Source organism: Apodemus sylvaticus, chromosome 9 (genome assembly GCF_947179515.1).
Source record: "Apodemus sylvaticus chromosome 9, mApoSyl1.1, whole genome shotgun sequence".
NCBI classification, from domain to species: domain Eukaryota; kingdom Metazoa; phylum Chordata; class Mammalia; order Rodentia; family Muridae; genus Apodemus; species Apodemus sylvaticus.
In genome coordinates, this window is record NC_067480.1 from 49,433,418 (window position 1) to 49,555,313 (window position 121,896).

The 121,896-nt window shown below is 41.2% G+C and overlaps 2 protein-coding genes across 2 annotated transcripts; one reads left to right on the forward strand and one right to left on the reverse strand.

The window, feature by feature from the left end:
* Positions 1-62,214: 62,214 nt before the first annotated feature.
* Positions 62,215-81,980, reverse strand: Fastkd2 (FAST kinase domains 2). Its single transcript, XM_052193319.1, has 12 exons — positions 81,918-81,980; positions 80,380-81,216; positions 78,305-78,408; positions 77,569-77,677; positions 77,108-77,231; positions 76,549-76,688; positions 75,152-75,324; positions 68,813-68,976; positions 66,763-66,975; positions 64,976-65,060; positions 63,358-63,472; positions 62,215-62,398 (listed from the first exon to the last, which is right to left on the reverse strand). Exons 2-12 carry the CDS (start codon positions 81,127-81,129, stop codon positions 62,279-62,281), a joined length of 2,097 nt encoding a protein of 698 aa, XP_052049279.1. The 5' UTR covers positions 81,130-81,216; positions 81,918-81,980; the 3' UTR covers positions 62,215-62,278.
* Positions 81,981-82,316: 336 nt separating this feature from the next.
* Mdh1b (malate dehydrogenase 1B) lies at positions 82,317-112,740 on the forward strand. Its single transcript, XM_052193423.1, has 11 exons — positions 82,317-82,338; positions 85,873-85,985; positions 89,699-89,833; positions 90,011-90,153; positions 91,485-91,981; positions 94,853-94,994; positions 97,310-97,473; positions 101,498-101,637; positions 101,937-101,988; positions 109,496-109,561; positions 112,712-112,740. Exons 1-11 carry the CDS (start codon positions 82,317-82,319, stop codon positions 112,738-112,740), a joined length of 1,503 nt encoding a protein of 500 aa, XP_052049383.1.
* Positions 112,741-121,896: the final 9,156 nt, after the last annotated feature.

Sequence of the window (121,896 nt, forward strand, 5' to 3'; positions counted from 1 at the left end):
CACAAGATGTTTACTAGGACATTATAAATAATAGAAAAACTGAGCACTAATCAAAAATTTCCTAGAAAAACATTCTCTAATCTAGCTTTAACAATGGAATTCTAAATCAGAGTTAAAACAATAGTCACATTCTGCACACAGCAATATGGATTAAAAACTGGGAGGATAATGTTTGGTCAAAACACAAGTTGTTTTAGTTAGGGTTTCTATTCCTGCACAAACATCATGACCAAGAAGCAAGTTGGGGAGGAAAGGGTTTATTGAGCTTACACTTCCACACTGCTGTTCATCACTAAAGGAAGTCAGGACTGGAACTCAAGCAGGTCAGGAAGCAGGAGCTGATGCAGAGGCCATGGAGGGATGTTCCTTACTGGCTTGCTTCCCCTGGTTTGCTCAGTCTGCTCTCTTATAGAACCCAAGAATACCAGCCCAGAGATGGTACCACCCACAAGAGGCCCTCCCCACATTGATCACTAATTGAGAAAATGCCCCACAGTTGGATCTCATGGAGGCACTTCCCCAACTGAAGCTCCTTTCTCTGTGTTAACTCCAGCCTGTGTCAAGTTGACACACAAAACCAGCCAGTACACATGTGTTTCCATACATTTCTAATCAGTGTATTTTTTTTGTACATGTTACAAGGTCTAATTAAGAAAAAACAACAGAATAGAAAGACTCAAGTTAGAGTCAAGATTAGGGTTGCCCTCATGGCAGAAGGACAGACTCTGAAAGCCCTCGGCTTTGCACTCAGTAGTTCGTCTTTCTCCTCCCTCTTTTTGAGGACAAGCATTTTGCCAAAGCAAAAATGGAAAATTAGCAAGGCTGGTTGAATCTTGGTGGTTGAGAACTGTATGTTATTATACTTCCTAAATTTTCCTGACAATTAAGAATATTTCTTTTTAAACGATTTATTTATTCATTTTGCAACCTAATAGCAACCCTTCCAGCAACCTAATATCAATCCTCCCAATTCCTCCTCACACAACTCCTTCCCCCATCCCACCTTCCCCTACTCTTCCCTCTGGGTGTCACCCCCCACTAACACCCCACCTACAACCCCCCCCATCAAATCAATACGGGACTAGGCACATCCTCTTCCACTAAGGCCAGACAAGGTGGTCCATTTAGGGGCTCAGGAGCCACAGGCAGGCAACGGGCTCAGGGACAGCCCCTGTTTCCCTTGGTGGGGAACCTGAATGAAAGCTGCTCATCTGCTACATATGGGCGAGGGGTCTACGTCCAGCCTGTGCTCACTCTTTAGTTGGTGATTCAGTCTCTGAGAGATCCCAAGGGTCCAGGTTAGTTGACTCTGTTGGTCTTCCTGTGGAGTCCCCATCCTTCCATCCCTTCAGTCTCAGTCCTTCTCCCAACTCTTTCCTAAGACTCCTTGAGCTCTATCCAATGTTTTACTATAAGTCTCTGCATGTCTTTCCATTGGCTGCATGGTGGAGCCTCTCAGAGGACAGTTATGCTAGGCTCCTGCCTGCAAGCATAATGGAGTGTCATTAATAGAGTCAGGGATTGGTTCTTGCCCTTGATGATTGATGGGTTTCAGTTTGGGGCAGTCATTGGTTGGCCATTCCCTCAATCTCTGCTCTGTCTTTGTCCCTGCACATCTTGTAGGCAGGACACATTTTGGGTCAAAAGTTTTCTAGGTAGATTGCTGTCCTTATGCCTCTACTAGGAGTCCTGCCTGGCTACAGGGAGTGACTACTTCATGCTCCATATCCTTCACTTCTGTGAGTCTCAGCTGGAGTCACACCCCCCATAGACCCTCTGGGGCCACAGACCTGGGACCTCCATCCCAGGTCTCTGGCATGTCCTAGAGATCCCCTCACAATACACACACCACATACACCACCAATCTCTCTTCTCTCTCCCCTGTTCTCACTACATATGATCTCCTTCCCCCACCCATACCTCCCTCTTCCCCATCTCCTTCCATCGACCTCTGATATCTATTTTGTTTCCCCTTCTGAGAAAGAGTCAATCATCCTCCCTTGGGCCCTTTTTGTTGTTGGCTTCTTTGCGTCTGCTGATTATAGCATGGTTATCCTGTGCTTTATGGCTAATATCCATTTATAAGTGAGTACATACCATACATGTCCTTTGGGGACTGGGTCACCTCACTCAGAATGCTATTTTCTAGTTCCATCCATTTGTCTGTAAAATTCATGATGTCTTTGTTTTTAATGGCTGAGTACTATTTCATTGGGTAAATGTAGCAAATTTTCTTTTTTCAACCTTCAGTTGAGGGACATCTAGGTTGTTTCCAGATTATGACTATTATAAATAAAGCCGCTATGATGAGCAAGTGTCTTTGTGGGATAGTGGAGCATCTTTTGGGTATATGCCCGGAAATAGTATAGCAGGGTCTTGAGATAGAACTATTCCCAATCTTCTGAGAAACTGCAAAATTGATGTCCAAAGTAGTTGTATAAGTTTGTACTCCCACTAGCAATGGAGGAGTGTTCCCCTTGCTCAACATTCTTGCCAGCATATGTTATCACTTAAGTATTTGATTTTAGCTATTCTGACCAGACAGAGTAAGGTGGAATCTCAGAGTTGTTTTGATTTTTATTTCCCTGATGACTAAGGATATTGAACATTTCTTTAGGTGCTTCTCTGCCATTCGAGACTCCTCTGTTGGGAATTCTTTTTAGCTCTGTGTCCCATTTTTAAATTCGGTTATTTGGATTGCTGGTGTTTAATTCTTGAGTTCTTTATAAATTTTGGATATTAATCCTTTGTCAGATATATGGTTGGTGAAGATTCTTTCCTAATCTGCAGGCTGCTATTTTATCTTATTGACAGTGTCCTTTGTTTTACAGAAGCTTTGCAGTTTCATGAAGTCCCACTTATCAAGTGGTGATCTTTGATCCTGAGCCAATGGTGTTCGGTTCAAGAATTTGTCTCTTTTACCAATGCGCTCCAGGGTATTTCCCACTTCCTCTTCCATGAGATTTAGTGTGTCTGATTTTATGTTGAGGTCCTTGATACACTTGAATTTGAGAAACTCTGCAATCTCTTTTGGGGGGCATTTAGTGCTAAGAACTTTCCTCTTGGTCCTGCTTTCATGGTGTCCCATAAGTTTGGGTATGTTGTTTCCTCATTTTCATCGAACTCTAGGTCTTTAATTTCTTTTTTTATTTTTTTTCCTGACCCAGTGATCATTAGTAGAGAGATGTTCAGTCTCCATGAATATGTAGGCTTTCTGTTGTTTCTTTTGCAGTTGTTGAAGTCCAGCTTTAATCCATAGTGATCTGACAAGATGCATGGGGTTATTTCAATCTTCTTGTATCTGTCAGGGCTTGCTTTGTGACCGATTATATGGTCAATTTTGGAGAGGTGCTGAGAAGAAGGCATATTCTTTTTTGTGTTTGGGTGAAATGTTCTATAGATATCTGTTATGTACATTTGAATTATATCTTCTGTTAGTTTATTTCTATATTTAGTTAGTGTCTCAATGATCTCTCCATTAGAGAGATCTCTCCATTAGTGAGAGTTGGGAGTTGAAGTCCCCCACTATTAATATATGGAGTTCAGTGTGTGATTTAAGCTTTAGTAATGTGTCTTTTATGAATGTGGGTACCCTTGCATCAGGGGGCATTGATGTTAAGAGTTGAGGTGTCCTCTTGGTGGATTTTTCTTTTGATGAGTATGAAGTGTCCTTCCCTGTCACTTTTGATTGCTTTCAGTTGAAAGTCTATTTTATTAGATATTAGAATGGCTAGTCTAGCTTGTCTGTTTGCTTGGAAACTCTTTTCCTAGCCCTTTATACTGAGACAATAACTATTTTTATTGTTGTGATGTGTTTCTTGTATACATCAGAATGATGGATTCTGTTTATGCATCCATTCTATTACCCTTTGTCTTTTTACTGGGGAACTGTGTTGATGCTGAGAAATGTTAATGACCAATGATTGTTACTTCCTGTTATTTTGATGTTGGTAGTTGGTGTGTGTGTGTGTGTGTGTGTGTGTGTGTGAGAGAGAGAGAGAGAGAGAGAGAGAGAGAGAGAGAGAGAGAGAGAGAGATTCTATTGGTTTTAATGGTATGAAGTTACTTATTTCTTGTGTTTCTTGAATGTAGTTAGCTTCACTGAGTTGGAGTTTTACTTCTAGTATCCTCTAGAGCTTTATTAGTGGAAAATTATTGTTTAAATTTTGTTTTGTCGTGGAATATCTTTATTTCTCCATCTATGGTGAGTGAAAGTTTTGCTGGGTATAGTAGTCTGGGCTGTTATCTGTGGTCTCTAAGGCACTTCTTGCTTTTAGAGCCTCAGATGAGAAATTGGGTTACTTGATCTTTTTCTCTTGCTGCTTTTAAAATTCTTTCTTTGTTTTGTATACTTAACATTTTGATTATTATGTGCGAGGAGGATTTTCTTTTCAGGTCCAATCTGTTTGGTGTTCTGTAAGCTTCTTTACCTTTCTAGACACCTCTTTCTTTAGGTTAGTTAATTTTTTTTTCTGTGATTTTGCTGAAGATGTTTTCTGGACTTTTGAGCTGGGAATCTTCTCCTTCCATTTCTATTATTAGGTTTGGTCTTTTCAATGTGTTCCAGATTTCTTGGATATTTTGTGTCATGAACTTTTCAGATTTTGTATTTTCCTTGACTAATGTATTGATTTCTTCTATAGTATCATCTACACCTGACATTCTCTCTTCCATTTCCTGTATTCTATTGGTGATGCTTACATCTGTAGTTCCTGTTCTCTTTCCTTGGTTTTCCATCTCCAGGACTGTCTCAATTTATGTTTTTTTTTTATTACTTCCATTTTTCTTTTCAGGTTTTGGACAGTTTTATTCATATCCTTTACCGTTTGACTGTATTTTCCTGTATTTGCTTACAGGATTTATTCATGTCCTCTTTAAAAACCCTTTATTTTTATAAGATTGGATTTAAGATCCTCTTCCTGTGCTTTAGTTTCATTAGAATACTCAGGGTTTGTTATAACAGGATAGCTGGGCTCTGGTGGTGCCATATTGTCCTAAGTCTTGTTGCTTGTGTTTGTATGCTGTTCTTTAGGCATCTGCTTTTCTCTGGCACTGGGTGGATGATGCTGATGGCAGCAAAACTTCTCAAGAAGGTGGGAGGAGCCATGGGTCATACAATGGAGGACAGGGTACCAGACTCTGCTGGCTGTGTCTCAGGCAGACCCCACTCTGCAGGCTGTGTCCCAGTTGAACTCAACTGGGATGGCGGGCAGATACAACTGAGGTGGGATTAGTGGAGCAGGGTTCACAGGTTTCCATGGGGAATCAGGACACTCTTGGGGTCCCTCAAGGGTCCTCCAGACTGACAGCACTCAACTCTCCTTTAAAGGCTGTGTATCAGGTGGACCAACTGGGATGACCAGTGGATCTGACTAGAATGGGATTGATCAGGCAGGGTTCCAAGCTGGTTAGTTTTGCCACTCCCTCAAGGTTTCCACAGAGAAGCAGGATGTTCTTGGGGTCCTGCAGTGTTGCTCCAGACCAAGAAATGAGCCCAGAGCTAGACATGGGGCACAGGAAACCATGTACAATTCACTTCTGCCAGCTGTCACTGGGATGGTGGGTGGGTCCAATAATATTCCTTATTAAGGGCTGTGAAATAAAACAGAAATGATAAAAGATATTAGTTAAAATGTATAGATTACTTTTGATCAGATCAGAGCTCTCGAATTAGAGCACAGATAGTCACAAGCCATGTGATGTGTCAGGGAGAGGCTTGACTTCATTTCTGTTCCAACAAGGCTTAACTTCCCCAGTGGCTTCCTGTAAAGAGGCAGCAAGCCCCTATGGATCATGGGGACAGAGCTTGCCTGTCACTGAGTCCTCCAGAGCAGCATTGGAGCTCACGGGTCACAGAAAACAATTTAATTCATAGAAGCAATAATTTAAATAAAGGCACAATGACCTGCACAAAGTAAGCAATCTCATAAATAGCCTGGTTTTATAGCAAATAATATGCATGGGTCGCATTACTGGTTATTGGGTGCTTTGAGTGCTGGGGGAGGGGGAAGAATAAAATGCCACTTAATGTATTTTTTTCTATTTTGGGACATCAATGGCATTTTAATAGCTACCATCCTTTTGGATAAACTGAAAAGTCACCCATATATCATTTCTGTTTATGAGGCTTTCCAGACATCTGTTTCTTGCATTAGGTAATTAGTTTAGAGCAAGTTATGGTGAGTGACATATATTGAGTTGACCATCTGCCTTCATAATATAGTTCACTTCCAGGACAGGGCTGTCATCCTCTGTCATCCCATCAATATTCTCAGCACAGGTCTGTTGCTCAAAGCTCCGCTCCACTCCCTGATATTTGTTTCTTAACTCTTTCCAACAGGATTCCCAGTGCAGACCTACAACTACCACAAGGGAGATTTCATTTAGAAAGATTTAGTAGATGCAATCAAATCCCTCTAAAGACAGCCTGAGCAAATGGTTTCAAACGGACCTTTTTATATGTGCCGTAGTTTTTTCTAAATCAACAAATCTTGTTTTATGTTATACATCACCGTAACCATGACACCTGGGAGTGCTGCTCTAAAACAACCTCAAGTGCCATGGCCAATAGCTGCCATTTCCTTCTGGGAAGAACAAGAGTTCTCAGGATAGTACTGAGTGACCCATCTTGAATTCCGTGTTCAAAATTGCCTCACTGGAAGTGGGCAATGGCATTTCTGCCTCCTTGTTCCATGAGCTTTGCAAGAGTACGTTTTTCTAGTTATTTATGGAGGCTACATTTAATTAAACATGAAGGAAAGAAGAGGAAGAGTGGGTTGATTCTTATTTTTTTAAGAAAACTTGGGCTATGAATTGCATTGTAACATACATACATACATACATACATACATACGTGCATGCATGCGTGCGTGCATTTGTGTGTGTGTGTGTCTGTCTTAGTTTGGGTTTTATTGTTGTGGAGAGACACCATGACCAAGGCAGCTCTTATAAAGGAAAAATTTAATTGAGGCTGGTTTAAAGTTTCAGAGGTTTAAGTCTTCTTGATCCAAAGACAGCCAGGAGACTGGATCACACTGGACAGAACCTGAACATAGGACACCTCAAAGGCTACCTACATAGTGATACATTTCCTCAAACAAGGATTCCACACCTCATCCAATAAGACCACCCCTCCTATTAGTGCTACTCCCCATGGCCAAGCATTCCAACACATTAATCTATGGGGACCATACCTATTCAAACCACCACAATCTGTGTGCATGCATATGTAAAATTTGTGCACATGTATATGTGTGCATGCATGTATGTGTGTGCATGCATATGTGTATATGTGTAAATATGCATGCATGTGTAAGTATATATGTGTGCACACATGTGTATATGTGTATATGCATGCATGTATATGTGTGTGCATTCATATACACATACATAACTATATACATATAAATGTATGCATATAATATCTATGTATATAGACATACCTGCACTCACATACATATGCACACACATACACATGCATGCAGAAATATTTGTGGATTTGTGAGTATATGCATGCATTTGTATTTATGTGTGTATCTGCATATTTGAGCATGTGTACATATGTGTGTGTGCATTCATATACACATATATAACTATACATATATATGTATATAATATCTATGTATATAGACATAGATGCACCCATATACATATGCAAACATATACACATGCATCTTTATTTGAGCATGTGTACATATATATGTGTAGTTATGAATGTGTGCAGCATTGCACAGGTGTATGAGTATGTGTATGCATGTGTGTGTATATATGCATATGAGTACATGTATGCCTATGTGCATACATATATAGTTATGTATTATATGAATGTATATTAGTGTATGCATGTCTATTTGCATGCATTTGCATGTGTGTGCATATGTGTATGTGCTGCATGCATGTTTATATATGTGTATATGAGTATGCACATGCATATGTATATGCTTAAATGAGTGTATACATGTATATATAAATATGTGTATATGTGTATGTGTGTGTGCATGTGAATATGTATAAATATGAATTTGAATCCTGCAACTCTACCATAACAGTCAAAGTAATCTCTTATTAGTGGCACCATTACCATTCCAATTGAGTAAATTATGAGTAAATAATCACAATTTTTACTTGTCCAAATTTTCTATTTTTTTTACAAGTTATATTAAACCTATAGAAGAAAAGCATGAACTTGTTAAATGTTTTAGGAGTTGGGAAAATATTATCATTTCATCATCTGACTTTATCTGGGTATATGTGTCTACCACCCAGAAACACAAGATATGTTAAGAACAAGGAGTCTCTCTGTGTCCTTTTCCTTGCTGCATGTTTGAGGTAACTGTACCAGCTATGGGTGCACTCCTTTGTCTCTTGTGACCAGAAAACAGCAACATTTAACTGGCAAATAGCAACAAAGACAAAGCAAATAAAAAGAGCATCCAAGCTGCCACTGTTTCTTAGCAGTAAGGTCTCATAACACCATAACATATAGATGTGAACATCACATTGGCTGCTAAACAGCAGCATAATGGAAATGTCTTAATAATTAGACCCCTGTAAAAATGATGAGTGGGCCAAGGAGATAAATCACTGAAAATCGTGATTGCAAAAAAGCATGAAGACTGGAGTTCAGGTTTCCAAAACCCATGTAAAAGTCAGGCAGGCATGGCAGCCACCTGCAATTTGAGCACTCAGGAAGCTACCAGAAGTCCCAAGACAAGCTGGCTAACTAGACTGGCTGGAACTCGTATGCTGTTTGCAACCCCAACCAAGACCCTGGGGACAGGGGTAAGGAGGGACAGAGTTAATAACAGACTCTGGGAGTCAGGCAAGTGGCAAAAGCAGTCTCATTTATTGCAGGAACTGGGCAAGCCTTTGTACCCTCTAACCAGGCCCCATTGGTCCATGACTGATTGCTCTATGTAGCTGGCACCATCTGATTGGTTGTCCTGGTCACATGCTCTGTCTCATTTGTCTCAGAGTGTCAGGCAGACTGTAGGGGTTAGCAGGTGTGGAAGCTACTATTGCACTTGTGTGGGCCACTGTGGGTTGGTCAGGGTTTGCTAACTCAGTCCTCAAACACTAGCAGGCTCTAAGTTCAGCAAGAGACTCTAACTAAATAAAGTCAAGATTAATTGAAGAAGCCATCTGATATCAATTTAGAGCTTACACATACACACACACCCATGAGTAGACAAGCATATATTTGCATTCTCATTTACATGCACACACATAAACACATGAAAATTAACTGTGAGATACAGGTAAAATGTAGAATAGAAGAGTGAAATTTTACCTATTATATTAGACCAGCCTGAATAGATAAATATGCAACCTCAAAAACTACAGAATTACACACATGGAGTGTTCACTTGCCTTTTGATGTTCTATTCAAATTATAGTCCTTTCAGGAAGCTTTTCTTGTTATTTCTGAAGCATACTCTCCTTCTCTGGCTTTTTTTAAAATTACATATTTCTATTATGGTATCTACTACTGTCTTTTACTGTCCTGTCCCATCTGAAGCACATAATTATGTACATCTCAAATTCATCCTATTATTTATGGAAGGAAGATAACCCTTCACGTGTCTGTGGGTTCCATACTTATGCCTTCAACAAACATTGCTTTGAGATTGCGTTTTTAAAAGTTGCATTTACACTGAGCATATATAGTCTATTTTCTAATCATTATTCCCTAAACAGCACAGTGTGGCAATTATTTGCACAGCATTTACATAGTATTTGGTATTACAAGTCATCTAGAGATGATTTAAAATGTAAGGAAAAGCATATATAGGTTATATGCAAATACGCCATTTTGTATGGGGGATTTGAGTGTTGTCAGACCTGGAACCAATCCCAATCCCACACAGATACCCAGGGACAACTGTATTTAATGTGGCATTGTTCTCCCACCTTATTTCTGTCCTGCATTCCCAAACCAACTCTCATTAAATCAGTGGAGGAATTTACAATTCATCAAGCTGGGAATAGCCTTCCAATCTGCCTATCTGGAGGGGAGGGAGCACATCTGTTGGTGTTTGTATTATCTAAGAAGATAAACCATATTGCTTGTAGGAGAGAGACCTGGGGAGACTGAAATTAATAACCTCAGGCTCTCTTAGACTGAGAAAAGGGAGGAATTTTAAAGAGGTGACCACCATGAAAAGATTCTGTTTTTATAAAACTGGGAGCATCCTATGATTTCTCCTTCATCTCTCCAAATTTTTTTAATATTCTAAACCTCAGTCTCAGACAATTCGATGATATTATATCTGTTCGTATAGCTAAAAACAAAACAGTCTTTGGATATGTCACTGAGGGAACACATGAAACCTACAGTTGAAGTCTCCATTTGCTTCCTTCCCCTTTCACCACAGAATCCCTCAGTCCCCAAACTCCAAGTGCGAAGACTGACAGCTCATAATTGAATTCGTCTGGATAGAATATTCTCTGTTGGAGAGAGTAGTCTAATCTAAGCTCACATTCCCATCTTGAAAGTGGCCCACATCCAATCACAGACCAAGGATATAAAGGCTGGGACTGTGACCTGATTTCAGATGACAAAAAGTAACCACAGTATCAGGACAAGCACTGCAGGCTACCCCTATTTCCTTCTCTTTGCCACAAAGATTAATCCAGATGTAGTCACATCCCAGGGAACTTGATCTCTGACAGTTGATGTCCAAAGTATAAATTGTCGAAAAAGCTTCAAAATAAGATTTGGAGCTGGCTCAGCTATGAGGCAATGAATAACAATGGCCCTACCACTGAAGGCAGGCAGACCCCAGAATAACAGAAAGTATTCATTGGTGAATACGGACAGAGGCAGTCACAATGAGCATGTCTGGTGTATGAGGTACTACAGAAACAACAACAACAATAATAATAAATTCATAATGATGATGATGATGATGACAATAATAATAATAATAATAATAATAATAATAATAACAATAGGTGACCTAATTAAAGACAAGTGTGATCACAAAACTGTACTTTGGAGCATACTGAGCAATCTCCCACTACTAAGGGCAGGCAAAGCCCTTATTTTATTTATAAAAAATAAGAATAGCATGATTCACTATAACTCAATGGTTCTGGCAGGTCTTCTAGGCCAATATAAAGGTCCTGAATAGAAAAGAATGGGAACTATGAAGCTTGAGATGGGGATGTCTATGCTGATCGATTCAACAGTAATGAGTGCTCAGATTTTCCTGAATCTCCTGGAGAAGTAGCCCACTCTTTGCAGCAAAATATTAAAATGAAGTTGGAGAGATAGCTCCAGGGTTAAGAGTACTTGGTGCTCTTCCAGAAAACCTCAGTTCAGATCCTTGTACCCATGTCAGGCAGCTGCCAAACACCAGGGGACCCAATGTCCTCCTTTGGCTTCTGTAGGCATGTACTGAAGTGGCAAGCATCCACACAGACACACACACACACACACAGACACGCACGCACCATATAGCCCTGTTGGTAGATAACAAAGTGTAATGACCCTTCTCATGCAAGTCAATGGAGACTCCACTTAGGATCTACTCACATCTCCCTTCTGTCCACTGAAATGATAACTAGGTTTAAGTCATAGCAAAAAGTGGCTTCTTAAGTTTTTGGCTTCCTACTATATTTAAGGAAGAAAAGACCAAAGCAACTGTAGGATCTAGACAGAGCCCAGAATACATGTGAGACTGAAGTCTGAGTGTCAGTATGTGGGTGAAAGACAATGGCAGATATTGGAGTACTGATAGACATGAAGGAAATAGAGAGCTTAATGCTTAGCAAGGCCCAGACAGTGATTACACTCGTTACTAAGAGGGCTTGTGTGTGTGTGGGGGGGGTGGGTGGGTAGAGAAAGCTCACATTAAATCATGCAGAAATACTGAAACATAAAATGGAAGGAAAGACTAAAAGCATTTAGTCTTGCATACAGAAGTATGCAATTGTGAGTATATCTCATAATGCTGAAAATCCCACCAAAGTAGTCTAACCTAGAAGAGGATCAGAAAACACGCTACTAAACAAAAGAAGCATACTGCTCCAAGGGGCAGCATTATCTGTGGGCAGCTTGGCTTTGGACAACTTCTGGATATCATGGCTGACAAGGGGCAGAGCAGCTACTAAGAAAAGCTGAACTTTAGAAAGCTATGGAAAATGAAATCTTAGGGTTGTTTTGATTTGCATTTCCCTAATGACTAATGAAGTTGAGCATTTTTTAAGATGCTTCTCCGCCATCCGAAGTTCTTCAGGTGAGAATTCTTTGTTTAACTCTGTACCCCATTTTTTAATAGGGTTGTTCGGTTTTCTGGAGTCTAACTTCTTGAGTTCTTTATATATATTGGATATTAGCCCTCTATCTGATGTAGGATTGGTGAAGATCTTTTCCCAATTTGTTGGTTGCCGATCTGTCCTCTTGATGGTGTCCTTTGCCTTACAGAAACTCTGTAACCTTATGAGGTCCCATCTTACACCAGTCAGAATGGCTAAGATTAAAAACTCAGGAGACAGCAGGTGTTGGAGAGGGTGTGGAGAAAGAGGAACACTCCTCCACTGCTGGTGGGGTTGCAAATTGGTACAACCACTCTGGAAATCAGTCTGGCGGTTCCTTCGAAAACTGGGCACCTCACTTCCAGAAGATCCTGCTATACCACTCCTGGGCATATATCCAGAGGATTCCCCACCATGTAATAAGGATATATGCTCTACTATGTTCATAGCAGCCCTATTTATAATTGCCAGATGCTGGAAAGAACCCAGGTATCCCTCAACAGAAGAGTGGATGCAAAAAATGTGGTATATCTACACAATGGAGTACTATTCAGCCATTAGAAACAATGAATTCATGAAATTCTTAGGCAAGTGGATGGAGCTAGAGAACATCATACTAAGTAAGGTAACCCAGACTCAAAAGGTGAATCATGGTATGCACTCACTAATAAGTGGTTATTAACCTAGAAAACTGGAATACCCCAAACATAATCCACACATCAAATGAGATACAAGAAGAAAGGAGGAGTGGCCCCTGGTTCTGGAAAGACTCAGTGAAGCAGTATAGGGCAAAACCAGAACGGGGAAGTGGGAAGGGGTGGGAGGGAGGACAGGGGAAGAGAAGGGGGCTTACGGGACTTTCGGGGAGTGGGGGGCTAGAAAAGGGGAAATCATTTGAAATGTAAATAAATTATATCGAATAAAAAAAAAAGGAAAAAAAAAAGCTATGGAAGGGCTTAAACGAGCACCTCTAGGCATCCCTAGAGGTGACAGACAACAGTAGGGACTGTGGTGCATCCCACAAAACTTCCACTTAAACAATCCTCTGAGGAAAAGGATGCAATTGTAATCTCACATGAGTGGTTCCCGGGATATATATGAAGCAAGGAGAGTTCATACATTAGCCAAGTGGGTTCTGAATTGTGACACCTAGACTCTTCTTTTTTACCCAGCTACTAAGAATATTAGCAATGGACAGTTCTTCTGTAGGAATAGCATTCCACTGAAGAAAGCCATTTACTCGCAAGCATGGCGCCCTTCAGGGAAGTTCCAACAACTGACCCATCAGGAACTATGAAAGCAACCTCCATAACCCTGTTCAGACCCAGACCCAGAGCTGCTCCTGGGCCACAGTTTTGCTTGGCATCGCCCCAGGGCCTTGGTGATTGTCTCAAAGCCTGACTCCCTGTCTTATACATTGTTTCTCCACTACTGTTCATGGGTTTTCACGCTAAGAGTTCCCCAATAAAAGTCATGAATGCACAGCTCCTTCCCATGGAGCCTGAGCTCTTCCTCTCATCACATCCTACACCAGACATTTGTAAATGTATGTGATTGGCTTGCTATAGAAGAAGGATGTGGATAATAAAGGCCATTATCTTCCCTGGGTTCATCAATTCCTTCAAAGCCACTGTGGTCCAGGGAAGGTTTCACAGATGTGACATTTTAAAGGTACCCTTGGTTCTGGAAGAAAGCATGATATTTAAACCTCTGCTCCATCAAGAACTCAGATTCATATCATTCTAATTCTATCACATATCTTTCTCTATATCCCTGATTCAACTCATTAAATGAATAAAGAATAGAGAAGCAGTAATAAGTCAAAAAGCTTGATAGCAGCTCAGTAAAATGTGAAAAACTAGTTCAGCTAGTTCAACTAGTTCAGAAGAACTGAGCAACTAGTATATGTCTAACTATTGCAATTGTACTAGTTTCGTTCTCTCTGTTTCCATGAAATAACCTGAACCAAAAGCAATATGGGAGGAAATGATTTGTTTCTCCTTATAGTTACAGTCCATCAGAGAGGGAAGTGAGGGCAGAAACTAAGACAAGAACTGAAGTAGAGGAAACAGAAAAAATATTGCTTACAGGTTCACTTTCTATAGTTCTCTCAACTTGTTTTTTTATACAACCCAGAACCACCTACCCAGGGGTAGCACCAGCCATGGTTTTGATAGGCATTCTCACATCAATCAGTAATCAATAAATGTTTTAAATACATGCCTACAAGCCAATCTGATGGAGGCAATTGTTCAATTAAGGTTTCCCCTTCCGTGGTGACTCTAGTTTGTGTCAAGTTAATAAAAAACTAACAGCCCTGTCCTGGTATTCCCCTACACTGCTGCATCGAGATTTTCCAGGACCAGGTGCCTCTCCTTCCTTTTTCTTCTTCTTTTTTTTTTAATTTAATTTTATTTATTTTTTAGCGTTTCTTTTTTATTTATAATTTTTTATTTTCAATATTCTTTTCAAAATAATTTTCCCTTTCCTGGTTACCCCCTTTCCCATAAGTTCCCTAAGCCCTTTTCTCTCCACCCATTCTCCTATCAACCCTTTCCTACTCTCTGTCCTGGTGCTCCCCTACAATGCTGGAACAAGCCTTTTCAGGATCCGGGACCTCTCTTTCCTCCTTCTTGGGAGTCATTTGATATGTGAATTTTGTCTTGGGTATTCAGAGTTTCTGAGCTAATATCTACTTATCAGTGACTGTATTCCATGTATGTTCTTTTGTGATTGGGTTACCTCACTTAGGATGATATTTTCCAGTTCCAACCATTTGCCTAAGAATTTCATGAATTCATTGTTTTTAATTGCTGAGTAGTATTCCATTGTATAAATATACCACATTTTCTGTATCCATTCCTCCATTGAGGGACATCTGGGTTATTTCCAGCTTCTGGCTATTACAATTAGGGCTGCTATGAACATAGTAAAACAACATAATGGAGCATGTGTCCTTATTGCATGCCAGGGAATCCTCTGGGTATATGCCCAGAAGTGGTATTGCAGGGTCCTCCGGAAGTGTCATTCCCAGTTTTCTGAGGAACAGCCAGACTGATTTCCAGAGTGGTTGTACCAACTTGCATTCCCTCCAGCATTGGAGGGGTGTTCCTCTTTCTCCACATCCTCGCCAACACCTGAGTTTTTAATCTTAGTCATTCTGACTGGTGTAAGGTAAAATCTCAGGGTTGTTTTGATTTGCATTTCCCTAATGACTAATGATGTTGAACATTTTTAAGATGCTTCTCAGCCATTCGAAGTTCTTCAGGTGAAAATTCTTTGTTTAGTTCTATACCCCTTTTTTTAAGAACTTCCAGGGAAATCAGTATCCCGGACCTCAAGCAGTACTACAGAGCAATATTGTTAAAAACTGCATGGTACTGGTACAGTGACAGGCAGGTAGATCAATGGAATAGGATTGAAGACCCAGAAATGAACCCACACACTTGATCTTTGACAAAGAAGCTGAGACCATCCAGTGGAGAAAAGATAGCCTTTTCAACAAATGGTTCTGGCTCAACTGGAGGCCAGCTTGCAGAAGAATATGAATTGATCGATTCTTATTTCCTTGTACTAAGCTCAACTCCAAGGACCTCCACATAAAACCTGACACACTGAAACTAACAGAAAGAAACTGGGGAAGACCCTTGAGGACATGGGCACAGGGGAAAAGTTCCTGAATAGAACACCAATAGCTTATGCTCTAAGATCAAAAATCGACAAATGGGACCTCATAAAATTACAAAGTTTTTGTAAGGCAAAGGACACTGTCAAGCAGACAAAATGGCAACCAACAAATTGGGAAAGGATCTTCACCAACCCTACATCCGACAGAAGGCTAATATCCAATATACACAAAGAACTCAAGAAGCTAGACTCCAGGATAGCCAGAGCTACACAGAGAAACCCTGTCTCGTAAAAAAAAACAAAAAAACAAAACAAAACAAAAAACAAAAAAAAAGTTAAACTCCAGAGAGCCAAATAATCCTTCCTTCTTCTTGGGCATCATTTGGTATGTAAATTGTATCTTGTGTATTCTGAACTTCTGGGCTAATATCCACTTATCAGTGAGTGCATACCATGTGTGTTCTATTGTGATTGGGTTACCTCACTTAGGATGATATTTTCCAGTTCCACCCATTTGCCTAAGAATTTCATGAATTCATTGGTTTTAATAGCTGAGTAGTATTCCCTAGTGTAAATATACCATTTTCTGTATCCATTCCTCTGTTGGGGATACCAGAACAAAGAAGCAGGAGGGCTTATGGGACTTTCAGGGGGGGGGGACCAGGAAAGGGGAAGTCATTTGAAATGTAAATAAAGAATATATCTAAATAAAAAACAAACAAACAAAAAACTAACAACCACAATAATCACCCTTTCTCTCTTCTTGAGACACTTAAAACAGGGTTTGTGGCAAACTCCTGGCTTCTAAATAGAAGGATCATCTCTTCTGCCAGATGCTAACCTCAGCCCTTGCTGTCCCGCACTCTTGCAATCCAGTTTCCCTTTCACATCAATTTCTTCACATGGTCTTTGTTATTTTTATATTTTGCATATATCTCAAGGCAACTTCAAATCCAGTGTGGGGTGGTGTGTGTGTGTGTGTGTGTGTGTGTGTGTGTGTGTAAAGAATCCATTAAGTGGAAACCAGGAAAAAAATAAGGAAAAGAAAAGGGGAAAAGGTTATGCCACCATTGGCAAAGTGGGACGAAGAGTTGAATTGGTCAGAATACAGCTGCTTGCACAGCTATTGCTTTACAGAACTCAGCATTGAGAAGTATTTATCCACATTACACAGTTAAGTGTATATGATGCAAACTACTGTGAAACCAAATGAATCTGGTTGCCCAGTTTCCCTAACTGGAGGCTTTGGTTCCAAGATGTGTCCTCAGGTAATCCCAGATGTTGGCTCTGCAGACTCAGAGCGCTTATATCATTGTGCACAATGCAGGCAGGAGGAAAGGCATTTGATCAGAAGGATCAAAGGAATATAGATGTAGACACAGGTATATAGAGAGATATATTCTCAGCTTCTCCATAGCAAAATATTGATTATAAATTCATATTTCCAAATTCTTGTCTGATTCTGTTCTTTTCCTCTCGGCAACCTCTACTTTTCCTATCAAGATTCCATGGAAATCTTGTTCTGGAACCAGGCTGTGGTGGAAACCTAACAATGCTGTTTCCCCCCCACCCCCAGCCCCAGGCCCCTCCTCCCTAAGCTGAATAAACATCCTAAATGAAAGCACCAAGTCCGACATGATGCCCCTGGTCTTTCCGTTCTTCTGCATTTAGTAATTGCTCAGAAGAATAAGACTATGATTTTCAAATGTGCCAGAAATTTAAAAATACAACTTGTGCATCTTGAACTTCAGGGATTTTTTTTCTTTCTAAAAGGTAAATTATCATGATTAATGCCAATTCTACTTATAGTACTCCTGGGCCACTTGGTCCCCTGTAGAGAAATGAGAAAATAAAAGCAACCTAAAATGCACTTGTCTTCATTTTAAAAGTATGTGTTATCTGGCTTTATTTATTCAGCAGAATGCTCCATCAGCCTTTGAATAGGGTTGACAAACAATCTGTGCCTGTGGTGTGGCAGAGGAAGCTTGACTAGGAACCTAGCTTGTCTGCCATCCCAGCTTCCCAGATTGAGGTGTACAATGGTTCTTCATAGATAACTTTTTTCCAGTGGTGAAGCAGGTATTGTCACAGCAGTTCATACCAACACTCTTGGGGGAGGGGTGGCCATCAAGAATGTTTCTTTCAATTTTTTCTTACATTTATTTATGCTCACAAAATAAAAATAGCAAGAAAGGAAGAATCTAAAATTTCTTTTATGAATTTATTTATTTTTATTCTTTATCCTTTTTTACAATCCAGACTTCATCCCCCTCCAGGTCTGCCCCTTGACCACTCCCCATCCATAATCCCCATCTCCAAAAGGATGTCCCCACACCCACTCCACCAAGCCTCCTCATTCCTTGGGGTCTCAAGTTTCTCCAGGGTTAGGTCCATCTTCTCTCACTGAGGCTTACCAGGCAGTCCTCTGCTGTGTATGTGTCAGGGGCCTCATATCAGCTGGTGTATGCTGCCTGGTTGGTGGCTCAGTGTCTGAGAGATCTCTGGGGCCAGGTCAGTTGAGACTGTTGGTCTTTCGATAGGGCTGCCCTCCTCCTCAGCTTCTTCCAGCTTTTCCCTAATTCAATAACAGGGGTCAGCAGCTGTTGTTGGTTGGGTGCAAATATCTTCATCTGACTCTTTCAGCTGCTTGTTGGGCCTCTCAGAAGGCAGCCATGCTAGGCTCCTGTCTACAAGCACACCACAGTATCAGAAGCAATGTCAGGCCCCAGGTCCTCCCTTTGAGCTGGATCCCAATTTTGGGCCGGTCACTAGACCTCCTTTCTTTCCTGCTCTTCTCCATTTTTTCCCCGCAGTTCCTTTGGACAGGAACAATTCTGGATCAGAGCTTTTGACTGTGGGATGGCAACCTCATCCCTCTGCTTGATGTCCTGCCCCTCCGCTGGAAGTGAACACTACAGGCTCCCTCTCCTTACTGTAGAGCACCTTATCCAAGGTCCCCTCCTTTGAGTCCTGAGTGTTTCTCACCTCCCAGGTCTCCGGTACATTCTAGAGGGTCCCCCTACCTCCTACTTCCTGAGGTTGCCTGTTTCCATTCTTTCTCCTGGCCCTCGGGGCTTCAGTCCTGTCTCCCGAATAGTTAGTCATGCTCCCCCATCCCCATTCACATCCCTTCTCCCACCAAGATCCCCCCCACTCTGCTCCCCTTGACTGCTTTCTTCTCTCTCCCAAGTAGGTCCTTCGACTTGTTAACCTTCTTGAGTCCCGTGTGTTGTATCCTGGGTATTCCGTATGTTTTTGGCTAATATTCACTTATTAGTGAGTACATCCCATGCATGTCCTTTTGGGTCTGAGTTACCTCACTGAGGATGATATTTTCTAGTTCCATCCATTCGCCTGCAAAATCCATGATGTCCTCTGTACTGGCTGGTTTTGTGTGTCAACTTGACACAGGCTGGAGTTATCACAGAGAAAGGAGCTTCAGTTGGGGAAGTGCCTCCATGAGATCCAACTGTGAGGCATTTTCTCAATTAGTGATCAAGAGGGGAGGGCTCCTTGTGGGTGGTACCATCCCTGGGCTGGTATTCTTGGGTTCTATAAGAGAGCAGGCTGAGTAAGCCAGGAGAAACAAGCCAGTAAGGAACATCTCTCCATGGCCTCTGCATCAGCTCCTGCTTCCAACCCTGCTTGAGTTCCAGTCCTGACTTCCTTTTGTGATGAACAGCAATGCAGAAGTGTAAGCTCAATAAACCCTTTCCTCCCCAACTTGCTTCTTGGTCATGATGTTTGTGCAGGAATAAAAACCCTGACTAAGACATCCTCTTTCTTCCTAGCTGAGTAGTATTCCATTGTGTAAATGAACCACATTTTCTGTTTCCATTCTTCTGTTGTAGGGCATCTGGGATACTTCCAGCTTCTGGCTATCACAAAGAAGGCCACTATGAACATAGTGGAATATATACCCCTGTGGCATTGTGGGTCATCTTTTGGATATATGCCCAAGAGTGGTATAGCTGGGTCTTCAGGTAGATCTATTTCCAATTTTTCTGAGGAACCTCCAGATTGAATTCCAAAGTGTTTGCATCAGTTTGCAAGTTTTTTAACACATAGAAATTATAATATGTGAAGAAATGAAAATACTAATTTTCATAATCTGCTTATCATACATTGTATAAATAAATTACATGACTGTACATCATAAATATATAGAAATGTTTTGTGTCAATTAAAAATAAATTAAGAGGTTGGTATTTTATATACTTTATCTACTGTGAAGAAAATAGAAATCAACATAGCAGATGAAATGTCTCTTTAAGATACTGATTTTCTGAGGTGAAAGTATGTAAGGTTGATTGCATGATTACTTCACAATAAACATGTATATCAAAATATCTAGTTGTACAATTTAAATATATATAATTTTAATGTCTATATCATATTAAATAACCCTGGAAAATAAAGTGCTGGATAGGAACTGGAGAGATGGCTCAGCACTTTAGAACAATTATTTCTCTTGCAAAGAACCCAGGTTTGATTCCTGGAACATGGCAGTGACTCACAACCACCTGTGACTCCACTTTTGGGAAATCTGATTTTTTCTGTTGACCTCCATGGACAGCAGGCACACACACACACACACACACACACACACACACACACAATGCAATTATATAAATTCAGGCAAAGTACTCAGACATGCAGAAAATGATGATGATGATGATGATGGTGATGGTGATGGTGATGATGGTGATAAGGATGACAATGTTGATGTGCTGTGATTGTGGACCACTTTCCATATATGTAGATCTAATGCTGTACTTAGAAAGTCTAACCAAGGCACAGACTTGGAGCAGTACACAGTGCAAAGTATCTTCCCACCAAGATATCCTGCCCCCAAGGACTTTTCTCTGTCTCTATTGCTCTTATAGCCAAATCATCAGCCTCTTGTCTCTGATGACTGCATCGCTTTCAGTACCTCCAGTTGCTGGCCTCAGTTTCAACGAGCAGGTGCAAACATTTGACCATGGGGTATAATTGTATCATAAGTCAACTTGATTCCCTTCCATAATTCACATCTTTTTCCCCTCACTTAGATAAGAATACATAAAATATGTCCTCTTAGCAAATTTTGATACAAAACGATCTTGCTAATTATACATCACTCTCCACCCTGCTTCTATAGAATGGATTTATCTTGCATAGCTGAGTGCAAAGTTTAGTTTTTAATGATTTTCTAAAAGATTTGAATCTTAGCCATGGGAATCATAGAAGTCCTCCTCCATCATTCCCTCATTTATGGAAGGTAGGTAAAACTCATCACAACAATTTAGCAGCACATGGAATCCATCCAGGTTTTCCAGGTTCGTTTCCAGTGGCTGATTACTGCTTGATCTTAGCACTTTTGTGAGTATTGCTTCTATAAGGCCTCTCATCATTTAGCTTTTCATTTAGTGTGGTGAGCCTCTCAGGGTCTCTCCCTAGGGAAAGTGTAGAGAAAATTTCCTTCCGATCTACAAACAAGCTCTAATTGGATGCCATTGATGACAAATGACTCTGAACATGATTAAAACAATCCTGATGTTGGTGGACAGGCACTTTTAAAATGTTGTTCACTACTCTGTTCTTAGTGCCATGGTACTGTTATAATTTACTAACAAGGTATTTGCCAAATGAATGTTAACCAGACCAAAAAGAAAGAGAGGAAGTAAAAATGGAAGGAAGGAAGAGAATGAGAGGAAGAAGGGGAGGGGTAAGGGGAGGTAGAGGTAGAGGGAGAGAAAGAGAGAGGTTTCCAACAGAAATAGTATCACACTGCAATGTGGACAAATGGACTTGCTTAATATTTTTAAAAGTCCACTCAGAAATGGCCTAGAGTTACAAGTAAGCTTGATGGCTAAAGACAGATCAAGAGAGATAATGTGGTCAGGCCCTAAAAATTGTAATCTAGGTAAAAGTTTGACGTTTGTGGAGAAAGGGACATCTTTTCTTAAGTTCAAGGGGATAAAATAACACTTATGCTTAGAAAGGACACTTTAGCTATAATGACACTTGCATTTGGCCAGGAGAAGAACTAAAAACAGGGAGAGAGTAAGAGATTCTTGTGGCTCAGCCTGGGAGGCAGTAATGTGTCACAATATTCTTTTTTTTAATTCAATATATTCTTTATTTACATTTCAAATTATTTCCCCTTTCCTTGTTCCCCACTCCCCACAAATCCCATAAGCCCTCTTCCCTCCCCCTGTTCCCCCATCCACCCCTTCCCGCTTCCCTGTTCTGGTATTCCCCTACACTGCTGCACTGAGCCTTTCCAGAACCAGGGGCCACTCCTTCCTTCTTCTTGGACATCATTTGATATGTGGATTGTGTCTTAGGTATTCCAAGCTTCTAAGCTAATATCTGCTTATCAGTGAGTGCATACCATGAGTGTTCTTTGGAGACTGGGTTACCTCACTTAGGATGATGTTCTCTAGCTCCATCCATTTGTCTATGAATTTCATGAATTCGTTGTTTCTAATGGCTGAATAGTACTCCATTGTGTATATATACCACAATTTTGTATCCATTCTTCTGTTGAGGGACCTGAAGAACTTCGGATGGCTGAGAAGCACCTTAAGAAATGTTCAACATGATTAGTCATTAGGGAAATGCAAATCAAAACAACCCTGAGATTTCACCTCATACCAATCAGAATGGCTAAGATTAAAAACTCAGGAGACAGCAAGTGTTGGCGAGGATGTGGAGAAAGAGGAACACTCCTTCACTGCTGGTGGGATTGCAAGCTAGTACAACCACTCTGGAAATCAGTCTGGCGGTTCCTCAGAAAACTGGGCATGACACTTCCAGAGGACCCTGCTATACCTCTCCTGGGCATATACCCAGAGGATTCCCCAGCATGTAATAAGGACACATGCTCCACTATGTTCATAGCAGCCCTATGTTATAAGCAAGAAGCTGGAAAGAACCCAGGTGTCACAATATTCTAATATGCTCTGAAGAAGTGACGATAGCCAGTGATGGAAGCTTGGCAGGTTGATGCTATGACTCCTGGTTTGTCAGACAAATGAGCACAGATGCCGTTGACTAGGTGAGGCAGCATATGCCTAAGGAGCAGACATTGAGGGGATGGTGGTGGGGTGAGCTCTAAATGTAATGACTTTAGGACTGGCTGGTGTAGCATTCCAAGAAACATCAGTTGATTCTGGTGTGGAACCGAGGAGAGGAGGAGGAGCTGGAAATTTGGATCTATAGCGAATGGCATAAAGACATAACTGTAAACAGAAGAGCAAGTGGTGATGTAATGTAGCAAGGAGAGGACACCTGGGAAGAAAAGAAGACCCAGAGAGAGTCCCTGATGAACACCTGCACTGCAAAAGAGACAGGTAAGGAACCTGCAAAAGTGAGGGGGACAGATCAGAGATACAGAGATGTTGGGGAAGCAGGGAGGGGTTTTGGTAGGGTGTGTGTGTCAGGAGGAGAACACTACGAGTGGGAAGGAATAGTCAAAAGCTTGTCTTGAGGCTGGAGAGATGATTTAGTGGTTAAGAACTACACAGAGTACCTTGTCCATAAAAGACAGAGTAGCAAACTACAGATTTAGCAACTATCCTAAAATGTTTTTAGTACTCTGGTAACACTATGACCCCCAATGGTTCTTTGGAACTCTCAGAGCGGGAGTTCTCAGTGTCTTGATTCACCAGCTCCACAAACCCATTGCTGAGACCTACGGCATCTCTACAACAATACCAACTTAACATTGCAAAACAAACAATCCTAAATTCTTCTACGTACATTTGACTTTAATAGAACACATTTTTCTATTCTGAAACACACATGTATTCTTAATACATTTTCTTTTACTGTCAAATATGCAAAGCACTCTACTGAATTTCAATAATCTGAATTGTCATTAATCTCTTAGAAAAATCTTAATTGTCAATGTCTCTGGTCAGGGTTATGAAACTACAGAAAAACCTGACCAACACATTGACATCTCCCTTGAGTATGCTTTCACATTGGAAGCAAATGTGATGAACAATATAATCCCTACCACATTGACTTTGCTACATAGGATAGAAATAATTCTGAATATGAATATCTAAAATGCGTAAAGTAGTCAAATTGTACCACTTTAAATATAACGTTGAAATGTATGGTTTCCAACAGTTCTCTCATAGTAACGAACAATCTGCATCTGGGAATCATCAATAAGATGCAGAGTCACACCAAGATACTTTATATTGTTTGTGGCTATTGTGAAGGGTGTCATTTCCCTAATTTCTTTCTCAGCCTGCATATCCTTTGAGTATAGGAAGGCTACTGATTTGCTTGAGTTGATTTTATAACCAGCCACTTTGCTGAAGTTGTTTATCAGCTGTTGGAGTTCTCTGGTGGAGTTTTTTGGGTCACTTAAGTACACTATCATATCATCTGCAAATAGTGATAGTTTGACTTCTTCCTTTCCAATTTGTATCACTTTGACCTCCTTATGTTGTCTAATTGCTCTAGATAGAACTTCAAGTACTATATTGAAAAGATATGGAGAGAGGGGGTAGCCTGGTGTAGTCCCTGATCTTAGTGGGATTGGTTCAAGTTTCTCTCCATTTAGTGTGTTGTTGATTAATATAGTTAAAATGGCCATGGTGCCAAAAGCAATATACAGAATCAACCCAATCTCCAACAAAATTCCAACTCAGTTCTTCATAGAGTTAGAAAGAGCAATTTCCAAATACATCTGGAATAACAAAAAACCCAGGATAGCTAAAACTATTCTCAACAGTAAAAGAAATTCTGGGGGAATCAGTATCTCGGACCTCAAGCAATACTTGAGCAATAGTGTTAAAAACTGCATGGTATTGGTACAGTGACAGGCAGGTAGATCAATGGAATAGGATTGAAGACCCAGAAATGAACCCACATACCTATGGTCACTTGATCTTTCACAAAGGAGCTGAAAATATCCAGTGGAAAAAAAGATAGCCTTTTCAATAAATGGTGCTGGTTCAATTGGAGATCAGCATGGAGAAGAATGAGAATTGATCCATTCCTTTTTGTTTTGTTTTGTTTTGTTTTGTTTTGTTTTGTTTTGGATTTGGTTTTGTTGAGACAGGGTTTCTCTGTGTAGCCCTGGCTGTCCTGGAATTCACTCTGTAAACCAGGCTGGCCTCGAACTCAGAAATCCGCCTGCCTCTGCCTCCCAAGTGCTGGGATTACAGGCATGCACCACCACTGCCTGGATGAATTGATCCATTCTTATCTCCTCATATTAAGCTCAACTCCAAGTGGATCAAGGACTTCCACATAAAGCCAGACACACTGAAATGAATAGAAAAGAAACTGGGGAAGACCCTTGAGGACATGGGCACAGGGGAAATGTTCCTGAACAGAACACCAATAGCTTATGCCCTAAGATCAAGAATTGACAAATGGGACCTCATAAAATTACAAAGTTTCTGTAAAGCAAAGAACACTGTCAAAAGGACAAAACGGCAACCAACAAATTGCGAAAAGATCTTCACCAACCCTACATCCAATAGAGGGCTAATATTCAATATATACAAAGAACTCAAGAAGTTAGACCCCAGAAAACCAAATAATCCTATTAAAAAATGGGGTGCCGAGCTAAACAAAGAGTTTTCACCTGAAAAACTTTGGATGGCTGAGAAGCACCTTAAGAAATGTTCAACATCATTAGTCATTAGGGAAATGCAAATCCAAACAACCCTGAGATTTCACCTTACACCAGTCAGAATGGCTAAGATTAAAAACTCAGGAGACAGCAGGTGTTGGCAAGGATGCAGAGAAGGAACATTCCTCCACTACTGGTGGGAATGCAAGTTGGTACAACCACTCTGGAAATCAGTCTGGTGGTTCCTCAGAAAACTGGGCATGACACTTCCAGAGGACCGTGCTATACCACTCCTGGGCATATACCCAGAGGATTTCCTGGCATGCAATAAGGACACATGCTCCACTATGTTCATAGCAGCCTTATTTATAACAGCCAGAAGCTGGAAAGAACCCAGATGTCCCTCAATGGAGGAATGAATACAGAAAATGTGGTATATTTACACAATGGAATACTACTCAGCAATTAAAAACAATGAATTCATGAAATTTTTAGGCAAATGGTTGGAACTGGAAAATACCATACTAAGTGAGGTAACTCATTCACAAAAGAACACACATGGAATGCAGTCACTGATAAGTGGATATTAGCCCAGAAGCTCTGAATACCCAAGACACAATTCACACATCAAATCATTCCCAAGAAGAAGAAAGAAGAGGGCCCTGGTCCTGGAAAGGCTTGATGTAGCATTGTAGGGGAGTACCAGGACAGAGAAGTGGGAGGGGGGTGATTGGGTGGAGGGAAGAGGGCTTATGGGACTTATGGGGAAGGGGGAACTGAGAAAGGGAAAATCATTTGGAATGTAAACAAAGAATTTAGAAAATGATAATTTTTAAAAAAGGGCCACCAATAAATAAATAAATTAATTAATTAATTAAATAGCAACTTTCAAAAATAGCAATTTCAAAAAAAAAAAAAGATGCAGGGACCTAGCCTCAAATACCCATGAGGTGAAACTCACCCCCAAAGAAAGCAAGCAGTAAAGTAGAACATACTGGGCCGTGTGGTGGAGACTGCTCTACACCCCCAGCACGCTTGTTTGTCTGGTCTTCTCAGCACTAGAAAACTTGGGTTTAGTTGGTGACTCAGCCATCCAGTGAGATACTTGACCTTCCAGAATCATTTCAGTTAACCACGGTGGTCATGTGATGATGATATTCTGGCCAATAAGAAGAGCAACTTCTTGATAGTCTCTTTCAAAAGAAAAAGGTTGCTCCTATTCTCTCTCACACACACCCTGGTTTGGAAAGAGGGTGCGATTCTTACAGCCTGATTTTGACTATTTGTGGATAACAGTCCAACCATTCCCCACTACAGCTCACTGATCCCTAAAACCATATTCTAGAGTGGTGGTTCTCAACCTATGGGCTGTGAACTCTGTGAGAGTCAAACTACCCTTTCACACGGGTCACATACGAGAAGGTGCAACAATGGATGAGAAGAAACTGAAACCTAAGATGGTGATTAGAACAGAGCCATCTACCTGCCCTGGACAAGCCTCTACCTTCTACTATAGACTCTACAGTGAACAAGGAGCAAATGTCTAACTTTTCTGAGTCACTGATGTTTGGGTGTCTTTGCTGAACATCCTAGTCTGAATAACTGACTGTAGATACCTGATTCCTAAAAGAGGAACCTTTTCTGGTGTCTCCTACAAGCATCCAAAGAGAACTATTCCCCATTAGAACTCTCTGAGTACTAAAACTATACTCTAGAGTTCCCAACTTGTAGGTCGTGACCTCTGTCAAACCTTTCATCCTCCCTATCAGAACTTTACAATATGATTCATAACAGTAGCAAAATTATAGTTATGAAATAGGAGTGAAAATAATTTTATGGTTGTGGGTCACCATTATATGAGGAACTGTATTAAAGAGTCACAGCATTAAGAAGGCTGAGAATCATCTTTTTAGAGGATCACCAACATCCTGGATGTGGTTGCATCTATTTCCCTTGCCTCCCTGTTTACACTGCATATCCAAACTGAGTCAGAGGCAGCAATAGAGTGTCTTTCTCTGCAGGGGTTGGTCCTGAAAATGTGGACTGGAACAATGTGAGAATGAAGAAATGTTGGACACGCATGCAAAAAGGCTGTGCTAGTTACGATGGAGGTTTCCTACTGCTCAACTTGGAATCTCTGTACACTTGTTATGAATGGCAGAGGAGGAGGTGTTAGCCAGTCTCGGTAGGAGGTCTACGGCCAGAATCAGTTTCAGGCTGGAAACATGCAGCAAAGGGAAGGCTCAGTGGATGACCTCTGTGAGCTGGTCTTAGCTAAAGGTGAAACATTCATCAGCACTTGTACCAGAGGAAGGCTTTGCCATCTTCATGGGTCTGGGACACTGCTATCCTTGGCAAGGCTGTGCCAATGTCAACAATATATGTGCACTCAGGCCTTCCTCTGCCCCCACAAGAGTGTGACAATGGCATTCTCATCCAGAGTATACTGAGCCAGTGGGTTGCTGTTATATTCAATACCAAAGAAGCAGTTAATTATTCTTCATCAAGGTATTTGAAAGAGAAAAGGCCACAGGTGTTTGAAGTGAAGATATTCTTCATCCCTTGGGGCCACATCCTGTCTGCTCCCACTACAGACAGCCATCAAGCAGTAGATTTTTATAAGCCATAATCACCCAGAACAACAAATTTTAAAGGACCCTTAAGTAGACAGAATGGTCAACATCAGGCTATTATTTGTTTTCTGAGCTATTAGCATTCTGCTCTCGTAGCAACTGCCTGTTTTCCCCAGTGGTATGCTACGCATTTCTTTCTATTAGCCAATGAATGTTAAACACATATTAAAATAATTTTTTTTCTGAAATAGAGACTTCTAAATTGCTAAACTGATACGCCAAAATTATTTTCATTTTTCATAGAAATTAGGGCTCACTTTTGATTGCAAGCCTCATAAACAAACACCCCCTTTATTGCCTCATTGACAATTACACAATCTCTCTATCCTCTTATTTACAGAGTTTTATGGAAACTATTTCAACAGAATAGACATTTATCATCACAGAAGAAACTCTCATTTTGACATTAACTACCTTAGCTTTATTACAAACTCATTTTCCGCAGATGTCCAGCCATGATTTGCTCCTTTTTTATCAGGAAATAAATAATATCAGGTAATAGCTTCCTGTGACAGAGGTTACATCTTTATTACACCCAGGGAAATAGATCTCCACCAGTCAGAGAAAAGCCATATGGTATACCCTTCTCATCAATAAAATTTAATTTTTAGTAAGCCAGTTGCTATCAAGCTAATGCTCAAGTAGAAAATGGACATTCCCGATTCTTAGAAGACACAGTAAGTTCCACCTTGAAAGTTTCTAATTTGTCCTACGTAGCTCCCATTAGTAGCTGTTGCTTCTTCTTCAACCTAAAAGCCTAAGCCAGAAATCAGGGCAAGCCACCCAATCCCAGGTTGTGTCACTTCTAACCTGCCCCGTGCCTTGAACTCTGTGTCTACTCTGAATTTCCACATTGAAACCTGGATAACCACTGCTTTGTTTTCTATGTAGTATTCCCATGGTGCTTCATCACCTTCCACCATGAAACTACTGCCTTATGTCATCTACCTGTCAATCTTCATCTTCCTTACCATCAGAAACAAGTCTTTCAAGAAGGATATGAGTGAAATGCCTGAGTATGGTTAAAAACAAAACAAATCAAAAACAAAACCAGGATCTGTGTCTCTGCCTCGTTTTCTGGACTTTTTTGCTGCCTTCATCCACATATCAGGCTTATCTCTGATACTGTATTCAAATTATTTAAGAACTTGAAGCTCCCCCAAAACAGATAAAGTTCATGTGGCCCCTGCAAGCACTATTCCTCTTGCTTGTAATGTCCTCCCCATACCCACCCATTCGTTCACATCTTTACCTTGGCCAGGGTAACTATGACTTTGCTTGGTATCTAATATACCCATGACTTTCCTAGTAAAGATCCCCCTCCAAGTCATCCAAGATTAGACTTTCCATACTATGATTCTCCGAGTCAAAACAGATGTTGGATAAATTTTACTGGCAAAGCCACACACTAACTAGTTAGTCTTGTGTGATCTTGCATAAATGAGATGCTTAGAGAGATGCTCAGGGTGATTATTTCTGTGATGTTCAATTCTGAAACCTGCCCAGCCCAGTCAATTTGATGATGTCATTAATATTGCTAGAGGCATCAGTTAGGAATGGCAGCGAGGTGCTAGTATCAGAGAGCAGAACTAACTGAGGCTTAAAATAGAAGCTTATTGCTCTGCCTCAGGGGAAAAAAAAGAGAGAGAGAGAGTCTAAAGTTAGGCAATCCAGGCCTGATACTGCAGATATAAAGTCATCAGGGACACAGCTGCATCATCCTACGTGCATAACGTCCATTCTCAAGACTGCAAAATGTCTGTGGGTCTCTAGACAGGCAACTTCCATTTCCTACAAGAAAATGACAAAGAGGAACAAGAACAAACGGGACTCTTCCTGGTACCTTCCCTGTGGGTTTCAGTTGATAATACATTGGCCATTCCTAAATGCAAGAAACAATGCATTATGGGATGAGTTAGTTGCACACACTAGTGCTTCTAATAGCATTATACTAAGAAAGAATTGGGTAGAAAATACTGGGTAGGTGATTTGCAATTTATTCCGTACTTGTCTGGCTCTTAGAGTCCGTGTTTTGAAGAAGAATTTAACCTGACTAGGATATTCAAATTTCTATATAATCTAAGAAACAATACATTGTTTAGCAAGAAGAGTCACCAGGGGGACTTTTAAAACAGCCCATTTCCAATAAGAGGAGGTATTAAAATTTAAACCACAATGATCTTTTGGGAACATACCTTTTGCATCTAGCAAGGTATGCTTTCACACAGCGACCTCACCTACTCACTCTTATATTATCCACGCGGAACTATCAGTGTGGAGCATAACATGCAATTCACCTTAGGAAGTGGGACTACCACCCTGACTTTAAATTCCAAGGCAGAGTGCCAAGTGTCTCATACAGAGTCACATCTCTGATATTCGTACCAGCTTCACACCCAGGTCTGCCCAAGGATCTGCATACTCTGCAACAGATTCTCTACAAAACCTTTGAAATGGACTCCAGATTCGGTTACTTCACGAATAGAGTTTCCATGGTGTCAGGTGGTGAGAGGCCATCATAGCCTATGCCAAATCCATTAGCCACTTTGTTACGTTTAAGCCCATTGTGGGCATCCTCAGTAGGTTGCTTGGTCTTAGAGTGAGTAAAATCATTTCTACCCATTTCTGTGGTGAACTGGCTCATGACACACTGACCTAGAAATTGTGTAGCCCAAGGGAGGCATCCACTGTTAGGTCCTAGTGCCCTTTCCCTGCACTGGTCCTTGCCTTCTCATCCTTTTCAAATTCTGACATGCCTCCCACTGCATTGTCAAGCCTGCTGCAGTTTTCCTAATGATTCAGACCTTCCTGTCTCTACCTTGAAGTACATTGTGAACCCACGTTCTAGTTCTTCAGGTCTGTGTTATATCAATTCCACAGTACTAAATTATAAGCACTCGTAGTATTAAAAAACCAAACCAAACCAAACCCCAGTATCTAGTTACTATTTTATCCACATTAATCATTCATCATGTATTCATGAATGAGTAAATGATCTACCTGTGTTTTACTATTTCTGGAGTGTTTTTCTTGACAGGTATATGTCTAGAATTCAAAAACTGGGCTCCATGTTCTGTACTGGGACTTTCTGTATTGTGCTGGTTTGGTCTGTTTACAAATCTGAAGTATCCTCTAGGAGACTATAATATAAATGGCCTCCTCATGCCATTTTCTAACACCCAGAATGTGTGTGATGTGGTGTCCTGCCCTAGTGCCATGTGAACAGTAAACAAGTAAGCCCAATCCAGACACTCATAAGACTTTCGTAGCTTCATCCTGTTTCCCATCACCAATGAATGCAACAGAGATAACATCTCAAGCTGCCACTGAATTCTTCTAAATAAAAAATGATGAGACATCTAAGAACATAAAATTGGCAGGCTCACAATACATCTTAAGAAAAACGAGAGCGTAGATGTCAAGGAGAAAAGATACACAGACAAGAAAAGTCTTCAGAGCTACATCGTTAACGATTCTCACAGTGGTCCAATGGCATTCAGCAATAAGCAATCCTTATCCGTGCTGGGATGGTTGACTGGGCAGCTCTGACTGTTCTTAGACAGCACATCTTGTCTCAGTCAGACAACCTCATATGTACAGGAGATACATTAACAGGAGCAGATCAGCCAGTTTTAGCTGATGCCAGATGTTCTTGGCTAGCATAATATTAATCCATCTCTGTTTCAACCATCTCTAACCATCCAATAGGCTAAAACACACTTTCTTACAGTGACAAGTGGATAAGAATGCAAACAAGCTTTAGTTCACAAGCTTGGCCAAGTTTTTGTTTGTATCTTGCTTACTAAATATTCCATGTCCAACCAAGTCTCATGTTAGAGAATATAGTCTCTACAGTTGTGTAGCAAAGACTTCAGAGGTAAAGAACTGCTTTTAACAAATCTCCCACCAGAAAACAGACGGAATATTATTTGCCTATTTTTGTTGCTAACATATAACAGTGATTGGGTATTTGTTGAACAGATGCACAGATCAATGGATGGACAGATGACTAGATGCATTAATGAAGCTAGTTTATGGAGCTTTTAGCAGAGACAAGTTATTAATAATTCAACTACCTGATAGCAAGAAAACACTTCTCCACAGATTTCCACAGGATATGACCCAGTCTCTTGTAAAATCAGGACTGAGCATAAATTAGCTTGGTCCAAGGTGTCACCCATAGAAGGTTCTTCAGATCCTTCTCAAATCATCAATTCTTCCAAGTGTCATCAGAGACTTCTTGTGAAACTAAAATGCATGTTCCTCACAGTTATACTGAAGCCAAGCTAAGAGGTACAGTCCTCATTTCTTTACTGCACAGAGCTAGGGAATGCAGACGTGTGTTTTATATCATTTCAGATTCTTTATTGCACGGGAAAGATTACAAGCCCCTGACCCATAGCAGACCTCTGAGAAAGTCATTCAGGTTTCTATGGAGTTTTGAAGACCATCTTTATTCAGGAAACTTCACTGGTGACTAGATTACAACAGACAGTCGTGAACTCTAAGGCAGAACTGTTGAACCCTCCTCCACACACATTTGCTCTGAACTGAAGGACAGTTTTGCTTTGCAGTGAGATAGACTGTATAAATAATTAATCTGGGATCTGGAGAGGTAACTCAGTAAAGTGTTTGCTGTGTAAGCATGAAGACATGAATTCGGTAAGTTATGATTCCCAGCACTCCCATAAAAAGGTGGGAACAGAAGCATGCCTGTAATCTCAGGCCTGGAGAGGTGCAGACAGACGGACCTTGCCACTTGCTGGCCAGAGAATCTAGTAGCTGAATGGAAAGCTCCTGGTTCAGGGAGAGATCTTGTCTCAACAAATAAAGAAGAGAGCAACTAAAGAAAACATGTGATCTAGATGGAAACATGGGGATTGTGACACTACTACAGTGTATTGTTTTTAAAGGAAATAAAGCCAAGACTTTCAGTGATTTCTACAGGATAATCAAGTAGTAGATAGTAGTGTTTGGTACTATTCAACATCCCAGATAACCCTGAGGGATCTGAGGAGTTGGAGAAGCACCCACAATAGCAATCAACATCTGCTGACCTTTTATAGTATCACTGGGCTCTGTGAACCCTGCTCATTATAATAGGTGGCAGTTTTTCACATCTTCATAATGGCCCCATGAATTTTACAGAGGAAAGGATCAATCTTGCTAAGAGTTTGGTGACAAGGCATCCTGGTATGACCACAGGCACTTTTTGTTGAGGTTTGGTCTGTTGCTATGCATTGAAATGCTAAATTCTTTACCCAAAGGTCTACTTGTCTTGAATGAATTCTCACATTTACCCATGTTTGTTGTGCAAATCTTGCTCCTTAATTTAAAACTACTGGTTAATAAAGATGCCTACAGACTGTAGAGAGACAGAAGACAGGTAGGGGAAGGAGAAGGAAGAGCCATCTCCATCTCCATGGGGATATGGATTATAAGCCCACAGCCATGAGGACAAGCCTTTGAAGTAAGAGCTAGCCAGGCAGAACATGGCATGTTTTATCTCAGGTTTATTGTCAGGGAAGCAGACAAAACAGCACAAATGGTTGATATCTGTCCAGCTCTAGTGCTTTAAGGGTTACTATAAATACAAATGTTTTGTGCCTTTTATTTGGGAATTAAATGATCTTAGGTGGGGTAGAAACCCCCCAATTAAAATTTATTACTACAACTTTTATTTATACCTGTCATCCTGCTGTAATTATTTTCTATAATATTTGCTATAATTTACTTTCTGCCGTAATTATGGATGATATTGACCTTCCCAAAGTGTCCTAGATGATGATTGTGGCATGCTGGCTAAGAAATTTACCAATGTGTCTAGGAGACAGCAGAACCAGGACAGGATTCTAAGTCAGTCTGATGCAGATGCAGATGCTCAGCTACTGAACCCCCTTTGTCTATACTCATTCTCAATGATGCTGAGTGAGTCCGTTCCTCTGGGAACTGAGACAGTGGGGACTTGGGCATTAAGACCGGAAAGGGGAATTTCAGTGGATTCTAGTTGTGGTCAGAAGGGCTGGAAACCCTTGAAAGGGCTGGAAAGATGTAAAGTCTCTAGCATTCATCTTTTAGCTGGAGGCTAAGCTATTGTTTTATATATTATGTATTAATCTGCTCTCATGTTGACTAAAAATAATGAGGAATCCAAAATTCTGTACCTGCTCTCAAATCCAATGGACCATGCTGTCTGTTCCCATTTCCTGAGCTTTCCTCTTCCCAATTCTCTTACTGCCAGTAAATATCAGCATTTGTCTCCTTTCATGCAATTGAAAGGATGGCTTATGTCTTCAAAGGATGATCAGTTTGGGTAAAATGGAAACCAACATAATCATGGATTCCTCCTTCTACAGTGCATTCCTTCCTTGAGGTAGGAAATCTGTACATTATTAGCAAGTGATTGGCTTAAAGACAGAAGACAGCTATGCTCATCACTAGACCAATAACGCCACACCTAAAGAAGCTTGATGGAAACAGCTGGAGAAGCACAAATAAGCAGATGTCTGGCTGTTCATGTCTCACACGTCACAAGTGCAATTTCTGCTTATTCTTTTTATTTTTCCATGTATTTATTTATTCATTTATTCATTCATTCATTCATTTACTTTACATCCCAATAACTGACCCCCCCCTCCTCTCCTACCCTGGCACATGAAGTCTCTGCAGGACTAGACACATCAGGGACCCCACAAGAAGACCAAGAGTCAACTAAACTGGACCCTCAGGGACTCCCAGAGACCGAATCACCAACCTAAGAGCATACATGAGCTGGACCTCTCATTCTTTAGGCCACAGTTATAGCTCTTTGCTAATGCATCTGAAGAGGGATTCATACACATTGCCCTCATGCAAACCAAGTTGGAAAACAATTAGTTTGGTGGAGTGTTTGTTCTTGTAGAAGAACCACTATTAAATTCTTTTAATAAAATATGTTTATTAAACCAAAGGACTAAAAATAGCCCACCTTAAAGTTGTGGGAGTTAGACCAAATTACAGGAGAAAGAAAGATAGATAGATAGATAGATAGATAGATAGATAGATAGATAGATAGATAGACAGATAGATAGATAGATACCAATAAGGGCAAAGAAGAGCCAGATAAAGTCTTCTTACAGAATAATTATTAGCCACAGTGGTGGTATTCAGAAGTTGCTTCCCCAAAGCACAGTATACAGAGGGCAACCAGAGAACCTCTAAAGCACAAGAAAGAACACAGTGAGAACAGATGTCTTCAGTTGCTTGAGTGCCCTGGAAGAAACTATGGGAGTAATGATGCATGCCCTGGGAAGGGGGGCAGAGGAAAGAAGGAAGGGAGATGGAGAGGGAGGAGCAAAGGGACAGAGAGAGAGAGAGAGAGAGAGAGAGAGAGAGAGAGAGAGAGAGAGACAGAGAGACAGAGAGACAGAGAGACAGAGAGACAGAGAAAGAGACAGAGACTATGAGGAGAAAGAAGAGAGAGGGGAGAAAGGGAGGGAGGGATAGAGAAAGGGGAAGGGAGGAGGAAGAGGGAAAAGAGGGAGATAGAGACAGGAAGACAGAGGGAGGGAGAGAGAAAATCCACTGACTCAGGGGGAATAGAGGGGGAATGGGTGACCTCTTGGCCACTTGTCTGACATTACCGAAGAGCCACACCTAAATTGTGGCAAGCAGATGAGACTTCCAGAGAGCAGATTCCGTGGTTTCCTTTGGCCGCAGTCTCTCCAGGGTGGAACTGGTCAGAATGTTTTCCTTCTTACTAATTGACACCCAAGCCACAAGAATATTCTCTTTCATTCTGTTTTCAGGGAATTAAAAAGCAGGCAAGCTCCTCACTACTTATGTGAACAGGGTTGAGGGGGCTGCCATTACCTTGTGGTGTGATCCCCTGGAAGAACAGTGTCAGGCGCCACTCACACCCCAGGCTCACACACTGGGCTCTAAAAATCAGTGCCCTTTGTCCCAAGTAGATTGTAAATGTTATGCCAATAAAATAAAGTTTCTTACAGTTAAAAACACTTTAAACAAAAGCCTTAGGAAATGAACCTTCATCCAATGACAGAAAACCAGAGATGAGTGTCAACCACAGACCCAAATCCATCAGAGCAGAAAGGTAACCAAACAGCCAAACAGCCAAACAGCCAGACCAGCACATGATGCGGTCAGCCCCCTCTCTTCTGTCTCTTTCTGCTGGAGCCTTTCTTAGGTGGAGTAAGTATGCTATTGATAATACTAGAGAGGGTGCCTATGTTGAAATGTCTCAGTATTGGTCATTTGAATTTATTGTGGCTGGTAACCAAATGCAGACTCCTTTTTATCCCCCAAAGAGTCCTTACCCTCAGAAGCCACAAGAATGCTACACGATCTGGTGAGAAGAGTGGCCCTCCAGATATAATTATATATACAGATGTAGCTTCTAACCAGCTAGAAGCTTTCATGCTAAGATAAGAAATGAAGTAAGTGTGAGCCCTGTCCCATCACCACAGCTTCTCATGTCAGTTTTAAAGAGCTTGCTAAGATGAGGAAAATAAATACAAGGTCCAGTGATTGGGGAAGAAGAAATAAAATTACCTTTATTCATTGATAAGCCACTATATGGAAAGTATGAGAGAATCAGCCAGGCCTGTTGGAACAAACTTGGAACCCTGGCTATTTGATTGGTGAATGGCAAGTTCAAGACTGGCCTGAGTTACAGCGTGAGTTCAAGGTCAGCCTCACAACCTAGTGAGTCACCGCCTAAAAATAAAGTGTACATAGAGAGGTAGAGAATTTACTCACAGCTAGAGTGATTGCCTGACATACATAAGGTCCCATGTTCAATCCCAAAGTAGCCCACAGCCTACCTCCAAAAAGGGCACAAAATTAATATAAGAAAGCCAATGTCTACCTACAAGTAAACAATTAATGAATGGTATTTTTTTTTAAAAAGTTACCATGATCATTAATAACCCCAAAACAAAGCACAAAGGTATAGATTTAACAAAATATATACATTTTTAAAAGAATGACCTCTCCAAAGCTCTGGTAAATATATTGTGCTGGCTCGACTTACGTCAACTTGACACACAAACTAGAGCTATCCAAAAAGAGGCAACCTAATGTGAGAAAGTGCCTCCGTAAGACTGGCTGGAAGGTATTCTCTTAATGAGTGACTCACAGGAGAGGGCCCAGCCCATTGTGGGCGGTGCAACCCCTGCCCTGGTAGTCCTGGGTTCTAGAAGAAAGCAGCTTCAGCCAGGAGCGATGACACATGGCTTTAATCCCAGCACTAGGGAGGCAGAGGCAGGTGGATCTCTTTTGAGTTCAAGACCAGCCTGGTCTATAGACTGAGTTCCAAGATAGCCTGAGCTACACAGAGAAACCCTGTCTTGAAAAAGGCAAACAAAGAAACCCAAGATGGGCAAGCCCGGAAGAAGCATGGTCTCTGCACCACTGCACTTGCCTCCAGGTTCCCACCCTATTTGAGTTCATGTCCTGACTTTCTCTGATGATGATCAGCTCTATACACACGTAAGTCAAATAAGCCCTTTTCTTCCTAACTTGCTTTGGTCACGGTGTGTTATCACAGCAATAGTAACCCTAACGAAAACACATAGCAAACAAAGTAAATGGAGAGATTTTGTATTCATGTATGGGAAGGCAACGCTGTCAAACATGTCAGTTCTTCCCCACTGGATCTATAGACTTAACGCAGCCCAGCCAGCCTCTGCAGATGTAGCTCAGCTGCACTGGTGCTGGCTTAGCATACAGGAAGCACTGAGTTCAACGGCTGGCACCTCACAAACTAGTTATAGTGACACAAACTGGCAATTCCTACACAGAGGAAGTGAAGGAGGATCCGACGCTTCCACTCATCCTTGGCTATACAGTGGGCTACAGGCAGATGGGGCACTTGAGACCCTGTCTCAAACACGAAAAGTTCCAACACGAAGTTCAGCAAGCTGTAGGTGCTGACTCACTCGTGCCAAATATTATGCGGAAAGGCAAAAGACCCGTGAGATTATGGATAAAATGAAGGTTACTAATTAACTGCCTTTAAGAAAGGGTGATTTCTGTGGCTTAACAGGGAGAGTGCAGTCTCACCACAGGCATCCTTATAAGTAAAAGAGAGAGGCAGAAAAGTCAGGTTAAAGTAAGCTGCGTGATGCGAGAAAGAGGCTATTGGGCATTGCCAAGTTAGAAGATGGAGGAAGGGGGCTCAATCCAAGGGATGCACAGGAACTCCAGTAGCTGAAAAGACCAACAACAAACTTTGATTCTCTGAGATCCCATAGAAGACAGCCTTGCCCACCCTTAATTTTAACCTGGTTAGAGCCACATTGAACTTCTGATTCTGGCACTGTACAAGAATAAATATAAATTTTTGAACCAATTTGTAGTAATTTGAAAACAGTAGGAATTAAGAACACTGTGCTAACTTTAGACTCTTTCATATCCACATGTCTCTGACTCTAATAAGCACTGCCAAAACGCCCTGATCATTTGATTTATACAAATGAAGACACTTCAGCCTCAAGAGTCCACAGGTGCTTGTCTTAGTTCGGGTTTTATTGCTGTTGACCAAGGCAACTCTTATAAAGGACATCATTTAATTGGGGCTGGCATACAGTTTCAGAGGTTTAGTCCATTATCCCAGGGAGCACCGCAGTGTGCAGGCAGACATGGTGCTGAGAGTTCTCCATCTGATGCAAAGGCAGCAAACGGAGACTATGTCTTCTGAAAGCAGTCAGAAGGCTCTCTTACCACACTGAGAGGAGCTTGAGCATAGAGACCTCAAAACCCACCCCACAGTAACACACTTCCTCCTGTAAGACCACACCCTCAAATAGTGCCACTCCCCATGGGCCACACATTCAAAATATAATGCATCTATGGGGGCCCAAACCTATTCAAACCACCACAGTGCTATTGTTTGGATATGTCTTGAATATGTCCCCTAAAGAGTTCCTCACTGGAAGCTCAATATTGGGGAGATGATGGAATGTTTAAAAGAGGTGGGGTCTTCTACGAGCTGATTGGGTCACTGGGGAGATGAATATGGGTCTGTAAGATAATGGTCAGAGAGCCCAGCCCTTCCTGCTCTTTGGCCTCCTATCTCACTGTGTGAGTTCTCCCAATTACATGTTCTTTCCACGTAATGGCGGCCGCCATGATGCAGGGTAGCCAGAGGTGCCACTCCGGGGCTGCCACTGTGCTGTTAGGATTTCAGTTTTACAAACTATGGCTAAATGAACCTGATTTCCTTCTGAAGTAGCCTTCCTTAGCTACTTCGTCACAATGCAAAACAAACTAATAAAAGTGACTTGCCTACAGTGTCTCTTCCTCAGTGAAGTGCAGGCCTGGGGTATAGGGCACCGAAGCTGAAACTGCCTTGGTTTCAGACCCGGGCTGTGCAGCCTCGCCTGTTAGACTCACTCCCCAGAAGCTGAGTAAAGAAAAGTTCCATTTTTTTTTTTTTTTCAAAAAAGCTCCCTATGTAGATGACAAAAAAGAAAGTTTATTTTGGTTTAACAAGTGGCTCTGATGGCTACTTCCCTTATTTATCTATTGGGCTTCTCTAAACAGGGAAGGAGCAGGGTGAGGCATGAACTCAGCCTTAAGGCTTGGCTGAAAGCACTTCCACTTAACAAGCCAGTCAGGCCCTTGGAGTCATGTTCGAAATGCTATTTTTATTGTCTGTGTTTTTGCTTTTGTAAAGAATTAATTGCCAATAATGCTTTTTTTGTTATTTTTTTATAATTAATTAGCAAGCACTGGGAGCAGGCAACCACTTTTCAAAGATTGCATAAGCACGCAGAGATAAGAAATCGGCATCGTTACTGGAGTGCGCATTCACGGATTACGGGGCTGCTCACACGAGAATTACACACTAATTCAACTACAATAAAAAATTACACTTGAAGAGCTTATTATATACTATTCCTTCCCCTTCTGAGGAATGTTTGAGCAGAAGCCTAGCATAGCTACCATGGCAACCATAATGCAAAATTGGCAGTAACTTTATGAATTGCAAATTCCTCTAAGGGTGTTGGGGAATTTTTTTCTTCCTTCCATTTTTAACCATCTCATATGCATTATCCCAGCAATATGTTAAACAAGATTTGGGGGAACTCAGCAATTACTTGGAAACAAGCTGTGTTTTAAAGCCTCAAATTCCAGTTTTCTAACGAAGACATGTGTTCACAGGGAACCCCCAGTTTACCTGGTTTTAATGTTCCCTGTTTTTAACTGAGCTCTTATTGTACTGATCACCCTCACTTTTTCTGAGGAGGGTCCAGGTACTCTAACAAAGGGACTCACTATATCCCTTCCCAACGTCTGTCCTAGAATTTCACTGAAAAAGTCTTCAGTTTAAAACAACCCCCCCCCAAAAAAAAAACCAATAATCTTGCAACCAGTCTCTCCCTCCAAGTAAATTCAGTTGTGATTCTGCATCAAAATGTTCATCAAAGAGATGGTCAGTCCTTGTTATTTTCCTCCCTCAGTCCCATCACACACGAGGAACATGACAATGGGTAGCAGGCAGCACCCAGCAAGGCTTGCCTGACTTGGGATTTAGACACTTGCAAAGGTAACCCAAGCCATGCTGTTCTGCATGGCAAGTGGTCCTCCTCACTCAAGATGACTGGGATTGAAAGGAGAGTTACCCACAGCATCGTGTCACCTTCTACCTCTGGTTTTCATCTAGTCCATTCGCAAAAAATCATAGGAGACAATGTGTTTGAACACTGCCATGTCCCATGAAAATACAATAATCCAGAATTCCGATTTTCAAATTTAATACAACTCTTATAAAAAGTTAAAGCATAAATGGCCTTTATTCTCTGAGTCTAGTACCAGGAAGAAACGTGATGGTTTGCCAAAAGATAGCTCAGGTCTTGGACAACACTCTGAAATGAAGGAAGGAACAAAAATATGAATGAAACCCTACTTTATGACAAAAGGCATAAATGGTCACCTCTCCAATTGGAGAGAACTGTCTGTTTGCAACAAGTGACACAGAAAATGACGTGAAGCACATCTCTAAGAGGAGAGTCCTTTGTGTCCTCAGCGCAGGAGACACAGTAGCATTTTGAGGAAATAAGGAATCTGCTGGTGTGCCCCTTTTGGTCCTGTTTCAGAGCAACCCCCTGTGGGCAGAAGAACACTAGCTGTCTCTTACCATTAGACAATAGTCTTCAGAAAGGATGTGCCACACACAAATTATTTTAGACAAGGTAATCAGAGGAATCAAAGGAGCTTCAAAAGACATTGCTCTGAAAACTTTCTGGTCATAGCTTCCTTCTTTCCTGTCTTCACTCAATAAAAATGTACTCCCTCCAGCAGGGTTATGAGATAGCAAAGACAAAGCACAGAGGGTAAAAGGAGTATGGAGGCACATTCCCTCAAAGTGGTCTTTGAGTTGTGTGGTCAGGAGCAGCATCCTGCATGATAAAGAAATTGTGGGACTCTGCAGAGGAGAAAGCACTTGGAAAGACAGGAGAGATGGCACCTGAATGCTGTTGAGGGATTCATAGCTAGGGCACAAGAGGGTAAAGATAGAAGATCAAAGAATCTTTCCAAAGTGCATCCAGGTCCAACTTGACAGGCCATGCATAACAATGAGAAGGTCCACATTTTTTTTTCAGTAAGAAGAAAGAATGCTGTTATCAGATCTGGGTTTTAGGAAGGACCCAGCAGGGATAGCAGATTCTTTCAAACATGTCTAATGGTCAGTCACATCACTCGTGAGTCCCCTAGGAGAGCCTGCTTTCTTCAGCACAGACCTGAAACCCAATTGCCCCTGCAGACTTGAGAAGCTTGATGAAGCTACAGAAAGGAAGTTAGAATCTGCTGTCCTCCACAACTTCCCGAAGAGCAAGGAAAGCATTGGAAAGCTGTCAGCCCACTCTCAGAAGGTGCGCGCACAGATTGCAAAGCCTTTCCACCTCTCCAGCTTGGCAGTGATACAAAAATGCGGTCGGTTCCCTTCCCTCCAAGTAACTCGCAGCAGATGCTGATGCCCTTAGCCTCTTCCCCAGCTACAGTTCCCAACATCATTTCCTTCCAGAGGTCAGGCATATGGAGCTCATTAAATTCTACACAGCAACATTCAAACCGTGTGAAACTTTTTGTTTGCAGTGCAGTTTAATGTTGAGTTTGATTTAAGGGGGTGGGGGGACTGCATATTCTTGGTCCTGGATGGAAGCCTATTCGTCCAGAGGTTTAGAGCCTGATTTAGGAAGATGGGTTGGAAAATCGCAGCTTATGTTGAGAATTTTTAAAGGTGAGAGAACATCCTGTCTTAGAAATGGTCTACTCTAGCTTCATTTTTCATACAGTGGAGGAAACCAAGATCTGGACCATTCACATGGTAGAGATAGGGGCTACAAACTGGGTCTCCTCATCCTTGGCCCAGCAGCTTTACCACCCTTGACTCCCCACAGATCAACATACAGAAAGAAGAGATAAATGGCATGTCTCATCCAAGGTGAAACTCACTTCAAAATGAAAATGGTCACCCATTTACAATGTGCTAGTTCCTTCATATCCTATTATAACAATAACATTAAGACTTTTGCTTGAAAATGTCTGGCTTCTGTTTGCTACAAGACTATATAATATGTGGAATGTAGTTGCAAGGAATTTAAATAACTTCCTCAGAGTCATGTGGCTTAGTAAAGTGTAAGTCTTGGTGTCTTCACCAATAAATGGGTAAGATGGTGCTCAGAGCTGGGTGTTTTATTTACTTAAAACTTAAAGGGAAATGCTTAAAAGCCAGTGGCTGTTCTATTTTGAAGGAGTGGGAGGGCTTCAGTCTGCTTGACAAATTCAGCAAATACTCTCACAATCACAGTTTAAAACCTCTGAGCCCATGAGCAAAAATTAAACATTTCCTCCTCTTGTATGTATTCTCAGGTGCTGGGTCGTGGGGAAAGGCTATCACACACACACACACACACACACACACACACACACACACACACACACACAGCTTATGACCGAGGCTTTATCAACTTCATTCACTAATATTAGCCCTGTAGTGCATCTAATCACTTGTTTAAAATGAAGCCAGATTATGGAAGTAGACGTTTGCCACCACTGAGGTTCTTACAGACTCAGTTTCTTGAAGATAAGTAGAGACACTTTCTATTTATTGAACCAGGCTCAGGAATCTTGGGAACCGCCATCGAACCAGAGCCTGCCCCCAGGATAAGAAGGTGAGAAATGAGGATGTTGATATCTCCATGTCATTCCCGGGGAAGGCAGAATTCTCTGGACGTGTTTGTGAGAGTAATATTCCATCTTCAAAACAACTGCATGTTATTATCACAAGCAGGAAGGATTATTGTAGCTCTTGAAGAATTAATTCTCAGTCTACAGGAAGGACACAAGCAAGAGCCTGTGAACTACACAGCCCCAGGCAGCCTCGGCCTGTGGGAGAAAAGAATGCCTGGGCCACCCAACTTAGCCCCTATTCAGGACGAACTATCTCCTACTTCACCCATTTCCCAGCACTACACACACACACACACACACACACACAAGCACATACATTGAAGGGTAGATCACATACCTCCTGTGCTCTGCCAGCAACTTTCAGAAATGAGGGTCAATACGATCCCTGCTACTTGCACTTCAAGACCTCATCCTTCATGCTGTTATCACCATAACCCTATCATTACACTGCTTGTTAGTCATGATTAAAACAATAAACAAAGGGAAAAGTCTTTCCCTGGTGAGCATGAATAATTGCAGATGAGCACATCTTGTTTGGGCCCCACACCGTGTAATGTTATATGCTATTACGAACAGTATTAGAGGATGTTTTATTGCCTGATACAATTTCTTTCTAATTGTCCTATCTGCTCCCTTCAGATTCCAATCTCATCCTGAAGGTCCAACAAAGTAACCCAGAGGGAGTTTATGGCTCTTGCCTGCAATTTATGGAAAAAGTCTTTCTCCTTGGTGATATAACCCTGAAGCAAAAATGTGAAACCAAGCAGAAAGAGGCATGGCATGCTCTGACTACCAGACATTAAAAGGAAGAGCACATGGGATGTGAGCCTTGATGCTGGGGCAACGAGCAAGGAGGGGAAGTCTAGGGGCTCACGTGGAAGTGTGCCATACACCAGCAGGCCCACCCTAGAAAACCAGTTCTCTCAATGGGCCGGCTCAGTCCTGAGGCTGGAAACAGCTAGGATTTCTTTTGTCCTCTCTCACTGGCTCTGTCAGCTCTTTCCTCACCCAACCAGAATGCCTCTGGCATATGAGAAAGTACTCTATTCACACCCAGTGGTTACCTAATTACAGGTGTCCTACAAGCGCACTCACTGCTCTATCTTCAGCAGTCCTCTCTCACCCAATTGTAGGTCCTTCGTTCTTGTAGTTAGTGGGGAGGGGTCTGTCAGTCTCCTCTACTCGCTTGTCCATCTTTTCTCTTTTCTTCCTGACCCAGTCACTGTGCTGCCTCTGGCTCCTGGACCAGGATAAAAAGGGACATGGGCAAGGTCTATAACTGGTGATCTTGTATCCTTTGAGGATGTCCTTTTAAGTAAGATGAGCAGATGCTGGCTCTGGCACATCCTTGTACTTTTGGGGGGACTCTTAAAGAGATATCCCCCTTCCTCAGTTTGTTCTGTACCTGCAGCTCTCATGCGGCCCATGTTCCTAACTGAACCCCTAAATGTGTTCTTGGGCTTAGAAGACTCCATATGGCTTCCTTTTTGCAAACTCTGGCAGGAAGTCCTATAGGGCAGGTGCCTTTCAGCATCACTCTGACTTGCTAGTTTCCTCATTAGTCAAGTATCGCCCTGTCATCTGCTCCTTGGAGCAGGAAGGAAACCTCTCACAGTGTCTGCTTTTAGACTACCATCAAGAGTAACTACAGACCAGACATCTAGACCAGGTTTCTCTCCCGCCCACCTTCTTAAAAGCCCACCAACACTGGTCCACATCAAGTTGTGAAATGCAATTCTAAATGCAGTCTTCTGAGTGTCAACATGAATTATGATTTTAGTTCACTTACTTCACAAGTCTAAGATATCAGATATGTTCTCAATGAGCGGGTCACACCTGATCCTTCCTCTCTCATGGGGTTTCTAGTGTAACAGGTGTCTCTGAAAGATACAGATGATTTTCTCTTGAGAGTATTCCAACTTTCTACTTGGTGAAAAAAATCTTAGGATTAACATTCTTCTCTCTCACAAGCTTAGACAATTTAGAGAGAAAAATGTACGGCTTCATACCCATACATCAATATAGATGTTTTAGCTTTATTAGAATATATATTTTACACATATAAAAGCTTATATTCATCATAGTATTTTTCTAATGCTTAAGGCAAATATTATCTCTTTAGATAGCATGACTTTTCTAATAAAGTAAATGTGATCCTTCAAATCTTGTCAATGGCACTTTTTGAATTCATGCATTCTTATGAAATGAACGCAGTTTATTAGATGAAGGGATAGAGAAGATAAATAGGTAAACAGATGGATAGAGATGGACTTATTTTCTAATTGTTCTACATGCTACAAGGTGACCTTGGAGAATGCCATTTAACCTTTCGGCCTCTTAGTTTTCTCATTATAGGCAGACACAATCGTCCCACGGCTTGCTGTGAGAAATGCATGAGATTCCTTGCAAGTGCTACACTATACTACAAGGAGGTATCAGTGAAGTGGGGCAGGAGATGTGCAGCTCTGCTAGCGCCGTCAACATTTTTCACAGGCTCCATTTTATCACATGCAGATCAGACACTGGAAGATTATGCCCCAGTTTCCTGCGGGCAATTGTCCAAATAGGAGAATCAAAATAGCTGTGCAACCATCAAAATCTGTCCCAGAGTTCCCCCCACCCACTGAAGCCGATAGCAATGACTTCATCCTTGGTTGTTGTGTGAATCAAATCTCTTAATGTAGTGCAGTGCCTACTACAGAGACAGCAGTACCCAGCACATACAATGATTAGATTCATTAGTGCCCTATAAATTCCCAGTGTAAAATACTACAGGGTTACCCCACCCCCTTCGATGCCTAGGTTCTGTCATTTTTGAATAAGCTTAGTTGCTATGGTTACCTCCCAAAGACACAACGTTGGAAAATGTGTTGGAAGATGGGAATTGATGGCAGAAGGCTTTAGTGGACGACACAAAGCAACTTCAGCAGTGGAGACATTTTAATACATGTGAGCAGTCTCCCTTGGAAACCAAACTCACATTTTGCCAAAATGGAAATGAACTCAAGAAGTGGAGGCTCAGAAATTCTATGCATGGCCTCCATATGAGACTGAGACCCAAGACCTCCAGAACAGCATTTCTGGCCCTGACCCAACGCCAGAGCACCTCAGTTTCCTCTCCCAGGATCTGACAGTCACAAAGATGTAAGGTGCTAGACAGCCTTCATCATATGCTGTTTCTTCTGTGTGGAAGGAAAAATAGGTGACCCAGCAATTTTCAGAAAGAAGGGGCAGAGCTAAGAAACATGCACTATTTGCTGTTATGTACTAAATAATAATGGGCAGTTCTTGTTAAATTCACTAGCAGCCATTGGGGTATGTTCTGGGGGCAGGCAGAGGTCTGACTTCCCCTCGGTCCTGTTCACTGAGGGGAGTGATGCTAACAGCCCAAGCTGAGCCGGCCATGGGTTTTCAGCTATGAAATCAGCCACAGCTCTGGCCGCTCTCTGTAAGCGAACAAAAGCTGGTCTGACCCTGCTTCCTGTTTCCAACACAAGCAAACTCAAGGCCCTAAGCGGCCTGGCAGACCCAGGGTATTGTATAGCCAGTCCTACTGAAAAGACTCTTTCTGCCTGGTCATTTTTCCCAGACATTCCAGGGAGCTGTCCTGCTCTTATTTGAAATTCTAACCAGAAGTAAGTCACCCCTGAAAATACCAGGTGCCCCAATTTTCTTTTCATGATGATTCAGCACCACCTAGGGGACACTGCCATTCATTTCTTGTCTTTTCTATCTCCAGCTCCTTGTAAAGTACTTCTGTCCTCCCCACTCACACCCTATGAAAAAGGCAGAGCTGTTTCTCCGCACACACGTGCTTTTCAGATTTTAGCCTAACTTCAGCTGAAAACCATGGTCAGTTAGCTTACTATTCAATGGCCACTGCTGAGAGTCATGGTTCATACCCATAACTCAGGTGCAGGGAATTTGCCTTCCTATTATAAGAAGCACCAGTTGTTAAGCATCAACAGTAGAGCACAGCATATAAGTATACTTACAATATGCACACTGGTCCTTCAGATTGGCTCTTAGCATCCCCATTTTACAGAAGAAATTTAAGGTTATGGAAAGTTAAGAGATTTTCCCAGACTTCAAGCCATGGTAGACTTCACTACAAAATGATTCGTCAATATCCTACTATGGGTTGAGTTTTCATAGCAGCGGGCAGCTCACTTAGGTGAGTTATTATCAAAGAGATCACTCCAAAGCCCACTGTGCCATTCCAATAGCAAATACTCAAAACATACCTCTAGGTTGAGGGCACTGCTCCAGGAGCTATCTGAGCTGTAGAGCAGCACTTCATTACTTGAGAAGCAAGTTGCAGGTTAATTGAACATATGATGCAGTTCCATGATGCTGGGTATGATCATCCTGCAGGCTTGTGATTGTAATCAGTAGGAAGGCTTGGAGAATACTGGTGTAGTGTGGTGAGCTTGAGGTAGGGGGAGGAAGTTATAACTTGGCTCTTCTTTCCCCCTAAATATTATCTCCTAAGAAAACTACTCAAAGCCCTTATCAATATTCCTAATCTATGGAATGAATATGAATATGGAATGAAAATCATCAGTAACCATCAAACAAGTGCAGTAAAATAAATGAGATCACACTGTAAAATGCCAGTACAGAACCTGGCACATCATAAGCACTTAATAAATGGCCATTAAGTTATTTAACTTAATCATTCACGCAGCTCATCACTGACCTTGGCCCTACATGACTTTCTGCTATTTCTAAAAGGGACATTCATGGTGAGCAGACTAGGTTATGCAAACTATGCTTTAGTAGCATACAGTTCATTAAAAACTAAACAATAAAGTTCCTTAGGAAAGGAGATGATAAAGGATAAATAATCTTTGGATTAGGAGAACATTCTAGAGATGGGAAATTAAACACTGAAACAGTTTGACCTTCAAGAGAGCAAATCTCTGGAGGTGGGGCACACACAGGATATAACATGTATACAACCTAAACTTACATTAACAGATGAAGGTATAGTCCACATATACTATATACATACAAGAGAATATTTATTACTGTGGTTCAGAAAGGAAATGCCAACACACCAGAAAGAAAAGGGAAAAGTTTCTTGTGAGGCTTCTTTTGAGAGTATATTTGTAGGGGTTGGGAGTGTGGCTCTGTGGTAGAACCCTCATCTGGCATGGAGCAAAAGGTCCTAGGTCAGTATGCAGTACTGAAAAAAAAAGTACAGATAAAAATTAAATGAGGGTGTGAGGTGGAATCTTAGGGTTATTTTGATTTTCATTTTCCCTGATGGCTAAGGATGTTGAACACTTCTTTAGGTGCTTCTCAGCCATTCAAGATTCCTCAGTAGAGAGTTCTTTGTTTAGCTCTGTAGCCCATTTTTAATAGGGTTATTTGGTTCTCTGGAATCTAACTTCTTGAGATTTTTGTATATATTGGATATCAGTCCTCTATTGGATATAGGGATGGTAAAGATCTTTTCCCAATGTGTAGGTTGCGTTTTGTCCTATTGACAGTGTCCTTTGGCTTAAAGAAGCTTTCATTTTTATGAGATCCCATTTGTCAAGAGTTGATCTTAGAGCCTGAGCCATTGGTTTTCAGTTCAGGAAGTTTTCCTCTGTGCCATTATATTTGAGGCTTTCCCCCACTTTCTCTTCTATTAGAGTCAATGTATCTGGTTTTATGTGAAGGTCCTGATCCACTTAGAGTTGAGTAATTTGAATTCTTCTACATGCTGACTTCCAGTTGAACCAGCACCATTTGTTGAAAGTGCTGTCTTTTTTCCACTGAATGGTTTTGGCTTCTTTGTCAAAGATCAGGTGACCATAGGTGTGCAGGTTTATTTCTGGATTTTCAATTCTATTCCATTGATCTACCTTGTTGTGGATGGGCCTGGCACTGTTTGTATTTTGATGCTAATCCCACTCTCCTGGGAGGGGCTGTGGACAAGGAGTGTAATTTCTTGTGAACCAATCCCCTAATGAATAAAGGAGCCAATCACTGGGTGAGTAAGACAAACTTTCAGGTTGGAGGGGGGGGGGAAAGAGGAGGTAAGAGAGAGGGTCCTTTTGGATGGGATAGCATGAGAACAAGATGTAATTGCTAGTGTCTCCTGGTTTCAATGGCAGATCCATCACCAGAGGATTTAGATTTAATAAGATTTACAAGATTAGGATTCTAGTTGTTGTGCCCAGCAATTGAGTTACCATTGTTTCTGAACTAAGTCTATGTGTTATGTTCCTTCATGTAGCAGTTCGACTGTCTGTATTCAAGAGAGAAAGGTATGGTAGCAAAGCATGGGTTTGCCAGATGTGAACCACAAAGGCTGTGGGGGATTTGAAGCATGGTGCTAGTGTGACAGCGACCCACCAATGGGAACTTAGAAAGCTAGGTGGAGAGATTTTGGAGCTCTGATTCGGAGTCTCCATGAGTTGAGAACTGGCTGGCCAGACCACTGGGGCTGAGAGTAGCAGCGCATAGTACAGGAACATGCGGTTCGTTTTTTAACTATTTCCTGCAACACTACCTATCTATCTCTGTACCAATACCAGTTGGCCACCCACCCATTTCAAAAATTTTAACCCAGAATTGTCCCTATCTAAAGGAAATGCAGAGACAAAAAAAAAAAAAAAAAAAAAAAAAAAAAAAAAATGGAGCAGAGACTGAAGGAAAAGCCATCCAGATCCCACCAAGGATCCATCCCACCTGCAGACACCAAACCCAAACACTATTGCTGATGCCAAGAAGCACTTGCTGACAGGAGCCTGGTATAGCTGTCCCCTGAGAGGCTCTGCCAGAGCCTGACCAATACAGATGCAGATGCTTGCAGCCAACCATTCAACTGAGCCCAGGGACCCCAATGGAAGAGTTAGGGGAAAGACTGAAGGAGCTGAAGGGATTGCAACCCCATAGGAAGAACAATATCAACTAACCTGACCACCCAGACCAAACCACCAACCAAAGAGTACACATGAAAGGACCCATGGCTCCAGCCGCATGTGTAGCAGAGGATGGCCTTATATGGCATCAGTGGGAGGGGAGGCCCTGGGTCCTGTGGAGGTTTGATACCTCAACATAAGGGGATGCTAGAGCACTGAGGCAGGAATAAGGGGAAGCACCCTCATCGAGGCAAAGAGGAGGACAAGTGGGATGGGAAGTCTGTGGAGGGGAAACTGGGAAGGGGAACAACATTTGAAATGTAAATAAATAAAATAACCAATAAATAAAAACAAAAACAAAATATATGAGGCCTTTTCCTTCTCATGCCACCAGCTAGGTCCCATCCTTCCCAGCACAAATTCCTCCAGGACTTTGCTGCCTAGCCAGCTTGGCCCATCTGCCCTCTCCCATGGGCCTTCTCCGCCTTTCTAGGACTTCCTACACTGCCAGGGAAGCCTGTTCCTTTCTATCCCACAGGTCAGCAGGGCTCCCCAAGACTTCCCTTTGTGGCCAGCTAGGTCTGCTCCTTCTGACCCCAAAGGTTCTCCAGACCTCTGGGTCCTCCATTCCCTGCACTGCTAGGTAAGCCCTGCTCCTCCATAGCTCCCTTTCTCCACTGGGACCTCCCTCCCCTGCCCATGAGCTAGGCTGTACTCCTTCCTACTCACTGCAGTCCGTCCATCTCCCCTGTGATCTCCGATTTTTCTGAACCCTTGGACAGACATCACTCTGGATCACTGTACAAGGCCTCCAAGCTCCTCCCAGGTGTTACCTCCAAGTGCTGCCAGACTGACCAGCTCTTCTTTCAGGATCTCCTATCCCCATCCTTCAGATTAAGCCTACTCCCTCCCACCATATAGGCTGACGGTTCCCTTGGGAATCTCACTCTCCAGTGCTCCCAAGTGGTCTGTGCCTCTCCTTACCCCATAGGCTTTCTTCCAGATGCAGATTCCCAAGAAAGCTTGCCCCCAATTCATTCCCAGTTGCTTATTCAAGGTAGAGTGACTAGACTTGTAGAGCCACACCAGAGGGTAACAGAGGACCAGCAAACAATATAATGGCTCTTGGATAGTATCCATTTCTGCAGATTCCAGAAACTAGAGATAAAATGTTCATCTCTCAATATGAAATTCACAAAAGAAAACAACCTTCTTACACCTTATTCCTGTCCCTTATTTCTGTTCTGAACATAGGATATGCCTACACTGAAAAAGGAAAGGAGTTTAAGCAAATGAATGAAAGGAGTAACTAACAAACTATTTCAGACACACACATCCCAACAAAGAAATAAAAGTGAATATAAACAACCAAACAAGAGAACATGTCCTGTCCAAAATTACTAATCTGATTGTAATGAACCCCAATGAGAAAGATCTGGAAGATCTCCCAAAGAATTCAAAAGAATGATCATAACTACATTCAAACAAATCAAAAAGGATATGAATATACTCCAAGACAAGTACAAAGAACTGAATAAAATCCATTTAAGATATGAAAATAGAATTCAATAAAAGTAGATAGAATTGCTGAAGAAAGCCAAACTTAAATAATGTTGGAAATGAAAAAGTGAATAAGAAAGACAGAAACTTTAGTGGAAAACATTACCCAGCAGAATGGATCACATCAAAAATAGAAGATAAAGTAGAGGAATTGGATCATTCAGTGAAGGTCAGTAAGACAGTAAAAAATAAATAAATAAATAAATAAATAAAACATGAACATAACATGGGTAAGCTTTGTGACATGTAACCATTAAATTATGGGAATAGCAGAAGAAAGAATACCACAGTGAGGGCATAAAAAATACTTTCAATAAAATCAGAGAAATGTTCTTAAGCCTGTGGAAGGAGATGTGCATCCATGGATAAGAAGCCTATAGAACACCAAGTAGGCAGGACCAGAAGAGTAACTCCTTACAACATACTAAGATATTCAAAGATGCAGACTAAAGAAAAGGCGCTGAAAGTAGAGAGAAAGGCGGGATCACTTATTTAGGCAGGTCAATCAGAACAAAAAGTTCTAGAGAGGTGTACTTTAAGTTCTAAAAGACCACAATTCTCAGGTGAGACTGTAATCTACCCAGCAAAATTATCTATAAAAATTAGAGAAAAATAACATTTTATGAAAAAAAACCAAATGAAAGTAATTTATTACCATTAAAGTAGCTCTATAGTAGATACTGAAAGAAATAATCCAATTTGAAGAAAAGGATAAACTCTTCTTAGAGATCACAAGGAATAAATAGACAATACTAAGTTAATCAAAACAGGCATAAGTAAACACACACTAAAAATTGATGGGAATGAATATACATCTTTCAATAATAACTCTTCATATCAATAAACTCAGTTTCTCAATGGATAAAAAGAAACTAGCAGACTGAATTAGAAAATAGGGTTCATCTCTATGATGCCTCCAAGAAACACACCTTGTAATTAATGATAGATACCACCTATCTTAGTATTTCCATTGCTGTGGAGAGACACCATGACTAAGGCAATTCTTACAGAGGCAAACATGTAATTGGAGTTGGCTTAAAGAGGTTTAGTCCACCATTATCATAGCAGGAAGCATGCCAACATGTAGGCAGACATGGTGCTGGAGAAAGAGCTGAGAGTTCTGCATCTTGATTCAAAGGCAGCCAGGAGAGACTGCCTTCCAGACAGCTAGAAAGAGCCACAGTGACACACTTCCTCCAACAACGCCATATCTAACAGTGCCACTCACTCCCTGGGCCAAGCATGTCCAAACCACCACATCACCTTAAGGAAAAGGATGAAAAAAGATACTCCAAGCAAATGAAACTCAGAAACAAGTAGGTGTATGTTCTAATATCTAACAAAATAGAGTTCAAACCAAACTCATCAGAATAAATAGGAAGGCCAGGTCATACCCACCAAAGGAACACTCTACCAAGAGGATTTCTTTTGTTTTGTTTTGTTTCCCTTTTATTGAAAATAGGTTCTTGCCCAGCAGTGATGGTACAGGCCTTTAATCCCAGCACTTGGGAGGCAGAGGCAGGTGGATTTCTGAGTTCAAAGCCAACCTGATCTATACAGTGAGCTCCAGGACAGCCAGGGCTACACAGAGAAACCCTGTCATAAAAAAAACAAAAAACAAAAAAAACAAAAAACAAAACAAAACAAAAAAAAAACAAACCAAAAAACCAAAAAGGTTCTTTATATTTCTAATCATAGATGCACCCAACTTCATAAAATATATATTTGATCTAAAGATTAACTCCAGCACAATGATGGTAGGCGACTTCTATACTTGACTCTTACAAACAGTCATCTGGACAAATACTAAACAGAGAAACATTTTTAAATGACACCATAAATTAAATGGACCCAACAGATACCTAAAGAGCATTTATCGAAACACTAAAGAATACACATTCTTCTCATCAGCCCATGGAACTTTCTGCAAAATTTACCACATATTGTATCATAAAATAAGTCTCAACAAATACAGGAAAATTGAAACAACAGCCTACATTCTATCTGACCACAGGGGAACAAAGTTAGATAAAAACACCAATAAAAACAACAGTAAGTACACAAACTCATGGAAACAGACAGGCTACTGAATTAGGAAGTAATCAAGGAGAAAAATTTAAAATTCCTAGAACTGAATGAAAATGTAAACACAATACACCAAAGTCTATAGGATACAAAGAAAGCAGCCATAAGAGGAAAGTTTATGCTACTAAGTGTATATATCAAAAAATTAAGATATATGTACAATTAACAGTGCAATGGTACACCGTAAGACTTGGATAAACAAACAAACATCACCCTGAAACAATAGCTGGGAAGAGATCAACATTGGGGCTGAAAATAATGAAATAGAAGCAGAAAAAGGAAAAGAAACTGAAATATTAGTTCTTTGAAAAGGGTTATTAAAGATTAAAGATTGACAAACCTTTAGCCAAATCAACTAAAAGAGAGATGACACGAATTAATACAATTGGATATGAAAAGGGAGACATTGCAATAGACACTAAGGAAACTTGTACTTATAAGGACATAATTTAAAATTTTATACTCCAGGGGCTCAGCAGTTAGGAACACTTGCTGCTCTTACAGAGGGACCTGGTTTGGGTCCCAGCAGCCACATGATGGTTTGCATCTACCTGCAACTCCAGTTCCAGGACATCCAGGGCTCCCTAATGGCATCAGACCTACACACAGAAACATTCATACATGTAAATACAAACAGAATCTTTCAAAAACAATATTCTACTAAATTGGATAATCCACAAGAAATGAATTTCTAGACGTATATGGTCTTCCTAAGTTAAACTGATGAGAATTAAACAATTTAACAGACCTATAACAAATGTCACAGAAGCAAATTAAAAATGTTTAACTAAAAAACAACCCAGGGTCATATGGATTCAGCACAGAATTAGACTATACCTTCAAAGGAGAACTAATACCAATACTACTACACAAATTATCCCATAAAATATAAAAGGAGAGAACACTCATGCATTCTTTTTATGAAGTCAGCATTAGCCTGATTCCAAAATCAGAGAAAGACCCAACAAATCATACAATTTACAGATTTCATGAACTCCCTATTAAAATTCCACTGCGCATCTTTACAAAAGTTTAAAAATAATTTTAAAAATCATAAGGAAACACAAAAGACTTGGGATACTCAAAACAATCTTGAACAATAACAATTTTTTTAAAGATATCACCACACTGATTTCAAGTTTTACTAGATAATTATGCTAATAAACCAGCATAGGGAATGGAATTATGGCTTAGCAGTTGGTTACTCTGCTCTTCCAGAAGATCTGAGTACCGTTGCTAGAACCTGTGTCAGGTGGCTCACAGCTTCCTATAATTTCAGTTCCAGAGAATCCAAGCCCCCTGGTCTCCACAGGCACCTACATACGTATGCACAAACCAACATACAGACACATAATTCAATATTTTGTGGTTTTAATCTTTAAAAAAACAGTGTGAGGTGGAGGCAGGAGGATCTCTGTGAGTTTGAGACCAGCCTGGTCTACACAGTGAGTTCCAGAACAATCAGGACTGGTATACAGAGAAACTCTGTACTGAAAAACAAAACCAACAAAACAAGAAAAAAAAAACTCACAGGGTGGTACTGGCATTAAAAACATACACATTGCATAACTGAGGGCCATATATGTATATAAAGCCCACACTCCTACAGCTACCAGCATTTTGACAGATTGCAAGAATATACATTGGAGAAAAACACCATCTTCAACAAATTGTGTTGGCCAAACTAGACAACTACCTGTGGAAGAATAAAACTACATCCTAATCTTCCATCCTGCACACAACTCAATTCCAAACGGATCAAGAACCTCAACATATAATTATGCCCATACTTTGAATCTGGTGGAGGAGAAAGTATGGGATACAAGTGAAGTTACAGGCACAGAGAGGTTTTCTGAACAGGACCCTAGTAGCACAGATATTAGAACAACTGACAGATGGGAGCACAGGGTATTAAAGGCACCACCACCATGTGGGTGGAAAGACAACCTATGCAGATGGGGAAGGAGTCTTTACCAGCTACTTATCTAAGAGGACTCATGCTTAGATATGCAAAGAACTAAAACAAACAAATACAGAAACAAACCCTGAACACCAAGAAAACAAACAATCCTTTAAAAAAGGATTAGACAAAAAAATAGACAATGACACTTAGTAAGAGTTCTTAAAAGAAGAAAGCAAAAGTTCGCCATCCTTGGCCATCAGGAAAATTCAAATTACTTTAAATTTTATCCAATCAGAATGGCTAAGATACAGACAGACAGAAGGGCAGATAAACAGACAGAAATTACAAAGGAAATTCTGGCTGTAGGGAAGGGTAAGCACATATTCACCGTTAAGGGGAGTACTGATGCAGCCACTGTAGAAATCAATGTGGTGTTTCCTTAAAAAACTAAGAAACAGATCATCTCTATGATCCAGCTGTACCATTCCTGGGCATATTCCCAAAGGACTTTATCTATAGGTAAAGTATATCTATATATGCTAAAGAGATGCTTGCTTGTCCATGTTCATTTCTCCCCTCTTCACAATGCTGAAAAAGCCACCAGCAGCCTTTATGCTCATGAGCTGATGAATGGATAAAGGAAATGTGGTACATACTCACAATAGGACTTTATTCAGATGAAAGAAAAAAATATAACGATCAAACTCACAGGTACATGGATGGAGTTAGAAACAACCATTCTGAGTGAGGTAACTGGATCCAGAAGGACAAATGCTGGATGTCTCCTGAATGTGGGTGCCAGCCGTGACTACTTAGATGTACATGTTTAGAGTGGAGTAGTTGTAGAAGTCAGGACACTAGCAAGGGACCAGGGTCGGGTAGGATTCCAATGGAAGAGGGAGAGCTTACAGGTGGTTTGAAGGTAAAGGGAAATAGCAGAATGGAAAGGGTTAAATGGGGAGGGGGCTGGGAGGCCAGGATAGAGGAAGGAGTATGGAGAAGATAAGTAACACTAAAGACCTTTGGAAATGCCATATGGAGACCTACTACCATAGAAGTTTCCCTAAATAAACATATACATGTACAAAAGGAGATTAAATGGCGGCTCAGGGCACAGTGCAGACGAGGGGCACAAAGAGTATGAGGCTAGAGAAACAGGGTACCTGCTGTGAGCCAAGCGACAGGAAGGGCTACACCCATGATCGCTTGAATGACACCCGGATAATGACAGCCCCAGTTGACATGTCAACATGATTGAGGGAAATTTGACAAGACCCAGCCTTAGATGAAGTGCTACAGCTATCAACGGCTACTGAGAGGCAGAATCAATCTTCAGGGATGAAGACAGGTTATCCAGACCCAAGTACTTAACCCTAAACACATACACATACAAGCAATGCTAAATGGACTCAGGTTTTGTGGGTATATTCAAATATATACACATATAAGTAACATGACTTTGAGAGTAAATAAAGTGAAATAATAATAGTTAAAGGAAGGAGGTGGGGTAGAAATATGTAAATACAGTACTCATACATGAGATTCTCAAAAGGATAAGAAATATACAAACAAATGCTCTCTTATCATTATCCATGGGGTAGACAGGAGGAGCAAGTGAACACACAAGTAATTTTCAACCAGCATTCTAAAAACAAACAAATAAACTTGACTGTACTGCCTTAGGGTTTTTTTTTTTTTTCACACGCTATCAGTTTATTTAAATTTCACCTAAGGAATAGTGTAGACATCCTGTTCGGCCTGGTGTGATGGGATGCTTTAAAAAGTGGCTACAGTGTATGAAAAATGTCTAGGGAGATACTAAGTGGGACTTTCCTCTCTAGCCTGTACAGAGCTCCACCCTGGGGCAGCTGGGTAAAGTGCAGGCACATCAGAGGCTTGACCTCTGGGTCACATCATAGGAAACCCCATTTCAATCACAGCCTGCAAAAGCATCGTGCACAATAAATGGGACCTTGCATTTTGAATTTTGAATTTCAAGCTTCTGAAGAAAGCATTGTCCTTCAGCTTCATTTATTTTTAATTACTCCAAAATGAGGTTTTCTTCAAGCTAAGCTTTCAATGAGATACAGAAAGTGCTGTGCGATGGCTCTGTGGGTAAGAAACACCACGATGCAAGCCTGGTGATCTGAGTTTAAGCCCCCACTCCCACACCAAAGCTGAAGGGAGAACGCATGCCACAAGTTTTTCTCTGTCACATAAACAATAAAGTTTAAAATTAAATCATTATAGTATGTTCTAATGAGTTTAAGCAGCGTCCAGTACTATAAAGGCTCCCAATATGTTGGCATTATTATCCTTCAACTAAGTTATGAAAAGATGGAAGTCTTGCATATAATTAATTCCACACGTCCATTCTGCACTTAACACAGACAAGGAAGGGCTTTTCTAAGGCCACTGGGTTAAAGTTTGACAATACCTTCTGTCTTCAGGATACCATGGTCCCAGGATGGGACCACTGCCTGAGAGGTCAGTGGGATTTACAGAGAACTACTGGAAAAGAATATAAAACAAAGAACAGGAGGAAAACAAAAGGAAATGGGATGGTTTCTCTCCTCCCCTGCCTCCTGCTGAGAGTAAGATCACGTGTCAAACAAGCCTCAAGAAGCCTTTGGTCAGAATGACTCAGCACTGTCACAGAACCTGCGGTCACAAAGTGCTGCATCTCCTGCTAAAAGCACAGAACCTGGGGCATCACCATGCTGACCTGTCTAGAGCCTTCCTGCATTAGCCAGCAAAGGGATGTCTTATCCTGCCTTGCTGCACCATGGGAACTGCCTACTGTGGACAAAGCAGACACACTTAGCTACTGCAAAAGAAACATGATCTCGTTTGACTCAGCTAATGTCTTTTTTTTTTTTTTTAAAGATTTTACTTATATAATTGTGTACAGATAAGAACATGTATGTGCAGAATCCATGGAGGTGAGAAGAGAATAGATCCCTAGGAGCTGAAGCTGGAGACAGTTGTGAGCACCTGATACGGGTGCTAGGAACCAAACTCTGCAAAAGCAGTGTGCACTCTTAGCTGCCAAGCCATTTCTCCAACTCCCAACTCTTGAAGCTGGAGAAGAATCTACAAAATAAAGACTGGAACATTTTCCGGGCCCACTGGTGATAGAGGGTATACATGCACACACACGATGAGCTACAAGCACACCAAGACTTTATTGAACTCCTCACAAGAGGGCTTTGGTTACCAGCTATTGGGCCACCTAGAAGCTGAGAGTTCCCTTACGGCTTTCAGGAAGGTCTCATGTAGCACGGGCGATGACGTCCACCCCTCAGTTGGGAAGGGTAATAGTATATGAGGAGCTGGTGTCCCTCTTCCTAGGCAGCTACACAAGCTCCCTGCTACTGAGTGAGCCATCATGGAGGAGCGATCATCCAGCAGCTAGACAGTTGCAATAAGACACAGTCAGTTTGGGAAGCTGTAGCTTTCGACAAGCACAGCTCCATCAGCCACCCCAACTGTACCCAGGGTGCTTCTATTTGCTTAGGGACCACAATAAGTTAGATCCTCACCATCCGCCAGCGTTGATATTTACAAGTCCAAGTGAGTCTGAGATTCATCTCTATCTCCAGACACAACAAATAATACTACCCTGATGTGGCCCAAAGAGAAGAGCTGTTGGGCAACATAGGTTTGAGCTTTGAATGGTATTTAAAATAGCTCTGCTTTCTTCCATCAGCTACTTTCATGGACAGTTTCTTGTCAGTGGTTACTACAAAGAAGTTGAAGAACTTGCCAAAGTGTTGTTTAAGAATCCCATGTGGAGCCGGGCGGTGGTGGCGCACGCCTGTAATCCCAGCAGTCTGGGAGGCAGAGGCAGGCGGATTTCTGAGTTCGAGGCCAGCCTGGTCTACAGAGTGAGTTCCAGGACAGCCAGGACTATACAGAGAAACCCTGTCTTGAAAAAAAGCAAATCCAAAAAAAAAAGAATCCCATGTGGATATTTCAGCACACAACTTGTCATGTAATAGCTGCATAAAGAGTGAGACTGTGCCTCACTAAGGGTTTGCTATCCCAGTTCCCAAGAGACGGGAACAGGCAGGGAACCTTTTAGGGGATGAATGTTTACATGATCGTGGTGATGGTTTCCTAAGTGTGTCTGTATATGTGCACATGTGCAAATATCAAACTGTACTTATAAGGGCAGATTTATTATAAGCTAGTTATATTTTAATACAGTCATTGTCCTTAAATATAAAAGAAGTATATTCCAGAAAGGTTGCATTAATTTATATTCTGCCAGCCACCTATGCAAGTGTTTGCCTCATTTAATCTTCATCACACTGTAATTCTTTTTATTATTGTTATTGTTGTTATTAAATCTGTTTTTACAGTCCAGTCATTATCACCCTCCTGGTCTGTCCTCTGACTGTTCCTCATCCCATAGCTCCTCCCCCATCTCTAAGAGGATGTCCCCACTACCCCAACTCCCAACCCTCTAGATCTCTCTACTCCCTGGAGCCTCAAGTCTTTCAAGGGTTAGGTACACAATTCTAAAGAAAACACAAACAACAACAACAAAATCCCACTGATCTCAGAGGTAAAAACAGCTCACTTATTTGAATGGGCATGTCTTTCTTCACTAGCAGACTGAAAACTTTTCATGAACCTTGGCCTGACTCTGCACTGACCATGAGGAACACTAGTAAAAGAGGAATGTCCTGCATGTCAGTCAGCCAAACTCAATAAAATTACTACTCTATGCAGTGGGCTAGGCTTTGATAAATCTGTCCAGTCCTTGGACTATGCATAATCATTAGCCACTAGAAGAAACTGACAGACACTTAACATTTAAAGAACGAACCTTGGTTTCCTTAATAACAGTATTTCCATCACCCTCTGAACCTTATAAAGGTTAGATCACTCGGCTAAACACACATACAGCTAGACAGTGTCCAGTATAGAACCAGAAGCCAGACCTCCTGGGACACAAACTGCAGAGCAGCAGAGATGAGGAGGGTGGGCAGATCAATGGCATGACCTCGACTCAGAAAAATGAAATTCCTAGAGCCGTAACTTCCTCATCTGTAAAGTGTATATGTGTAGGAGGGGGGCCCACTTAGAGATCTCTAAACTTCCTTTCAGCTCTGACCTTTCTACTTGAATCTGGATACACTAATAAAATCTGACAGCTGTTGTCATGCCACTGTCGTCTGTTAATTGGCCAGCTAGGGGAATCCTCAACAATCCTTATAAGTGTTTGTCAGCTCACATTCAAACCCTTGCCTGCCTTGCTATCTGTAGAGATGACAAAAATTTTCTCCAGATACTAGAGGAAGAAATGAAAGCCCACAGAGAATACTAAGAATAGCCAGACTTTGGGAGGTTTTTAAGAAATGAAGACAGAATACAAACAAATACTGAGCAAATAGGAAGGCACTCCAACAACTGTACATGTTGAGTGCTTAGGGATAGAACAATACTTCCTTGTGAATGGATCCCAGGCCATAAGTACACGGGTGACCAGACACATTTGCCACTGTATCCCATGGTTAGTGGACAGACACACATATATAATGAACAAAATATTTAAACCTCAACAAAAGAATAAGGAGACGGAATAAAAATAATATGTATGTCTAGTTCACAGTTTAGCTATATATTTATATTTTAAGTCTCACGCAATAGTGGGAGAGGCAAGGACAAAGAAATTAATCTCAAAAATAGCAAAACTTATGTCAACTGACAGTCTATCCATTTTAACAACCACAGATTACTTCACTTCTGTATCTCCCGTTGCGGGCCAGGACCTCGACTTGCAGTGCCTGCTGCGTATGTGCACACCACCCTCATCTGCTTTGTGCATGTGTGGATGAGGGGTTGCACATGGAAGCTAGAGGTTACGGGCCAGATGTCTTCCTCAGTACTTCTCTACATCATCTGATATGCGATGGCCAATACAGCCAGCCGCAAGCTCCTAGGGTCTTGCTGTCTGCACCCCCAACACATGCAAGGTTACTGATGGATGACCACCTACATCTGGCTTTTCACATGGCTACTAACATCTGCACACTAAACCCCATCATCACTGAACCACCCCCAGGTCCCTCACTCACATTTCACATGCGACCTCACCAACTCTTGCATGACCTACTGCTTGAGAACTTTGTCTAAATGCTGTTTTGTCTAGACACTGTTTGAATGATCTTAGATATAAATCCTGAGTCTCACAACAGCTGACAGGAGAAGTATAAATAGTCTTCAAACAACTCCCAACACAAACTTACATGTGACCTATCACAACACAACTGAGACACCAGCTTTTAACACACCGAAGCCCGTGGGAAAAAGTACAGAGACAGCTCCTGGATATATCAGGCATCTGGGCAGTCAGAAGAGCAGATATAGTTGGAAGAATGGCTCTTCTGAAGTGTTTTCAGTGTATTCTAAAATACACTGAACACATCTTCTCTTCTTAAGTCACCTTTAACTGAACCTGAAATAACACTGTTCCAGTGATCAGCCAGCTGATTCCACTAATAAGTGAATCACAGCCTTTATTAAAGTCATTTTACAACTGTATGTGTTCTGACAAGTGATTGGTTTAATCCAAGCTTTCCACAGTTGCGTCAGTATTGGGAAGCGCTTCATCTGAATAGATCTTCTTCCTCACAAACGTGACCGCATCCTGCATCTTTAGTTTCTTCAGCTCCCAGTGATGGATCTTCCCAAGAAAGAAAATAGTTTGTGAAGAAATGACAATATATAAAATAAAAGCTTCTTTAGAGACCTAAGCACAAATTAGTAGCAAGCCAGCATTTGCAAATTAAATGTCACCATGCAAATGTTCATATTCTGAATGTAACAAGCCTAGGACTGAGGAAAATTGTTAACTCTGAAAAGTATACAACTTCAGGGGCTCTCTGAACAATGCAAAATCATTTCTAAACCTTTAAACAGAACATTAGCAGAAAGGAGTCACATCAAATCTTAGTCAGCCAAGCCCAACCCACCTCGGGATATTAAAGTATGATAAGAGAAAATCTGAGTGTGTACACTTCACGCTGTGTGCAGGGCCACACACGTAACATGGAGATAAAGCTGAAGATCAGCATAGGGTCTTAGCAACCAATGGGAGATCTGAAAGGCTGTTCGAGCAAAGCTGTGGTGCCGAGGGTCACAGGAAGGCCTAAGGGAGGCATCTTTTTCCAGGTCTCTGGGCGGGCAAAGAATATAGAATACCAGAGTCTCACACTGGCCAGAAAACAAAAGCCTTAGCATCATTCCTTGCTCAAGATAATCTGAAAGTTGAAGGTGATTTCATGGGTCTTAAATTTAGTATGAAAAGGTATTATTTATCCTCTTCTTCATTAAAAAGAGACTAAGGCTGACCAGATACCATCTATAAACTCCCTAGTAGATGACAATATCCAGCTGAGGAGAAACCAAATCACACACTAGAATGTTCCTTTTGATTTAAATAAATAAATAAATAAATAAATAAATAAATAAGTAAGTAAGTAAATAAATAAATAAATAAATAAATAAATAAATGTAAGGTGCCCTCCTGCTGACTGTTCCCCTAGAGCCCTGGTGACTGCCTTCACCCACAGCATCTGGCCGGCAGCTGGGAGAGTGCACAGCGCTAACATAAGAAATAGTCCATTCAGATTGTTTTCTTACCAAGACCACATGGAAGCCCATTACGTTTAAATGTCGAATTTTCATGGCCAGCCATCCTCTGGGGTGGCTTGAATTTAGACAGTAAGCAGACTTAGGAACACACAGCACTGCTACTCTGAAAAGAAACAACAAACGGGGCAGTGACGGTGAGCACCGGGAACCTTGCCGCAGGGGCCTGCTCTCAGGAGCTCAGGCTCCAGCCTCCCTGGGCCTGGCTCCCACCAGTCCTACTGGCTTTACCTCCGTTACTCAGCCTCTGCAGACAACACAGTATGCAACGACTACTTTTGTCAACCCAAACCTAACACGTTTTATGCATTTTTGCAGCAGCCTTCTTTATGAATGCCTTTACTTTCTAAGGAGGAAAATTTCCTGATATAAAAACACCCACTGAAAGGTTTCTGGGGCAGTGCTCAGCTCTGACCCAAATATAATTATTTAGCAAAGCCACTGGTGACGGCACTAGCAAATGGTACAGGACCTTCCAAACTCAAGATGAAACACAAGAAAACCCTAAGACAAAGGCTCCTCCAATGGGGATTCCATCAGCAAAGTGGACCTTGTGCACTGACCCTCATCACTCTCGGGAAGTTCACTGGGAGGACAAAGAACAGAACAGAAGGGGTCTACCCTGTCTTCTCCAGGACACTGCCTTTCAGAAGAGAAATTTCATACTTACCAGAGACAACTCAGCTTTCGCACTTCCCAGCACTGTATGTTACCAATTACTGTATCATCATTTTATGTCAGAACAGTACATAAAAAGGGGAAAGGCATTTTCAATACAGTAAGAAAATGCTTTCTAAGGGTACCTGCATAACAGGTACCCTTCACTTAAAAAGATAACCAAGGAATAGTAATAAGCCAGATGGATATAGAAATGGGCAAAGACAGAACAATGTGTGAAGGAATGGGGATGAGCAGGTAAGAGTCTGAATCCTTACAAGTTTTTCTACTCCTCTCCACTGTACACAGGGGCCTGTCCGGGAGAGTACCACGGCACAAGTTCCCTGGGGCAAAACACCCGACTCATCTTTGTGTGCCCCACAGGCCTAGCGGAACCTTCCCACAAGGCTGACATAGCAGAGATGCATATGGAATGAGTCCATGATCTTCTGTGTCTCTTGAACAGGCATGACATTCGCATGGTGTGACACCATGTTTCGCCCAGCACACTATACATAATGAGCGAAAACGGCTTGGGCTAGCTTCAATGTGCTCTCATCTATGAACAATAGTAATTACAGAGTTATAAGGAAAGGACAAGGAGGATGGGAAAGCATTGGGTATTAAATTTCTGTAGATGTCTCAAGTTTAAGGTCTCAGTATTATCTTGGCTAATGTTTATAGTACACGGATAGTTTCGACTATGTTAACATTGTCTTACTGAACTGTTAGCTTTATATACAAATTTTTAAAGAATGTCTGATTCAGCAGGTGTTTCAACTCTGCTCTATTGTACTCAACCATGAGTAGCAGATTCCCATGTGCAAAGGACCCTGGTATGCCGCAAGCCACATGCATTCATAAGGTCTTTTTGAAACTGCTAATTAATATAGTCTTTCTTTATTAAAATCTTAGTTCAGAATGCTCAGCAAATAAGAATGTAAAAACCTACCTCTGTATGTTTGTGGCAGAACTTGCATCTATATCAGAAAATGAAAATACTTGGGTCCTGTTAGTATCCATTCTGATTTCAAAATCTGAAAGGAAAAACATGTTGATGTTAATTTCTCACACACTGCTCACAGTGATTTCTATATATCAAAAGTCTAATACCAACAGTACCAGAAAAACACAGACAGTAGCTAAAATTAAACTGAGGCCTTATAATGTGGCACACGCTAATCTAGGGACTTGACATGTGGAATTCATACACTGGTCAGAGTTCTGTGAGATACTGTAGTTGCCTCTGAAAACAAGGAAACCGGGGATGGTTACATTCCAAAGTCATTATATCAGAAAACTATACAACAAGAATCCAAAGACTAACAAAATCCAGTGCCAGGCATGGGACATCTCCTGAATTATTGGTTAGGGGAGTCAAAGAGATTCTCAAAATCATATAGGCTATTGCAGTTGCTCTTGGTTGCCCCCCAGGACTAAAGGTAAGATCCTATTGCTGAAGACACCACACACTTCAGATAGAGACTTGGGAGAAAGTGAGTTAGAACTGACTTTGAAGCCTCCTCCCTTGCTCTCACACTGCCCAAAGGTCCTATGTGAGCTGGTAAGGCAGAAAAGCAATCAATAGTCCTACCCAGAGTGAAGCCTACATACAATAATGACCAGCTTGCCAGGACAGCCCTACAATGCAATAGTGGCACCTATGTCTTGGGGGAAACTTGTCTACTTGGACTTAAGTCCTGCTCAACTGGAAGGACTCCATGCCTAATACTATCAGTCTGTGGCTGAGGTCAGACTCTAGAGAACCTGCTATTGCCTCCTTCCTAAGCCAGCATAATTTCTAACTGGATCCTAAATACTTACAGAGAAGCACCACTCTCACTCAGCATCAAAGAAGTGTCTTCCGAAGGAGACTCTTACAGAAAGCTACAAGTATTCCAAATGCTAAGAACAACTGACTGTGGGATGTTCTGCCCCTAATGATACATCGACAAAGCAGTCCCTACAGCTAAGGCTCATGGACATTTCAGAAGAAGGCACAGAAAGACTCTAAGAGCCAGAGTACCAGGGCATCGGCTGTAAGATAGTGTCTTCCACATGTGATAAGAAATCTTGGGGCTGGTGAGATGGCTCAGCAGATAAGAGCACTGACTGCGCTCCTAAAGGTCTTGAGTTCAAATCCCAGCAACCACATGGTGGCTCACAACCATCTGTAATGAGATCTGACTCCCTCTTCTGGTGTATCTAAAAACAGCTACAGTGTACTTACATATAATAATAAATAAATCTTTAAAAAAAAAAAAAAAAAAAGAAATCTTTATAGTATGGTCACCAAGATAAAACCTGCGCAACACCACCACCTGTTGACAGGCCAAAATGAAGGGAAAAATCTCACAAGGCCCTAACCCTGGATGAAGAGCTACAGGCAATTAATGTCTACTGAGAGATGAAGCACAGTCTTCTCTAAGGACAAACTTCATGATAGGTTATCTAGTCTCAAGAGGTCAGTAGTAAACAAATACACAAACAAGCAACACCAGACAGGCTCAGCAAGCTGTATTTACATATCCATATGTATGCGTGTGCATAAACATACAACAACAATTAAGAGGGCGTGGATCTGAGAGGGAGTGGGGGGACAAAGCAGGTGTGGTGGGGGAAGAGGGGAGTAGGAAAAATATGAATGTAGTACTCATGTTTGAATATAATCTCCTAATCCTTTGTTAGAACAAACAAAATACATTTTAAAAATAAAACAAAATAAAGGGACACCCATACCAATGTGATAATTATGTGGCAGCTGCACGTTTCTCGAGAAGCATCCTTGCCCCTCCAGAAGCCTGCCGAGTACCTCTGCAAGCTTCTCGTTTGGATGTGATGCTGACAGTGGCATCGGCGGCAATGGGATGTGTACAGATTTGTAAGAACTTTCATCAAGTTTCAGGCAAGTGTTCAAAACATGAAGCTTATGAATATTCTTCTCTGTGTCACCTAAAAATACAAAGGCAAACACATGATTAAAACATTAATGTCATATTTTAAAATACTAATATATCTATGTGTCTAATCACCTCTTAAAATCTTCTTTACTTAATGCACTTAGTTCACTGTACATAATGGTGGGTTAAATTGCATGCATATATATATATACATATATATATATATTTATGCATAATTTTTATTATATTCACCCCATTACCTTCACTTATCCTCCCTTCCCCTCTCTACTTCATTCTATTATTTTGTTAAAAATATTTTTCATACAATATATTCTGATCATGATTTCCTCTCCCCAAACTCCTCCTAGATCCTCTCTACCTACCTAATTCCTTATCCTTTCTCTCTTTAAACAATAAACAGGCAAACAAAAAAGACACAAATCAGAATTTTAAAAAAGAAAGGAAATACAGGAAACACATATATACATACATGCATTAAAAACACAAAATCAGAAACCATAATATATAAGCAAAAGACTAGTAAGACAAAAAACAAAAAACAGACAAACCAATATAAGACAAACATCTACAGAATTACTCCCGGATTCAATTTGCGCTGGCCCTCTACTGCTAGGCACGGAGCCCACCCTTGAGTGTGGTTTGTATGCCCATGAGGCTGCGTCAGAGGAAACTCATTTTTACTTTGCAAGTGGCTATCAATTGTAGATAGCTTAGTTAAGGATGGAGACTCGTGTCCTCTTCCCCCTCAGCACTGGGGCCCTATTTGGCTTGCTTGCACCTGTGCAAACCCTGTGTGTGCTAACATAGTCTTGAGTGTGGTATACATGTGTCAGCTCTACTGTGTCTGGAAGGCACTGTTTCCTTGGAGTCATCCATCACCTCTGGAGTCTTTCTGCCTCCTCTTCTGGAAAGCTCTGTGAGCCCTGAGGAGCGGGAGGGGCTGGTGTCTCTTCTTTAGTCCTAGGACTCTCACAATGACCCCTAGGTTTTCATTGCCTAGCTCAGTAACCTGTATTGGCCAATGTTTCAGATGGTGAGCTATCTTTAGCATGACTTGGTCTAAACTTCTCATTTTATATGAGGGAAACTATTCAAGAATTTGGGACTAGAATCCAGGTCTCCAAGTCTATTCTTTAACCACAAACTGTTTTAAAAATCAGTACATGGTGTTGATTCATCACAACTCAATTTCAGAACCTTATTACATCATTTATAGAATGAATTATAGATTCTTTACTCTACAACATATTATTAAATTTTGGACATCTACCCAAATACTGTTTTTCTTCATTTAAAGTCAGTGACTGTAGAGCATGACAACACACACCTTTATTCCAACACAGGCAAGTGAATATCTGTGATTTGCAGACCAGGCTGGGCTACACAGACTTGGTCTCAAAAAAACCAAAAACCAAAAACCAAAAAAAAAAAAAAAAAAGAAAAGAAAAAGAAAGAAAAAAGGTCAATGATTGATTTGGATTGATTTGGTTTCAATAAATAAATCAACACAATGATTTGGTACTCACTTGGTCATCAGATCTAACAGGCTAGCTCCTAATTATAGAGCAGGACTGACTGTTTCTAGGTGACTTGGGTTGACTTTAATAGTATATTTAAGGAATGCAAGCATATCTACTCAAGAACCTTGAATATGTGAAGACTGAAGATTGCAGTGTAGGCTAAAATGGCGCAGACTGTATTCCCTCCTCCTGCAGTAGGGATGTCACTAAAGGCAGCTCTGTGGGTTTGTAGCTTGAAACACTGACCTTTGACTTCACCACTGTCAGCTGTACTCAGCAGCATCTGGTCTGTGTGTTTGAACTAATGCTGCTCTACAGAACCCACTTAGAAACAAGGTGAATACCTACCTGAAGTCAGCAGTTCATTGATGATGTTCTCTTTGATAAGCTGGTTAATAGGGGCCAGGGGAAAATAATTCATCAAGCAAAATGAATGCACAGCATTCAATAGGCTTTCAGAAGAAATGTGGTGAAGACAGCCAGTCAGAGCACTTGCCAGAGCTTCTAGGAACCTTGTGGGGAACAAAGGAAAGTCAGATTTCAAATCAACCTACAAAGCAAGGTCACAGAAGAGCTGACTCCATGCTACAGAGCCAAGGTCTTCAAGGAGTGCAAAGAAATGAGATGAAACAATCAGATTTGCAGATAAGCCTCCATACCTAGTGCAAGATGTGGCTAGACCCCAGTAAGTGTGCAGATCCAATAAGTGACTCCCGCAGATGTACTGCATAAAAATGTTTTATAGGCTTTCAGTCATTCACTCCTATTAAAACTCTATGGGGTAGCAATATTATTATTCTCATAAATAAAGATGAGTGAACGGGCTCAGAAGTTGAGCAACTCATCCATGAACTAATTACAGTACATGGATGGGCAGGAAATAGAGCCGGTTTTAGAACCTAAGTGGTCAAGCACCAGAGCCTTTTACTCCTCACAGTTTCTACAAGGCCTGGACTGGCACTGCAGTTTTATAAGCAATTAAACATTCCTAGCCATCAAAATTCTTGGTAATGACTTACGAGCCTAACCCTACCAGTCACAGCCGCTGCTGTGCTACGGTGTAACCCAGCAGCTGAGCGCAGAAGGAGTGGGAGGATAACACTTTGGGGAGCTGACACTGCTAATGAATGGCTGACTTCCTCTGAATCCACGTTAAGTCTGGCTTTCAGGGCATACGTTATCACTAGCATAACACAGGGAAAAAAAAAGAAAGAAATGCACATGGGGTACTATGATACCGTAGAAGGGAGAGAGGAGTATGGGGGAGAATTTGAAGGGTAGATGCAATAGGAAAGGGAAGATCATCTGAAAGGACCCCTGACAGCACAGACTGTTTGGCAGTAAGAGCAGGATGAAGGCATGGAGCAGGGATGTGAACAAGGGGAAGCGAGCCTGGAAGAAAGCTCAGGGCTCACAGGACCGTGCAGGCCAACGTCTGAGAGATCACACTGGTCTCAGTGGCCAGGGCAGCAGGAAGGCCTGCGAGGTCAGAAGAACTGAAGCACCACAGGCTGCTATGAGCAGACTGGAGAAAGCAGCAAGGCTGTAGTGTTAAACTGGGAACTGACTGCAGACTCACCCAGCAGTCGTAGCAGTGTGTGAACCAACGTTAGTTCCAGTAAAACATACCAGAAAACATTACTAATTACTTAAAAGTTAATAACGATACAATCTTAAAGATATAAACTAAAAGTCAACAACAAAGAGTGGGGGAGAATGAAGTTGTCCAGATATCCTGTCTAACTAGAGTTAATGAGACTAAAGTAACTACCACAAAAGATTTACTGGAACCATAAGTAAAATATCTACTGAAGATGCATAAAGGAAGGAAAGAAAGATATATCCACTTACACATGAAGAGAAAAACAGAAAAAAAAATTGTGACAGGAAACTAAGTGGCAATATTCTCTCCCAATAAAAGCTTTAAATATATCTGCACTGTGATCATTAATGTCAACTTGACAGGATGTATAATCACCATGGAAACATATTTGTGAGTATGTCTATCAGGGTATTTTCAGAAAAGCAGAACTGAGAAGGGAAGACAGCCATCCCCAATTTGGGCAATGCTATCCTATGACCTCAGATCCTGGACTAAACAGAAAATAAGAAATCTACTACATGGTAGCATTCATCTCTCCTTCCTGGGTGTGGCTGCCATGTGACCAAGCTCATGTTCCCACTGCTATGACTTCCCTGTCTGGGATCAGCTGTACTCTCAAACTGGGAGGAAATCCTAAGTTGTTTATTATGTATTTTGCCACAGAGATAAGAAACATAACTCATATATGTATTAAAGTCCCCAATTAAGATACAGAGTATCTCAACAGATAATATAAGGAAGGTCTAACAATATACTGTATAGAAGTTCACAATCTCAAAGTTAAAAAAAAAAAAAAGAAGCCATGACAAGAAATGGTGACCAAAGAATAACAGGGATGGCAGCATGTGCATGCATGCATGTGTGTGTGTGTGCATGCATGCATGTGTGTGTGTGTGTGTGTGTAGTCAAAGACAAAGACAGTGAGACCACCCACTCGACATTATCAACTCTTCCTTAAGAACACGGAGGACAAACTTCATATGAGGTCCCAAGAAAGTTATCACATTTAAGGAAGTATAAATCTTACTAACAGTTCAGACCTCAACAGAGTAAGTTAGACATCACTAAAAAAATGGAAAACTGGAAAATTCATAAAGGTAAAATTATTCAACATGGCCTTGAACAGCTAGTGGGTAACAGAAAAAAATCAAATAGAAAATTAGAAAAAAATCTCAACAAAGCCACAGCACATCAAAAGTAACAGTAATCTGAAAAAGCAGCAGCAATAGTAAAGATTCTAGTAATAAATGCTACCCTTCAAAAAGAATATTCAAACGAACCTTAATTTATACCTCAAGAAACTAGAAAAAGAGGCTGGAGAGAAGGTTCGGCAGCTACAAGCACTGGCTGCACTTACAGAAGATCTGGGTTGCATTCCCAGTACCCACATGGCGACTTACAACTGTCCACACTTCAGTTCCAGGATTCAACTTCTTTTTCTGGCCTCCACAGGCACCAGGCTCACATATAGTACACATGCATATGCACAGGCAAAATATCCATATGCATAAAATGAAAATAAATAAATCTTTAAAAAAGAGAAAACTAGAAACAGCACAAAGCAAAGCCAGAGTTGCAGAGCAAGAAAGCAATGAAGATATAAACAGAAACAAATGCGAACTGGAGGGGAAGATCAACCAAAGCAAGACTTGGCAAACCTGCAACTAAAACTAATGGGAAAGACAGTGATCTTAAGAGTCGAAATGAGAGCTAAGACACCAACACTAATGGCAGGGACAAAAGGAAGGGGCTAGAGATGTCATTTAGTTGGTACAATGCTTAATATGCATGAAGCCTCAGGTTTAATCCTTGGTCCCACATAAACTAGGCATGGGAGGGCACCTCTATAATCCCTAACACTGGTGAGGCTAAGGCAGGAGAATCAAAACTTCAAGGCCAGCATAGGCTACACAGTAAGCTCAAGTTAAAAAAAAATATGCATGTAACCTACGCACATTGTCTATAAATAATTATCTTTTGATTATTTATAGTATCTAATACAATGTAAATTCTATGGAAATAGCTGTGATATTCTTACAGAAAAATGACAATAAACTCTGTATATGTTCAGCTTCTCTCCCCCAACACGCACACAATAATAAAAGAAACCTAATAAATATGAAAAAAATGGTTTGCTAACAAATTAGTGGCCAAGAAGAAATAAATTCATATACAATCAGCAAAAACTAAACCTTGAAGAAAAAAATCAAACTAGGCCAACAATGAATACAGAGATTGAATCAGCAATAAAAACCTCATATATATATATATATAGTGAGGTGGCTTAGTAGTGCACATACATATATACATGTGGGCAAAACATTCATACACCAACAATCAAAAAGTCAGACCAGAGCACTTCACTGGTAATTCTACCAAATGTTGAGAAGGAGAAGAATTAAATTAAATGAACACAACCCTCTTGAACTCATCTAAACATCCACAAAAGAGAGAACTCACAGGATAACATTACCTTCACGCCAAAAGTAGGCAATGCACAAAGCACCAGCAAACAAATTCAGCATCACATGAAGGAGACTACATAGACCACAAACAAGACCCAGGTGGCCTCAGCACATGCCACCAAATAATGCTGTAAGCCACATTAACAGATTAAAGAATTAAAAGTAAATCATGCCAGTACCTTAATACACAAAGAAAAGCATTTGAGAAACCTCAACACCTTTCTGGATAAACATTCCCAATACATTTGGTATGGAAGGTACGCACTTCAATATAATAAAGCCATATGTAAAAAGCACATATAGTCAGGAGCATGTTAAATGATGAAAATTCATAAATTAGACAAGTAAGTCTCCTCTTGCCCACTTCTATTTACTATAGTACTAGAAGTTATATCTTATAGTGAAATAAATAAAAATAATTGGGTACATAAATAATTTAGTAGGAAAAGGTAAAGGAAAAGGAAATAAATAAGATTGAAAGCAGAAAAGTACTATCTGCCTTATTTCTCTAAATAAGCTGTCCGATTTCCTCTATAGTAATAGCAAGAAGAGTAAACAACAGGAGCAGACATAACCCAGGAGCTGAGAAACTTACACCCTGCAGTCTATAAAGCACTGGTTGAGAAATTAAAGATGACACAAATAAAACACAGAGACTTCTCTCAGCCATAGACTGGAAGCCAATGCTTTTAAAATATCCACATTATCTGCAGTGACTCAGTGATTCAGTGAAATCTCTATTAAACTCCCAATAACATGTTTTACATGACAAAGAAAAATGTGATTCTGAAATTGACATGGAAACCAAGGTGCCTGAACTTCCTGTGCTATCCTGGGAAGAAAGAATTAGGCTGGAACTGTAACACCTTTACTTCAGAACAAATTATGAAGCTATGGTAATTTAAGTTTGCGCAGTTCTGCATGAAAATAAAGGCAGCAAGAATACACAATGGAGAAAGGACAGTCTCTTCAACGGTGCTCAGAAAACTTGGTATGTGCCCACAAAGATTAAAATTAAACCTTTGCCTTAAATTTTATACAAAAATCAACTTAAAACTGATCAAGCCCAAAAACTGAGTTCCTAAAACTCCTACAAGAAAAATATATGGGAAACCTTTATTTTATGACATTGTGTACAATGATTTTTAGACTACCATTAACAAAAGCAGATATAGTCAAGGGGCAACAACAAACTAAAAAGCTTCTGCTAATTAAAAGTCAACAGAATCAGAGAAGAGCAGAAAATACTGATAAACTGCATACCAACAGGGGGGTTACCATCCACAATACAGAAGGGGTGCCTACAACTCAACAGCATGGACCTAGCAGCCGTTCTTCCAGAACAGACACTCACTGCACAGCTGGAAGGAAGAATGCTCTTCACAAACAGCCAGGAAATGCAAACCCAAACAACTAAGAGATGTGCCCTTGCAACTGTTTGGATGACCACAAAAGCAATACAAGAAGACACAAAGCAGTCCGAGCCAGCCCACACCACATGGTGCACACTGTTCAGGGAACAGACCTTCCACACCAAATGGTGCACAATGCTGGGGGTACAGCCCTGTCACACTGTGCACAAACCATGTAAGTCAGTGAGGACTCCTCAAAAACATAAAAACCCAAATATAAAACGAGGGGTAGGGGTGAGGGTGGGGATGGGCACAGCTACACAATGAGTCACTTGACCCTACACTTGTCGTTTTTGTTTTATATTTTTTTAAACAAAAGTCTCAGCCTGTAGCCTGGGCTGGCCCCAAACTCACAAGCAATCCTCCTGCCACAACTTTCCAAGTGCTGGGATTATAGGCATGGCTACCATGGCAAGTATATTTTGGTTTATATGAATTAAAATCAGGACCTCTACAGGATATATACACTCTGGTGTTCAAAAGTCAAATACGTTAACAATCTAAACGTCCATCAACAGATGAATAAACATACCATGGTATAAAAATACAACTGGGATATCAAATTTTTAATTATTTATGTACCTTTAGAAAAGACAACTTCTTTCATATGGTAAGATATAGATGAACTCGGAGGACACTGTGTTAAGTGAATAAGTTAGTCTAGATGGACATATGACACATACTGCAAATTCAGAAGCAGCAGGACGGAGGTGAGGAGGGAAGGAAGCGAGGAGGAGCTGCTCAGCAGGGACTGGTCAAGTACGATGGGGGATGCAGCTGCAGCCAGCTGTGCTACGCCTAGTTAGCAGCACTGTACTGTCCACCTGAAGGTGTGCTGGGAGGGCATTTCTCATATTGAAAACCCTCACCACGCTAACAGACAGAGGTAATCAATAGGAAATAAATTTAAAGAAACATTTCTCAACTTCTTGACAAAGTTAAAAAGAACAGTTAATTTAGGAGTTAATAGTGAAAAGTGAACAAGTCCAAAATGAGAACTTCTGTGATGAGAGACTGAACAAAGCAACAAGCAAGACAAAGAATCACAGAGGTAGGAGTCTGCTCAACTCTATAAACGAATGCTGCTGAATTTCTAGACGGGATGGTGGCATCAGACACGGTGACTTGTACTAATGTGTTAAGCCTAGATCCATGATCGTTTCTGTAAGCACACCATGCGCCGATGGAGAAGGAAAACCATACGTACTCTCTGTTCTGGACTTTGTGGACATGATTGAGAGAAGAGTACACATGCAGGATAGAAACAATGTTCTTCACGTTCAGAGAGCCAGGCTCCTGGACTACTCTCTCCATAAGCTTGTCCATCAAACCAGGAGGTCGAAAACCAAGAGTTTCAAATAACAAGAGGAAAAAGATCACCTTGAAAATAGAAGGGAGAGGAAGTCACTCAACAGCCAAAATATGCTACTCTAAGTTTTTAAATCTCAAAGAACTTAAGCAACAAAATATTACCCCAAACGGAACAATTATATTTTCTTTTTCTTTAATCAGATATCACATTAGTGAGCGATCTCTTGCTAAGCTGGGAACCAAGACATATAATGATCTCATTTAAAATCCTTTCTTACCTGTTTCTCATGTAACAGATCTGAAAATTACTTTAAATTGTGCCTTTTCTGAAGTCGGCATGATGACCCCTATATTGAACTGCTCCCTCTTCCAAACACTGCCTACATTCTTGTTGATGGTATAACTCAGTCACTTTTCCCCCCCATAAGCTGGCCCTGAACTTGCAATCCTCCAGCCTCAGCCTCCTGAGAAGCTGGTATGACAGGTATATGACAATATTCCCCGCTGGATTATCTGAATCTTAACCCTAATTTTATGGTGCAAGTATTTTTATTCTCTTTCCATATCTTTTAATTTTTTAAATTAGTATGCACAGTATTAGAGTCCATTATGGCATTTTCAAACAAAATTTGTTTTTGTAACTCAAACATTTCTGTATCCTACATCAATTTATGGAAGCAAAATATCAAGATTACCATAAACTTCCCTTCCAATTTCCCACTGGGTAATATTTACCACAAGAATACTGTCTTTGAAATCAATTTTCATAATAACCTCAAAATTCACCTTACTTTCTTAACAGACTGAACCGCGTGATCCACATACTTCCCTAGAAAAAGCAGGTTTCACAAGCTGCATCACTTAGATATAAATTGTCAAGTGTGATTTCTGAGAGGCTGTTACTCCAAAGAAAACAACAGACAAGATCATGAAGTAATAACATTTTATTCTTCCAAACCCATGTCTGTCACACTTTATTATTTAGACCCGTCTTTATTATTCAAAAGCTAACAGGAAGATAGGAAACACAATGCTAAATAGTTAGCCCATCTACCATATAATGCTTTGACAACCAGACAGAGGAAGAACATTAAACAATGTGGTTTTCTTTCAGATAGAAAACTGATCAAAGACTTACTACTACTCTGCCTGTAGAAAGCGAAGGAGCTGGGCTACGTCAGCACTGGGATACTTTGACAGCCTGACTTCTACCAAGCAGGGAGAAACACTGAAAGCAAGTGAATGAAGAAGCTTTCTGACAGTCACTCAGGGATAGCCCCACCCGAAACTCACTTGTTTCACCTTCCAGATGTCAAAGGTTGTAGTCACATAATCTGCTATGCTTTGGAAGAGATCTTCATTTTGGTATCGGAGGTCTCTACACGACTGCAGTATGCTGATCAATACTTTGAAAGGACACCCATGGATATTATCTTTAAGAATGAGTTAAGTAAACAAGTATTACCAAATGTTTTTGAACACAAAATTCAAGATATTCGATATTAAAGAAGGGGAAAAATTGAAAGAAAACAAAACTACAGGCAAAAATAAATTTATATGTAACCAATCATCAGTTCTACATTGTAAGAGCCAAGGTCTGAAAACAAGTAATAGATCAGATGAGGCAGGTCCTATAGGAAAGGCCTCTCTTTCCTATGACAACATTACAGATGTGGAGGTCCTATAGGAAAGGCCCCTCTTACCTATGACAACCTTACAGATGTGGAAGTTCTATAGGAAAGATCCCACTTACCTAAGACAACCTTACAAATGTGGAAGTCCTATAGCAAAGTCCCCCTTACCTAGGACAACCTTACAGATGCAGAGGTCCTATCAGAAAGTCCCCCCTTACCTATGACAATTTTACTGCATTCATTAAGAAGGACAACAGAGCGGTGATCCATCACAGCTAATACTTCAAACATGTGCTGGCTATTCAAGATGGAAAATTTGTCTAACTCCTTCAAGGCTTTCATCTACAGAAAAACAAACTTTCATTTCATTATCACTTGTGAAAAATTTAATGTTGGCAAAACAAGGATGGAGCTTAAGAAAGATGATAGACACATACAGAAATTATATACAGATATGTTTACACATACCTATATACATATACATAAACATATATATATATATAACATATACATACACACATATTTACATATGTATGTGTATATATATGAATTAAAATTCATTTCAGCAAAGTGAAACCCAAAAACATATCCATGTCTTCCTCAAAAATAACTTTAGGAAGTGACAGGTTAAAGACAGTTTTTTCAAATTCCACCCACCAGAGAAAAGCCAGGTGTTTACCTCCAATTTCTTCTTAAGAGCTAATGGTGCATCTTTCCCAATACACTTCATCACTGTTTGTAAGGTGAAGATATGTTTTATGTTCCAAACTTGCTGATCAACTAGAATTCTGTCATTAGACACAAGAAATAGGACAATTCTAGAATCTCCATACCAGAAATCAGACAAGTTCATTTGGTCCAGCATCTACATGGAATAGGCCAAGAATATGAAAACCACAGACACGGTCTACTTGTCCAAGATGGTGTAAGCTAAATCACTCTAGTATACTTTTTCTTACATTACTGTACTGTCTTCATCAATAAACAAATTGCAAGAGATTAAAGGTATCCTCATAACTCTCACTAACCTGTGATATAACATTAGTTAGTTGTATCAATTTTATATCTTCTTAAAATAAGCCAGTGTAAATGGAATCCCCATAATACCCAAGTAACTGTTCTGAACTAAGTATACACGTCAGTTCTCCCCTGACCTTACATCAGTACTAGAGTCTAAGAAAAACTAATTTCAATAGCACTCACATCTTTTTATAAAGAAGATCTTTTAAAAAGTACTATCTTCAGCTTTATATCATTTAGAATTAGAATTTTAAGTTTAACAAAGTATTAACTACCACCAATGTGTACCTTACTGGTGCCTCCCAAAATAGGAATTCAACTTTCATTGGGCCTTTTAATTCCCCACAAAAGGGGCACAGAGAAAACCATGTGAAGAAAGTCTAAGAAGCTCTTACCGCAACCCAGCTCGAAGAGCATTCACATTCATGCACGGCTCCATTGTCACTAAAGCAGTTGACAAAATTGAAAGGCATCTCTCGTCACACTCACTGATGCGCTCCTATTAAAATATAATTACAAATAAACCAAAGGTGATGGCATCTATATTAGTCTCCAAAGCAAAACCACTGAACTCATACTCTCAAAGGACTAAGTACCAGAGCAGTAATTCACAAACTCCATACTAAACATCTATCCTGAAGTAAGACAGGCCATTCAGTGACTTTCCAATAACTGACACATGATCCTTTATACACCAACGCTTTCTTAAGCATCATTGGAAATCAATTTAATATTCATTATATTATTTTGCTTGTGAAATAACTTGCATTAAATATCATTTTTTTCTCCTTTGTGGGCACTAAAACCACCATGAGGACAGCATAGTAGAATATCAGAAAAGCTACTGAAGTACTCCCGTAAACAAACCCTAGAAGACTGTGTCCTTACAATTTCCACATAGCCTTTCCTGAGCATCAAGCTACAACTGCCCTAAGGATCTTATTCACAAGGCCTACTACATTTACTACCTACCACTATCTGGGTCTCAGAGCACTAGTTTATTCCAGAAATGGCAGTGGCTTTCTGAAAAAAGTAATAATACAGCTTCTCTAATACTCTACAATTCAACCACAACCCAAGAGTAAGAGCATATTAGAGGAAGCCTTTTGTTCTTGGCTAAAGTAGTACAACTTAACCACTACTTATAAAGCTTTGAGTCAGAACTAAATGATATAATGCTTTAAAGGACTGGAGGAATGGTATCATTCCTTTGAGAGTTTCCTTAGATAGATAGATAGATAGATAGATAGATAGATAGATAGATAGATAGATAGATAGATCTCCCATTATATATTTATATATTTAATATTTATAACATAAATATAATATAATATATGTACATATATTATATATATGTACCCCATAACATCTGCTGTGAAAGGTCAGGCATTTGACTCAAATCCACTGACAGCACACTGTTCTTTTACTGTCTGGCTAAATGTTTCTGATACCCACACACACACATTGCTGAAGCACAATCACAGGCAGATTTTCTAACTCCAGCTATGTTCCCAGTGAGGATACTACACTTTAAGAGTCACATGGCCACTCTTAAAAAGTAAATTACTTTTTCATGTCTGGTGCCATATAAGTGACATCAAGCATGATTCTGACACCTTTGTTTGAAACCAAAAATGCAAACTTGAGTATGTCAATCTCTGTCTTAAAAATTCTCAATGGACTACTGTGACTACTGGGCAAATACAAACCCCACTGGGCATAAAAATTAAGTTTTTACAATTTTTCTACTACCTTTTTCAGCCTCAAATCCTTGCCCCTCAGCACATACACATCTACTTTCTTCCCCTACCCAACCTTATCATGCTCCCTCCCCACGCCCATCTCGCCAGCATTCTTTACTTCAGATGCACCAACCTATTTCAGCTCCCTGAACTAGCCACACTTTTCCATTGAAAGTTAGCCATGTAATGTCTGCTGCAGACACCACCTCCTTCATAATCAAACCTCACAAAGTGCTGGCTGATTCTTAGACACTGACTTTAATATCCTTCTCACCAACTTATTTCCATGTTTTGAAGACCAAATGATGATAAATGTGGTATCTTATATAAGGCTGACATCCAATATATATTCAGTGTGTGAAGAAAGGAATTCATTAGCTGTTAACCAAGCAGTTGATATCCTTAAGCCTAGTCTTAATAATAACCATATATATACACATACACACATATATGTATATATACACACACATATATGTATATATATATATACACACACACATGTATGTATATATATATATAACCATATATATATATTTCCAAAAGAAAAGCAAAAGAAATGATCTAACTTAAGATCTCCTAGTCATATAATACATAATACAGAAATACACATTAAAACATATATCCTGCTGATAGTCTTTTAAGGAAGCTATACATATCTACATCCCCTGAGCTCCTTCAAAATGTGTTAAGCACAGAAAAGCCGCATTTACGTCTCCTTTTTGACTTACCTGAATCGTCCTCAGCAAAGTCTGTACCATAAGAGTATTCTGGGGGATTCCAAGCTTCACGATAGCATTAAGACTGAACAAAAGGTGGTCATAGCGCATAATCTTGGCTTCTCTCATCATTTGCTCACACAGCTGGTTAAAGGCCGGGTGAGTGAACATCAGTTGTTTCTCAAAGCGCCTCTTGTCTTCAGATATCCTTTTGGCAATTATCCACATTGCTAAAAAATAGTTACTACCAGGAAATGTAGGTGCTTTTGAAAATGTGTCCAGCACATCACTCAGAGAGTTACACTCCTGGGCCAGCTTTTTGTAAGTCACAGGGGTTGGTCTCACTTTCTTAGTGAGCACATCTTCGCTGGAGGTATGATGAGAGTTTATTTTCATTAAATCATCATCAGACGTTTCATCAGAGACAAAAGAATGTTTTGTGTCAGAGGACAGTCTTCTAGGGCAAAGTATTCTCTCAAGCTTACAAACAGCTGCATGGCTTATGCCTTTAGTTTGAGTACAACCATCTACTGATCTTGAAATAAATATATCCTGAAAGAGGTATCTAACAGATGGTTGCAATCCCTCATCAAAAGTATTTAGTAGATGGTTCCATTTTGGTTTCATTCTTGGGTTCCATTTTGAATGAATAACTTCTGGTCTGGAAAATCCCAAAGGATATATCCTCAAAGCTCTGGTTCTTGGCAGTAAAGTACTGAATTGTCTGATGTTCCATATCAAGGAACGTGCTTGGTTATTCATTTTGCTATCTACTGACACACTTTTAAATATCCAAGATGCAATGTAAGTTAACTTCTTTCTAAAAAAGAGCGCATGCCGTGGACTGTCCTGTAGAGGATAGGTAAATAAAAGAAATAGTAGTTTAAAACTGTTGCATAAATAAGGGAAATGCACCTAACAGGGGTTTGCATGAGCACCGAGGAGCCGCTAGAGCTTTGTATTAAAATGGTAAAAATATGTTCCCAGTATGTTTTGTCCACTTTTATTTCATCGTTGTAAAGTACCCAGGTCAATCCCTTTAGCAGTTGTGAATAAAGTAGTTTCAATCAATCAATGTGTATACAACTTATCAATGTGTATAAAGTTGCATAGATAGTTTGGTGGGTAGGCAGACAGACAGACAGGCAATTAGAAAAAAAGATAAGAATATCGCGTGCAGGTGTTCAATAAACCTTCCTGGGCTAAGGAAAACTTTGTTAACACTACTTTGGAGGCCTTCACTGAAACCCTTCATTCATGGACACTTCAGATGATCTTGCCATGGCCAAAAGCAAACTGTTAAGAAAACAGGTCGGCCTTGATTAGGGACGGAATTAAAAAAGAAAGACGATGCCTTTCCTGCTTGAGAATCAACAATCAGCTAGGTTCATCAAGATCCCAATACCGGAGCCAGTGTCCTTTCGCAAATGAGCCGTCCAGCATCGACGCATCGCCCCAAACTTAAGACTGAGGCCACTTCCCAAACTTTTCTCCCCTTGGTAAAAAGACTAGTACGATACCGCCCAGGATTGTGCTTGCCATCCACTCACCTTAGAACAGAACTCCGTGACTACACAAGGGCGCAGCCATGACAGTTCCGCCTCAAGCGGCGCGTCTGGTGACGTTCTACGGATGCTTTTATAAGTCAAAAAGCATAGGTTCGCAGCGGCCAAACGAGGCCACTAATAGATGGAGAAGAAAACCTGCCAAAAAGAATAGTTACTATTCTCAGATGAAAAGATACAGCCGAGAACTTTAGGAAACCACGAAGTTTATAAAGTTCGTGGATTGCTGTTTACGGAAACTCAATACATTCAAGTGGTGATTTTGAACTTCTAGCCTCTGGCGGTGCAGCCTCTTTTGAGAGCGCCTGCGCCAGTTTTAGTGCCCGCCGCGGTTGCTAGGAAACCGTGACGCCATGGTCCCAGTTTCTAGATCTTCTAGAAATCATGGCCAAATTTGTGATCGCGGGTGAGTGCTTCTCCAGTAAGCCCACAGATCGTTTCCCCTGGGTGTTCGTCAGCTTTGTTGACTGGATTCTATTCTTCATCCTTTAGACGAATCACCTCAGGCTTTCTAGGCATTCATTCAAAGACGCTTGATAGACAGTGGCATTGTGCCAAGATCTGATGAGAAGTGGGAACAAGTTGGGAAAAATTCTCACCTCTGCCCTTGGCGAGTTTTAATTCCCACGGGGGTACAAAACGTATAAGGAATTACTTTGATCTGCTGTAATCCATGTAATATCAGACGACTGCACGGGCCTCTGCAAGGTTGGTGGGATGGGAACACAAAGGGTGGATGGAGAGAAGGAACTAACTAGAGAAGCTGTTAAAGGAACCAACCTCTAGATGAAGGCAAACACTAGAAGAGCTGTAGTCTAATGGGGGACCTGGATGTGTGAGTATAGCAGGGCCTGGGGTTAGAATTACAAAATATAAACTAGACATTTAGTTTAAAGAAAAAAGTTTGAACTAAATCTTGAACACAATGAAAATTTAGGTAAAAATAATGTAAGAGTGTCAATGAGTCTGCATTTTTGAAAGGCCTTCTGGACAGCTGGAAGCAACACTACTACTTACTGGGACAGGACGCATCTGTTTCCTCTTTCTTACCTAGTTTTTTGTTGTTGTTGTTGTTGTTGTTGTTGTTTTTAAAGATTTATTTATTTCCTAGCACCTGTGTCAGGAGGCTCACAACCACTGTAACTCTAGATAGGAGATCATATTATCTCTCCTGGTTCCTATGGGCACACTTGAACGTGCACACACATACACATGCACACACACACACACACACACACACACACATAGTCATACTTTATTTACATACATGTAAATAAATAATAAAATACATCTTTAAAAAATAAAGATGTATTTTATTATTATATGTAAGAACACTGTAGCTGTGTTCAGGCACATCAGAAGAGGGAGTCAGATCTTATCACAGATGGTTGTGAGCCACCTCATGGTTGCTGGGATTTGAACTCAGAACCTTCAGAAGAACAGTCAATGTTCTTAACTGCTGAGGCAACTCTCTAGCCCCTCTTACCAAGTTTCTTAAAAGAGCTCCCTGCTGTTCTATCTTTAGCCCTTCTTTCCACTCAGTCTGGCTTCTTCTTTTGCCTTCATATACAAACTATTTTGACCACAGTCACAAAGGATGTCTTAGATTAAACTATTCATTCTTATCTTAGTTGAACCTCTTTGTTACATACAATTGGCATTTACCATCTCTTTGGAAGTACTTCTTTTGTTTCACTATACATTCAGATGAATTTTTTTTTCTGAAAGTCTCTTGGTACCCAAGAGCTGGAGTGCAGTGTTTTTAAAAGCAAAAACCACAAAGACAGTTATTTACGTCAAAGTTAGATGAGGATCAGCATATCCTTGAAACATCCATTGTTGGTAAAGCAACTATTATTTCAGACATAACATGACAATTATTTTTAACTAATGCCTTCTTTAGTCATTTTAGTTTAATTATTTTGGTTAAAACAGCTGCACCATGGTTAAGGCCATGGAAATCTCAATGGGTTGCCAAGAGAGACACAACCATTGTGGGGAAAGGGAGAATTGTTTAAGCAAACACAAAGTGGAGTTGAAACAAGATGGCATTGCCTTAGTCATTTCAGAATAGAATCCAGCTAATCCTGCTGAGTGCCCATGATTCATTCAGGAAGAGATGTTAGAACACAGGAAAGTGTCGGCATCTGGATAAGGCATAATACCTGAGCTAGGAACACAGACTACCCCTTGAAACCAAGGAGCTTGGCAAGAAAAATATACAGATAAGGTATTAAATTGTGTGCCTTGCAGAACAGTGCAATTTAAGGGATCGATGAGGGAACAGAAACTGAAAAAGTGCAGAAAATACTAGCCAGAGATGCAGAAGGGAAGCCTGTAGAGTATCCCACCATAGAGATGCATCCAGGATTTACTCTACTGGAAATGGGCAACCATGATAAATGCTACCGGAAATAAAGAAGAGAGGATAAAAACACTACTCATTGTATTAAGGACCTGGTGGCTCTTAGTCACCTTCTAAGAAATTGTGTGGAATGCTAGATTATAGTGGGATAATAAGTGAATAAATGTAAGAACAATGGATGGCAAGGATATAAGAAGTTTAAAAGGACCATCTAGACAGCAACAGCTGGGGAGAAGAAACATGGGCTTTTTGTTTCTTAGGAAGGAGAAGCTGAGGTTTAAGTGAAATGCCTTTAAATATGCTCGAAAGGAGACACTAGAAACAGAAGGAAGAGTCTAATGGGGCAGGGAGAACTTGCTCAGCAAGGTTTCCAAGAAGACAGGCGGTGTGGGCTTTAGAGCATAACTGGAATCCTCTTCCTCTGGAAACCTCTGTTCTTTATATCCACCTCGCCATCACCATCTCAGTGGTGCCTGGGCAGAAGGAGCCCGGATCCAGAACAGGCAGGTAATTGAGACCATCTTGGGTGCAGGGCTTTTATATGTTATTTCCCAATAAAATGGACAGGATCATTAAACGTGAACCAAAACGTGAGTCTGAAGTGATTAACAACGGATTTGAACTAGATAGAGAGGCTTCTCCACAGAGAGGTGTTGAGAAGGAGTGGACAGAGGACTCTGTGAGGCAGCAGGTATTGCGCTTAGCCTGTCCTCCTAAACTTCTGGGAAATCCATCCCACTTCTGGGAGAGGGGGATTCGCTTCCTGTGTACTCCTCAGTGCAGGGGAAAAAAAAAGAATGTACATCTAACGTTCTCCATCGTCACCTGCACATCAGACTGGACATCAGATGCCCTGCTAATTACGTCTTTCCGCATGCACCGTGTATTCCTATTAGTGCGTTAGTGCGTTTGTCTGAATTTCTCACCCATGGTTTCTCTCCAATTAGGCCAATCCAAAAATAGAAATTAGGCCGGATTCTTCCTTCTTCCTCAGCTTCCTCACAATTCACACACCAAATATTTCCACCCCTTACCTCACACTTGACCTTTGAATGCTATTACTTTTAACATGAATTTATTTGTTTTACATGGGGGAGTACAGAGGTTAAAGAATAATCTAACAGGAGTGTATGTCCTGGAGATAAAACTCAGATCTTCAGGCTTGTTGGCAAGTGCCTTTATCAGTTGAGCTATCTCAGTGGGCCCTTGAGTGAATGCTAATGAATGCTTGAGTGAATGCTAATGAATATCTCACTGTTAATATCTCACACTTAAATAGTATGCTATAACCTCTGATGTGGTCCAGCAGAGTACAAGAGGAAAATGAATATTTAAAACATTCTCCTTTTTCTACAAAATGTTATTGTGTACGATTCTGATCTATAAAATATATCTTATTTTTAGTAATATAATAGAAATTACATGTTTGTGTTAAAGAATTTTTTTCTGTAGTTTTCTTATAAAATTATAGCCCTGGTACATCCTCTAAGCATATGGTTATAATGATAAGACCCTCACAACCTCATGGAAATTTGTGTGTTGAAAAGAAAGCAGGGCTAATTTGAACTCTTCTAGGTAAAGCCAACTGTCCATATTATGCTAAGGCAGAACTTCTGGCAGACTATTTACAAAAGAATCTTCCTGACTTTCGGATTTTTAAGATCACGCAACATCCTGACACGTGGGAGGTAAGAACTGTTAGAGTTGTTAAATGCATTTACACAAGATAAAGTTCTACTTTGGTGAAATACTTACTAGTATATCATGTCAGTTTGTGAAGATGACTGGTCACATATTAATGATATTTGAATATTGGTAAAATGAGTCCTTCCTTGTCTTAAGACATAGGTTTTTGCTAATACTTAAGAAAAAGTATTATTCTGCACTAAGTGGAATAAATGTGCTGATTCCACACCCAAGCCCACCAAGAAACCAGTTGGTACTGCCCGACTTCTGAGGGTGAGGTCTCACTGGAAAGTGCTTTCTGGACATGCTGAGAAGGAATGATGGTGAAGGCAGCAGTATTAGGTCGGGGCCCGGTGAGCTGAGCAGAGGAGTCTGGAGAGCATACAGTGAAAGTGTGTTAGGGATCCTCTCAAAGGGAGTCCATGCTGAGGAAGAGGAGCTGAGCCTTTATATTGCTGCATCAACCAGTCACCTGATGTGGACTGCCCCAAAGAAGAGGGCTTAATCTTAGTCAAGAGGAATCCCTTTAGCTGAGGTCAGTCCTAAAGAAAGACTCAGCAGTTGGATTCATTGGCTTGTACTCTCTCTGGTGACTGAGGGCACTAACTAGTGCCTTGTTTGGAAGAGGGAAGGGACCTGGACTTTTCATGAGTATCGGCTACAGTCTGCCTACTGTGCCTCTGGAGCCGTGTGCTCCATTAAGTAAATTCACACCATCTGGTAAGAGCTCTTCTGGGACTCATATCAGGATCTTTCCCTGGGAAAACTCTATTAGAGGAAGGTTTGCTAATGAACCGCAGTCCCCACTGCACTTAGTTTCAGAGCCAAGCTGGCACTCAGTTCTCCTCACTACCATCCATTACAGGTCTCCCCCTTCTGCTCTCGGCCACTTGTTAGGTGTGATGACCTACTTCTGTGTATTTAAGAGATGTGAGCCTCAGTCCCTTTTCAAGACATGGCTATTACACGTTACCTTGTATGTTCAGAATTGAGCCAGAGACTCATGGCCGGTGACCAAATGATAACCTAGATGTTAAATATTTTTCCTCTGGGTAGCAGCTGTCGTACATTCTCCTGATGAGCGCACCCCGTTACCCTTGCCCGAGAAGTAGCTTCTTTCGCTGCCTGCTGCTCTCGCATCTCACCGTGATCAATGTCAGCTGCAGCTGAAAGGTGCAGTCTTCTGCTAGAACTGTTCCTCTCTGGAAATGTAAAGCCTTCCAACTCAGATAGCCTAGGGAAAAACCATTAAAAAAGCTAAAAGAGCTTGAGAAACCATAAAATACTCTAAGAGGGCTCCTGAGAATGGTGGTGAACAGAGTTCTCTTAATTCTGCCCCCTTGATTCCTGAATGCTAAGTAGTGTATCTAATAGAAGACAGCACCACACTGATATATAATACGTTTTACAATTTGAAAGAGCCATTCCCTTCTATGTGTTAGTCTTCCGCCTGGTGTCTGCAGCATTGCTGGCCTGCCTTGATCCTCTATCAAGCTCTGTGTTATATATAACGGCAGTATATCCCGTACTGACATGCTCAGTACTGTCCCTCTATTCCTATACAGTGATCCCCTTGGTTCAAAGATGTGTGCAAGACCTAAACTGTCAGGTTAAACGTTTTGTAACTGGGTGGGCAGGGCTTCTGCTGAAAGCAGTAGAAGCAGGAAAGACCATTCCTTACCCAGAACATGTTGAATGCAATCTAGACAAATCATTTTCCTTTACATTGTGGAAAGAATGCAGTATGTCATCAGTTTTCCGGAGAGGCACATTGATGTCCTCAAAAGATGGTGGTATTATAAAGTGCCAGCACTGGCCTTTGTTGCTGATATACTGACCATTCAGCAGCAGTAAGAACTATCTCGGCTTTTCGACTAGAGGCCTATCCTCTTGAATTACTGCCTCTTGTGAGGCTATTTGCCTATGGCTTCCCAGGTTATCCTACCTGTGGGGTTGGTTAGTATTACTCTAAAACAGATGTTTTCTGATAAGCATTTGAGTATCCTTTGCACTTGACTATCTCAGTTGGTTCCACAAATGTTTTCTTCTTCCTTTAGTGAATTTCTTGTAACTTTGATAAATAAAGTATAGCTCAGGCCCCTTGAGAAAACGTTGTTGAGTAGCAATTTAAACAGATTTCCATAGTTCAATGCCTACTAGCTTTTTAAATTTGTGTGTGTGTGTTTACTAATGTAGTTAGTTGGTTTGTTGGTTGGTTGCTTGTTTTGAGGTGAGGTATGCAAGATAATATCTTGCATAAGTCAATTCTTTGCTTCAACTATGAGGGTCTCAGAAATAGAACTCAGTTTGTCAGGCTTGGTGGCAATCATTTTAACCCACTGAGTCATCTTACCAGCCCTCCACTGCCCTATTGACCCCTTCTTCCACTATCTTTCTTGGCTTATTTGTCATTTTTACATTATCTGAGTCATCACTTTCTCCAAACTTCTGACTGCCCATTTAGTAATACAGTACCACTGTATTCAAGGGTCCCCACTAGAGTATGGCCTCCTAAATTGTAGAAGAGTGAGTCACACTGATGACGTTACCCTGCCCATCTTTATGTTCTACTCCTGGATCAGGACTCTGAGAATTCAGTCCTAGACATATTCCCCCAGCTGCTGATAGACCATTAGCCTATTCTTGTTATAGTCCTTTAGTGTAGATCACATTCTTCCTCCAGCCAAGCTATGCAGTGATTAGAGGGAACACATTGGAAATCTCAGTCTTCCTGCTTTGGGATAAAATAAAACATGGACTTCTTCAGCACCTCAAGAAATAGAGTTGACTTGTGAGATGGCCTTAGCATACATGCCTCCAATGGTTTGACTCTAGGACTCCTCAGCTGTACCTAACTAACAACAAAGCTGTCCCTCACCAATACTCAGATCTTATCATTGGAAATCTTGGTCTACCCAAATCAGATAATGGTAGCATATATTTTTTTTCTGATAAGTATGATGAGAATATCAGATGGATAACTTTTAGCTCAGCAATTAAGTCGAAGTCATAGAGGAGTTGGTAAGCAGGGGGAGGGGGATGTGATGGGGTTTTTTCAGAGGGGTAACGAGGAAAGGGGATAACATTTGAAATGCAAATAAGGCAAATATGTAATAAAAATGTCTAAGTCATAGAAGCCATAATCATAGATTTGAAAAGCAGTATCAAAATTTATGTGACCATAAAACTAGAAACAACTCATATATAATAAAAGTTGGTGTTTTTCTTTAAAAATCAGCCAATTCAAAAGACATGGCCTCTCCTTAGGTTAAACACATGCACTCCAGCAAAGAAGCAAGTTCCTACACTTTATTTGGCCATTGGACCTGGAGAATATTTCTTATTTATTAATTTGTTGTTTGTCTCATCATTATCTTCTTTCTCTCATCCTCTCTTTCTCTCTTTTTTCTTTTTTGTTCTTTCATTTCTTTTATTAAAACAGAGTCTCACTGTGCAGCCCTGGCTGGCATGGAACTCACAGGAATCCACCTCCCTCTGCCTCCACAGCGTTACAATTATGTATCATGAACGATCATACTGTTGATGCTATTTTCTAGTTTATATTTTACCACTTGATGATATATGAATGTATCATGAATATACTTTTAAATGCAAACTTTAAAAAGCTATTACTCTGTTGTTTAAATCCTATAAGATCAAACTGAATTCTTGGACAGATTAAATAGATGACGTTTATTGGAGGCTTTCCCCACAGGATTGGCTGGAAGATGTTTGTGAAAGGAATATGTGGGACCACAGAACCTCCCCCATTATCTGGAGAGAGTTGCTGGATCGTGGAGGCAAGGGCTTGCTTTTGGGAGGATATAATGAGTTCCTGGAACATGCCCAGGTATTGGATTGCATTGCTTATACATTCAAACATGCCATTCCCTTAACATTATTTTATATTTCAAACTCTTGCCTTCCAAGCCATTCTGCCATCTTCTTCCTAGTCTATTTTCTATTCTGGCTTTGGTATAATAATGATCTAGTCTCTGAGCTTGAGTTTGTCTTTTCTGGTATTTAGCTTTACTATGGTGTCACTTCCAACATGACGACAGAGTTGATGATGGTCATCGCTAAAGAGAACATGCAGACACATACAGAACAAGAGTTGGATAAAGAAAACATGAAAGATCTCATCAGTCCCTTGCAGGTCTGGATTGCCAGGTGGGATAGTCAAGCCCCAGGATTTATGAGCCTGAATTTTTATTTTTAGAAAGGACGATGAAATTGGATTAAGTTCATGATGGATGGATACCTAAGCAGGTTCAAAAATATGTGTGTGTGTGTGTGTGTGCGCGCGCGCGCGCGTGCGTGTGTGTGTGTGTGTGTGTGTGTGTGTGTATGTTTGTGTGTGTGTGTGCATGTGTGTATTCACACATCTGGCTTGTACATAGTTATAAGTGCATAGTTATGAGTGCTTCTGTGTGTCCAGCCTCCAGCATCCATCCCATGTGATTTACATGCATACATGTCTTCACACACAATCTAAAGCAACGGTCCTGGGTTTGTCCCCTCTGATCATTGTTCTCTCTGCCCCCCTCCACCCCACATGCTGGCTTTTCTTGGTTCTTCCTCCTGTACTCAGAGCTGTCTGCAACCCAGATCCCCTCTGTTTCCTCCCTTTTTCCTTCTCAAGGGCACTCCTCCTCCTCCATGTTATCTTCACTGTCCCTGCCTCTCCTTGCATCTCCACCCTCTCTCTTTGATGTTCTTTCTCTCTGTTCTTCCATCCCCTTCATAGCCCCTACACTGCCCTCCTCACTGCATGTGTGAATCCTAACACATACCTGTTTTGAGGAAGTATATATTACTATGGAATACTACGAACCCTGAAAAGATTCTGAAATTACACTACACATGCCCATGAACAATAAAGCCCTGAACTGGGCATCCCCATAGTGCCTTCCCACACCCAGAAAGAGTAATAAAAGTTCACAAATGCATTTTCCAACCTCCCCACAGTTGATTGTCACTAAATAGAAGATCAGGGTACATTCAGTTTCAAACAGAGCACACAACCTTTGCTTATCCTAGCCATTCCTATAAGGGTTTTCCCTTGTGAGAAAAGTAATCTGTCCCAAACTAAAGGCATTCATTAGTAGATACAGGTATAAAAGACCATGGCTAGCTGAAGCAAATGCCTTTGTCTTTTTCCGAGAGAGCCTGAGTTCATAAACAGAACAGTCTGATGAGGAGCGTTTCTATGCTGATTTTTTTTTGTCTTGTTTTCTGCATGTGGGAGAGCTCTTTTATTTGAAAAATCTAAAGTACCAGTACATTTTTATTTGATGCTCTCATCAGATGCTGAGATGGAGTGGGTAGTGAGACTTTCCTGTTCTGATTTGGATTCCTAAGCACATCTGTTCAAGTGTGAGACTGCTCATGTGAAACAGTGACTCACCCTGTGGAGCACACGCGGCAACATTGGTTAAGAATAAAACGCTTAACTGGGATGGGATCTAACCATTTTCCATCCAACTTTTGCATTTAAACAGTGCAGGTACTTATGTGTGTTGCCACTTAATTCCCCTCTTGCTGAGTGGGGAAGTGTTTGGGATGCACTCGGAGATCAGCCTGACCCTGTTTGACCAGGAGAAAAGGGAAGACTGCCTGAGAAACATAGTGATGGAAACCCAGGACTTGGCCTCGCCAGTCCTCCGCACTGTCTCCTTCTGCACTACGGTAAAGGAGGCCTTCCTTCAGGCCCAAGTCATCATCATCCTGGACGACAGCACAGATGAGGAAGTGTACAGTCTGGAGAGCTGCCTCCGAAGCAAGGTGCCAATGTGCCGCCTCTATGGTTACCTGATAGAGAAAAATGCTCACAAATCTGTCAAGGTCATCGTGGGAGGGAAAACCTTTGTGAATCTGAAAACAGCTTTGCTGGTGCAATATGCCCCTACCATCGCAAGCAACATCGTTGCAGTGGCTCTCGGGGTAGAAGGCCAAGCAAAAGCAGTGCTGGCCCGAAAGATGAAAACAACTTCAGCCAGTGAGTGAACTCCTATTGGTGTCTTGCTTGTGTTTTGAAACATGGGTTCAAACAGTGGAGAGAGAATGCTAGGTTCTCCAGGATCATCCTGGATGTGTGACATAAATTAGGAGCAATGGATGGACTCAGCGTGGTCCTCCCTCATTCAGGGGATGCCACTTAGACTACCCCACCCTCCCTGCCCAGCTTTTTCCAATATGAGTTATGTGATCCAGCTTAACTCATAAATGCAGGGCAGCGAGAAACTAGCAATAATAAATAGTAATAACCTAACAAACCAATCATAGCAACATACAGTAATGAAAAGTGATCTACAAGTTATGCACTGATTATTTTTGAAATTTTCCCTATCATATTTTAAAGTCCAGGACTGGGACAGCAGGTCAGTGGAAGAACTCTTGCCTAGCATGCATGGGCACCTAGGCTCCATCTCCAATGCCTCTGCACCGTCCCTAAAATGAAAATGTGTGCAGGTAATTGAGCTGTGAGATAGAATGTGAAGTTGCAGAAAAGGGGGCAGCTGTGCACACTTCTTTTAATCTACTCTTATGACTTTGTCTTATAAAATTAGCAAATATTCGTTGTAATAATTTTAAACCTAATACCACATTTTTCCCATGATACTAATAGGGAAAGTAGTGTATGATGTTTTAAAAAGTACCAAGGCCAAGTTAGAACAGCTTTGCCTCCCTTCCCACTTATGTGACTCTGAACAGTCAGATTGCTGTGCCTCAGAGCTTTCAAAGCAGCGACTCCCTCCTAGAACTGAGGCAAAGATCCATTGAGATAGTGTAGTAGTTACTTTACTAGTGTTGAGACAACAACAAGTAAGACAGCTTTTTAAAGAGACGATTTAAATGGCTTGCTTACAGTTTCGGAGGGTAAGTCCATGACCAGCATGGTGGGGAGCATGGCAGGAGGCGAGTGTGGCATTGGAGCAGTAGCTGAAGGCTTACATCCATAAGCAAGAGGCACAGATAGGGAAGGGAGGGCACTTTTGAAACCTCAAAGACCACTCCCAGTGACAACAAGGCCACACCTCCTAATCCTTCCCAAACAATTCCACCAACTGGGTACAAAATAGTCAAACATATGAGTCTATGAGGGCTATTCTCATTAAATTCATCACAGACAGTATTTCTAAAATGCCCATAAGAGATACCTGCTGCAAGAAAAAGTTTAGAAAGAGATTAAACTTATAATATATAATTAAATTTTTGTTATTGATCTTCCTATTGGTAGATATCAGAATCAAACAAAAGAAAGACTGGATCACATTAGCATATTTTATCTCTTAACATCCTTAGCAGTGGTCCTTTGTGTCCTTACAAGAGCATCCATGAACGTGGATGTGTAAGCATTCTAGAAACAAACGTTGGAGACAGTAGATGTGAGCTGACAGTAGTCTAAGCCAATGCAGTACAGGATGAGGACCTGTCGTAGCCAGTGCCGTTATCCACCTCTTTACAGAAAAGCTCAGAGTACTTCTGTCCTCCTGCATACAGCTTCAGCCTCTTACTCTAAAGGTTAGTTTAATAGTCATCTTACTACAAAAGAACAGACAAAAATTTAATCTCCAGGATTTTATGTAAATAGATGTGTTAGCTAGTTAGGTTTTTTTTTTTTTTCCAACTTGACAGTAGCTAAAGTTATCCCAGAGGAGGAAACCTCAACCGAGAAAATGCTTCCAGAAGAGCAGACTGAAGACAACACTGTAGGGCATTTTCTTAGTGAGTAGTTAATGTGAGAAGACCCAGGCCATTGTGAATAGCGTCACCCCTGGGCTGGTGTTCTGGGTGTTATGACAAAGTGGGTTGAGCAATCTATAGGTAGCAAACCAGTAAGCAGCACCCCTCCAGGGTGCTCCTACCTCCAGGTTCCTGCCCTGATCTCCTTCAGTGATGGACTACTATGTGGAAGTGTAAGACTATCCCGATAGCTTTGGTCATGGTATTATCATAGCAATAGTAGTAGCCCTAACTAAAATAATAGGTAAGTGAGTAAATAAATAAAACTCTTTTTTAAATTGTGAAAAAAAACTTCTAGAAAATCAACAATTGCAGAATCACATTAAACACCCATCTTTATTTTCTCCAACTCATGTTCTTTACTGTTTTCTCACTTCCCACCATGCCCATTCTAGAATGTTGTAGGGCAAAGGGATGGTTTGTTTCCTCCTAAATCTTGTTTCTAAAGGTACCTCCCATGAAGAATACCATCCCTATGGTTTTACAAGAGATGAAACCTGACCAGAGAGTTATCATCTATACACAGTTCTATTCCAGCCCAGAATCCAAAGTGTCTTGTCAAAATCTAAACAGTTGAAACTCTTTCCCTTGGGGTTGGGTTTGCAGAAACATCTCAGTTCGTAAAATGTCAGGTGTGACCATGAGCATCTGTAGCATAGCACACAGGAGATGGGGACAAGCAGATCTCCAGGCCTCTCTGGCCAACCAGTCCTGGTCCTTTCTTAGAAGATACAGTGGAGAGTGATGGAAGAAGACTCCCAATGCCATTTCTAGATTACACATCCGCATATGGTCATACACTGTGTGTGTGTGTGTGTGTGTGTAAGGGGAATGAACTTAATAGAGGCACAAACGATACAATTTTCACTAACAACTTCCACGGCAGTTCCCTTAGTATTCAGTGACTTACCCATCCAGCACACCATTCACAAGGCATGAATTACCCCATGACTGCTAATGACTCCCAATAATTAGGGAGGTGAATACCAGCGTTTGCACAAGTTAAAGAGCTTGGACATCATTGGATCAACCCTAAAATAAATGTACAGACTAAGCATTGGATCTAAATACATTTTGTATTGATGAACTTTATTTCAATAATTTCTGATTCTGTTCTGCACAGGCATCAAAGATGTGATAATCTGGGGCAATATCACTGGAAATAACTACGTTGATCTGAGGAAAGCAAAAGTTTACAACTATGAGAGCGCTGTTAGGGGGCCACCTGGGTATTATCACTCTGTGTTAAGCTCAATTTTTGACAGGTATAGTATATTTTCTAAGTGAAGTATACTAACATTGTGAAATAGATGAATAACAGTTGTAAGCACCTGCCAAGCCCAGCATGGCCCTGCTGGAGACAGAGTAACTAGGTTCCTGCCCCTGGGACAGGGCCACCCTTTGAGCCTCCCTGAGAGTTGATGGCTGCTGTGAATGTAAAGCTTGTTTGTATAATTATATAAGTTCACGCTTCTCAGAGGAACGTCCTGTCTGTTAATGTTAATGACTGCATGACAATCAGACAGCATGAGTCCAGGAGGTGAAGATGTGGCTAATGTCTTAGCAAAATGGTGAACCCTGGGACCTTCAGGACAGCCCTTAAGGTTTTGGAAAAGAGCTCTAAATACATGAATTCAAAATACATATAATTTCTCAATATGCAAAATATAAGGATGTAATATGAATTATGAGGGGCTTCATGAACCTCTAGAAACAAGGCAGATACACATGAATCAGTTTCTCAGAAAGATACAAAGGCAGGCAGATTCTAGAGTTCAAGGTCAGCCTAGGAAAGAGGGGGGTTAGGCCCAGGTGGGGTAGAAATGGTAATTTCGGGATAGGGTCCCACCCAGCTAGATTAACAGAGGCAGGCAGATGTCTGAATTCTTTTGCAATGTTAAAAGAAAATGTGTGCTTGCTGTTTCCTAAGAATGAAGAGGCTGGGATCATGGGATGCTGATTCATAGGATAGTCGAAAGGAAACCTGGAATAAATAACTGAATTTATCTATACATAAAAAACTGGGCTTTTGGTCTGCGTGAGATAAGATAGCCAAAAAAAAAAAAAAAAAAAAGACAGCAGTTCTTTAGAATTTTTTCTCTAGAGCTGTCTGGAGATCTCTGGAGAACAACATAGCCCTTCAAGACTCTTTTCTTAACAGGATCTTTGACTTGGTCAGAAGATCCAATAATTTTTATAGCAGCTTTTCTAACTTTGGTCAGAAAGGCCATGATAGCATATCCAGATAGCTTTTAGAATTTTTACTAGTAGAAAGAGCTTTCTCAACCAGAGAGATTTTAAAATAGAAAGAAAAAAGGTGTCTAGAGCAGAGCAGAACACACACACACACACACACACACATAGAGACAGACGGCAGACAGACAGACAGCAGGCTGGAAAACCACTTCAGCAGAACCTAGGCCACCAGCTTGGACCCATGATTTGACTTCAAGTCCTTCTTTTCACTGCTCTGAGATACCCTTCATGTCAGCACCCTTCTCCGTGCCGAGGCTGGTCCTTGGCAAGCACCACTAAAATATTTTGTAAATTTTGCACAAAAAATAACCTGCATTGTTTATATACACATTTTTCTGTGCTTTCTATTGAAGAATCAGAAAAATCCACGCATAGTAGCTAGTTAGGCCCACCCCCATCTGATTTGTTTTAAAATTATGAATTTTTATTTTCCAGGCTATCCTGAAAGTACTTTGTAGATTGTAGCCATTAACTCTAAAGCAGATATACACAAAGCAAATGTTAATGTAAAGACAGGTCCATAGCCAAGGAGAAAGGAGCTGAAGCATTTGTGGGAAGAGGAGTTAAGCTGGTGAGCAGACTGGGTCAGGTAGACCATTAAGCCCCAAGAGAGGCAGGTCTGAGAAGTGGGACATCCCAGGTTGGAATTCTGTCACCATTACTTATTAGTTGTGTGACTTTAGCAAAGTTACATCAAATTGGAGCCCCACCTTCTTCAATAATAGAATGAAAATGGTGGTGTGACCAGTTCCATATAGAATAAAAAGGGAAACAAACAGATTACTCCGGGCATTGCGACGAGGCAGAAGAGGAGCAGGCAGAGACCCCCAGAAGCACTTCTGCATCCCTGGTCCAGGTCCCAAGTTGCAGCTTTTTCTTTTCCTTCATCTTTTATTTCCTCCCCCTCTCCAGATCACAGGAATGTTATCCTAGCACAATCTGTGCTAGGCCCATCTCCTAAAGCCCACACTCAAACTTACTGCTCGCAGAGGGTCAGGGTTGCAGGTATCTGAGGCAGTCCTTCTCATCCAGATGAGCTCTTCCTTGAATTCACACTCCAGACCATAAAACATACTGTCCCAAATCTCAGTGTGAACCATTCACTGTTTAATGAACATGTTTGATTTTAAATGAAGGATATGACTGGTCCCAAAAAAGCATCTAAATATAATTAATTATTTGTAATGAAAGATATTGCGACTATAACCTTTGGGTCTCCTTGCTGTGTAAGTGGTGGATAAAGTTCCGTGTTGAGTTCTAGGGCTCAGAGGACCTCCTTCCATCCCCCTCTCTATTGTGAAACTGTATGTTTCTTTTTGTGCAGAGAGTGGATAACGAAAGAATTTGTGCAGACGCTTCAAAACTTGAGCAGCACTGGAAAGCAATTTGGAGGCATTTTGGCTGCACACAGCATAGCCACCACCCTGAAGTACTGGTATTATGACTCACCACCTGGAGAGATCGTTTCCTTGGGTGTAATGAGTGAGGGTATTGATTCCTATCCTGTAAAGCCCTATTTAGATCAGAGCTTGACCTGTAAGCTGCGTACATTTCAGCAGTGCCACAATGCATGCACGCATTTATTCACTCAGTTGTCCATTCAAAAATCCAGCAATATTTATTGTGAATGTACTAGAAAGACAGACAAGGGATTACACTTGGCTTCACGCTTCAGAAAATGTACAGCGGGGGTGAAGGAGGGCCAGCTCTCTACAAGTTGTCTTACAATGCTTTCTCGCTGTGTCCGGCTGAGAAAGAGAAAAACCAAATGCACTCACTGCAGGGAGCAGGAGGAGTCAGAGTAGGCTTTGTGGAGAGAAGGCATTGCAAGAAGTCTCCAAGTGTTTGATGTTGACCTGGAGGGCCGGCGTGGGAGAGCACTGAACACCAAGAGCGAAGACTCAGTCAGGATCTGGACATGCAAGGAGACCCAGGCTTTAGGAGAGCAGATAGCATGGGCAATAGAGAAAAACTGATGTCTGTCAGCAAACACTGCAGAGATGTGATGTGAACTAAAGACTATGCACAAGTCTTCCAGCCTCCTTAAAACTAGGGAATGACAGAGGCTGCTGTCGTATCTTCGATAGGTTCAACCACAAGCAGGTGTTGTTTGTTTGTTTGTTTGTTTGTTGTTTTTTTAGCTCTCATCAGTCGTGTTCACTCCCTGATCCTCAGCCTGTGGCTCTCTGCTGAGTTCTATCCTTGGTTGGACAGCAACATGGCCATGTGGGTGGCATGCTGTCAACCCAAAGTACAGACAGCAGCCTGAACCAATCAGATCCACCTCCTGCATCCCTTGTTTAATAACAGTGTCACAGTCTCCTCCTTGTCCCAATTTCAGTGCACCTCAGAAACGTCTTCAAACAATCCACATTATGAGAATTAACCTCTGTCTCTCTTCTATGTTCACACAGCATTTTGGTCCTCTCTCAGACAGAATACTCTTAATTGTAGCCACCGGTGGCTACATTCCTTCGAGTTCCCTGGAAGGAAAGCTGGGGTTAGGAAACAGGGTGACAAGAGAAACATGGAGCCGACAAGTTTTCCTGCTCAAGGCTCAAAGTTTAATGGGGGTCTCAAAATATATATAGGCGGGGCAAGACCCTTCCCCAAATTCCAGAATGTGTCCTGGGGAACTGGTTTGGCTGTTCGTTGGGCATTGGCTCCACCACTTCGGCAGTTGGGCGGGTCACCTGCTTAATTCAGGAATTCATAGACCTGGAGGAACAAAGAGGGAGTCACCTTCACTCTGAGCGCTCCACCCTAGGTGGAGCAGGATCCAGACTAACACAGGAGTCTCGCTCAATAAAGGCTGGGAGGGGAAGTTTACCTTGATCAAGGCCGAGTTCCTACTGGGTGGCTTGACACCCCAATAAGGCTCTCTACACTTAATGGGCCTTTTTAGATGCATGTGTTCAAATATGTGCACTGAGGACAGGGCTTCCTGTGTGTAATCTTCTACATCTTCACAGGAGAAGTATTTTATGTGACAGTTTGGCAAATACTGAACCGCTGAAGTAGCAATCATTATTGTTACAGTTATACAATTACAAAAATGTTATTACAATAGTAACAGTTATTAGATAAGCTCTCAAGCTCTCCTGCATTCTATCCACACAAAGCGCACTCTCTGCAGATGAGGTGCAGGCAGCGTGAACAGTCTGGGAAGCCTGCCTGTGAACAGTCTTGTCAGTATGGCTTCCTCAGTGCACTAGGGCTTTGCTGGTAATGAGACAGGCTTGATAGACACAGGGCCAAAGGACGAGCGTTGCAGTGAGATTCCAGAGCCGTTACCACAAAGCCACCCTAGACTGCTGGGATCAACATGCACCATGAGAGACCATAGTACTACTGACTTTCTTCTCCTTCATTATAATGGCATTTCTATATCATTGACCTTATAAAATTATCTGTTCCCACTATGCATATGCACCAAGGCACACCTGATAAACTATATCCAAAGACAAAAAAAAAAAAAAAAAAAAAAAAAAAAAAAAACCCTAATCCTGAGAAAGTTCTGTCATATTCCGATCATTTTTCACATTTTCCTCTGCCTGAACTCATGAATAATGTCCCCCTCCTTCAAAGTTTGTCTATAAAAGGATTATACAAGATGACAGCAGTGAGGTTCTCCTGAAAAGCTTATATCCACCATTATGTGTTACAGAAGCCCTCTACTTAATAAACCCTGCTTTAGAAAACCCCAGGTTTGCTCTTTGTTGACTTGTCTTGAGGTTGTTTTCTTCAAGGTGATTCTGTATCTTTGTCTTTCCCATGATGGAGGTCTCTGAAAAGAACTCGGGCTGCACATGGGCCAGTGCCGAGCTGTGACTCCCATGGCTGCTGACAGCCATGCTTCTGCTATGCAGAACAGCAGCATTTTGCAATTTCCTAACTGAAAGCTATTCATAGGACGGAAATACAATCGGAAGAGAGTATGATTAGTTTTTCAAGAGCACAAGTGGAGAACTGGAAGCTCTAAGAAACTAACCAGGTCTTGTCTTCACTTCCTTTCCAGTCGCAGTCCAGCATACCTGGCCAACATGGCTGCTATAGTGTGCTGGCTAGTTTCATGTCATCTTGACACTAGCTAGAGTCACTGGAGGGCAGGGAGCCTCAGTTGACAAATACCTCTATAAGATCAGGCTGTAGGCAATTGACATTTTCTTAACGAGGGATTGATGCAGGAGGACTCAGCCTATTGGTGGGGTCACTGCTGGGCTGGTGGTACTAGGTGCTATAAGAAAGCAGGTTGAGTAAGCCAAATGGAGCAAACCAGTAAGTCTTACTCCTCCATGGCCTCAGCATCAACTCCTGCCTCTAGGTTCCTCCCCTGTTTGAGTTCCTTTCCTGAATTCCTTCAATGATGAACAATGGTGATTGTTAGAGCTAACAATCTCTAGATTGGCTAGATAAAAGCCAGCATTCCTCATGAATCTATGGAGCTGGTTCCTCTCTACCAAAGGAAGTCATTTTCTTACCTCTGGCAGAAGGGCCAGATGGCTACTTGTGGTGTCTATTAGCATGCCACAGCACGAGCTGGCCTCCAGGCCCATTGAGTATCACAAGCACCTGTTACACATTTTAAAGTCTGTGTCGACATTCCAGTCCTCCTTCTCAGCTCCTCCCGCCTCCCTCCTCACCTCCTCCCTCCTCCCTCCTCACCTCCTCCCTCCTCCCTCCAGCTCAATAGCTTCCTTCCCTCAGCTACTCATTCTCCTTACAATCCTGGTATTTTTCTCTCTTTCTTTCTGTGCCCCCCCCCCCATGCTCTTTATCTCTCTGTTCCGATTCTGCTTCTATCATGGCCAGGTTCAGTCTGCTGGTCAAGTTCAGATTGTTTCTCTCTCTCTACTCTGGACTCTTCCAGATGCCTCTAGTTGTCCTCTCTCTCATAATCTACAATAAAAACCGTCCCCTTAATCATACCACAGATGGATCGTATTGTCAGTTTATATAATGATGGAACATAAGCCAAATAAATCCTTTCCTCCCCAAGTTGCTTTGATCATGGTGTTTTATCACAGCAGTAACTGTAACTAAAACACATAGTAAGCTAAAATAGAAGGCCAGATTCATCAAGTGGTCCAGGCTCGTGGGTTACATGCAGATTCATGAGACAGCCATGGAAAACAGGCACAAATTACACACAAGGCTTAGGGGGAAAAAAGGCCACATTAACTCCTGGATAGGAAGGAATGGGGGATGGTCAGAACTCAAGCATGCGTGTGCTCAGGTCTGAATGAATGCTCCAGTCCCGGTCAAATACTAGCTCAGAAACTTAGCTCCACCCTTGTCTGTAAGAATCATGTGCTGGCCAACACCCTCTGCTGGCTTTCACATGCTCAGGAGTGCGCACAGGCGCGTATGTGCGTGCGCGCACACACACACACACACACACACACACACCCCACAAAATCTTAAAATCATGTACTATGTGTGTCCATTTCAGTTATTTTTTCCTAATTCTTCCTTACATATTTACACTTTGCCTTGTGCATGCCCCCTGCAGGCCAGTTTGGCATTCCTGAGGGGATCGTCTTTTCTATGCCAGTGAAATTTGAGAATGGAACTTGGGTGGTTCTTACTGATCTTGAAGACATTTCGCTTAGTGAGAAGATACTAAACAGGCTCACGGGTGATCTGATTCAGGTAATGGTGGAGGGTCTGCAAAGGAACTGGCCTTCATAATGATCCTAAAATGATTCTGTATACTAAGGCACTCATGATTTTCTGAGCTCAATTTGCATCATATCCCTGAAAACCATACAGCAAAAAAAAAAAAGGTTTGGAGAATGTAACAAAAGCACATTATGAATCTAGTTTTATAATTTTCAGTATGCTAAAAGTATTTATTTAGTTTAAATCAAGATTTAAAAGATTTTTTTTCTACTAAAGAATGACTTAGCGGTTGCTGCCATTTAATTCTCTGATTATAAATTTTTTAACAGGAGAAACTTGTTGCATCTGGAGACGTATTAACTTTTCAGCCAATTGAAGAAGGTAATCTCATAAATGTGTTGTCCCGTGGGGTGATGTCAAAAGGTACAACAGCGGGGGCTGGAAAGATGGCAGTGGTTAATGAAAGGATAGAAAATAATACAGCCTAATTCTAATGACCCCAAGAAATCAATAGTTTAAAATGCTATCTCGCTTTGTTAGAAACTAGGTAAAAGGTCACATTCCAGAGCCCGCCCTTTGTTTAGACCTAGCAGAAAGGCCTTGAATAGGTGATCCTGGCCCCATAGGGTAACTGGAAATGGGCTAAGCTTATCTTCTGTAAACTTATGCCATTACCCCTAAGCAGGAGTTCACGCAGCTGTAGACATTATAGAAAACTAATTGGTTCACTGAGCGCGGGCTCCGATAATTTAAACTGATTGGCCTAAAAACTATGGAGTGGTACAAATCAATTGGCTCGCATTTCTCGGGCTCTCCATGCTAAGAAATGATTGGTTTGTGATTCACAGGCTTTGTCGTAAATTTATAAAAGCTGTCTCAATTCGGCACTCGGGGTCCATAGTCATCTAACCCTGCGTGGTGCATGGCTATGGAACCCAGAATTCTGGAAATAAAGAAATCCTCATGCTATTGCATCGAGACTGTTTCTCACAAGTGATTTGGGTGTCACCTTCTGGGGTGTGGGGTGCTGGGGCACCCTCGGTTTTTGGGGTCTAACAGTTAAGAGCACTGGCTCACTTGGTGACTTATAACCATTCACAACTCCAGGTTCTGGGTATCCAGTGTCCTTTTTCTGGCCCCCTGTGTCACCAGACATGTACAGACATATGCACAGGCAAAAAACTCAACACATAAAATAAAAATGAATCTCTCTCTCTTTTTTTTTTTAAGTTACTATAGAGCTGAAGAGGTGCCTCTGTGGGTAAGAGCACTAGCTGTGCACATATGAAACTTAAGTCATTGCCCCTAATACAAAGTGAGTGTGGCCACACACACAGACACCTATAAGGCAGGGCTCTGGACATGGAAGAGATGGGAAGGTCTCCGAGGCTTGTGGCTGCCTTCCCCCCGGGCGTTACTGCAATGAGAAACCCTGTCTTAGGAGGACAAAGTGGAGAGTGATGAGAAGAGATATCACCTCCTCCTCTTATCTCTGTGCACACAAGTGCGGGCCCATGCACCTGCAGTCTCTGTCTCTCACACACACATACACACACACACACACACACACACACATGGGGGGTATAAAGTACCTCTTAAAATCTGTTTTAAACTAAATTATTAGTAGAGCAAGCTGCTAAGTTTAGCATGTCTTTAGAAAAAACATGAACATGCTAAAGAAATCTCCTCTTTTAGAATACTATGACCACATAGATTTTGTATATTCCACATTTACTAGGTTTTTAGAACTAATATAACAAATCACCATACACTAGGTTGTTTGAGACCAAGGTGTCAGTGGAGCCATGTTCTTTTCAAGGTCTGGAGAAGAACCCTTTTTTACCTGGCCCACCTTCTAGTAGAAGTGATACTTGGCATTGTGGGCTTGTAACCACATCACCGCCTTCTCTGCCATCCTGAACACTTCTGTCCGTCTCCTAGATGTTTGTGTTTCCAAATGTCCCTCTAGTCACAAGGACTAATCATTGCATTTAGGGCCTGTCCCAATCGAATACACCCTTATTTACCTTTGTCTTTGTATTTATTTATTTATTATATGTATGTGTATTGTGTGTGTATAGATGGATTTATGTATGAGAGAGTGTTGGGTCCTCTGGAATTAACAGTTGTGGGTTTCCATGTGAGCGCTGGAAATCAAACTCTGGTCTTCTGCATGAATGGCAAGTGCTCTTAACTGCTGAGCTATCTCTTTAGCCTCCATATGACTCCATTTTAAATTGTTTATTTTTCCTAAGTCTCTGTTTACAGACAAGTACAGGTGCCAGTGGTCAGCACTGCCGTGTATCTTTTGGGAACTACAACCTAACCTGTTATGCCATATTTACTTTCAAATAACTTTATTTAAAATTTCTTCTAAGTTTCTTCTAAGAAGTAATGATTGCTGATCCCTCCATAGCCTCATATTCTGCACAGTTCTGTATTCTGCTCAAAGATACATGTTCATTGTTTAGTAGACTAGGGGAGGGACACTTCACCTGAAGTCTCTCATGCTTTCAACTTGGTTTCAATGGACATTGCTTATATAACCAAAAATAGAAAGAAATTGGTGGCTGTCTGGAAGGTGGATGTTAAATGTTTAACCATCACTGGAGAGGAAAGGGTGCAGCTACAGGAGAGTAAGGAGATGAGTCCTCAGGACAGAACACAGGACCAGTCCTAAACTAGGAACACGTCTAGTGTTAAGTCTGGAGGAAAAGGTAATGCTTACACAGGGAGGTACCTGTGTGGGCAAGGAGAACACAGAACAAAGCAGGAGACAAGGCCTGATCCTGAGACTCGGAGACCACAATTAAGAAGGGCAGAGTTTGAAATAGCTAATTTGTAAAAAGGATAAACCATCCAGAAAAGGTACAGGGAGTTCAATGGAAGTCAGAGACCAAAACTTGTAGGGAGTCCAGTGTGTGGTTGTGGGATCCCCTAAATCAATGCCCAGCTGTCTGGATGCAGAAGAGGAACATTCTCCACAAATATTAGACTGGGAGTCCATTCCAAATATTAGCATGCTCTTCCATCCCATTTTGTAAGAATGACAACACTCAGTACTGTGCTCCAATAATTATTCTGAGGTTTCTCATACTGACTTTATTTGGAATAACAAATCATCTCTGAAAAGTTTTTTTCTTTTCTTCAATATTCTACTCCTTCATTGCTTTGGCTTTAAATAGATGCCGAGGTGACTTTGCCCATCAGCGCTGAATGGGAGCATGAGCTCCATCTTGTTCACTTGACATTTGAGGAGGAAGAGGGGTAAGGCAAGGCGAGTGAAGGTTGACTGTGAGGAACATTGACTTGGTGGGTCTACAGCACAAAAAGAAGAAAAAGCTAACTGGGAATCGAGTTTTCAAAGTATTTCTAACCATCTAAGATGATTGCGGTCTTTCAGAATGACCTAGTAAAAAGAAACTGGCAGAAAGCTGTTGGTTCAGACCAAGGAAGACTTAGTGGAGGCATGGGCAGAGTGTGAGGCTGGAGGATTCAGAGCTTGGCTGATGACCAAGTCCTTAGTACAGAGCCAAAACAAACACAGCCCAGAGACAGAATAAAGGTGGGGGGCTGCAGGCTGAAGAAGTCCAAGGGGCATCTGGTTTTAACTCGAGTTCTTTTATTCTTAAAATTTATAGGCCCTCTGGGTAGCTACCTGCTTTTGGCAGAGTAGAGCTATAATTTTCTTTCTTTAGAAAGGGCTACAAAACTGTATATGACTCATTGACTGGTAGCTGGTTCTAAATTTTCCAACTGTCCTTGATTATAACCTGTCTTGTGAAGGAATGTGGTGTAGTGCAGACTGAATTTTTATTAAGAAAGATCTAGAATATTTTGTTACCTTTGGACCTTGTATCCCTTCCAAAAGACTAAACCCACTGCCCCGGATATTCCCAAACTCAGAAACTCAGCACTGAAAAGATATACGTAGGAGCCTATGAAATCTCCTGAACTAATTTAATACTTTTCTAGGATTTAGACTATACACTAAATTGTAAAAAGTCAGAAGGCCTCTGGCTCCTCTACATATGACAACCAGGAAGAGCCCAAGGTCATGAATGCCTTGCCAACTGAGGTGGGAGAAAAAAAAATGTTCCTTTTAATCTAAGAATTTGCACCAAGTTTCAAAGAAAGATTTTTATTGATTGTTTTTTATTTACATGTCAAATGTTGCCCCCTTCCCCTCTCCAACTCCCCATCCTATCACCCTCCCCTTTGCCTCTAAGAGGGTGCTCCCCAATCCATTCACACACTCCTGCCTCATCCCTCTAGCATCCCCCTTCACTGGGGCAACAAGCCCCCACAGGACTAAGCTCCTCCCCTCCCACTGATGACAGATAAGACAATCCCCTGTCACATATGTATCAGGAGCCATGGACCCACCCATGTATATTCTTTGGTTGATGGTTTAGTCCCTGGGAGCTCTGAGGAATCCGATTAGTTGACATTGTTGCTCTTCGTGTGGGATTGCAATCCCCTTCAGCTCCTTCAGTCTTCCCCTAACTCTTCCATTTGGTTCCCCAGTCTAGGTCCAATGGTTGGCTGGGAGTGTCTGCATCTGTCTTAGTCAGGTGCTGGCAGAACCTCTCAGAGGAGAGCCAAAGTAGGCTTAACTCATCACTAGCCAGCACAGAGGTCCTGGTCACAGAAACTATGCCAGGAAAGGACCTAGGAGCCTATGATGTGCCAAGCCTCACAATGAATTATGCAGCTTAAGAAAATAGTTTTGTAGGTCAAAATGAAGGAAACATGATTGGCAATCTAAATACTCAGAGAGAAAAGATGAGTTAATATGAAGGAGAAAAACATACACGTCTTGAAAACAGTTGGGAACCAAGATAGCGGAAGATAATAAATAGGTGCTTCCTTGTCCAGGAACCGCACTGTATTGGTCATGGAGCATGAAGAGTTCTAGGTTTCTGCCATCCAGAAATATGCATATGTCTTAGTTAGAGTTTTACTACTGTGAACAGACACCGTGACCAAGGCAACTCTTATAAGGACAACACTTTATTGGGGCTGGCTTACAGGTTCAGAAGTTTGGTCCATTATCATAAAGGTGAGAACATGGCAGCATCCAGGCAGGCATGGGGCAGGAGGAGCTGAGAGTTCTACATCTTCATCTGAAGCTGCTAGCAGAATACTGTCTTCCAGTATTATTCTAGCTGGGATAAGGGTCTTACACAGCCCATGCCCACAGTGACATACCTACTACCACAGGGCCACACCTTCTAATAGTGCCACTCCCTGAGACAAGCATATGCAAACCATCACAGCATGGTTAACAATGTTGTGTTGTGCGTTTACATTTCTTACGAGATAGTTTTCATGTCATATGTATTTTATGTCACAAATGGATGAGAGGAGGGAGCTCTGCTAGGTGCAGGTGCCTAAAAAACACATCACACATATACCTGCCTGTGGTGGTTTGAATAGGTTTGGTTCCCATAGGCTCATGTGTTTGAATACTTGGCCCAAAGGGAGTGGCACTATTAGGAAGTGTGGCCTTATTGAGGTAGGTGTGGCCTCACTGAAGGAAATGTATCCTGGTGGGGGTGGATTTTGAAGTCTCTTTGCTCAGGCTCTGCCCAGTGTGAAATTCCAGTCCCCTCCTGGATGCCAGCAGAATACAGTCTCTTTACTACCTTCAGATCTAGATATAGAAGTCTTGGCTCCTAGCCGGGCGGTGGTGGCGCACGCCTGTAATCCTAGCACTCTGGGAGGCAGAGGCAGGCGGATCTCTGAGTTCGAGGCCAGCCTGGTCTACAGAGTGAGTTCCAGGACAGCCAGGACTACACAGAGAAACCCTGTCTCGAAAAAAACCAAATCCAAAAAAAAAAAAAAAAAAAAAAAAAGTCTTGGCTCCTCCAGCACCAAGTCTACCTGCACAGTGCCATGCTTCCCCATGATGATAATGGACTGAACCCCTGAAACTGTAAGCCAGCCCCAACTAAATTTTTGCCTTTAAAATAGTTGCTTTGGTCATGGTGTCTCTTCACAGCCATAAAGCCCAAACTAAGACACCTGCCTTCAAAGGTAGCTACTTTTAAGCATGTGAAATATCAAAACAAAGATAATTTAAGTTCTGAGAGATAGCTGTGTTGATTCTAGTCATTATTCTAAAAAACACAAGTGGAAGTTACTTCCATGGGCCAAGGGACATGTTGACATGAAGATACTGGCAGATTCAGTGTGTGGCTAGGGACTGTTTTGTGATTTACTTATCTGTCTTCATGTGAAGGACAGTACAAATGAATTCCCATGAGCTTGCTTTGGGAGAATCCATGAGGGCTCTATCCTCCTCTAACCACCTCCCGAAGTCCAACCTTTGAAAAATATTATGAGAAGGTTTAGACTACAACATATGGGGAGTTGATATGGGTGGAGGATTCAAGCATCTGGTTCCTGTGACAGAGGCCCAGGATAGAATGGAAGCAATTGGAGCTAGCCCGTGGTAACTGGGATCATCAAGAAAGACTTCCAAGAATAGACGTTGTGGAAGCTGGGCTGTAGAAGGGTGGCTTCTTCCTTCGTGTGATTTATAACAAAGGTGTGTAAGTAAAGGGGAGAAAAGAAAAAAGATTGCATAAAGCATCTACCAGAGGGGAAAAAACAGGGCAAAAAGAACTTACAGGGAACCAAGGCCAGGCCAGAAGCCCACAGCTCCACCAAACAGATGATACAAAACAGACTGACAGAGCTGGGAAGACAGGTGGGAGTCACGGGCTGTTTGGCTATAAGGTTCTGGAATCGCTGGAGGCCAGGCCTTTTGAACTCACTTGGTCACATCAGTGGCCCTATGGAGCTCTTTCCTAGCCCACATCACTGTCTAGAGCACTGAGTGCCAGGCTCAGCAGAGAGTAAGAAGCCTAGCCGGGATGCACACACAGGCAGGACTCCTCCAGGAAGCCCCACCAGTATCAAGCAGTACTTGATGAGAAGCTGGAGGGCACTGAGGCCCCGAGAGAGCGGAGGAAAATCCATAAAATCTGTCATGAAGAAGGTGACTGGCCTCTTTCCAGGATGAGAAAGGCAAAGTGCAGAGAACACCTCCGCTAGAATAACTTAAGTTGCCAGTTAGAACTTGAGGTACTTAGCACTGCTGGCGAGTGAGATTTTTATGCAGAACTCAAGTCACCCGAGTCCCCTGACAAAGTAGAGAAAATGGCACTGATTTCAGAGTCTGAGAGGGTGGTTTGTCAAATGAGCGTTGAAACCAACCATACCATAGAGTTCTTTGTGAGTCGTAAAAGCACTGTCTATAACCTTATGTTGGTTGCAAAAAATTAACAGTTAAGAAAACCAATTTAATCCCTAGGACTTTTCCATTGAAATATTATAAAATTGGTAATAGGTGAGTTAAAAACAGATTTTTTTCCCACTGAACTTCAAAGGATAGAACAGGACAGGATACAAGGAAGGAAGGAATGGTGAAAGGAAAGAAGGTGAACAAAACAATAGATAAGTAAATCTTATACATATTAATAGTATATACAAAATATTAACATATCTGTATGTTACTCATATTACCGTATGTTACTCATAATTAATGTTATACACACCCATATATGAAGTCAGGCATGATCCTGTGATCCTTGCATGTAAGCAGTTCACTAATTCTACTCAGTTAGAAACCAGCTACAGTGGGATCCTTTCTCGAAGAAAAAAAAAGTTTGGTAGTAAACAAAAGGGAATTAGAAAAGGGTATTGTAGAAAGTAATTTTTGGTTAATCTGTATGTATACAAACACACGACCTGAACTATGATATGAAACATACATATATTTTATCATGGCTCCTGGCACAGTTTGAAAAGCACTAACTCAGAACATCTCACAGGCTGTTGATTATATTTGACAACTAATTTTTTACATTTTTGGTTTCAGATCCCAAAGATAATGAGCCTTCTAATACAGGCCTGAATGAAGAAAAAGAACAAGCTGGGTCTGAAGGTGAGGCGGCGGGGCTTGGTAACACCCCAGCTTCTCCTCTTATACCCCAGAAACATGTTGAGGCAGGGAGATGAAAGTACCATCAATTGCTTTCATACTGAAGCTGCTTGTGCATTGCATCATGCATCAAACCCCCAGGACACTTTAGCTCAGCCCTGACCCCATTGGTGACTCTTTTCTATTTTCTCTATTTAATTCTCCTTTTCAAAGCCCAAAACATTTGTTCCCCACTTTCTCCTCTATAAGCTTAAGTGTGTCTGGTTTTATGTGTAGATCCTTGATCTACTTGGACTTGAGCTTTGTACAAGGAGATGAGAATGGGTCAAATCTTGAACACATGGGCACAGGGGCAAAGTTCCTGAACAGAATATCAGTGGCTTATGCTCTAAGAACAAGAATCGACAAATGGGACCTCATAAATCTGCAAAGCTTCTATAAGGCAAAGGACACTGTCAACAGGACAAAATGGCAACCAACAAATTGGGAAAAGATCTTTACTAACCCTACATCCGATAGAGGGCTAATATCCAATGTATACAAAGAACTCAAGAAGTTATTCTCCAGAGAGTCAAATGACCCTATTAAAAAAAAATGAGGTAAGGAGCTGAACAGGGAATTCTCAACTGAGGAAACTTGAATGGCTCTAAAGCACCTAAAGAAAAGTTCAGCATCTTTAGTTATCAGGGAAATGCAAATCAAAACAACACTGAGATTCTACCTTATACCAGTCAGAATGGCTAAGATGAAAAACTCAGGGGACAGCAGATGCTGGAGAGGATGTGGGGGAAAAGGAACACTTCTCCATTGTTGGTGGGATTGCAGGCTAGTAAAACCACTCTGGAAATCAGTTTGGCGATTCCTCAGAAAATTAGACATAGTACTACCTGAGGACCCAGCTATACTACTCCTGGGCATATACCCAGAAGATGCTCCTAGATGTAATAAGGACACATGCTCCACGATGTTCATTGCTGCCTTATTTATAATAGCCAGAAGCTGGAAAGAACCCAGATGTCCCTCAACAGAGGAATGAATACAGAAACTGTGGTATATATGCACAATGGAGTACTATCCAGCTATTAAAAGCAATGAATTCATGAAATTCTTAGACAAATGGATGGAACTAGAAAGTATCATCCTGAAGGAGGCAACCCAATCAGAAAAGAACACACATGGTATGATGCTCTCACTAATAAACATATGTTAGCCCAAAAACTCAAAATAAACAAGTTACAATTCACCCAGCACAGGAAGCTCAAGAAGAAGGAGGACTTAAGTGAGGGTGCTTTGGTTCCTCTAAGAAAAGGAACAAAATACTCACAGGAGCAATAAGGGAGACAATGTGTGGAGCAGAGACTGAAGTAAAGGCCACCCAGACACTGCCCTACCTGGGGATTCATCCTGTAAACAGTCAACAAACCCCAACACTACTATGGACGACAAGAAGTGAATACCAAAAGGAGCATGCCATGGTTGTCTCTGGAGGGGCCCTGCCAGAGCCTTACAAATACAGAGGCAGGTGCTAGCAACCAACTATTGGACTGGGCATGGGGTCCCCATTGGAGGATCTGGAGGGTGGTCCAGAGGAGCTGAAGGGGTTTACAGCCCCATGGGAAGAACAGTGATTTCAACCACCTAGATGTCCCAAGACTCCCAGGAACTGAACCATCGACCAAGGGGCACACATGGTTCCAGCCAAAAATGTGGCAGAGGAAGGCCTTGTTGGGCATCAGTGGGAGGAATGGTCCTTGGTCAGGTAAAGGCTCAACAGAGGCCCCAACAAAGGGAAACCGAGGGGTGGGGAGGTGGGAGTGTGCCCGGTGGAAGCAGGGGGAGGAAGGAGGGGGTGGGGTGTCTTTGGGGAGGGGGAAGTCGGGAAAGGTTTTACCATTGGCAATGTAAATGAAGACTATATTCAATAAACAAAGAGAAAGAAACAAATTAAAAAACAAAACAAAATCCAAAGCTCAAATAGCCAAGAGGAAAAGGGACTCTTCTTCAGAAGGTCGGTGAGAGGGGAGCCTGAGAGACCCAAGGAAGAAACCCCCTGGAGTGAGAGCATTGTTCTCAGTAGTTGAATTGGAGAGTAGGAAGAGAAAACTTGAGGATCCTGATACAGAGGCAAGGATGTTCTCTATGTCTGCACACAAAGAACAGTAACAATCTAGGGCACTTCCATTGTTACCATCTCTTTACCCGAATCCCTGTGTGTAGAGCTGCGGTGTGAGCAGCTTCCCAGTGACTTGGGCTGGGAAGCCAGCGTTGTGGGGGGTTAGCAGACTTGCAACATAATTATCTGGCTGGACAGGGTTTCTTTGTTGTTGTTGTTGTTGTTGTTGTTGTTGTTGTTGTAATGTTGTCCATAGAACCAGGAAGAAGCTGTTATCTTAGACTGAGACTCTATACAGTTGTGACCTCACATCTTAAGGCTCTTAATAGAGCCAGGCCACCATGGAAGTGCCACCGGGATTGGGGTCGGAGTGGGAGAGGTATGGCGGACACTGTGGCAGATGGTCCCAAACTGGAGACAGAAACCAGAGGGCTTCTGCCAGAGGGTTCCAGATGTGATCCTCTGAGCGGCAGGGGAGGTCCCACCTGTGCTGACTGTCCTCTCTGCACTCCTGGGTGGTTAGCTACCTCCCTGCGCCCCTCACTCCCCTATTTCTTAGGGAAACAAGTTGATGTGGATTTCCTTGTGTCCGACCAATCAGGATGCTCACTCACACCTCCACCCGTGTGGACACAATCCAGGGAACTTTGTACTGTGAACGTCCACAGCACGATGAGCTCTGGAACTGATCACGGAGGGCTAGAACGCATTGAGGAAAGGCCCACAGATGAAAGGAGCTGAGACGAGATGCACACACAGCTCAGAACATGGAGCAAGAGCAGGGAGACTCAAGTGCACACAGAAATAGCTAAGTCAGGAAGGGAGCCAGAGTTTACACTACCATGTGGAAATGGTTAATGAGGGTCTGATGGCTTTCTCTCAGCACCGAATGTGTCTCACCCAGGCCCCCTTTCAGTCATTGAACCAAATGCAGGAAGCCAGAGGCTGGAGGAAAAGTGGAACAGAGGTAAAAGCTAGAAACAGGAGCTGCTGGTTCATTTTAAAGAGTTACATTTTTCCATGTTTTCCTCCCTTAACAGACTCTGAGGGAAAAAATGAGGACCAATAATACCTTCACCCAGAACAAATATGAAGGAAAGATGGGAAGACCTGCGAGTTCTTAAGGAAGAACAATTAAATTGAACAGACAGGAAACTTATTGGAGTCACGTGCTGCCACATCAAATCCTGCTTTTGTCAACCACTGCATGTCCTCAAAAATAAATGAATGTAAACTGCTGTTTTAAAGACCTTTACGTAGTCCTGTCAGTCATTGTGTCTTTGCCTGGACATCACCTATCTCCTACCTGACATTCTTGTAAAAAAATTTTTTTTTGAGACAAGGTTTTACTGTGTAGCTTTGGAACTCACTACGTAGACCAAGCTGGTCTCAAACTCAGAGATCTACTTGCCGAGCGCCCAAGTACTGACTGCCACCTGTCACTCTTTTTTTTTTAAATGTATGTATCTATTCTCTCATATCTTACATCTGACTACAATTTCCCCTCCTCCTTCTCATCCCATCATCCCCTCTCCTCTTTCCCCCAATTCACTCCTCCTATATCCCCATTACTAAGAGTCTCAGGTCACCCCTGTAGATTCCCAGGAGTTTCCGTCACACTAGGTTTCTCCCTCACCCCACCCCCAAATCCTCCCCTCAATTCCAGGGAAAAGGGCAGGCCCCTCAGGCATATCAACTGGACATGACATTAAATTGTAGTAAGACTAGGCACCTCCCTCATATTAAGGCTAGACAAGGCCACCCAGTAGGGGGAAAGGATCCCAAAAGTAGGTTAAAAAGTCAGACATAGTCCCAGCTCCTACTATTAGGAATCCCACAAGAAGACCAAGCTACACAACTGTAATATAGGTGCAGAGGGTCTAGGTCAGTCCCATGCAGGCTCCCTGGGAGGCAGTTCAGTCTCTGTGAGCCCCTCCGTGTCAAGTTAGTTGATTCTGTGAGTTTTCTTGAGGTCTCCTTGATCCCTTTGGCTCCTGTAATCCTCCCTTCTCTCTTCTGCAGGATTCTCCAAGCTCTGGCTAATGTTTGGCTGTGGGTCTCTGCATCTATTTCCATCAGTTGCTGGATGAAGCCTCTCTGATGACAAGTAGACTAGGCACCAATCTGAGTCTAGCAGAATATTATTAGGAGATATTTCATTGGGGACTGTTAACTTCTTACAATAAATATGGGAAAGTCTGTACTTGGTTCCTTCTTAAAAAGCTATTCTCCCAAGACACAATACCTACATTATTGGCAACTATTTGTAGACACAAGAAGAAACACCACTAGAATAATAAGGTGATAACTATAAGTAATGCAAGATGTAGGGAAAACTTGGCCCTGAGGAGCTCAAAGAACCTCTCAAACAATGCAAGACCAGTTCTAAACTATGGTGAAATACTCAACTCTGTGGTTTAACCTGTTGGCTAGGTAAGGGTTTCTGTTACTTATAGATGACTTCTGTATAGAATTATATACATATCTATATAACTTGATAAATAGATAGCTTTCTACTTTGTTTTAAGGGAATTCAAATGTATTTAGATAATTTAAATAAATCATTTTCCCCCTTCAATCAGATTTAAACCCTGAATTGTTTTAGTATTTAATATTTTCCCCAGTTCCAAACAGTAAATACCATAAAGATTTATCAATCCTATACCAGGAGTTTTTGTTTATTCTTTGTTTGCTTTTTGGTTTTGTCTTTGTTTTGTTTTGTTTTTTAAATTAGCACCGACTGAGCTTATCAGTTAAAACAGATTGCTAGCTAGACACGCTGGCCCACACCTGTAATCCCAGCACTTAGGAGATAGAGGCAACACGATCAGGAGTTCAGGGCCAAAGCTTAGCTACGTATTGAGTTCAAGACCAGCCTGGCTACTCAAGACCTTGTCTCAACCAAAAAGGGAACAAAAAAAAGATCGCTGAATGGATGGCAACCAGTGATTTCATGTGGATCCTGAGAATTGGCATTTTCAGTATATTTCCAAGTGCTGCTGCTACTGTTCTGTGGACCACAGCTTGATGGCCACCATCCCAGGCTGCCTGGAAAGTTATCAGTGAGCCTTGAATTCATTTCTTGCACACCAGTACCACAGATACTTAATCTAGATTTCACATTCTGGCCACAGGATTCTTATCTCATCTTATAAATTGTTTTAGGATTTTTTTTTTTAAAGCTATCATCATCCAAACTAATTTTCACTACCAGGTTCTTGCTACTTCTTGTATATCTTTCTCTCCTGGGGTCCCACAGACCCATGTTACTGAGGTCTCTTTAGGTTTAAAGCAATCTTCTGGCTTAATGACTCTTTTTGTCGAATGGAGATGAGACTTGTGAGACTCCAAGAGATACAAGTGGAGTAAGGTCTTATATAACCATCAATTGCTCATTTTCTGGACTTGGACTGAACATCTTTAACTCTGAGATGGCCCTGGCCCAGAGCTGCATGTTTTCTCGGGCTGCAGAGGACATGGAAAGGTTACCCAAGCTTGCAACTGAGCTTCTGGCAGCAAACTGGTAACCTCCCAGTGTGAGCATCTGCTCTGCCCCTCTCAGTAACTTTTTTCTGGGCAGAAATTAGGAGCCTAGAGAGAGATCTAATCACAAGTCTCTTGCTTTGCTCATACACAGGCACATGGTTTTTAGTAAAGATGCCACAAGCCAGGGTTTTTTTTGAGGAGTATACTCTGTCTCCTCTCTTCCTTTAAGTATGCTACCTACATCTAGGAGGAGAAGGTCACGAATCCTTTCCTGTTCAAGAGCAACATACATTAGTCACATTCAGACAGTGCCACCAAATCAACTTTCAAACACACCCAAGATTAAAACTGTATTTACAAAAGTCTTGTAATGAGTTCTCCGTATTTGCTGGGTGTCCTACTTTCATTTGTATTGCTGTGATGCCGCTTACAAAAGGAAGCACTTCTTTGGGGGCATGACCATAATAGTGGAGAGTGTGACAATAGGCAGGCCAGGTATGAGAGACACCCATCTTGATGTCATAAGCATGAGGCAAAGAGGGAAAGCTAACCCGGAATAGATTTTGAAATCTCAAAGCCTATCACCAGTGACATATCCCTGCCAACAAAGCCACACCTTCTATCCTTACCAAACAGTTCCACCAACTGGGGACCAAGCATTCAATCACATGAGCCTATGGAGGCCATTCTCATTCAAACAACTGTACCTCGGATCCTTTGTGGTTTCTCTCTCAAAGGTTTGGTGTTTGGTTGTTGTTGTTGTTGTTTTCATTTTGGTTCTTTGATTGGTTGGATGCTTTTGTTTTGGTTTTTACTGTGTGGTCTTATATAACTGGCAAGAATTTCAAGTAGTGGCTCCTCTGTGTGAGGTCTATTGAAAGCTCTGTTCTCAGAAACAAATAAAGTAGTTCTGTGAGTCTCTGAACTAATTATAAAAGAACAAGACTTATACATAATGCCGCTTCCTATATGATCAGGTAATTCCTCCTTCCTGAATGTTCCTATGTTCCTTGTTTCATATTCCCATCTGACATGACATGATACAGACATGATATGATACAGACATGCAGACTCTCACTAGAGCTGTCTCTGTATTATTTGGGCTTTTAGCCTCAAAAATTCATATTTTTGGTGAGTGAAAATCATGTATCTGCACACACATGAATACACACACACACACACATACACACACACATACACACACACATAAGAATTTCTGGGACCCCAGAAATAAAACCACACAATTACAGTTACCTGACTTTTGGCAACGATCAAAAGCATTCGCCAGAGAAAAGGAAAAGGCACTTCTCCTCAAGAAATGGTTTAAGGAAAACTGATATCCGTGTGTAGAAGAATAAAACTATACCCTTTATCTTTCATCCTGTACAAAAAGAAATTCAAAATGAGTCAGAGACCTTTATGTCAGCTATGAAACCTGAAACTTCTAGAGGGAAAAGACTGTAAGATGCAAACCTCTGACAGTTCAAGGCAAAATCTAGAATTGACAAATGATGTTGCATAGAATTCCAAAGCTTCTAAATAATGAAGAAGCAATTACTTAGTAAGGAAATAGCTCACAGAATAGTAGAAAATCTCCATTAACTGAGAAAAGATTAATATCTAGAATATATAAAGAACTCAACAAAACCTAAATATCAATAAAGCTACGCAACCCAATCAATGAATGGGTTAATGAAATGAATAGTTCTTAAAATACAAAGTGTAAATGGCCTACAAACATTTTTAAAGTGTCAATTAGACATGAAATAAATGCAGATTAAAACTATACTGAGATTCCATCTCACCTCAGTCAGAATGGTAACCACCGAAAACAACAAACACTGCTGAGGCAGTAGGGAAAGAGGAGCCTTATACCTGCTGGTAGAAATGCAAATCAGTCTATCCACTATGGAAAGCAGTGTAAACAAAGAATATAGAAAATAAAAGAAAGAAAGAAAGAAAGAAAGAAAAAGAATACATAAACATTTTGAAATTATGAAGAAGAAGAAGAAAAAAAGAAGAAGAAAAACTCTGTTGATCATTCCTGGGTATCTACCCAAAGGACTCTAAGTCAATATACATCAGAGATACTCTCAATATTTATGTTTATTGCAGCACTGTTCACAATAGTCAAAATAAGGAATTGATCTAAGGATCTGTGAATGGATAAAGACAATTTAGTGTGTGTACAATGGAATTTATTCAACCTCAAAGAAAAATAAAATCCTGACATTTGCAGGAAAATCGGTGGAAGTGGATACCATTTTGTGAAGTAAAATAAGATGAGATTAGGAAGACAAAAATTTCATGTTTCCCTCACACACGGTATCTAAATTCGAATGTTGTGTGTAGTTTATTAAGTTAGAAAGGGGACCATGAGAGGGGAGGGAGATGTCCTTCAGGAGGTGGAGGGAAGAAAAGCGGCTGATAGAATAACAAGAAAGCAGAAAAAGGCTACTAGACAAGACGGAGGGAACCAATATGTGGGGTCAGAGTGAATGGGAGAGGGTAATAGAGGAAAAGGATTAAGAATAACAAGGAACATTGTGATACATATGTATCAAAATGTCTTCATGAATTCACTGCTTTGCATGCTAACTTTAAAACTAATTTAAATCCTAATATATATATATATATACATATATATATATGATAAAATTTAAATAATCACATGAATAACTTGGGTATAACACTGCACTCAGTCCTGGTGATGAAACTGACACCTTCACAATTCACAACACCCCAGCAGGGCTGCCACAGACGCATGAAGCTCACAATTGGCTGGACATCATAATCTCCTTCTCCTTGGTCTTTCTCGATGATCTTGTACCTGTTGAGGCAGTCATTAACCAAAACATAAGAGATAAAAAGCCTCTGTGAGGATATGAAGAAAAGAAACCCTCTTAGGTCGATAATAAAAATATGAATTAGTACAGTCATTATGAAAACCTGTCTGGAACTTGTCCAAGAAAAATAAAAATGAAGGCTGAGGATATGGCTCAGTAATAAGAGCACTTAACATCAAACATGAGGATTGTCAGAGTTTGGATCACAAGACACTCTCATAAATGCCGGGCAGGCCTGATGGCAAGGGATTCTTAGGGCACGCTGGCTAGCAAGACCTCCCATTGTGGTGAGTTCTGGGTTCGAATGAGAGATCCTGCCTTGATGAATAAGGTGGAGTAGTGATGGAGGATGATTTCCAACACAAACCCAGGACCTCCACATGCATATAGACACAGGTGCACGCGTGCGCGCACACGCGCACACACACGCCTGCACCCTCAGATACAGACATGCACCCATATGCACCCACTCATGCATGCATATGAGCACAAAAATGAAAAAGAAGACAATAAATTTAAAATGAATTGACTGTATCATCAGTGTTGTCACTAATGAGCACACATCTAAAGGAAAAGGAATGAACACAGAGAAAAGAGGCCTGCATTCCCAGGCCAAGGGTCAACGAGTAAAAATTCAATGTTGTTAGGCCTTTTTAAAATGGAAATCTTGTCATTTCAACAATATTGGTGAACCTACAGAACATCATTATGTAACACAAAGCCAAACTTGTAGACTCAGATACTATATGATCTCATTTATATGTAGATTTCCATTGAACTGAAGCCAACGGTAGGATGGAAGTCTCTAAGGTTGTGAAGGCGTTGGTTGGTCCAGGGGTGTGCAATTTCAGCTAATCAGGAAAAGCCTATGGAACCTATTGGACAATAGGCCATAACCATATGGTGGTTATAATAATGTATTTTAAAATATCACTAAGGGTTATCACAAAAAATAGTGTGCAAGGAGGAACTATATTAGCTCAATCAATCTATTTCTCAGTGTGTGTCTTAAAACATTGTGTTGTCATACTCCACTATGTTCATAGCAGCCTTATTTATAATAGCTAGAAGCTGGAAAGAACCCAGATGTCCCTCAATGGAGGAATGGATACAGAAAATGTGGTATATTTACACAATGGAATACTACTCAGCAATTAAAAACAATGAATTCATGAAATTTGTAGGGAAATGGTTGGAACTGGAAAATATCACCCTAAGTGATGGTAACCCAATCACAAAAGAATATACATGGAATGCAATCACTGATAAGTGGATATTAACTAGCCCAGAAGCTCTGAGTACCCAAGACACTAATAGCATATCAAATGACTCCCATGAAGAAGTAAGGAAAGGGCCCTGGTCCTGTAAAGGCCTGATCCAGCATGGTAGGGGAGTAACAGGACAGAGAAAAAGGAGGGAGGTGATTGGAGTATGGGTGTAGAGAAGGCTTATGGGACATATGGGGAGGGGGGAACTGGGAAAGGGGAAATCGTTTGGAATGTAAACAAAGAATTTAGAAAATAAAAAAAATAATTAAAAAATATTGTGTTGTACATCAATTTATAGAATTGTGTCATTTAAAAAATTTATAAATATAATATTTATACCAAATGCATCTTTAATATCTTCCAGATTTCTCTTTTTGGACTCACAAATATATTATGGTATCAATTTCAAAATATCAGTCATCCTTGCTTATATCTATAGAATTAAAGCTGCTAGGGTACAGTAGTCCTTTAATGCATGGTTCATAGTCTCTTTAGGATTTCCTCTTAAAGGCTTGTAAATAATATTGGCCCATAAACTTTTTGCAAGCATATGATTGAATGAATGGAAAGAGACAGAGAGAAAGAGGGAGAGAGTCATAAATCCTCTATTTCATCATTCAACTTTTTGCTAGGCTCATAAAATGAATTTTATATGCTCGTATGTCTTCTAATTATATTCACATATAATTTTTGTTTTGAAAACAGTGATGACTTGAGACACACAGCTATGTGAACTCAGAACATTATATTTTTAGCTCATTTGTGTATCTTCCTTGGTAATGGCTTCTATTTTTTACTTGCATAAGCATTGACAAGTTAACCTCTTTCTGAAATGATTCAACATAAACATTTTCATAATGTATTCTTGATTTACATATGGAACTGACTACATAGGTTTAATTGTAATCTATCAAGACTCCTCTCCTTCTCTCCCCCCTCCAAGTTACATTCTTCACATTTATGCATTAAACAGAGTGTGCAATCTCCGGTTTGCCTCCAACGTACCCAATCTCCATGAGAAGCTGTCACCTAGTTAGTTCCTGGAATCCCTATGCCCAACTCAAGGCAGGTTATGAAGGAGTAGGAAGCCTGACCCTCTTCCTACCTGCTTGCTTGGTGAGAGCTGTTTCAGATGCAGAGACTGGATTAGCAATCGGCATCTTCAGAAACTGCCATGAGAGCAAAGATGTTGTTGTGACAGTCACACATGATATAAAATGACAACATCTAGATTTGATTCACAATCTAAAACACACACACACCACACACACACACACACACACACACACACACCACACCACACCACACCGAGAGAGAGAGAAAGAGAGAGAGAGAGAGAGAGAGAGAGAGAGAGAGAGAGACAGAGACAGAGACAGAGAAAGAGACATAGAAAGAGGGAGAGAGAGAGAGGAGAAAAGACAGAAAGACAGGCGGGGTAAACAGAGACTAGGAGGAGAGAGGACATCTTGATGTGACTTTGGGCTAGAGCCACAGTTCGCAATAGTAGCTTCAAAGTTCCGCTAATCAGAAGTAACTGAAACCAGAAGTCCAGCCAAGCTTAAGATTGCCAATGACCAATTTGCCAAAATTAGTTTAAGTATACTTTTATTCATTCTCAGTGTTTAAATTAGTAATCTAATTTATCTTAGTTTGATTAGGACTTTAGACAACTCTTTTTACAGGTACAGAATATTGGCAGAACCAGTTCATGGTAGTTATCTGTCCAAATCTGAGCATGGCATCATTTAGAAAAACATTCAGACATTTTTTTTCCATTGCCAATACCAGGAGCTATGTTGGCTTGAGGCAGATATAATATACAAAACTAAATAGGATTTCAACTTCATCTTCTGTACTCAGCCAGGTAAAGATATAATGCAAAATAGATGTGCTTTCTTCCTGATTTTTTGTCTCAATCTGTTCACAGGAAAACAGCATGGCTTACATAGACACAGACAATGATAATGCGTTTTTCCACCCCACTTGATTCCATTCTTGTCCCATCATTTACCAATTCTCATGTTTTAATAGAGACCATTTCCTCTTTGGAGAGATGAATAGTGAATTACTGGTAATGCTTTTCTGACAGCTGGCCTCAGCTTCACTCATTCTAAACTGATCTTCTTTATGAAACATTCTAGAAAGGTTGTGTGCACTCTTGTCATAGCTGAGCGTGCACTCTCAGGTATCCTAGTTCCTCAGCTACTGCATGCCTGCACATGAAGTAACAGTACTGTGCACTTTGGTACAAGTGTTTTGTCCATTTAATTTTGAAATCACATTTTCTTTCTTTCTTTCTTTCTTTCTTTCTTTCTTTCTTTCTTTCTTTCTTTCTTTCTTTCTTTCTTTCTTTCTTTCTTTCTTTCTCTCTCTCTCTCTCTCTCTCTCTCTCTCTCTCTCTCTCTCTCTGTGTGTGTGTGTGTGTGTGTGCACGCGCGCGTGCGCGCGCGTGCATGGGGGGACAAAAGAGAGGATAATTTGTAGGAGTTGGTTCTCTCCTCCCACCATGTGAGTTCCTTTTTGTTGTTGTTGTTGTTGTTTTTTCGAGACAGGGTTTCTCTGTGTAGCCCTGGCTGTCCTGGAACTCACTCTGTAAACCAGGCTGACCTTGAACTCAGAAATCCA

Coding starts and splice junctions, on each gene's coding strand:
- Mdh1b (XM_052193423.1), top strand. CDS start 82,317: ATGGCCAAATTTGTGATCGCGG. Junction 85,986..89,698: donor AACATCCTGACACGTGGGAG/GTAAGAACTGTT, acceptor CTTTCCCCACAG/GATTGGCTGGAAGATGTTTG. Junction 91,982..94,852: donor GATGAAAACAACTTCAGCCA/GTGAGTGAACTC, acceptor TGTTCTGCACAG/GCATCAAAGATGTGATAATC.
- Fastkd2 (XM_052193319.1), bottom strand. CDS start 81,129: ATGAATAACCAAGCACGTTCCTTGATATGGAACATCAGACAATTCAGT. Junction 77,232..77,568: donor CTCTTAAGAAGAAATTGGAG/GTAAACACCTGG, acceptor GTTTTTCTGTAG/ATGAAAGCCTTGAAGGAGTT. Junction 76,689..77,107: donor ATGCAGTAAAATTGTCATAG/GTAAGGGGGGAC, acceptor TCATTCTTAAAG/ATAATATCCATGGGTGTCCT.